The 101355-nt window shown below is 38.2% G+C and overlaps 3 protein-coding genes across 3 annotated transcripts; all 3 read right to left on the bottom strand.

Annotated features, from left to right (window-relative positions):
• Positions 1-27940: 27940 nt before the first annotated feature.
• Positions 27941-68957, bottom strand: LOC140229142 (protein phosphatase 1 regulatory subunit 14B-like). Its single transcript, XM_072309411.1, has 3 exons — positions 68701-68957; positions 29663-29772; positions 27941-28132 (listed from the first exon to the last, which is right to left on the bottom strand). Exons 1-3 carry the CDS (start codon positions 68912-68914, stop codon positions 28031-28033), a joined length of 426 nt encoding a protein of 141 aa, XP_072165512.1. The 5' UTR covers positions 68915-68957; the 3' UTR covers positions 27941-28030.
• Positions 68958-79934: 10977 nt separating this feature from the next.
• LOC140229131 (late histone H2A.3, gonadal) lies at positions 79935-80350 on the bottom strand. The gene has a single exon (XM_072309400.1). It carries the CDS (start codon positions 80326-80328, stop codon positions 79954-79956), a length of 375 nt encoding a protein of 124 aa, XP_072165501.1. The 5' UTR covers positions 80329-80350; the 3' UTR covers positions 79935-79953.
• Positions 80351-96147: 15797 nt separating this feature from the next.
• LOC140228567 (protein kinase C delta type-like) lies at positions 96148-97185 on the bottom strand. Its single transcript, XM_072308836.1, has one exon. The coding sequence runs from the start codon at positions 97183-97185 to the stop codon at positions 96148-96150; it is 1038 nt and encodes a 345-aa protein (XP_072164937.1).
• Positions 97186-101355: the final 4170 nt, after the last annotated feature.

Below are 101355 nucleotides of genomic sequence, written 5' to 3'. Positions count from 1 at the left end.
GATAATGCATGATACAATTTTGTTGGGATGCTCTCCAAGAGGGAGATTTATAGAGTATCAGATGCTGAGAAGTACTTATTTGGAAAGAGACTTCCATTTTCTTTTCAAAGTTGACTCAAACTGCTGCTTTTAAACCTACACTAATACCCTGTGGATACTTTTACTTTGAGAGAAGTAATGCAGTTGTTTACAGAGTGTGTACAGTAGCTTGGTCTTGTTCATTCCATGTTAACAGTATATATCATAAGCAGCATGCATACTTGTTGGTATGTGTTGTTCAGAGTCAGAGTTTATCTGGTTGGCCTCTCATGAAATTTGGAAAAAAAGGCATCTTCAAAATATACAACAGCGTGTCATATCAGGATGGCAAAAAGGTAGTTCATACATTTGTTGATCTCTCATCGTTGAATACCAGAAATGTATCACAGTGAATGTTAGGTGACCTTTGACATCATGTGTCTACTCAGCAAGTAAATTTTATGGAACATGAATGATAAGCCTGTATGTACCAAGTTGCATGAATTCTGATTAATCATCCAGCTGTCTGTTGTGTAGACTTGAAATTAATTACCAGTTTGGTGCCAGTCATACTATTAAAAAAAAAAAGAACAACTTACATGGCATAAAGCAGACTTAAAGTCACGTCTCTCAGATACAGCGATGTACAAAGTTTAAGGAAGAGATATGTACGGAAAAGATATATGAATGTATATATCATTATGTTTTCTTATATAATACACTGATGCTAAGGATGGGAAAAAGATGGATTATATACCTCAGGATTGTGAATAGAACAACAGTGCATATACATATCTTGCAGTAAGACTGCAGGAAGAAATATAATATGCAGGTAGTCTGTTTGCTTGTACTTGTTCTATTTTCTATTTGAGTTTAATGATGAGTGGGTGCCTCTCTCTTGGTGTAAATAATTTCAAGTACAGAGGTATTACTGAATATATTCCATTGTTGTCATTTTTTTTTCTCACTTTTCTTCTCTGCGACATGCATGTCATGATATCCTAGTGTGTATGGAAGGCATACCAGCGTTTTAGTGTACGATTTCTTTCTTTTCTTTTTTTCATGATGATGGTGGTATTGGAATGCTGTATCCTTGCAGCTATTAAGGAGGTGAATTTCATATCACACATATCATTTGTGACATTTCATGAAGGGTGGGGTTCTCTTTCACTCAGCTGCTATGCGACAAGTCGGGACTGGGGGATTTTGAGTCGGTAAAACAAGCAAGAGGAAGAAATGGACTTCGGCATGGATCATAGCGCACGCAGTGTGTTGATTTAGAACGTCGTAAATCTCCCCAAAGCTTACAAATAGTAGTGAGCCAAGCAATATCAAACAAGCGTACATATCATTAGATGGCAGACTTCTGTCACGTAGTCAGCGGTGCTGCATTCTGCTTTGCACATATCACGCCTGCTTTCCTCAATATTGGACAGAGGCAAAAAACTGTCATGTATTATCCTGTCATGGAGGACAGCATATTGCTTTATTTTATCAAGTCCCCAAAACCACATTTCTGTGATGTGGTATTGTATTTGTTCATTATAATGGCGTTTACTATTCATTGTTAGTTTTTCGTAAGGTAGTGTAAACTCAATTCTCTCTGATTCAAGTCCTTTTTTCCATCTAGATGTAGTACTGGTATTTGTTTTGGGCGCAGAATTTGCAAAATCATCTTGCTTGCTGAATTTGTTACTGATTCCTAAATGAGCAGCATATTTTAGAGGATTAAAATTGCAGTTTCTCTCTCAAATTGGCACATTTTTAATGTGTTTTATTTTCTAGATATTTAGTTAACCAGTTTCAGCTAACATTTATTCAAATAACTCAGAGTTGCTAAGTTATTGACAAGATACTGATCTCTGCTTCAAAATCACCCAATTACCTGATGTGCATTAAGATAGCAGTCCTTGCTAGGAAGCCTTTTTATTTCTTCCTTTGCTTTTCCATTCCAGGAGAGGTAGAGTTGACAGTCAAAATGACACCTTGCGAGTGATGTTGTCAGTCGGCAGCAGTATAATGGAATTACATGAGATGCATTATTTTACTCCAGTCACGATACTGAATAAGAACTGCCCAACATGTAAAGAGCTAACCTGGTAATGTGTTGCCTTCTGAAAAGTGTACTCCATATTTTGTTCCCTTTGATTATCATTACCGTTGTGTTTTTCATTTTGTGTTATTTGTTAGTGTCAAGTCTGGCACACTACACACCCACATGGTCAATTTATGCATAAATCCAGTTTGATTTATCAAATGCAGTGTACCATCAATTACCATGCCTATATGTGTTTTGCTGAAATTATCAATGGCTGATTCCATGGTACTGTGTGCATCTCTTTAAAAAAAAAAAAATGATACCTTTGATATATTAGCATGTCTCTTTCATCATTTATCTGAAATCTCCATTGTTTTTATTTCTCTTTATTCTTTTTCATTATTACTTGTGAATCAATGCATACATTTTGGCATCTTTTTTTTTTTCATCAATATTGAGTGTTCTCAATACATCTCATTATGCAAGTTTACTTTGCAATGCAAAAATGTTGTGTAGATATTGATATAGATCTCTGAATATTCTAACAAAACTGTGACATTGTCAATTTGTGCATTGCTGTAACTGTTCATATCCCCTTTGTATGACTTTCGTGTACAAGCTTTTGGCCATTGAAGAGTATACGCAAACAAATTTATGTTTCATTATACACTCTTACTGACAATGCAGATAAGTCTTCCAGATAAGATTTGAATTACTTTGCTTTGTGTTTATTGGTGTGAAGTTGTTTCTCTTTCTTCTTCTTCTTCTTCTTATCCTCCTCCTTCTTCTCCTTCTTATTCTTTTATCTCCTGTTTTGTTATAGTTGTCTTCTGCAATGTAAATTGAGTTAATGCATTTGTTGTAATATACAGAAATATTTACATTCTTTTGATCCATCAATTTTGAATTAAGTCATTAGAATTTACTTCCAAGTTGATTTCTTTCTTTACTTTATTTATAACAACCATACATGATAGATGCAAGTGTTTGCATATGAAAGTACAGCAAAATATATTGAATGTCTCATATGAATTCTTAATTATTTCTTAAATTTAGTTGCATATCATGTTGAATATGGGAGTGGTAGTACAGTCTGACTGCAGTGACAATGTCCGCCCGGTCAGGACCAGCACACATGTGGATTATTGATTTTGCTGGATAAGTGAGATATTTGTAAGCATGACATGTGTAAGCTACATGTAGTTGTGTTGGGGGTAAACATTGGACACTGTTTAATTCACTTAGCACTATAATGATTTACATGATGTTTGAATGTTTCACAATTAAAAAAAAAAAAATGGAAATACAATGGAATATTAGTGGAAATACACCATTCTCTTGGTCTTTGCTCCATAGCAACAGTATTTGGATACTTAAAAATATACATCACATCATAGGGGTTGACAGTTTATGCCCTGAATTTTGTATTTCCTCATATTTGCAAGAGAATTGTCACTTTGCACTTTCAGTTGCTGTGCCAGAGCATGTCCAGATAATAAAATATTGAAAGATCTGGAAAAGGTGACCTGTACTCTAGAATCTGTGTGAAAATAGTGAGTGTGTACTGTGCATATTTTCCACCACAAATGATTATGTTTCTGTGATTTACCACGTAGAGACTGGAGATAAATATTTTGGATGGATATGATGAATATTACAATCATTAAATGACTCAGAGTTGTATGCCGTTATTCCACCAAAATGTAGTGAAAGTAAATCAATGAATAGTTGGGGGATACGTATGTATAAATTACTCCCTTCCTGCGTGGGATTTCACGGAGCACGCGAACGATTTGCGAATGACGCGAATGGCAAAATCCAGCATTCGCATTTTAGTCTGCAAAAGATCGCCAAACAGACGTGAGGGTTCGGAAGCGTCGTCAATTGTTCGCGAATGTCGTTTTTACTTCGGCGAGAATTTCAAAAAAGTTTGAAATTTTTTGCGAACCTTTTCCGCACACTTAGTCGGGATTTGCTCGTGAATTGTTCTCGAAAGTGTCTTTAAAGCTTCGTCATAGGCGCAAGACCTTCGCAAGACACGCGCGATATTCGCAAAATGTTCGTGAAACCCCAAACAGACTCCGAAACTTTGGAGAATGTCTCGCGTATGTTGCGCGTAATCTGCGAAGTTTTTCCGATCATTTTACGACGTAATCGCAACCTGTTCGTGTACCTTTTGAGACATTCTTGCGAACGTTTAGCGCACGTTTGGGGATGTATGACCTATTCGTTTTCTACAAACAAAAATCGTAGCATACACCTAAACATCAAACAATTATTAACAACTATAGTAACAAAAGAAAGACCAGCAAAGAGAAAGAAATGTTTGATATACACAAAAAAAAATCGCAGAATACAGTTGAAATTAATCTAAAGTATGTAAAATTTCATTTGAAGTATAGAGATTATGTGTTGGAGGAACTGCAAAAAAAAAAAAGATCATATGCTTTACTAGTGGAGATACGTCCTAGGAAAAAAAATGTAGGCAAGCACACAATAGAAAAATGAGAGAAAAAGAAAGGAGAAAAAGAGGAAAGAAAAAAATTCAACTCAAGACAGCTTCCACCTCTCCTTGAGTACATTTTCTCCCATGATTATTGAAAATTTTGCGTTGTTCGCATTTCCGTCGCGTGTTCTTCGTGTACGTAACATGCTGTACTTTAGCAATGATACACACGACATTCGCACATACGTCGCGGAAACTTCGCACAAATTGCGCAAGAATAGTTTTCGGCTTCATTGTCGGAAAACATTCGGAGAAAAACTTTTCCGAATGCTGGATTTTGTCATTCGCGTCCTTCGCAAATCGTTCGCGTGCTCCGTGAAATCCCACCCTTACCTGTGTGCAAATTTGGAGGAAATTGGAAAAACAGAAACAAAAATAAAACTATCATGTGCCTTGGGGTTGTTTGAAATGTGGCAGATTTATGTTGTCAATGTAACAGAAGCAATGCAACGAAAGTGGGAAATATTATAGTGTATTCACGATGACCTACATCACTTATTACCTTTTGTCATTACTATACATTATGCCATGAGAGACTCTAAGCATCACATGCTACATAAAGAATATCAAGATTTGGTCTTCCCTTCAATTTGTCACTTTGAAAGACTTTTAAAAGACTGTCTTGCTTTTATGTGTCAACTGTGGCCTTTTTTTGTCATTTTCAACTACAATACTGATATTGCAGCAATTGTTAAGAAATGTGGAATGTATGATTTATGAATGTATTTCTTTTGCATACTTTATATACAGTATAAATTGACATTCAAAAGTATGTAAAAATGTACTATTTTTTGTTTTATAATTTTCAACTAACTTCAATACTGATATGTCAGCAATTGTTGAGAAATGTGAAATGTATGATATATGAATGTATTTCTTTTGCATATACTTACAGTATAGTTCAATAACATGTGACAATTTACTATTTTTCTGAATAAATTGTGATGCTGCATTTGGGAAAAAATCAGTATGACAAACTGGAAGTACTGTGGTGTGCTTGTTTTTGTTTGTTTGTTTTTCTTTTATAGGGGTTGTCATAGAATATTAAGACAAATTAGGGTTATGGTACTAAATACAATGTGTGTAAGTGATGATGATAATGATTATGATGATTAAGTACAGTGATCCTCTGTGATGATGATGTGATCGTTGTGAAGATGATTATGACAGTGCTTATGTTGATGTTGATGATGATAATGACTGAAAGATACTAATATTTATATTAGGTCGCTTGCCTCTAATATGATTATGATATAGCCCGGTTTTCAAGGTCCTCCTCCCACCAAATTTAGCCCTAAGCCAGCAATGCTATCTGACCAGGGTGCATTAGAAATATGCTTTATTTCATATGGAATTATTTGATTTGTGCAAACCTGTACCATGGTTGTTGTTTTTTTTTTTGTGTGTGTGTGTGTGTGTGTGTTTGTGTGTGTGTGTGTGTGTTTACGAGCTGGTTGCTGAGTACCCCATAAAAAAAGAAAATAGTTATAACTAACTACGACAAACCATGAAACACCGGCCACCAATTGTGACGAAATGGGGTGTACATTGGCAAACACAGACAATCATGTCTGAGGATCTCTTTTTGGGCATGTCATGATTGCAGATCAGATGATTGCACTCGCTATCCGCAGCATGATTATTTGGCGTATATCTTTTGGCTGAGGTCATGTGACCGATTTCAAAGTCAAGTGTTCAAACGCGTGACAGGTTGGTGGCTGCATGAAGGAATGTGAATTACCAGTGGTTCCCCACCGGGTTCCCCACCTGATAAGAAAAAAGAAAAGAAAAGAAAAGAAAAGGGATGTAATTGTAGTTGGAAAAGCAATGGGTCATTCTCTTAGACGTCGAGCACTTCTCAGCTGATAATGTTAATGATAATAAAACCTTGATATTAACAATTATATTGAGGACATTTCGAATTATAAGATGAAAATGAGTAGTAGTAGTAAGAGGAGTAAGAGTAGTGGCAGTAGTAGTAGTAGTAGTATAGTTGTAGTAGTAGTAGCAGTAGTGATAGTAATTGTTGTAGTAGTGTCTTCCCAGCCAATATTTTCCCACATGAGTGACTCGACTTGGTCAGATACAGCATTAAATGACTTTTTGAAGCTGAGCATTGACAGTGGGCGGTCTTTTCCGTTTTACACATAATTTTTTGTTTTGTTTTTTTGTTCCGAAGGTTCGGTATTCAGGAGGTTCGCAATTCCGAATAGAAAATAAAGTATGTTATTCCAAAGCTTCGTTCATCCGAAAATGAAATGATATTCGTAATCCCGAAAGGTTCATTAGTATGCACCATCTTTTTTCCCTTTTGCATTTGTAATTTTCTTATCTTATGTTCGATTTTAATGAAACGTCTATAGTTTTGTGTTTTTTTTTTTGTTCGTGTACTATTCTAGGACAATCAACTTGATCATGATTTGAAATTATACTTTTGAGGAAGCCGCCGACAGATCAGAACTCTTTAGGCCAGGTATATGAGTAAGCAAGTACGAGATTCTGACCTCTTAGCTACCGATTTCTCGAGTGTATTTTGATGAGATAAATTGTTCTGATTTTTGTCAATGATTGACTCGAACAAGATAATTACCGCTGGTGAATTGGCGATAATTTCGTTTGAATGTTGATTGTCATGCTGGTTTAAGTGTGAATAATCTGTACCTTATAAACACAGAGTTTGTCATTAATATTTTGGTCTGCTTAGTGCTTATCACACAACCGACATCGTGTGTGTAAGAGCACGGGTCTTAGAGGGGCTCTAGGGCAATTACCCCCTGGGCAATTACCCCGGACCCTTCCCCTGGCCCTAATCCTAACCCTAACCCAAACTCCTAACCCTAAACCTAACCCTAACCCTATAATCTTTACTCTAATGTTACCACTAACCAGAATTTAGCCGGGGGGTAATTGCCCTCGGGGGTAATTGCCCAGACGCTTAGAGGCGACCTTGATAATGACGTCACAATCATGCTGACCTGGATAAAAGAGGACGAGCGTATAAGCCTTGAGAGAGCTCGCGGTATAGGTACAACAAAACAGGTCTATGCAGAAACATGGGGCTAAAAAAGCGATGAAGAAAAGGAAAAACTAAATATTACAGGAATAGATGGAAAGGGTATAGATGGACAGGGAGAAAGATGAGGGAGAAGAAGGAATGAAAATAAAAAGAAGGCGGAGGAGGAGGAAGAAGAGGAGGACGGGATAGAGAAAGAGAAATATGAATTGAATTATCGGGAGAAAGTGGCATATACAATCTAATTCAAGGACGAGATTCGCTGTATAGTGTCATTGCGGCGACCTTGATCATGACGTCGCATTATGTTATTGATTCGACTTTGAGCGATCTTGAGGTCACGTAGGACCCTACTGTCCCGGATGTTTGGACAATGAAGTCTCATGAAATTCCGTTGATAGTTAGCTAGAAATAAATAAATGAGAGAAAGAAAGAGAGAGAGAGAGCAGGAACAACAAGAAGAAGAACAGAAATAACAGGAGATTTAAGCATGAGAAGGAAAAGGAGAAACAGGAAAAGAAGAAGAGGAGGATGAAGAGGAATAGGATATGGTATAGGAGGGAAGGGAGCCCGTCAAGAGCAGTATTAGTGTTCACTCAATAATTAGGAACCAAGGGGGACCTCAATAAACCCGTTAATCGGAACAGATTTAGGCTCTGAATGCTGTCACTGTCCCTCATTAAAGTTTAAAAATGACGACTACATCGAAACAATACAGAGATAAAGTGTTCCTAACAATGTCCCCTGCTTCCTTACTTGCAAACAAACTAACAAACAAGCAACAAACAAACAACCAAACAAAACTTTACAACATTGCGCATGCATTAACATTATCATTTTGAGCAAACCCAAAACTCTACAGTTTGCCCAGCATTTATAACACCAAGAACATTTTTCTTGGTGTCATGATCAGGAATAGGACCCAATGTTACAGAGATCTACCCACGTCAAAGGTGTCGTGATTTGCGATTTGCATGGTTCCAGAAATGGGCAAGTTGTCGTGTAGGGAAAATTCCATCGTTTTCAAAAACCGCGTCCTGATTAGCGGTGGCCACTGTATTGCAACTGCGCTTTTGACGATACAATAATCTCTGCGATTTCAAGTGTACGGTGAGGAATTTGAATAGCATTATTTGCCAGAGAAATTGTAAACATGATATTCTAGGGATATGAAGTAAATGCACTCATAGCATACATGTCTCTCCTCACATCTCGGAGTGGTGACCTAAACTTGACCTGCAAGTCTTTTGTTCGGATTTGAACAGACACATCAGAAATGCAAATAAGATAACTGAAAAGACAATATACTAGTATGTGGGAAAAGGTACAAGAAAAGACTACGTTTGCCGTGGAAGATTTAACAGTATCTAGCGGAATATAGTATGTACTACACCGACTGCTGATCTTTCTTCGCTTGTTCTTGTTGTTTCTTCGCTTATTCGTATTCTTTTTGGTCCGACCCTTAAGATGATGAAGGTCCCCTCCCTCCCCACCCCCACCCATGCAGCGGAAGAGGTCACACACCCATCGTAAAGGAAAGTAGCTGGTATCGAGATCATTGCGTGCGTGCTCATTGCTTCCGTACTGGCCATAAGAGTGATGGGATCATTGCGTTGGATATTATTTTGGTATAGACAGAACTTGGAATAATTGCGAGCCTCCCTGTTATTTCTGTGGGCCCTGACCGAGAAATGGAGTCATCGTAAAGAAAAGTAGCTGGTATCTGAGATCATTGCTTTCGTACTGGTCATCTTTAGAATGATGGGTGTGTTGGATATACAGACAGAATTTAGAATACTTGCGGGCCTCCCTGTAATTTTTATGTGGGCCCCTGACCGAGAAATGGAGTCATCACAATAATGCTATAACTGTAAGGTTTTGTTTGTTTGCGTGTTTGTATTTTTGCTTTATGTATCTAAGCCTTCTTTCCCTTTTTTTTTTTCGCTTGATATAGGTTTGAATATAATATGACAGAAAATGATCTTCTTGTGTTGACCTCTTTTTGCGGACCCTGTCCTCCAAAAGGACAAATTCTGGAAGAAAATGCTCGCGAAGAGAAGAATTATTCCATTGACCAACTTAAAGGGACTGTAAAGTACTGGTTGAGGTGGGGATTCATGGTTTGAACATTCCTAAGTGAGATAATGAGAAACCTCTTATGAAATATGAAAGAGCATGTAATTTTAAGAAGGATTCAACGTTTATTTGATGAAAATTGGTTTCAAATGGCCGAGATACCCCAAAAGTGATGATAATATAAGGCGACAGGCCACGCCTTTTATTAGAATCTCTTTGTTTCACTTTGTTTTTGGATATCTCAGCCATTTCAAAACCGATTTTCATCAAATAAACTTTTGATACCTCTTAGAATTACATGCTCTTTGACATCTCATAGAGTGTTTTCTGAATATTTCGCAAAACGTTAAAAGCTAAATCCTCACCTCAACCAAATTTACTGTAACACCCTTTAAAACACAGATATAGGTACAATCATCGAAACATCTCTTGACAAGCAAGGGCAACGCTACAGGTGATATTCGCTCTTCTCATTGCAGAGTGTTTTGGCCTTGTACTTGTCGATATAATTGTTTGAGCACGAGGACAGTAAACGTTATATACAGTAAGATAAAGATTATAATAGATAAGAGAGTAAAGATAAACAGAATCGGAATGCTGTGTCATCGATGACCAAGATAGGCAATCAATACTTCTAGTTCCAACACAGGTATCACGATGATGATGATAATGATGATCCAGCGAGTGGCGACGATGAGGTCATCCCACGAGCCGACACCCACGAGTCATACGTTGTATGAAGTCTTAATCAATGTGATTATTCATGTGAAGTTGGACCCGTCGGAAGACCAGCACGACCACGAAGGCCGAGCTGAGCAGAGCAATCCGTTTATCTTCAGTTATTATAATATTCCAGTCAAAAGTATCATTGTTACTTTGTGATTTTGCTGTGAATAATAAACAAACAGTCCTCGAGTTTGACACTTCAAAAAAGTCCATGAGTCATACAGCCCACGAGTTATACAGCCCACGAGTCATACAGCCCATAACTTCGACTCTAGGCAAATAGGGTCCATGAGTTCGACACTGATAGGTAAAAACGGCCCACTACAGCACTACAACACGGGCGGTTTCGTGGGCCTTGTTTGCCTAGTGCCGAACTCATGGGCCGTGTATGACTCGTGGGCTGCATAAATCGTGGGTTGAATAAATCGTGGGCTGTATGACTCCTGGGCTGTATGATCCTTAGGTGTCGGTCTCGTGACGTGCACCCGCGACGATTACGGTGACGAGTGTGTGGATAATATAGAAGGGAGCCACTATACGATTCGTTTATGGGTCATTCACAGGAGGTGTCATAGTTTTCTGAGATCGGGCGCCCTTTTCTATACATATAGAGTAAGACATACATTGTTTGATTATGTCAATGTTATTGATTATGTGCTACATGGTGCAGTCCCTTTATCAGCTCACTCGGGAAATCATTACTTTTTGAAGGAAGTGAGCCGAGGAGGTATCACGCACTTCCTTGTTGAGACGATTCATGGATTTAGTTTCAAGGATCTAGAATGCCCCTGAGGTGGAGAATAGATTGTGTAGACAGAGAACATTATTATTATCAATATGCCGGAAAAAAATATTCCGTGGAGAAATTTAGATAGGAGCTAAACATCGTAAACCATAGCGCTGTCGACGAAAACTGTGTAAGCTCTATTTACCTCCTAAAGACGAAAAGTTATAATCAATCAGGTTATCACTAAAACGGGATAAATACCCGACTGTTATCTTTCGTTTGTATTTCCCGTTATCTGTAATGCACACGAAGTGACCTTCGAACCTTAGGCGAATTATCACATCAACAAAAACTCTAATTCTCTGTCCTTGATGGGACATACGCTGTGGTGACCCGCTTTCTGGGCAATCCGATTGTTTTCCCAGTAGCGGGATACAGAAAAGATGGGCTTACCACCTAATCCAATCTGCTGTTTGTTTTGTTTTTGTTTTGTTTTTGCTCTGGAAAATTAAGCAGACAGATGAAAAAGAAACCCCAAAACACCTGTTTCCTACACAAACAACCGACGATATAATTACATAAACATCGTGAGATGTCAGGAGTATATCCGAGTTGCAGACATTGACCTCACGAAGTGCACCAGTTGTAGTTTGAAAGAAAATTCATGATCACAAACAACGACAAGATAGATGATGTAGTTTGGGATGAGATGCCGGATCCAAATTTTTAACTTTTTGCAAAGACAGAAACTACTTATGAAATATGAAAGACTATACAATTCTAACAGGAATTCAAAGTTTGTTTAAAAAAAAAAAGAAAAATCAGTTTGAGATGGCTGAGATGGCTGACAAAACAACAATGTAAAACAAAGTGGTCCTAATTACTGAGACCTCTTTATTTTGGATATCTCAGCCATATCAAAACCAGTTTTCATCATAGAATAATCATATTGTATGCTCCTTCATAATTCAAAGAGGTTTCTCGTTATCTTATAAAAAAAAGTTGGAAACCTGAAACCCCAACTCAACCTAAACCATACCGATGGTGTCTTATTCTACCCCATCCAACATCCTCCTCCCTCCCCCCCCCCCCCCCTCCTCCTTCTCTCTCTCACTCCTATGGCTATATTACATTGACCGTTTCCCCTTCTATCGTGATATAAAATTATGCATTCGATTTCACATTGTGTGAGTTCTCAGTATATACATACATATATATATATATATATATATATATATATATATATATATGTATATATATATATATATATAATATATATATATATATATATATATATATATATATATATATTCATCTATTTTTGCATTTCCAACAGTACATAAATGTTTTACAGATATTGAATACATCAATTTCATCATAATTCGTAATGAAGGATAAGTTTACAAAATACTGTAAGTATATACGGAAATGCTGGAAATGGGGAGGAATGCTAAAAAGCAGTGCTTGTATCGATAGGGTGCATTCCCCCACACGTAACACATTGTACAACAAATTATATGATTGATAGACTGATATACATAAAAAGTGAAAAGATATGGAGACCTGTCATAACTAACCTAACTAACCAGGAACAAACACCCTGGACAATCGCAACACTAAGTCGCTGCCATGCAGGAAAGAGTGAGAGAGAGGAAGAGAGAGAGGGAGAGAGGGTGTGTGTGTGTGTGAGTGTGTGTGTGTGTGTGAGGGAGAGAAAACTTATTACGTTATGTGAAGATAAAATACAAAAAGAGATAGAAAAGGACTATAAAAAGACGAGAGGTAATGGATGGTGGGAGTCGCTCAGCAGTGATTGTTTGGTTTTAGTTGAATTTTCCAGTTCTTTGCATTAAACAATCGCGGAAATTTGAATGAGAGATGAGCCAGTAGCTACATAATGACTCTGCGAAGTATGCGAATGACGAAAAATGGCAAAATCTATCATTATTTTGCATCAACACTGTATGTGGCTGCAAAAAATCGCCGCTGTCATTGCTTGGGTTCAGAAGCGTCGTGAATAATCATTGTTCGCAGATGTCGTTATCAGTTCAGCGGGAATTTCAATTTCTTTTCAAACAAACAGATAAACACACAAGAACTAAGTTTCTTGAGAACGTTCCCAGCATTCCGGGTGGTGATTTGTTCTCGAAAATGCATAAAATGCTTCTTCATTTAGTATGCGAATGACGTGACGTGCGCGGTGTTCGCAAAATCTTCCTGAAACCCCAAACAGCTTCCGGCAGTTTGAAAAATATGTCGTATGTGTTTCAGCCACGTTCGTTTGATCATTTCTCGACCTATTTATTGTATTTCGTGATACATTCTCATGGTGCATGTTTGGGGGCAGATCCGCTCCACATGACGTCTGTATCATAAAGCACATTGATTGTCTAGGTGTCTGACTTCATACCAACTTCATTTGACTGCGGAAAAAAAACATGATTTACGGTTCCATTGTTGGAACACATTCGGGGGGGGGGGGGAATCTGAATGTTGGACCTCGCCAATTTTTCGACATTCGCATCCCTCGTAAATTATTCGCTTCCCCTCAGTTCCGTCTATGCATCATTCTGTTCTTGCTGATCTGCGCAATTCACATGATGGCTTGGGGTTGCACTTTTGGTCTTATCAGCAATCTTAATTGGTCATCCTTCACAGCAAACTGTAATGGGAAATCTAAGATTCCATTCCTGCTTTTGTCTGTAGGCCTACGTTTCGTGCCGTACGGCAAATCAAAACAATACAAAAATCATGATAGCAATTTAATTGTCACCTCGACGGAATGCTCGACAGTAATATGAACGTTGGTCAAACGTGTTCAAATATTTGTCATGATTATATGGTCATTTAAATTGATGCGTTATCAGATGTGATAACATGCAGGTAAAGAGAAAACAGTATTCACGATACACCGATACTTTCCTTGTTTACAGTTACAGTAAACAGAAGAGAAGTTGCACAGTACCTGGACTCAAGAGGGCGTACACTGATTTTGGAGAGTAGCCAACATGGCATCGTGCCTCTCCCCCACTGTCCGTTAGCTATCGAGGAAGAGGAGGAGGAGGAGGAGGAGTAGGAAGAAAAAGAAGAAGAAGAAGAGGAAGAAGACGAAGAGGAAGAGGACGAGGAAGAAGAAGAAGAAGAAGAAGAAGAAGAAGGAAAAGCAAAGTAATCCCCGACTGGTACAACTGTAATACTAAATTGACGAACAGACCGCTATTTCGCTTATTGCTGTCGCCGGCCAAAACGTTTACTTGCAATCAAAATTTCTGATCTCCTTTGATTTATATAAATATTCAAACACGAGTTCAATTGGACAACATTATTTTTACGGGAAGTCTCTTTTTTATTCCCGAGTCTTTTTCCTGTACTTATCCCTGGAAAGAAAAAATGAATAAACGCCCTCGTGACTATTTCCTCATTTCTTACTTGAAGTTGTTCAGTTCACGCATTTATGTAAGAGTGAATAAAATCTTATCAATGCCCTCGACGAACTGTAGTGCCAAGCAGTGATTTTACCGTCATTACCAGGACAACAATGTCATCGTGGAGACTAGGCAGCAGAAAGAAGATGAGGTCGAGCGCCATCTTCGACCGCATGCAGCCCATGCACGCTTTTTTTCCTCTTCGGATAGTAGTATTAGTCAACGGTACGTGGCGAAACTATCTGGTACATACATTCTTTTGTACATATACGAAGAGAAAAGCTACTGTTTTGTTGTGCAACCTCTCTTTCCCAGGCAAGGTCATATAACACCACCAAATCAAAGAAATTTATTGAAGTCGAACTTGAAATATGGAACTTCAAATTTTCACACATTTTCAGTAAACAGTGATATTGACCACAATTTCACAAGCACCTTTACTTGAAAAATGATGCAATTGGATTCCTAAATATTATACATATACAGACCTACTATGTACACCAATCCTCCCTGAATTTCTATTGGGTTTCCCCCCTAGTGAATTGAAAAGGAATCATACTATTTCCATCACTTCAAACGATTGCAGATTTGTCATTTCTTACAGCAATATGGCAACTTAATGGAGTATATCGCAGTGGCTGAGTTATCACCAAAATGACTTCTAGATTACTAATTTGTACTATATAATCAATCGGTGATTACATTATCATCCATTTTTCTACTAGTAATTTGAATGTTATGATAACAATTGATATATATGTGAAATGTTCATTCCATGATTTTCCTAGTTTTCCTTTTATTTACAGAAATTTACAATGGTTTGAAGTTCCTTCAGTTTCATCATAAATTTATCTGACAATTGTTCATACTTTCATCAAGTTAAACCAGAGTACATGTTCCCTTTGTCTACAACAAATCTATAATTTCTTACTACCCCCTCTCTAGTTCTTTCTCCTCCTTCTGTCTCTATCTCTGTCTCTCTCTCTTCCTACTGCCCCTTTTCCTTTCTCTAAAGAAAGAAAAAATGTATGGTGCGTTTTGATTGGATGAGAGCCTTTGCTACCTGTGAGCCAGTGAAGAAGACAGTATTGATTCAAATAACACACATGGACACACATCAAACACATATACCCCAACATATGTGTGTGTGTGTGTGTATATATATATATATATATATATATATATATATATATATATATATATATATATATATATATATATATATATATATATATATATATATGTATATGTATATATATATATATATATATATATATATATATATATATATATATATATATATATATATATATATGTATATATATATATATATATATATATTTATTTATATATATATATATATACACACACACACACATATATGTCACATATGTCATATATATTGAGTAGGTTGTCCACGTGTTGCAAGATAAAAGGATAAAAAACAAAACTGGAACAAAGTTCATGCTGTATTCACCAACGGTTTATTTCTGTACACAAATTTTCGAGCTCCTCGCTCTTTCTCAAGTGCCGATACTGAGAGACCCAATAACAAAAATTAAGCCATAACAATATTGAAACCGTATTACCAAGGATGCGCGCTGTAACGCATCATAGGCATCCCAGCACCCAGCGCGCATCCTGGCAACAGTAATATGAATTATTTATTATTAGGAATAATAAACTGCTTGTACAAATTTTACATAACCATCACAGCGTGACAATTCAGTTTGATTTAAAAAAAAAAAAATCAATGTTCATATTATTCATAATCATGATAATCTTAGATGATGTAAAGATTATCTATACACTAGAATTAAAGTTAATTTATGTATTTATTATGTTGAATTTTTAAAGGAATAATGCACTGCTTTTACATCACCACCACAGCTGCGTCCTCTGAGGAACTATAGATATCGGTTGTGCCAAGTTTTTATACTCATTATCATTGTATCATGACGTAATATTGCACTGTTGCCATTGGTGAATACAGCATGAACTTTGTTCCACTTTTGTTTTTTATCTTTATATATATATATATATATATATATATATATATATATATATATATATATATATATATACTTGGTGATTCTATCCTTCTATGAAGAGTGCTCGATATCCTCAAAGGAAGAGCTTTAGACAGAAGTATTGCAACAAGTTCACTCGGTTGACATCAGGTTCATCCGTATTTTATTGCTACTCGGAGTTTCATGCCACCTTCATTTAGGGGCAATCATCAGGCAATGATTAAATACAAATAAGCTTATGATGTCGATGCATTGTCCAACGGTTTAATCATTGCCCGATATACGTAATAATGAATATGATTAAGTGTGCACTGGTCCCTATGGTCCAGGCGCGTATAGTTTGTTTTGTTTTGTTTTTGTTTTGGTATCACGCGCTAAAAATGCGTTAATTCAATCCAAATGCATTTCTGGGATGTATTTAATCATTGCCTGATGATTGCCCCTAAATGAAGGTGGCATGAAACTCCGAGTAGCAATAAAATACGGATGAACCTGATGTCAACCGAGTGAACTTGTTGCAATACTTCTATATATATATATATATATATATATATATATACACACACACACACACACACACACCAATACAGTGCACACACCCATCATCACTTGAGAAGTAGAAGTATTATGAACTCTGTAAACTTTGTACAGGAGCAACATACTTGAGGATACCACGATATAATACAATCCTTTGAAAAAACCCCAAAAACATTCTACTAGAGGGGGTACTGTAAAAGCTGATATCTTTGCAAATGAGGAGGTCACGGACATTTTCACAAGAAGGTGTTTTTGCAATTTGACTCCCAGGCTATCGTAAGTGCACTATAACCCAAGCGTATGAGAACATTTTTGCGTGTTGTTAAGTTAACAGTCCAGCAGCGATTCCTAAAATTCACGGAAATTTAACCCTTGCGAAAATAACAGCTTATACAGTATTTCAGAAGTTAGATCTCAAGAGAATGCACAAGATCATGTCAATCCAAATATAACAATGAAACATGGGTGACAGTCATACAGGGACAAAACAGAAATTTATTCTTCACATATTTCATCCAAGATATTTTCATGAAATTTGCTCCAGAAAAGCAAGAAATTATTTGCAGATCACACAATCAAGAAAATTAAGAAATCAATGGAAGATGATTGTAGCAACAACAACAACAACAAATGCATTATCGGAGCACATTCCTCGAAAGTTTGATAGCGTTGGACACATCATAGACGTACACATTATTCCAACTGTTGTGTGGCAAAACGATACAAAACACAACCCTCGCCACAAGGCCAGCAAAAAAATCAGTGACTAAATTTTCATCTTTCTTGTTTGTTGTGGCTATTTTTGCCAATGCCAACAGAAACAACATACTAAACAGTTTGTCAAAAAGAAGCTGTTTTCACAGTTTGCCCAGGGAATGGGAATGAGGTGTGCATGAGACAAACAAATGCCATTGTGATGTTTGGATGTTACTATGACATCACTGGATACTTTAGTTTCGTATAAAAGAGACATGCATGAAATACTCCTGTTTCTTCTGCTGTTGTATCTTGCCAGTAGAAAGGAGAATGGATGATTTTTCTGCCTTAAAATATGTAACACATTTGAACGCATATTCCTTTAACCCTCTTGAAAGGGCTACTACCAAAGTTTTTACCTCCTCTGTTGAGTTTCACCATTGCATCCTAACAGTTGGAGCTCTACTTCAAACACAGAATTTCAAAAAGATTATCAGGACTTCTTGGGAACATACGACGTGGCAATCAGCTATTCCCTCAACAGTTTATCAACGCGGCATCAGAGAGCGGACATTTGTGAGTGTTAATATGTTGCTTTGTTTCATACCGCATGCATTTCAGAAAGTCCAAATCAAAACAATAATTTATTTCATTGAGACAAAAAAAAAAAACAACAACAACAACCCTCCTCAACTGTACAAAGGAGTCTAAAACCTGCTGCTTCATGATGATGGTTGGTAAGAATAAGTATAATGCTTTCTGTATAAAAAAAAAATGAAAAAATGCAGTTTACTGAGATGAATATAATTATGCAGGTTGCTTGCACACATAAAATGGCCACCTTGACAATATGCATGCACTTCCTGAAGATGTTTGAAATCAAACTATTGCTTTATGACATACTTGATTGTCTTTCACTAAAAAAAAAAAAAAAAAAAAAAACCAAAAAAGAAAAAAGTATGTCACCTCATGAAACACAACATGAGGCAGGGGAAAAAATATATTTATATATATATTTATATACAGATTCAGAACCACTATTTGGGAAAAAAACCCATCTGCAGTGTGTAGTAACGCACAAAATATCCACGTCCTTTAAATTTTGATGCATACAGTAAATGGTTCAACTATCTGCCATGGTGCAATCTTTTGAGTGTGAAGCTGTACTACATACATAGAGCAGACAGGGCAGCAAGAATGCTTTTTAAAACATGACAGTTCTGCTGTGACAAAGAAACTGTTTCTGTGTTTGTTCCACACAATGCAACATTCAAGGAAAAGATTCAAGGTTTGTAAATTGCCAATTTTCATGCTTTGCTGAACTTGAGATTACATCATTCCTCCTCAGAAAAAAAAACACAAAAAAAAAACCAGACAAATCATTTATAACACACAAACATTTCTACTGTGACCATTTGTATCACTTGTGCTTAATACAATGTAATTTGAACACATGATGCAATCAAAAACAGCAAATAACTTTTTTTTAATCATTATGATAATCATTAATCATATTATTCACACATGCACACTCCCGCAAAGCAGAGTAAACAAGATAGGCTTTACAATATAAGAGCAATCACATGGAAGAAAGCTTCTCCTGTAGCAAAACAGATGCATAAAAAAGTAGTTCTACAGACTACCAACTCTCAACAGACAACATACTATCAGCCGTTTCCGCCATCTTTTCTTATTCTCGATAGAACCCACAACTGCAGGAGTAAAAATCCACAGGTGAGCAAATTGTATGCCATCAACACCTGACATGTCGTCTTGCTTTTCCGACATTTAAAAGTATACAATAGATACTGTTTGTATCAATTGGATAATCACTACATGACACATATCCCATATCATCTGTAAGAAAGTGAATTTTCAAATTGTTTTACAGACAGAACGAGACCAAACTTGACATGTGCAAGTGGTTAGATGATGTACAGTTGAACCTCTATTATCCGGCCTACCTTTATCCGGATCTCTCTATTATCCGGACGCAATCTCGCTGTGATTTTTGTTAATAATTACGGGAAGAAAGGGGAATTCCCAACTCCTTGAGAACTCCTACCCAAACACACATGAATTACATATTACTTCCAATATGATTAACATACATTGCATCAAATTTCCTTCCAAATTGCTTACCTTCAGACATTTCAACATCCCGAAACATCCCCAAATGTAACAATGAAAAGGTTGCAGTATACACATTACTACATGTGGTACTACAATGAGCTACATCAGTACATGTGTATGTATATGTACATGTATAAAGCATTGAGTCTCCCGTATCCGGCCAAATCCCTTATCCGGATGAGCCCCGGTCCCGACTTGTCCGGATACGAGAGGTTCAACTGTACATCAACCTGTTGAGGAAGGGCTGATTTTGCTATGACACGCATTTCCCATAGACACCTGCCCAAGTATACTCGGGACTGGTCTTAAAGGACAAGTTCACCTTCATATACATGTGGATTGAGTGAATGCAACAATATTAGTGGAACACATCAGTGAAAATTTGGGGAAAATCGGACAATCCGTTCAAAAGTTATGAATTTTTAAAGTATCTGCGCAGTCACTGCTGGATGAGAAGACTACTACAGTGTATGATGTCACATGCGTACAATGATATAAGGGAAATAAAAAGAGAATTTCACAAAGCTTTACTTTTTGAATAAAGTGCACATTTCTTCGACTTGTTACTGACGTATGTTAAGGGTAATATTATTCCCCCTACCTTCTGAAAGAGAGAAGACGAGTATTCTTTTGTTATGCGAGAAAAGTGAAAATATGTTGATTTTTCTTTATTCTTTCTTTATATCGTTGTACACATGTGACATCACAAGCTATAGTAGTCTTCTCATCCAGCTGTGACTGGGCAGAAACTTCAAGAATTCATAACTTTTGAACGGATTGTCTGATTTTCCTCAAACTCTCACTGATGTGTTCTACTAATATTGCTGCATTCACTCAACCCACATGTCTATGAAGGTGAACTTGTCCTTTAAAATGATTTCAAGGCTTGCTTGTTGTGTACCTTTTATTCATTTTTTTTCTAACTATGACATTATTCATGGTTGCATGCTCCCCTTCTTTTTTTTCCCCCCTTACTTATTATGAAACAGGTTTACAAACATCAGACCACTTTTGTGCAATCAGTGAGGGACTTTACTGCATGAATTGATATGAGTTTTGTTTTTGTTTCATTTTGGGAGATGAAAATGAAAGTGAGAATATTGCTAAGCTTTGCACTTTGAGCAGAACAACATTGTGAGTGGACTGGCGTGTCGGGTCAGGATTTAACGTTGGACCCTCAAAACGTGAGGTCCGGTAAACTGGATGATGGAACTAGGACAGAATTATAGAGGTCTTTTTACTTCATATAGGGATATTTACAAGCCCTGACCTAATTAAGTAGCCATCACATACAGTACCAGATCCAGTCTTCACCACATATACTGGCAAGATTAGAATTGCCAACACAATTTTGACCATTTTTTCACTTAATAGCTTCATGAAGTACTGTACATGTGGTATACCTCGCTGTTTTAGTGTTCACGAGTCAACCAATTTTCACAGAATTAACATCCCAAACAAGTATATTGCCTCTGGTGACAGGAGCACAATGTATACTGTATCCGAGGTGAAAACTCACCAATTTCCTCCTGAAAATCCATAATACTTCTTCTTCATTCCACTCATGTGACTCTAGACAGCAAAATCAACCACTTGAGAATCCAAATTCACAAAAAATTATAATCATATCTGTATGGTGCATAGTACCTACAGAATATGCCTATTCTTTGCAATATTCATTTCCACCACTTTGCTGTCAAGACATTGCACCAACATTAGGTCTAGTAGAATCCTTGCCTCTAAAACCATGTTCACCTTGTGTCTTTTGAACACCATCAATACTAATTGCAAGCTTTTAACCATAAAAAGGCATATATTTTCTTATATTTCTGATGATAAAGTGCAATAGACAGAATTTGTACAATCAGAATTGCTTATATTCTAGGATTACTCAGTGACATGAAATAAATAGCATGAAAGACACATCGTATTGCAATCGTTAAGTATTCAGTCTTTTTCAGCTACAAAGTTGCAGGACTTCAAAGAATATGGAGCAAAAGAATGGAAGTATTTGTGGAAAAAACAATTTCAGAAATTACTTTCAAGGATGGTATACCTTGGACAGATATCAAGTATATCAAGTATGGTTTTACATTCACGTGGAAGCATGAAAGATAATAATTAAATGTAAGTCAATATGACACACAACATGCATAAGTTTCTACATTTCTATTTTTTTTTCTCTCTCTCTTGCTGCAGAGTTTCATCTGTAGTCTACTGAAGATGACAAATCGATAAATGAGACATGTGATACTCAGCAGCTGATACGTTATCACCCTCATCCCGCTTCACCGTCTGCATTTGCACCTCACGGTTATTAAATATGGTCAGTCATGTGTGGGCACAGATATTGCCACAAGAGAAAAATATCATATTCTTCATTGGTGGTAGGCACTACCCACTTCTCTTTGGACTTTCTGTTCAACCTTGTACATCAAACAGGGCTGCTAACTTTCATGTGTCAGAGTCGGGAAGGCTCCCGTGATTGAATCTGCAGGGGTCGAGGTGGATACTTGTGTGTAACTTGCATCTCGGGAGGCAAAAATATTTCCCAACTTTGGGCGGTTTTTATATTTTCTTGTCAGGACATGAAAGAAATAATCAAATTTTCGAAAAGCCTCCTGCAGACTCGGGGAAACTTGGCAGCTCTGCTCATAGTAACATGCCATTGCCCGGCACTGTACATTAGCCAACGTTGCGACACACAGTAATGTGAATAAAATATGTATATACATATATTTACGACTGGACACATAGCTGCTTTAATACTATACAGCATCATAGGCTAATTGTTATGAGTGGAAGAGTGAGTGTGAGCCACATCCGAGTGATTGAAGATGTAGCTGTGAAAGTAGCTTTTGCATGGACAGGCAGAAATATGTACAACCTGTAAGGGTACACAGGACGGAAATTGTGTGCATTTGTCTCAGGCAAGGAGCGACTACGCTCATTTACAAGAACCACTTTGGGTGGTGCTGTAAGAAAGATACATAACGAGGCGCGTGGCGTAGGCATTCCCACCCACATCTACATTCTATGCAATACACACACACACACACACACACACACACACACACACACACACACACACACACACACACACACACACACACACACACACACTTACACTTGCACTCACACCAGTGTGATTATTCCTTTCAAGAAAAACACAACTCATTTCAGGCATGCTGCCCTCTACTGCTGAAATGTGACCACTTGCCAGAGGAACAAACGTTAATGACCTGGTACCGACATACAATTTTGAAGAAGGGGGTCATATCATATACCGTATATCCCTGCGGTTGAGGTTGGCGCATGCCACACAAGGCTAAAAATATTTGCAGGGCTAGTCAAGAAAGAAAATGGAAAGAGAGAATCATTCCAAGTAAATCTGAAACCCCCAAGTCATCACTCGTTTGACCTTTCTGATTATCTACAGTTGCTTGAATCCTCATTGTATAGTTATGTACTGAGTTGCATTTAGCTTCTCTTCTTTCCAACTTTTTTTTTTTTCCTAACATCTCACAGAGCACACATTATACACTTAGACTATAGAAAACATGATGATATACACAAATAGCATATATGGAAAATGCATATGCCAAATCGAGACTATGTGATGAGAGAGAAATACTTCCTAAAAAATAAAAAAAAAAATAAAAAAAAAATGTCAGGCACTCCAATCCTAGGCCACTTAAATTTTGACTTGGTTCGGGTCACATGAATGTACACAGCCATGTGGTTTGTTGAGTCAGACATGTAATGGGATTACAGGCGCTTGTTTCTGTGTCTAAAAATAAAACATTGCGCACTGGAGAAGTTGGTGGCGTATCAGGCACTGAATGTGAAGACTGTATCCTGTTTCACACCAAAAGATTACTCATTATTGGGAGGCTGTGGTGGCTGCAGCCGAAATGTGAAACTTACAACTTCTTGGTATACAGCTCTGATCTGATTTCAGCCAAGCTTCACTCGACTTCACATCATTTCTTCTCATTTCTTATTACTTTCTGGCTCTGTTTAAAAATATGCAGCTGTTGGAAAGCCCAAGCCCCGCTTCCTCGTATGGAGAGGCTTTTTCTTCGTGTACTTGGAATCAAAATCATCTTTCCACTGAGCAAAGTTTTAGAAGGCTAGTAGTTCCATTACGAAATATGACATTTATGATAAATATGATCATCATACTAATGCAGAAAACAGGGATATTATCACTACATGGAAGGAGGCCATAAAAAGTGAACCATCAATGCAATATCTAAACATGATGATTTTCCGAGAGAACATTAAAAAAAAAACTGTTAAAAATGAAATGATAGAACGCGCTTCTCCAATGTCCTATGGAACTTGTGCCAAGATGGGCGGATTTATCAAGTAGGGCTCCCTCTTTTGAATTAAAGATTGCAAAGAGTATCATGTGAGTGCACAGCTGACATGTGTGGTGTACGGAGTGCATACTTGACATTTCGTTTGATGGCTGGGGTAAACAGTCGGTAAGATTGTTGTCTGTCCTCTGTGTATTCTAAAAGTTCAGATTGCAAGGGGCCCAAAAATGCCCAGAGAAGATGTTGCCGATTTAAGACGACGAGCAGGAACGAGCAAGTTTCTTCAAGGGTTTTGTTTATCGCATATCTCACTTACAACTTGAAGGACTGCATTACAGAGCAATTTTACATTCATATACATACCAGAAGTTTGTGAGACATCGCATTATTATTTACAGTGTTGGACCCCAGTCTGTGAATCTCATTCAGTGAAATCATTGCAACTATTTTTTTTTTTTTTAGTAACTAAATTGGTGAATGGAACAGAGTGTATAGAAGTCTGGCTGATTTTTAGCAGACAAAACAATCATCACAATTATCACAATGAAAGGCACCCTTTAACGTTGCATTATAATAAACCAAAAGGGCAAAGGCTTCAATGGAAGCCATGTTCCTCTGAAGGCTGTCACAAGACTACTGTGATATTCACCACCAGGCCATTGTTGCATAGACGCTGGCAGATTCCATAGGCAATAATACATCTGCCAGAAAGAGAGATATTGAAAGTCAGTGAGTCACAGGTTATTCTCCCGCCTATGGATTTTGCTTTTTCTCTCTCCGTTTATATAGGATTTGATTACAAATTCCATGTAAGGTGTCAGTTGGTCTGGTTTCAGGACCTGAAACTGGTGTAGCGTCTTGTTTTGTTTCTTGTTTTTTTCTAAAAGCTCATCTTCAACAAGCTTCATTCACAATGTCAATCAGGCAGGCAAGAGACAGCCCTCTAAATATTATGTCCACCCTCACCCTCTTGTTCCACATGGAAGGAAGGTGATCAAAGTAGCCATACTTTCTGGGGCCCTTTTCTCTTAAATGTTGTTACAGTCATCAGTGGCCTTCAGTACCACAGAAGAGCACGCCAAATTTCTGACCCCACTTCCCCATGGAGGCAATGGAAGGAGTGATGATATTTTGTGGATATTCTTTAACCATCCTTTGAATGTTTGAGGCATCTTTAATCTTATCTTGTCTATTGAGGATGGCCCCTGTTCATCATGAAAAACTTTTGATCCTGATCATGAAAAGCCATGATGAAATTTATTGAGTCAGCCATCTTTCCTTCTTTGCAAATGGGACTTTCCATTCTTTCCCCTCAGACTGAAGTGGAACACTGAACGTGCATATAATTTCACGTAATGCTCTCGTGACACCTCATACATTCACGAGCAGCCATCTGCGGGTGGGAGATTTCCTTCCTCACTCATATCAATTGCCGACTGTCGCTGTCCTGATCATATGCCAAATCTAAGGAGGATAACCACAATGCCAACCAGGGAAATAAAGAGATTTTAATACAGAGCTAACAGGGTATGGTTCATACAGGCCATGGGATATGAAACCCCATAAATTATGTACTTGACGAATGTTTTGATTATACAACCATGGTAACACTGGAAGCTTTCTTTTTCCCCACCTCCCACACTACATGGTAGAATCTGCCTATTGTGGCTTACTCTTGACACTACCCTCGTTCTCGGAATATTAGTTCAGGCCAGCAAATGAACGGTTGTTTCAATTTGAAATGAATTTTGTTGTTGCAATGCTATGCCTGATGTGGAAGTCCACTGCTCTCATCACATGCAGCAGCCTACAAACGTTTTCAAATGACACCGTTTTCATTTTTCCACGTACGAGAGTTACGACATGCCCGTGTCCACATGTCATCAGCCGACAAATTGCCATCCAGCTAAATTAGCATATTATTTCCTTCTGCAAGAGGGGGAAGGGGTGGTTAGAGGCCTGAGCTTTGAAACACTCCCCTCCCACCCCCACCCCATATCCCCAATTAACGTAAACAGATGGTGTTGTGCTTGTTGATAGATCTCCTGCGATCATGTGACCCCCATGAGGTTGCGCATGACGGAGTATGACCTTGACCAAGATTTCACATTTCATTTCCGGCAATCCTCCACTGGCGAGGGAAAGGGGGGGGGGGGGAATGGGAAGAGATGGCGAGAAAGGGGGGAGGGGAGGGGGAGAGTGAAGGAGGGATTGAATCTTGATGTCACACTTGAAAGCCATTTGTCATGATGAATTCAACCACCGGCAAAGACAGGCCAATCTCGAGCCTGCCGATCAATTTACAACACAGCCCTGGACATATGAAAGTGAGGTTCAGTTTCAGTCTTGTCCGTTCAGGCACACCCAGATCGTGGACAAAATAATACTTTGAGGCTATTCTTGTTGAGGACAGAAAGGAAGGGGTGGTATTAAAGCATTTTACTTTTGAGGTTTATTACTTTCTTATGGGAAGAAGGAACAATGCTGTTTGTACATGAGAGGCTCAAGTGTCAAATATGATGAGCTGTGATATTGCTGTGCCTTGATAAAAATCCAATTCTCTATTGTTCAATTTACCCACATATCTGCTCTCACCATGCACCATGTAGCATTAATCAAAACTTAACTTGTGCCCCAGATTTTGCATTTCAATATGAATGGTTTACTGAAAGTCAACATTGATTTGGAAAATTCAGCTGTGGAAACATTGTCGAGATCAATGGAAAGCTCAGAACAAAACAGAATATAATGAAATGTTCTTCTATTACTGTAGCAATACTGAAAACAGGAAAGCGCTTAAAGAAAGACAGTGTTTGTTTAGAGTTCTGTCATTGTACCCTTCAGTGTCTTTGCTAGCCTGTCAAGAGTACAGTGTAGATCCTTAAAAGATTTGAAGAGGAAAAAAAAAAGTTACTTGAATTTGTAATCCAAGATATTAATCCTGAATACCATTGCGGTCTCTCATCAGTGTATGTATGAAAAACAGGGGGGGGGGGGGGGTTATGCCAGAATTCAGATTAAACTGTGAACTGACTCAAACCCATTACTGACTACTTCTCCTGGTGGCCTAAGGATGTTAGTTGTTGGAAGTCAGTACACATCAACTAGTACACTGACATGTTGCATTTGACAGCTGTACCACTGCAGGGACAGGGATTTTTACAGTAATTGTGGATGCAATATATTGTGGGCATCTTTATGCTCAGTAGAAATGTATAAATATTATACAAATTCAGTCACTGCATCTGACAATAGTTCACTTGTGGATCTAGCTACGTCAAAGATACTAGAAGAGGACAGACATGTAGCAATGTTCATCAAATACACAATAACCAGTTTGCAAGAAGTACAACACTTCTGAAAAAAAAAGAAAAAAAGATGGCTCTACATATTTTACAGCATCAAAAATAGCTGGAAACAAAAGTCCAGGACAGAAAGCAAAAGATCCGATGCTGAAATTTTCAGGGTCAGCTCCACCAGTGCATTCAAGTTCCTTCTCCTCGCAAAATCGGACACCAGGAATTTGAAGTATCCACTCAGACAGCCTTTGACTTTCGGGTTGGAGATCAGAAAAGTTCCGGAAAATGGAATCCACGAGCCACAGAAATAAGGGAGTGCGGGGCAGAGACTGGACTTATTTGCATCTTCCATCTATCTCTCTCTCTCTCTCTCTCTCTCTCTGAAGTCCGTCGCGATATTATCTTTTTACAAATGTACAACTATGTGCGGGTAACAGATCAAAGTGCCCCCCTACGGGGGAGAGAGGCTTGCGGAGAGATCTGTTCACGACTGAAAGTCTATACTCGAGGCTGGACTGGGCGACGATACCGAGTGCGACTTCTTCTGGAGCTGCAAGATCTTTGTGAGTAACTCTGAGATGAATTCCTGCAGGTTGAACGGACAGACAGACAAACAGACAGTCAGACAAAGAGAGAGAGAGAGGGAGGGAGAGGGGAGAAAAAATACAATTCATTAAAATAAACATGGGAATAAGTGAACTGATATTAGGTGTGATTCGCTAGTAGCATGATAGACACCATTAGCATTATCATAACATGACATTGACATTCATAAACATGATGATAATGACAATAACAAAAGAATAACAGCAAAAGCAATAAAAGTAATAATAATACTCATGATGATAATGAAAATCATCATCATCATCATACTAATAATGATAATAATAATAATAATACTCCAATGTCAGCAGTACAGCAGTAACAACACTTTTCTTCAGTAGAAATGACAACATTTCTAAGTGCCTACAGCCGTAACAAGACATTCACAAATAATTAACATTATATGGCGATTATAAGAAATGCAAATTTTCACACTTCTCATCCCATTTTGTCAAAGTCATTTGAAAGGCATTTTCTATATAATATCAGTGTTGGTGAAAAACCAGGCAAAAAAGTATTTGCATGATAGAATTCATGAGCGTGACCAAATACAAATCTGATGTACATCTTTCCTGGATGCATGGTTTCATCAGAGCTGTCAAAAAACATCCATGAGCTCAGCAGTCCAATGAATGAAAGGATGCATCTTATTGCCAAACAGTATCCTCGCCCACAAATTGGTGCCATACACTGCGGTATGCGAGTACCACGGTAAATAAGACGTTCGGAAAACAAGCCCTCCCCCCTTTACGAGGTTTCATTTACTTGCGTTAAGTTACCTATAGCCAACAGTGTATTGGGATTGACTTTCAGCTTTTAATGAGGGATTTCCATCCATGCTATTGCCTCTTGGCCGTTGACCTGCTCCTACCACTACTTATACAGTGCACTCCCTTTATATATCAAACACGGTTATAACAAAAATTTTGTTACAACGAAGTAAATATCCAGGTCCCAAAATCATCATCTTTGTATGTTTTTATACTTAGTTTGTTCGGCTGTAACAAAATTTTGACATAGTAAATGAAAAGAAATTGCCGGTTTCGAGGACTTCATTATAATGGGAGTGGCCTATACCATACTGCCGACTGACACTGTTTGCTTTCTAGATATCAATGATCCTTTTTTCATTTACTTTCAAGTTTTACATACTGTGATGCTAATTCCACTTTCGATTCTATAAGAAGAACGATTCTTCAAGAGACTTTACGGGAACATTGCACCGTATTCAAAATGGGGGCAGTATTCATTCTTTCTGTGTGACCAACTTCCAATTATTCAAATTCATGAAATCCTTCCGTCGAGATGTTTTCATTGCAACTGATAGAAAAATTGCCCTATTTAGCAATAGCTACTACCAGAACACTGATCAATTCAGTGCTTGCCTATGTTGATGTAGGGCAATTTGTCAAGCAGTTGCAAATCAACTTTGAATTGCTACGCACATTCTCCGGCCTGGTTGCGCATGCTCAAAGCTGAGCAAAATGTGCCCAGGATGGCGGCTCTTGTTTACCTGTGAGGGTTGCGCGGCGTCTCTGAGAAGGGACTCGACCTCTCGCTGCCTGTCATCGCCGGTGAGCCGCAGGAGATCGTCGATGTCAATCTCTATGGGGTAATCTTCGTCTTCCTGTTATGAGGCAGGGGTGAGATGGAGAGAGAGATGGATGGAGAGTGAGACGGGGAGAACACAGGAGATAAACAGTGAGGAAGGGGGTGGGGGGGAGGGGAGGTAGAGAAAGCATATCAGTGGAGACAAGAGGAGGTTGGAACAGCAGTTCCAAGAACGTAAGCACGGAAGTAGGGAGAGGAAGATGTGATTTAAGAAGGATAAACAGAAATAAACACACACACACACAAACACACACACATACACACACACACAGAGGAAGAGACAAGGAAAAGAGACCATGGGGAGAAAACAATGAAAGAAACACAATTATTTATATTACAAAATGGAAAATGTGACACACGATGGCAGATAGAAGCAAAATGTGATGCCGTAAAAGTGGAAATTTTCGCGGTGTGGAAATTTTCGCGCATTTCGCGCAACCAGACGCTAGCGCGAAAATAAAAAGCACACAAATATTTTTGCACGCCACATGTTCCAGTAGTTAATGTCCTGATTCCGCGGAATTAAAAACATGCGAAATCCATTTGACCTGGCTGAGCGCGAAAAAATCCACTTTTACAGTACTTATCATCTTGAACCTTTACACTTTAACTTGACCAGTGTTACTGTGATTTTGGGGCATCCATGACATTTGTTCCTGTGACAATTGCTCCCATGAAATATCTTCACACTAAACCAAACATAAATTCTACCCACAAACATAACACTAACCCTAATCCTAATCCTTACATCTAACTAAACCTAAAACCCTATCACAACCCTAACCCCAACCCTAAGTCCTTGGAGAAAATACCTGTAAGAGTGGAGCAATTGCTGCAGGAGCAAATGTTGTGTCACTGATTTTTTGTTTCCTTTTATAAGATTATCATAAGAATATCATTCCATCACATTCCAGAATCTTAATAGGAAACTCTACACTTGAGTAGATCATAGAAACAATGTATGAAGAAAGAAAGCTTTCATCTGGGGAAGAAAAAAAAAAAAAAAAAACTTAATATCTATAGTTCCAATATATTATGTCAGCATTTGCCCATTTGAAGTGCACCACCACACAATACATTTGAAAATTAAATGTGAATTTTACTGTGAAGCATTACATCAGGCTAACACATAAGTAAATATTGTGAACATACCAATTAAGCCAAAATTACCTACATCACCACTTATTTCTAGTTCAACTGGCTGTCAGTACCCACAAAACAGCTTCTATTTCAAATCATATACAACAAACATTTGCCTAAACTGTTACATGTCACTGAACATTCATGTTTTTTGGGGGGGGGGGGGGACTGGGAAACAGCATCAATTTTTTTTTCTTCTGTCATGCCTGCATGGTATTTCCCCTAATCTAAAAGAGGCCACCACGTACGCCCACGGACGAAGAAAAGCAAATATGATTATAGTCCTGATGAATGACAGAGCAAACGGCAGGAACCGACTGTTTTTTGCAGCAAAACACAGAAGGGTCTCTGTGGCAAAAAGCACACACACACACACAATAAAGCAATGGAGGAAAGCACACAGTATCACATGTCGGGGGAAAAATATATAAAGATACATCTGAACTGCATCAATATATTGCAATGAGACTGAGAAAGGGGGTGTAACAGCATGTATGGAAAGCATACTGGTAGTCAAATATGGCACAGATGGCTTTAAACATCCTTTTATGTGATGGTAAAATAGAGGTCATTCATGGGCAATCAAGCGTAATTTTCATGAAAATTAGACAAGTACGGTACATGTTCATAGAGCAACCAGAGTCTATCTAATGCGTGGGTTTTGTTTGTATGATAACATGCTGCACCAGTAGAAAATACCTTGAAATCTATCGCGCAAACACTGATAACTCATCGAATGAATCCCCTCTTGAAATTTCCCCGCTCAAACAGCATGGTTACCCCGTTGCCGGCTTTTCAACTTTTGGCATCGATCTCCATGCATCTGGACATACTTCAATCAATAACCACCATTTGCCACACAACCACTGATGGTTTGGTCTAAAATACAAGTAATTATCGAATACAAAATTAATCTCATTGATGTCACGACTCCTTTCAGAAAATAAACAACATCAGCGCCACACTGCTCCAGTGCAAATAGTCCAGAATTCTGATTTGAACAGGTGGAAAATACTGCACATTTATTTACAGAAGAGAAATTGCATTTGAGATCAAACAGCGAGATCTCTCAGGGGACGGATATGCGCAATATTCCTGGGCAAATACTGCTTGGACTTTGTGGACTTTGGAAAAGGAAGGCAAAATACTTCTGGTAATAACATGTGAAGCAAGGAGCTGGTTTAACCCTTTAGCAACTGAAGATTGCGTACATAATGGCCTATGATTTCCTAGAAGGTACAGCAATATTACTCCCATTTCGACAGCTTTCTAAATTATGCAAAGTAGCTTACTGTATGTTTAATTTTGTATATTATAAGTTATGTTTATTTGAAAGCCTATTAAAACTTTAAAAAGAGAATGGTGTCACAGAAATAATTCTGACATACTTTTGTTGACCTTTGACTTCTTTCAAATTATGTAATTACAATTATATGCTATATGAATACAATAAAATGGTAAAGCATGAAACTATCTAAAAAACAGACGGGCAGTTTCAGGTGTTTAAGGGAGCAATAAGATGGGCAGTTTTGGGCGGTTCAGTTACTAATGGGTTAATCAACCTGTTCCACTTCCAGCAGTAGCACTGGTTAGAGTTTGGGCTATGTGGACAAGACAATCTCCTTGGATGAAACTGGTCTTTAATTAAAACCTCCCTAAAATCTGCTGAGTCACACTAACTTATGACACACAGTAGGTAGACTCTGGGGGGAATACAGGTGTGTGTGTGAGAGGTGTTGTAAAACCATATCTTACCATCAGAGTGAATAAACATTTGAAAGATGTCAACTGTAACTATTTGTGTGTGTCTGTGCACACGCGCAGTATGCATAATAGCCATTTGAATTAAAGACCTATAGATACCAACTATTTGATAGGGAAGTACTGCAAACAGAAGTCTTCTGTTTTAAAGTAGTATATCATCAGCTGAGAACCAAAAGGGCGCTATTGCATTCTAAGATTTGAGCATAAATAAAAACAAAATGATCAATTTTCATGAAACAAAAAGCTTACTTAATCAACAATTGGTAGATTTACAAGCATTGTTCCACGTACAGTACTGGGTAAGATAAGAATTGGGTTGGATTTTTTGAACATTTTACTGAAAATGAAACTACTATAAAATTGACACCCATAATGTAGAGGAGATCAAGCTCTACGACGTGATACCAATAACTCAATACCCTCAAAACTGCGATAATGCCCTTATGGTTCTCAGCTGACAATATATCAGAATGAATTCAGTTCAGCTACTTTATCTTTCATTAGTCAATATCTTTATAGATCTATAAGGAGGTCCTGGATAGGACATGCTCTAATACATGCATGTATGCTAAAGAAATCATTTATGACACTTCGCTACACACTAAAATCTCATACTACCTCATACATATTGTACAAATATGGGACATGACACGAAAATCTCTGGTAGCTGTATGGGCTGTTACGGCTGAAGTAATGACATATATGTACACATAAAATATATGTAAAGATTGGAACAGCAAAAACAAACCAATGTCATTCAACAGACTAATTAGTATTATGACTAAAATATACCATGTCACTCTCTGAAATGCAGTATATAACATAGCCCCTCAGATCACACACAATGGTATACACTGTACACATGGCCTACATTTAATGCATTTTGCAACTTGGGCACCATAGTAGACTGTGCCTGTGCAGGGCCTATCAATATAATTTCCAGTTTTTGTGTAACATTCATCGATCAGATACGACACAGCACTCTCAAATCCCTGCGAAGACTACCATCTTTCATTTGCTCTGTGTTCATCAATCACTAGTAATCGTTAGCTAGCAACATGTGCAGAACTTCTGCAATCACTTGGTTTTTTTTTGTCTCCACACAGAAAAAAAAACCCCAAGAGAACACCAACCCCCCCACTCATGACGTATATGAGTTCGTGACCAGTACACTTTGACGCTCAAAATTCAGAACAGAACTATGTTTTTGTCATGTATCCTTATAACAGTTAGCATGGTTACATGCAAACCATCTAAAATGTTCTGTGTAATCAGTGTTTCAGAAGAGAACACATTCTTTCCTGAAGAGTTACCAAGTGACATCCTAAAAATACCTAAAACAGGAATATATTGGGGAGGAAAATCATGAATGGAGTCATTTTGGGATGAGAATTTTCCTTTTATCAAACCAGCTCTATGCTAGCTGGGGGTGGGGTGCACGTTGTGCCCACATAACTGAATGATGTTCTCGCCCTTTTGTAATCCGTGCACAACGATTCATCGCTATCCCGCGGCGAACTAACATGAACCTTTGTCTCCCCCACTGGTGAATCGAGACGCTTCATACGGGAGCTGAACAGGGTATTTGATGGCGGTGAATAATGCCACCACAAGTCAAAAGACACATTGGTCGGTCTACTGCTCACTCAAACTAATGGTGCCTGGATATCTACTGAGAAAGAGAGAGAATCTATGTAGTGGGAACATGTGTCATCTCTACATGCTCACATAAACTCTCCAACTCATCCCCCCCCCCCACCCGCTTCCCCCACCCCCTCACAGTTTAACATATGTAACACAAACAACTTTGAAATCCTGTAACGTTATCTTATTATTACCTGTAACTTTATGCTACCTTTTTTGTCTGTTTGATTTTACACAATTTGAGTCAGTTTGAACATGGAAGTGAATTGTACTTTATAAACATTGTTAACAGTTAGTAAATAGACCAAAATGTGTGACTGGAAAGTATGAAAAATATGGTTAAAAGAATACCTTTAAAAAAAGACACACACACACACAACAAACACTGTGTGACCAGCAATGCACCATAGGTCTAAATTTCCTTGTGTACCAGTTCACTTCTTGTAGCAAATCCATTTTCACACACTCACTTGAACATCGAGGACTTTACCACGTACAGTAGGCCCACCAAGTACCTCATTATTCCTTGGATCTGGGCAGGAAATTGGCAACCCACAGCAGATTACGGATAAAGTATGATGAGCAAATCACATGCTCTGCTGGCTGGATCTTTCATACCAAGCACTAATAGCTGATAATTGCAGGTACAATGGGCAAAAAGCACACTGTCTTCTTTTTCTTTCTTCAGATTTAGAGCTATCGGATGTGCAGATGTCGCTTGCATAAACTCCTTAGACAATGCAGACAACACTACGTACTTATTGCTGACGATGATACGTACTCCTGCACCCATTGCATGGGTTATTTCTGAACTACCTGTCTATAAAGGTATCTCGAATTAGATTCCCTTCCCTTTAGTGCAGCCTACAACTTATGTTTTGAGTTGCTGTGGGTCTGTGTCTAAATATTACCTGCTAGTAAAGGTCACTTTTTCTTTTGCCTTGCGAAATCTTTACAAATGCAAGCACTTTCGTAGTTATGATGGGATGTCATACGAAAGGCATTTGCCAACATCAAAAACAGGCATATGCTGTAACTTCATCCTGTGCAACACCTAACTTTCCATATAAACTTTCACTTTCACCTTTGGTTTTTAAAACCCCAGCATCACACACATATTATGGTGGGAAAGTTTTTCTCCATGGGATAACTCTCCCTTCACTTCTGAACATGCAATACCGATTCTATCTTACTTGCCGATCAAGTGTTGGAGAAATGAGGGTTATAAATGTGGTGCAGCCAACATGGACTTTAATATGGCAACACACACACACACTCTGAGAACAATCTCACGAGAGACAAAAAAAAAAAAAAAAATGGCTCCTCTGTATGATCTCTGTTTTTACAGAAAAATCATTCTCTACCATAGGTACCAAGGAAATCTACTTTCCATGAATTATCTACAGACAGTAAAATCTGCATCCACCAAAGTCACATTTTTCCGAGAGTTGATGTAAAGTCTGCGACCAAAAATATGGAAAGTGTGTTGTCAATTACAGCATGTAAGTCACATAGTGTAAAACCAGACACATTTGCAAATTGAAGTCGACAGCCATTTTGGCGACATGAAACTTTCGCGAATTGCCACTGGCATTCAATGCCTTGTGTAGCCAAAATCTTTAGCATGCATTTTACTTTTGTGAACCTTGGCTCCTTGCAACGCGAAATTTGTGAAAATTTCATGCACAAGAAGATTTCTGGTTTTACAGTATTGCCCATACCACGCAGGAGTTTTAATCTCCAATCCTATAAGTTTTAAAGGGTGTGTACAGTTCTGGTTGAGGTAAGGATTTAGCTTTTAACGTTATGTGAGATATTCAGAAACCACTCAATGAGATGTCAAAGAGCATGCAATTCTAAGGGGTATCAAAATTTATTTGATGAAAATCGGTTTTGAAATGGCTGAGATATCCAAAAACACGGTGAAACAAAGAGATCCTAATAAAAGGTGTGGCCTGTGAACTTTTGTTATTATCACTTTTTTTAATATTTCAGTCATTTGAAAACCAATTTTCATCAAACAAATGTTGAATCCTTCTTAAAATTACATGCTCTTTCATATTTCATTTATAAGAGGTTTCTCATTATCTCACTTAGGAATGTTCAAAACATTAATTCCCACCTCAACCAGTACTGTACAGTCCCTTTAAACGATGAAGAGTGGACAGTACAAATGTTTACACTGATATGAGAGGGTTGACATTTTGGATGGTGAAGTTATTAAAATAGAAAGAAAAAATTGAAATACATGTGACTACCATCATCAGCAAAGCACCATGGGAGATCTGATATGATCCATGCTTAAAAATTTAGGTAGCTGACAGTGACCATTCAATAGTTACAACATTCAATTCATTAAATGAATAAGGTATTAATCTCAATTAAATCGGACCAATTCATTAATGAGGACAAGAGGAAAGGTAATCTATCAGACATCCAAAGTTTCTGTTTCACATGGCTGCACATATTCCTGATACTATTACTCTACCTTCAAATGATACTGATTAGAATTGCCTGTGGGGTTGGGGTGGGGGTGGGGGTGGGAGAGGGAAGGGGGGTTAAAGGAGAGGGTTCAACAAGCTTGGAGAATGAGTTCGCATGCCCACTTTTGCCAGGAGTAGGAACTTCAGATGAGAAAACAATGTAGTGAACATTGCTCAACACAAGGAAGTACTTGAAGGTTGCTTCAGATTTCAGAGAATTTCACACGCACTGTGACATTTACACTGCTATCGCACCGGGTGTTGTTGTTGTTGTGTTTTTTTTCCTAGAATGATTAAAGAGAAACACTACCTTTCACACCTACACATAAACATGGCATTCGACTACACTAAGTAGAGGTCTGTAGACTTCTAAACACAAAGGGCAGGGGCTAAATCTTTGCGAAGAGGAAACTCAACAAATACTTGGTCCTGAATCAAATAAAATGATGGGAACGCGGCATGTTAGAAAATGCTGCCCCTTCATCTAGAACAAATACACACACACACACACACACACACACACACACACACACAAATATGAAGAAAGAAAAACAAACGGCAGAAATCACTAATCCAGGAGGTTCTAGGCAATCACCCCCCGGACGATTACCTTAGATCCTTCCTCTAGCCCAAACCCTAATCCTAATCCTGAACCTATTCCTAACCGAAACTCTAACCCCAAAACTAACCCTAAACCTAATCTTTACTCTAACCTTATCACCAACCGGTATTTAGCTGGGGGGGGGGGGGGGGGGGGGGGGGGTAATTGCTCTGATATGATCCAGGAAGTAAATGGGGGGGGGGGGGAGTTGGTTTCAGGACAAGAGGGATGATATGATGCATAGTCCATCATGCCTAATTTTCATCTACGCATGAATTTACAGTTCCTTGCAGAAACAATGTACAATCTCAATTTTCTTTCCATGATATATTGATGGAATCATTTTGCTTACAGACTGCCACATTTCACCATCTGTACTTTCAGTCAGGTCACATGTTTTGATATTTTGAGTTTTCAACATTTACAGTACAATGCTCACAAGTATGAAATGGCAACAATGGAAGAAATGAGACAGCGTGAAGTGTGAACATGTAGCTCTACAGAACTGAATAAGACTCTCTACACAAGGCTGTTCATGATTTCTCCTGGGCAGACATTCAAATTTGTGAACATGCTTGCAAGGTTACAGCTGACAAGATTACTCAGTCGCAGAGACAAGACTTTTAATGCTGAAATGTTAAAACAGCTGGCCACAGAAAACTATTTGATTTCAGTCTCTTTCCAAAACTTTTTTTTTTTCTTTTTTTGGATGGGGTGGCACAAAGGGGAAGGTTTCATTTGTGTTTTGTTATTCTTTTTGCCTTTTTTAAAATTTGTCCTCTCTTTTTTTTTTTTTTTGGGGGGGGGGACGCCTTCTTGCAGTGGGGATCTACGGCTGCGTTCATGCGAAACTAGAATTGCGTTTCTAAACACGTTTAGTCGCTAAACGTCTTTAGTTGCGTTGTGTTCATGCGATTTTTCCATTTAAACGTGTTTTAAAACGCCGATCTGAAATGCAGAAAAAAGGGCGTTTTGAATCATGATTCTGCCAGAATTACGATCGCCAAAACCGCATGAACGCAACCATGATTTCAATCATGATTCTATGATGTCATTGTGCGCTGTGCGCATGCGTGTCTCATGGGGTATCCCGCAGCTTCTTGTTCTGTTAGCGTGCTTGTGTACGTCTTTATATGAATCGTGCGTTTCGGTACCATACCTGCACTAGTTTGCTTACATCAACGCCATACATCGATTCTGTAGCATCTAGCTGTTTAATATAATAATACACGTAATTACTCTCTGATTGAGTTGATAATAGTAATGGCTGCAGCGCTGTGTCTACCAAGGGAAAACAACTGGAGAGACGAAGAATTAAGATTATTCCTCGATCTGTGGGCAGAGCCTGAATGCCACAGCTTATTGGAAAGTATTCACCGAAATAAAAACGTAAAGGCCTATAATAAACTGACTGATCAGCTGGCATAAGGAGGTCTACTGGCTCGAGTTGCAGAGACATGGTCAAACTGCGCAGTGCGCTGCGCAACGGCAAAGGATGAGCAGAGCCAGAATCAGCGTTGCGAAAGCCTGCATGAACGCTCTTCGGCCGAGACCGTGATTTGAAACGCCGTTTTGAATCATGATTCATGTTTGTGATTCTGGCTACGAAATTCGCATGAACGCGGCCTAAATGTCTCAAAATTCAGACTGTATGCTGCTCACAGAGATACTAGTATTCTTTGTAACATTACATTAGGTTCTTTTCTTGGAGTAGGAAGGGGATAGAGAGGGGTCGGTTGGTTGGTCAGTTTGTGTTCATTTGAAGGAAGTAATATCACAAATGTCAATGTCTGTACTTTAGAAATATGAAAAATGTGATCGCAGTGATCAGAAAGACACTGAAACAGGATGCTTGTAGAAAGGATGGAAGAAGGTTCACAAGAGTTTTTAAGCATCAGAAATTACCTGGTATTAACTCGAAAGCATTCAGGACATGACACAGGACATGCTGTCAAAGAGCTTGGGACGTGAGCATTCACTGGGAATCTGATACCCACCAGTCTCTATAAAGGCACATCCAAACCGCAACTCATTCTTAAATATCCACCAGGATGTCATTCCGCTGTCTTGGGAAGGCAGAAATAGAGATCTAGAGTAACACCATTCTGGAACACTGCCTATAGCAGTATAATGTGATCCTCAACTGCTTTGGTGCCAACGTTTGAAAGCCAGACTCAGTTGACGGCTTGCCAACTTCTCATATTTGGCTCAAACGCACAACCGCGAACAAACCGATCAAACTATGCGACTGCACATTGAAGGCATCATAGCTATAGCCTTATCATAAACTTAATATCCCAGCAAAGCTTGCAAGTTTCTCCACAACCCTTTCTAGCAAGAATGCTTCAATAAGAAATTACATGGCGTTAAAAAATGAAAAGTTTTCCAAAAGCATTCATACTTTGCAATCTCAGAACAATGCTGCACACAGGGAGTTTACAACATGAAATGCAAAGAGCTTTTAAACTAATTCAAAATAACACAAAAGTGGCAAGACGTTTGTTTGCTGTCTAATTCAGATTCACTCTTGCATCTTTACTAAACACAATTGACGAGTGGATCTACATTCTAGCGATGCCTTACAAAATTATAATGCCACAGAATTGAAAAGCTCACTTAAAATTTAGACCCTGTAGTGTGGAGATTTATATAGCATGGAGGCTGACCTGGGTCGGATATATTCGAGAATCCCCGTAACAATTTGTGTACATGGGACTGATCTCAATATACGTGTAAGTACAAACAGAGCCGCAAAATCTTGACTGGAGTCGATCGATACCAATGCGCATATGCTCCGATGCAAATATTCGCTGACCAGTGCTATTTGTGTTTTTCTGACGTACCCAGTGCGCAACGAATAAATTGGGATACCCATGAATCCTCATGCTACCTGGGCCCCATTTCATAAAAGATGTTAGGATAGCAACTCTTGCTGGAATTGCAACTTTCCATAGTAACAGCCAATCAGGAAGCTGGATTCTTGTCGTTACCATGACAATTGCCATTCCAGCAAGAGTTGCTATCATATCAACTTTTTATGAAATAAGGCCGAAGTCTTTGAACAGCAGTTTCCATCACCCCTTGCCTTGACAGTTGAGGGTGGAGAGATATCCAGTTTGGTTGATGTCCTTTACACAACACTGCTTTACCTTTGATGGACAGGAAACCAGCTTAAGGTGCCCTGAATACAACATGCATAATGGATAACTGGTGCAGATGTAGCCATTGATACCGTCAATGTGCAAAAACTGCCTGCGGCTACTTTCACATACAATGTGCAGCGTATATTACTACATGCTGGCTGTCAGTCCGATGAGGCGCAATGTACATCACACAATCACCTGCACTATGTACAAATATACGCTGTGATAGAGTGGGCAACATTTCCATTCTCTCTACCAGTCCATGAATCGTTAGAAGACAACACTTGATGATGCGAGCTGATTTAAAGCCAAAATTAGCCCAGACTTCTTTACATTTTGGTTGTGAAAGAACGTAACAGAAAAACAGGATTTTTTTTTTTTTTTTTTTTTGGGGGGGGGGGGGGGGGGGAATCTGATGAATGGCCAGACAACCAGAAGTTACAGGCCTTCAGAGGCATAAACTGAGCCTTGGACAACTTCTTGTCCATCAAGGCTGTGCAGTTCTGCAATGGGGAGTCCCCGGAGGTAGCAAACTGCATCCTTCTGTTCTTGTAAGAATACAACAAGTATGACAAGGTATCGCCTTAGACGAGTATCTGTAGGAAACACATTTTAGGTTTTTTGGTTTTTTTTCAGTTTTCTGAAAGGAAAACTTCGGATATCTTCCCCTTTCCTGCTCTTTTAATGATAGTAAAAATGATGGTTTACTAAAAACATAGTTTATCTAAAGAGTTTGTCATTTTTGGTTCTAAAGCATTGCGGACATACTTTCATATAATCAATGAGTTTACATGGCTGATGTTAGCATTAGTACAAACACAAAAATCACACATTAGTGACCTACATTCACAATCTTTGGATAGAAAAGAGGAGGTGTGATGAGCGCGGACTTGTTTACACGGGTAAGCGTATATTTGCACAAGAATTGCCATATTTGCCAAAGTTGCGATAGGATATTTGAAGTTGTAAAATGCCTCACAGAAATATTTGGGATATTTTGAGTGGCAAAGTTCAGGATATTTTGAGGCCCAAGGCATATATGGAGGGCAGTATGGAGGGCAATTGGATTCATGGACTATAGGAAAGGACATGGTGCTGGTAGTTTGGTAGGAATGGCATGACATCCACATTGTCATTCCACAGTAGTAGTCCAAATTTGCAGATCAATAGAAGGAGTGTCAAACACAAAAATAGGGCTAACCTTGGGGGCAATGTGTGCTCTACTTTCCATGGTATATAATATGCACAACAGAGTGGATATTCAAAGTCTTGAAGTGCCAAATTACACTTTACATTGACAACAGAAACGTGATCCTGAGAGATTGTTAGAAATATGTTCACGATGACGGATTAAAGACAATGTGCCCTCTTGATAGGATTTAGAGGTTGGTGGAACATGAAAATAGTAAGAGACTGAAGAGAGCTATAAGTCCAATGCCCACAGAAACATGAATTTGTCTCATACCCAATTTATACAGAAAGTCAGGCACAGGAACGCTCCTGGGGGTATTTCACGAAGCATTTTGTCTGAAAAATTTGTCAGATAAAACACTTTCTCTCGGCCAATCATATGCAAGGATTTCTGTGGCTTATAACAGTTTGTCAGAAAAAATATATGACAAAACGCTTCATGAAATGCCCCCCATAAGTGCTTCAACATATGCCCTTTTGAGTCCATTCATACTTTAGTACATACCCCCATTTGTACAGGGCATTTTGAACGCTCCAGGAGCGCTCTTGAAGTACTCTGAACTCTGTATGAACAGATAAAGTGGCGCTGAAGTGCCTTAACCCATTGAGGACGAGTCCCAAGTATACGCTGGCAAGCGTCTATGGGAAATGTGTGTTGTAGCAAGATCAAACTGTCCTCAACGGGTTAAAGTTATGTCACTCTTGAGGGTAGTTCAGGAGCGCTCTAGGGGTGGTATTCTGAAAATCTTCCTAAGTTTTTTCCTAAGTTTCTTCCTAAGTCAAAAACTTAGGAAGTGCCTAGGAAAGACAAAATTGGTATTCTGAAATTTCTTCCTAGGCACTTCTTAATGCAAATTAGGCCATCCTTATCCCCGCCCACGTCCTTTCCTAAGCCAATACGAAATGCCGTATCATAAGGAACTAACCAATGACAATCGCATATTACTATGACGTAGGGTCAAATACATGAGTGTGCGGCATGTCCCCTTTCTCAAGCTCATTTCGCGCATCAAAGTACATGTGCGCGCAATGACTGACAAGCGCGCCTATCACGATGCTTGCAGTTTGCTATTCTTAACAACGTACTTAGGACAGGGGTGGAGCTTTCCTAAATATTTCCCTAAAATTCTTTCCTAAGTGCATTCTAGAATACCAACTTCTTCCTAAGTCAGATATTTGCATATTCCCGCCCCCTTCCTAAGTTTCTTCCTAAGTTTCTTCCTAAGTCTACTTAGGAAGATTTTCAAAATACCACTTAGGAAAAAATCCTGACTTAGGAAGAAATTTCTTCCTAGGAAGGATTTCAGAATACCACCCTAGAAGCATACTAACTCCTGCATGACTGGTCACTAACATTTAGAAGTGGTATGCAGGGTGTGCTGAAAATAATCTGTAAATTAGAAATCTTTGTGTGCGTGACAGTCACAGTAAATTTTTTTTTTTTTCAGTTAACCCCAAAAATAGGATCATGCACTCAATTTGTTTTGATAGTGGGATTCACACTGATGCAAATTAGCGGGATGCAAACCTCGAGATTCGCATTGCGATCCAAACGTGGAGATTTTCACCTGCATGGACATGGAAATCTCACTAAATAGCGCAATCAGCAATTGTGGCAACAGAACAACAGTAGCACGTATACTCTACGAGCTGAAATTTTTGTGTACAGATATTTTCGTGAATTGCTACTTGGAGGACATTTTCGCGTGTTGTTAATTTCGCGGTTGCGAGGGTCTAACTGAACTTACTTATTCGCACATTGTTATTTTCGCGTGATGTCGCGGTTAAAAGGTGATTCGCAAAATTCGCGAAAATAAAACCACCGCGAAAATTAAAGCTTGTACAGTATGTGTTGGTAACCTGGAAGCATCATTCACGCTTTCAGGTTCATGGGTCAGTGAATTTAGCCCAAGGTAAAAATTGAGATACCTTTTTTTTTTACTGACATTAGCTCCGGCCTGAAACTGACCTGATCTACCTCCAGAGAGCGGGCTAACTTCAGCTTGGGATAAATATTTTTTAAAAGTTTTATACTAGGAATTAGCTCGTTTCAGGTCAGGACCTGAAGCGAGCTAACTCCCAGTATAAGAGGGGTATCAGAGAGAAATGCACACGTACATGCCAAAGTCCAAGGCGGAATTTCTCAGTAATCAAACTTCACAGTAATAAATCAGTCCCACTGAATTCTGCTCTCTATACTTTAGTATCTGACTTGTAAAAAATTCGGCTGCATTCATGTCCTTGTGGCTGCAAATGCAAGTTACCACGTTTCTATTTAGCAGCAAGGTTGTTTGCGCACGTCTTCAGGTTAGAACGTTGCCAATTGTATGATCTCACTACAAAGCTTTGTTCATTGATAGAAACACCCTGCACGGGAAGGAGGACCCATGGATGACGCAAGAGATATCCTGCATGTTCAACATACTGTAAAACAAGGAATGTTCGCGTGCATATTAATTTCACGAGAGCCAAGATTCACGAAATGAAAATGCACACGAAAGTTCTTACCTACACTAGATGCATTGAATGCCAGTGGCAATTCGCGAAAATTTCACGCCGCGAAATAGGCCGTCGGCTCCAATTCGCGAAAATTTTATGCCGCAAATATATTGTGTTTTACATTATGGAAAACGCATGAATGCGTCTACATAGTCATAGATCCAAGACAGATGGCCCACAGTAATTTGTGAGACACAATGGGGGAATGTAATGTAGTCTCAAGTACCAGCATTTTCTCTCTTTTTTTTTTTTGGTTAAAAATACAAGTAATAGTGACATTACTATTTATTGAGTCAAGTTAGGTAAAAAAAGACATTGGTGCCAGTGCATCTACATATTATGTGAAGAAGGTACTAGTACATTGAAATGCCACTGCTCAGAAGTAAAGGTTAATCACTATTTATTAGTTCATCTCATCCAATTAAGTCTACTGCAAACTATGTCTCTGTAACCACACCCAGAAACATTCAATACCATGACCTAACAGCTCATATCAAAAAAAAAAAAAAGAAAAAAAAAAGAAAAAAAGAAAAAGAGGGGGTGGGGGAGGGAGAAAAACCCAACCCTGAATACTAAATCCTGGTCCACACCCTGCCTTAAAACCCTTCCCTTCTCCCCAGTCCCACACCATTGAAGTCTCTGTTCTGTTTAGACAAATGGAAGTAGACCAAATTTAGGTTTACAGGGGTCATCTGTGAACATGTCGGAGGCACATGCCACACATGCATTCATTGTAACCATCAGCACTGCATATTACCTTAATGTGTTCGTGCATTGGGGCCTGTACCCAATCTGTCACCTGTTTATGACAAACAAAATGTCATGCTACATTTAACCCGCGACAGGGAAAATCTCCTTACAGTCTCCTTTAGACTGGGTGTGGGCTCATGTTAATGATAACGTACAATGGAAAGAGTATAGTTGTCCTGCTAAATGCTACCTTCGGCAGCCACGATTGATAGGCAATTAACAATTGAGTGATACATCAGTATATCCAATGTTTATCAGTAATCTAGTCTTATAAGCCATTTCGCTATCTCAGCGCCGCGGTGCATTGTGGGATAGACTCGCGGATCGCTGGAGATAAACAAAGAGCGTTGCCATGCGTAACGGAGTGCAATACACACTGACCGAGTGTACCGAGTCACGCTGCCCTGATCGATTTGCTCATTAAACTCGCAAAATATTGGATATTAGACCCCTTTATATGACTCAAAATGGCTGGAGACGATGTTCAGTTTAGTCTTGAACAAATTCAACAGTTCACTGTGAAGGAATTACAGATATTTCTTCGCGAAAGAGGACTGAAAACCGTGGGTAGAAAAGCCGAACTACAGGCTCTCGTATTAAGTGCTGTATGATTGAGGGTACCACCTATCGTCATCCTAAGGACTAAGTTGTAGCTTGTTTATTCCAAAAATATAAAACAAATTCGCCTAATTCTTACCTCAAATATGCCATAAATACTGCAGTTTTGAATGTCGTGACCGTCTCGTTGATTATGAATCTCCGTTATAAAATAGCGCAATTTTAGTGCATGCTGTCCGTTTTCTTCGCGCAGCTTAAAAGGGTACCTAGCGATCGGCACCCCTTCCCTCCATAGGTATAATACACGTGCATTTCAGAGCCGTCGTTACTTAGCGGATGTGTAATTGAAACTGTTTAGTTTGGTTTTTTAGTTGTTTATGAGTTTGATTTTCGTTTCTTCATTTTTATTGTTTTCATAGCTACTACTATACGCAAACAGCCATGATACGCAGGGGGTGCCGATGCCAAGGTACCCTGCCGATAGGTGGTACCCTTACCATACAACTTGGATTCAAAGTGAAACAGACAGAAGTGGAAGAAGACAGATTGAGATCGGAGCAGTAAGCAGAACTTTTGAACATTGGAGGCGAAAAAATCCAGATCCCCTTGTTGAGATTGATAACTGGATTTCAGAAAAAGAAGGTGTATGATTTTGGCCACCAGTGAGCTATTTTGAGATTGTTGAATGGCTATACTGAACGATGCTCCATGTATCAGCGTACCAAGCTCAAGACAGGATTACGAGCAGAGAGCAAAATTACAAGATTTTTGTTTTTTTTTCATTTTGAACAATTTTTCATTAAAATTGAATGACATTTTCCCGTAAAAAATTGTCTGCACTACCTACTTAGCTCGGATGGTAAATATGGAATAAGATTTCGGTATTTCAATCACGATTTCAGTTGTGTTTTGTCACACGGCACGGTTCGGAAATATTCTAATCGTAGTTCCACTAGTATCACAGTCCCACTTGTGATAAAATGTGTTATGTTTTAACTAACCGGTGGAATTTCGTTGAAAGCAACGTAGGAAAAATACATTTTAAACGAGACTAACAATACATATTAGGGCTTAGATATTTGCCAATGAAATACTGACATTCGTTAGTATACAAATATTGACTGCTCATGAGGATGATGGTGGAAATTATCATTCCCGAGATGCTTTTCATGACGACCCTTCTATCACCCCGAGGCGTTAGCCGAGGGGTGATGGAAGGGTCGGTATGAAAAGCACCGAGGGAGTGATAATTTCCACCACCATCCGAATACAGAGCAGTTAATATTTGTTTTATATACCTCATCGTTTAAGACTTAACTAAGATCTAGGGCTAGGCAAATACGAAGTAAATTCTAACTGTTATGCCTGAACGTTAGCCCTAAAATCAGGCCACAGCCTGCGCTTGCTTGCGTGGTTTTCGTGCATTTCGTAGACTACCCAGTACGCACGGTACTCACTCACAGTTAAAGTCACACAGCCTTTGGCGAGCTCCTGCATAAAATCTTGGCAGAAGATTACAGTATACATCCAGTTTCCCGTCGCTCGTGTTTTAATTCGATATTTCCAACATGCTGAGATTTGTCTCTGCTTCGGGATCCTAAGAAATCCTAAGACAAAGTGTACGATCTTTGATCCAGCTCACTTCAAATCACGGGGGAGCGCTCGATCACCCTGCCACGTTGAAACATGCCTGCTGTGCGCTAGTGCGATGATTTTGCCTGTGTTTATAATATGCGCGTAGTGAACGTCCTTGGAGGGGTTGCGGACACCGCGTGCGAAGTCTAGTGTACTTGTTATGTGTACAAAAGTCGCGGAGGGTTTACGAATTCTATCACGAGGGTTTTGCCTTTCTATCACTTACATGAAAACCCTAAGGCGAGATAGACAGGACTACACCTTGTCACGTGATATACTTTTGACCAATCAATACGAATCTCACTTATGAGGTATATAATAACAAAATAGCGATAGAAATGAAGGAAATCCAGCGATTCTAGTAGTACGGAGTACGAGTACGAGTGAAGATGCACAATCCGCACGGTCAGGTCGCCTCACTCAGGCTTGTTTATCTCCAAAAAATTGGAGACAAGAAAATGTCGCGCATGCGCAGTCGAGACTGCGAAAAGGCTTATTATCGACAATATACCTCTCGAAGTAGAAAACAATCTCACCACACAAACTCCTTGTTTCAGTGACACAAATTTTACTGCATATGCATTTCTTCATATTATCTATTTATTCATTTTCGTTGGTGGGGGGGGGGAGGAGGATGGTGACATATTTAGTATGTACTCTTTGCAGATTCTTCTATAGATCCTATCAGCAATTTCATTCAGCTACAGCTGACAAAACAAAGGGAGGTTTCTTGAAGCTCAAACAGTCAGAACTCACTTTGATTACATGCATTAGCAGTTGACTTTGAACTTGAAGTCCAATCAGTAGGAAACTTGACTTTGAGCCTGTTACTCTGATTTGACTGATCAGACATATGCCTGCATTACATATCTAAGGCCTTTATTTTGATATGACTGCTCAAGCATTCCAAACTCCCTTTTCCTCATTTGAATGGAAGCATAGCCAAAATTAATATATATGAGGAGTTTGATTGCATTAAGCGCCATCTTTAAACATTTTCAAGTGAGTCCATCATCAGGTAAAAACAAAATCAAACTTTCCCCAAAGATATCTCACTTGTTGCATGAAGAGAAATATGCTTTTGATTTATCATAATACAAATATCCCATATTTTCTTATAATTTTCTTTGTTTTTAGCAGATTTAATCACAAACATCTCAAACTCACAAGAATGGAGTAAATTTGTTTCGCAATCAAATTCTTTCAAGTAGATCCTGTGAATGCAAATATATTAGCAGAAAATGCCAGCAGTGATGTTCGAGGAAATCATAGATTCTGCCCATGTCTACAGAGAGATCAGGAAACCCTGAGGGACGGGACATTTAATCTCTCCATGCCCGGTATTTTTAAGCGCCTCTCAAAACTTCAAAGCACTCAAAACATTTGCAACCTCTCTATGTTTATGAGGAAGAAGTTTGTGGATATCTTGGGCAAGAGCTGAGACTGGGATATGGATATGTAATGGGATATTGTGGTATATATCTTGGGTGACAGTACAAAAGAAATCCGGTACGTATCGTTGGAGATCGACCTGTAATTAGCAAAGACGGGGGAAACGTTTCTCACTCAAAACCCATCTGGTATGAAGAGATCTGGGCCCCATTTCATAAAAGGTTGATAAGATGACAACTCTTGCTGGAATGACAATTGTCATGGTAACGACAAGAATCCAGCTTCCTGATTGGCTGTTGCTATTGGAAGTTGCCATTCCAGCAAGAGTTGCCATCCTAACATCTTTTATGAAACAGGGCCCAGGTCATGGTGGCATACAGGGGGAGAACAAACTAGGTTCACTTCACAATCATGTTCAAAAGGCTCTGATCACAAGGTAGGAAGGAGTTAAAGGATAAGTTCACCTTCATTAACATAAAGATTAAGAGAATGCAGCAATATTAGTAGAACACAAACACAGTTTGAGGAAAATTGGACAATCGATGCAAAAGTTATGAATTTTTAAAACTTTTTTCTTGGAACCGCTGGATGAGGAGACTACTAAGGCTCGTGATGAGTACAACTGTATAAAGAAAATGTAAAGAAAATTCAACATATTTTGACTTTTTTTCGCATAATAAAAGAGCACTTGACTTGCCTCTTTCTAAAGGCAATGGGAATAATATTACCCACAACATATGTCAGTAACGAGTCAAGGGAATGTGTACTTTTTTCAAAAGATGAAATTTTGTGAAATTCTCTTTATATTTTCCTTATATTGTTGTATGCATGTGACATCATACACTGTAGTAGTCTTCTCATCCAGCAGTGACTGCACAAAAACTTCAAAAATTCATAACTTTTGAATGGATTGTCCGATTTTCCTCAAATTTTCAGTGATGTGTTCTACTAATATTGCTACATTCTCTCAATCCTTATGTTAATGAAGGTGAACTTGTCCTTTAAAGGTAGATTTGACTGCCTGCAGTACATGAAAGCTACAGTTCCTTCAGATTGCTATGCTCACCCGTGTCTTTTTAATTTCCAATCTCTTGCTATGGTATTGATAGAATATCAATATATCTTCAGACTAAGAAACTGTAAATCATTTCAAAGTAACTTTAATACATTCATTGCATGGGGAAAAAACTGCTAGCTTTGCTGGACTAGGATTGTACTAATTATAGCATTTTAAATCCAGCTCATCCAAGTCCATGTGCTACAAAATTACACATAAAAATGATGCTCCTCGAACTGTGAGATCTATGCGTACCTGCAAAATGGATGATTCAGTCACATTTGAACCATTATCACTTTAGCTACACAGAGGGGAAAGGAAAAAAAAAAAAACAGCTTATGACTATGAGCGGAGGTTCAGTGGATTAAGGCACAATATGAAGAGCATGCTATACAAAAGCTCTTCTTGACTCGCTACGAGCTGAATGTCACGTCCAGTGATAATGAATTGATCTGCAAACAGGGAATGATTGTGCACAAAATGCACACATACCAGTAATCTTTCAATCATGTACCGGAGGAAGGTTAACCACACACAGCTTTTCCAGATCAAGCAAGCACATTAGATATATTATCGTAAAGCAGAAGGAAAAAGTAAAAGGGAGTGGATCTAGGCACAAGAGGTACACACAAAGGGGGGGGGGGGGGGAGTAAAAGTTGACAATAGCAAGGACCACAAACATAGAGTAGAATTGAAGAGAAACAAGCACACACACACACACACACACACACGTTCTGTTCTATTCCGTTCTAATCGAGCCATCCTGAGGAATCTTCAGTGTGTGCGCGAGCAGGGAATTGCAAGTCTGGAAGTGGACTTTGGACCGCCATCCTTTGCTAATAAGTGATGGTGATGAAGATGATGACCACAAGCTTGCGCAAGAATGGGGAAGGATTCTATGGGCCCTCTTGTGTACACATGTATACCTAACACGCCACTGCCAGAGTTCGTGATGGTTGCTCATTGTCAAGTGTGCTTGCTTTGGACCAAGATCAATATAGTCAACCTACAAATCAAAATCCAGGCGAGTGCACGTCTAAAAGCAATTGATACGTGTACCGCGTGGGGAAGTTGCTGTCAGCATAATTTGTTGACCCGTTTCCACATACTAATCAACCATGTTTTAGCCATGAGTAAAAACATCATTAGGCTAAAGTGCATGGGGTACTGACAAGGAGGCTCATACAGAAAAATCTTAGACATTGACCTTTCCATGTTTGGACTAATCAGGTAGACCTTCACGTAAGATTTTTGAGGGTAGAACATGTTACGGGTTGGGTCCAAGAGCTGACATGAATGTCTACCTCAGAACCAATACTGATTTGGAAATAAACTCAAGTCTAATGGGAGTTGGGGCAATAATGTTTATAGGACTGTAAACTAAGAAGTTCACAACATTTACACTTCAAAGAGTTATGATAGATATATTTGGCCTACTGTCTGAATGGACTACTGGGCATTTCTGAACAGCCCTGTACTCATGCAACCACCAAGCAGTATAGTAGCTCCTTCATATCATTTGTCCAATAGCGAGTTATGGTTGCCCTGTTATGGGCGAGCAGGCAAGTGGGCTTCTATGTCATCATCCTGCAGTACATTAGCAGTACATTTTGTTCAGCATTGCATGCATATTCAGTGTACAACAAAAAATTCTTCTCACATTACTATCTTTACAGTGAGGACATCCTGTCACAATGAAAAAACTTTTCACTTCGGCATGATAAAATATCATTACTTCCTAAAAGAGGACTTTCCAGCAAATAGCACACACTGACACATCTGCTCCTATACCAGCTCACTTCAATTTGAGAATGATAAATTGGTATGTGAAATATGACCGATTTGCAACAAATAACATTTTGCTTCATGTCAGCCATATATTCACCCTGACATAACTGTGTTGTAACGATATTCTATTTGCAACATGAGGCGACAACAATGATAAACACGCAGGCAGACTGAAAATCTCAAAAGCCAATTCAACAAAACGTCATCTAAGGATGGTTACTGTCAAAATAATGACGAACAGATCAATTACAAGCAAAATACAGTCTACTCCAATGAGGGGCTGAAAATTATTCTTGGATGTTTGCTTCATTCATCATTTTTTTTTTCCTAAATGTTTTTAAGGCATCTAACTCCTGCTGATGACAATGATATGAATTATCTTACATGTCAGCTGTATCATAAACACAACTTTGTGTTCAGCATGTTAGTTCAACACTACTGTGACAAATCTTGTGGTTGAGACATCTTGGGTATGCTATGCTTTGCAAAGGAGGAAAACTGTCTATGAAGATAACATGGTATTGGCAGTGGTTTTAATGCTATAAATGTCCACCACACACATTTCAAAGGTTTTTTTTTCCCTATATTGTAAAGTATGGGCAGATGACATACATATCACAAGAGTGTGAATAGAATTTGCTAAGACTCTATTACTAATGCAGTGAAAATGTCAATGTACTGAATAATACGGCTATAATGAGCAAGGAGTAGAAGCATCAGTCCCACACATACATTTTACTGTGTGTCCATTCCGCATATTCATACCTTCCCTCCTGATGAGACAGGATAATCCAGGGATTCTCCTGGGGATCTATTCTGTCTGTGAACAAAGCCACATCCTGCCCTCTTGTTAAAGTCTGTGTGCAATTTGGACAAGCAAATTTCTGCCTCCTTCCCCACCTCCATCCCCATCCCACATTTGCACCTTACTCATATTAGAGTGTAAGATTTCAATTAGCACTCATGATCACCACAGAAGGGAATCAGTCATTCTAAAATACCGGTAGGCAAAAATTTCAGAAATCACATTTTATAAGTCAATTACATGTTATAGAACAGGTAGCAAAACTCCTGTGATCTCATTGGTTGAGAGCTGTCTGCTGATTTTCACATGCCTCACATATTGCTTCATGATGATAGCTACTATAAACATAATCGCCACGCACACTTGTAGCAAGAGTTTGTGGACTAAGTAAGTGTTCGCGCATTCAGTAAGAGACGCCAGTTGGCTAGCAAACCATGCATCCAGTAAACAGTAAAACATGGTTGGAAGTACTGGATTACATACCGGTAATTTTCAATTATGGCAAGCCAAAAATATATGCATTCAGTGAATATGCCATCAGGTAGCATATCAAAAAATGGATTTCTGGTGAGAAAAAAAAAGTCCCCCATTCCCTCATACAGATCTATGACACATGTCTTTTCATGTGTCAGTATGAATAATGTGTATGCGGTAACTATGGAATTAAGAACTAAAAAAGTACTCTAAGAGCGCAGACCTCCGCCAAGCAGTTACTTTCCACCGATGATCTTGCTCTTCCCAAAGAGATTTTTTCTCCTCTCTACCACTGGGGAAGAGCTCTTTGGGCTCTTACATAGAAATCAGTGATTTCCACCCATAGGTCTACATGCTGAAATTGCCTGATTTCCCAATATAGAAGCCTTTGTTACGTCATAAACCCTCAGCTGCACGGCGCCCCTCGCCCTAGCAGAAAGTGGAGCACGCACTTTAGTGCACACATGCAAACCTCAAATACGCGCAGCCTGAACTCCCAAGTTCATTGACCCTACATGCCAAAATATTAAAAAAAAATCCTTCATAAATTCCAAAAAAATTCTCGGATCACCACCAAAAGTTAATCGTTTGTTACTTGTGTCATTCTCAACCTTACCTGCAAGTTTCATCCCAATCTGTAAACTATTTTTTGAGTTATTTTGCACACAGACAAACTAACTAACAAACAAACCAACGCTAACTAAAACTAACGAAAACATAACCTCCTCCCTTGGTGGAGGTAATAAACTCGTTCAGCTTCACATGGGTCAAGCATTCCATAGTTACCTTATAAATGCACATTATTCCCGCTGTGTGTCATTTGTATAATTATATTGAAAATAAGAGCACAATCAACAAAATTTCTAACTAGGTGCACCCCATACCTTTGTTCGCACTAACATTAGTTTTTTTTTTTTTTTCATCCAAGTGATAAAAAGACAAACAATTACAAGGGTCTTAATCCTGAATACCACCATACTGCTAATATTGTTGATTGACAAACTGCCTTTCATCAATGTGAATAAGCATAAATTATTCAGTGTTTGAGCAGATGCCATGATAAAAAAAAAAAAAAAATCAAGGGCGTATATAACATGTTTACATTTTCATAACAGCCACTTGAGAGAATGCAAATTGTTACTGAAACCACAAACTAATTAATGCTGTATGAAGTCTATGGATGTTTATGGGCATCCTATTGTTCCTTGCCTGGCTGCAGATCATGTAGAGTAATTCCCTTCATGTCAATCACTATGAAACATGACGTGGTTACTGAGACATATCAATTCACATGCAAAACATGCTACGTGCATTACGCTGGCAATTCAAGTCACAGCAATTGGTTTGGGTTGTCAATGTGACAGTTCACTGAGATCGCAAACCCTAAGCTACTGGACAATACATACATAATGCAGAAATTTCAATCAATGCTTTCATACATACAATACATTATAGGCCTACATCTGATATAGGTAAATAAAAAAAAAAAAAAAAAAAAAAAATTAAGGTGATCTGATTACTGCCTTACCTATGCCAACATCCATCTTCTGTAGAAATATGGGGGTATTTAGAAATGTTGGCACATTAAAGAGAACTTCAGTACAGTTCAAAGGAAGACATGGCTTTGTAAGACCATTGTACATTGATTGTCGTAACTTATGACCGACACTGATTTTTTAATACAGGTGTAGCAAAGATTCCCTAACCAAAATTTTTGTTCTTGTGATGATGTTCAGTCCTGGGATGATAATAACAGCTCTATAAAGGAGAGGAGATCCGCTCCCTTATTCTTCCTCATTAAGAGCCCCATTATTGATCCTGGCCTACCAACAATGCTAAAGACAAATTCCCACTCCGTTACATAACCAAGCTGCCCCAATTTGAGCATCAAACAGTGTACAATGCCTCTGTAGACAGCATGGAGTGTGCTTAGCGACTTTGAAAAAGGGGCTCTATAAATAAAGAGTGCTTAAAAAAAAAAAAAAAGGAAAGAAAAGAAGAATCTTGAGTACTCACTGCCTACAAAATTGACAGTACAGTAGTCACAAACTGGGTTATTTTTACTCCGGTCAACCAAGATCTGACCAGAAAGGCACAGGGCCCCTAAAGAGGACAGGCACACAATCCCATCAGAGAATATGAAAGAGGGGAGGGGGAGAAAAGATCTGATGCTTTGGAAAGCATGAAAAAAAGACCAATCTTTAAGGTATGATGTAGTGGCCTTTCACTTCTAAAAGCCCTGGACAGACTAAATATATTGTCCAAACTGATCACAGTGGAAGACTATTTGTGAATAATATAACAAAATCTCTCCTTTTTTATAGTAAGTAGTGCATGAATTCATGTACAAGTATGACACACAAGGATACTGTTGAACAGAAATCACAGGTCACAGCTCTGTCTGGATAGTACACCGAATGTTCAGAAATGAAGATTTGGTTTTTTTTTTCAGTTTGCTGAAATTAAAGTTTATATGTTTCTTTTGTCCCATTTTTCCAGCCCTCTCTTATGATATAAACTTTCTTTATTTTTTCTTTTCTTTTTTCAATCATGTGGCCTCGAAATCCTTTGTACTCAGTTGTTATGGCCCATCACGTGGACAATCCAATATTCTGGTTCTCATGGGTGGTTGGCTTTCCATAAATGAAACTGGAATCAAATTTTCACATCTGACTGAGTTTTTCACGAAACGGGACTGTTGCTCAAATACAAAAGACAAGGCAGCTGTAACTTTGCGCCCACAGACTAAGATAGAATACACCCACTCGTCTTTCTGCAGTATGTACATTGACTTATTAGGAAGAAATTGTGAGATACAAGGATCACATAACACTTTGTCGTAAGAAATAGTTTTGAATGCAACTGGCTTAGAATGTCAAATCAATTCAATGACAGTGATTTCTTGAGCAATACCAATTATTGCAGGACAGTTAAATAAATATAAAAAAAAATCAAGTAAATTACACAAAGCTTCTTCAGGTAAGAAAAAAAAAAATCCAATTCATAAACTGGATAAAACTCAACACATAAGAGTTCCAGCTGAAGGCAAGCCAAATTCTGATTCATAAATATGGCTGAAACTTGCATTGTCTTCAATCACAATCCTATTAAATTAATGTTATGATTTTCAGTTACAAATACACTGTGGAATTTACATGTGATACACTCACATCACGAGGACCACAAGCTTTGCATGTGTCAGCCGTACTGCCCAGTTGTAGCAGCATCACTATAAGATACTTCTTCGGTTCTTATTTCATTTTTTAACCCCTCCCTATGTATGAAAAAATTTCTCAAACTAATAGTGATTACACAATATTCTTTGTTGACCTTTTGAACAAATTCAAAAGGTTGATGGCAGCAGTTCACCCAAACTTCCTGTGAAAATTGTGGAACCTTGACCATATTCAGAAACGTAATGGCTAAAAACATCAGTCGCCTGTGCTCTCCCGCTTGTAGGAAAGAAATAGCAATATCATTTTCGCAAGTGTCTGTAATTCATTTTCAATGCTTCGGGCCTCATTATTTCCGCCGTGACCAGTGGTGCATTGCAGAATTCGAGTTGCCCTTGCAATTTACACTGTACTCGTATAACACAAAATTGCCCTGCATCATTCAAAGTCCAATTGATGTCATTATGATTTTTTTTTTTTTTTTCATTATGGTAAGAAGATGGGGCACAGCTCTAAGAGGGGGATTGTGGGTAAGCTAATCATTGAGGGCGGTTTCCATGGAAGAATAACGTATAAAGAGGCAAATGACATTCGTTACAGCCCACTGGTACATCATGGGGCACTGCAAGGATAATCGGTCCACAGACTGTCCATCATGGAGACATTGAAGTGCTTGTGAATGTGAGTAAAAACTATGGTGCAAAGTGTAAATGATGTACTTCTCGGTGCTTCTCATGTGCAAGTCCACAAATATTCACACAGGAAGTAAACAGGATAGCCAATCATGACACACTGTTGAATGGGAATTCCGGACCGAGTTAAAAGTTTGTCTGATCAGAAAAAGTAAAATTCTATAAGTAAAACAGTAAAAATTTGATCAAAATCAGATAAAAATTAAGAAAAATTCCAAATTTTGCTGATTCCAACAAAAAACTTCTAGAACAGTCAAGATGAATAATATGCAAATGAGAGCTGATGATGACATCCCCTTACAACCTGCTATCTATTTTGTACACAAAATCTTGAAATTTCACATTTTCTGTGTGTGTTCAAATGCATATTTTATGCCCCAGTCTCAAATCTTTATCTAACTGTTCCTTATTTTGAACTTATTCTGTCAGGAATAACATTATGTTTAGCACTTCTACATCAGAAAATTGAATTTTTATCAGATTTTTTGTTTTTTCAATCGAAAACTGTGAGGTGATACATCATCAGCTCACTCATTTGCATATTTATATCAACTGCTTGAGAACTATTTTGCAAAAATTAGCAAAGCTTCACAGTTTCAAACTTCCTTAATTTTCATCCCAGTTTGATCAGTTTTCAATCTTTGCTTATAAATCTTTAATCCTCCTTTCCAGACCATTTTTAAACTGGTTTGGAATTCCCCTTTGAGCAGCAGATTTGATACATGATGAGAGTATAAGATATAAAAAAAAAACATTGACTATCGAATATCTCACATAATGGCACCAAAAGTATAAATTACATGATCTAATGAGGGATTTCAAGACTTTCACTGAACTCTGTTGGATCTCTTTAAGTCAGTGATCTCAGAAAACACCACAAAGCCTGGGAGACGAAATTTGTTTCACAACAAGGATAGGGGTTTTCGTATCCTTATTTACGTAAAGTGATAATTCATCCACATACACATGTACATGAGGTGTTGAAGTCTAACCCTGACAGCCAGAAGTATCTTGAAAATGCAATCAGAATGACAATCTTGATGATATGTTGTACCAACAATCCAAAGGCCAACCTATACTGGTACCATGCTCTTCCATACCACATATAATTGAGTGACGACTGGTCTATGTTAAAGAATTTTTACAAATTTTTGTATGTCTTCATATATGGGGGGGGGGGGGGGGGAGAACTGTGGCGAGTATCAACACATTGTACTTGTTCTTGTTCTCATGCACAAGAAGTATTGCATAAGGGTGAATGGGTCCAAACGCCGTGCCTGGTTGATGGATATTGATCCGAGATCAATGTTGAGGGGGCGCAGTGAAAGGCAATTTCAATCCTTCCTGGCGTTTCAATAGCCCAAGACTCTTTTGTTTGCTAAATTTCAACAATCAGCAGACAAAAGGCTTTAACGTAATCACAGGACAACGTATAATCATTATAAAGCCTCCATATTTTAACCAGGAGAAGGAGCTGCTCAAGTTTGCCTTCTCCACTACACATGACTTGTATTTACATACTACATGTACATGTACTACCACTACACATTCCATCTAGTTTCAGCAGGAATTACATATTTATTTCTTGTATACCATAACTTCTTGGTAACATGTTTGTTTTTGTACTTGGTGATAAGCACAATCAGGGTATGCAATCATGACTTTCTCACTTAAAAAAATTGTAACTTCTAAAAGAATGCACCAACTGACTTAAAAATTCACATGCAGCATGCTCAGACATCAGAATCACATGTGGTAAGACTATAGCTAATTTCTTCTCATTTACTGTTAATTATTAAAGATTAATTACCAAAAAGTCCCCCAAAACCCACGTAATGCGTCAAAAAAAGAGTTTTACAACTTACGTAAAATCAAGATTTGAGGTCCATATTTTAAGTCTACCCCTATGTGTTTGGTATCAAATTAATGGATTTTTTCCTGGCATTGCTTGCATGCAATAAAAAACAGTGGTTCTTTCAGCTGGAGAAAGTTATAAGGTCTGAAGTCCCATCCTGGTAGGAGTGTAATGCTGGCTTATTTTTGTGACATTGTGACCTTTTAACCCATGCTGTACAGCTATACATGGAGAAACAGCTTATTTTTCTGCTTTTCCTGAGAGTACTGAAGACACACTACAATATGGCGCGCTGTTTGCCAATAAATGTTCAGCCAGTTTTGAGTTTTGAGCCATTTTCAAATGCTGAGTAAAATAAGTGCAGCCGTTTTTCAGTATTTTCAGTGAGGTATATCCTAATTTGACTACTTTAAAGAATCTTTTCCCCTTATTGAATATCCTTGTTTTTTTAACCATGAATTGTACATATGTAGAAATCTATTGTGTGAAAATTTTAGCAAATTTGAGCAATAGGAACTTATTTTTTATATTTTTACAAATTGCTGAGCATAAAAAAGTGCGATACACGCCCATGTTATACTGCATGAAGGTCATATGATAAGTGTTCAGTGTTCATATTTCAATGCTTGTTCAATTTCTAAAGATATCATAAGCAAAAACATAGTATTTTGGCTTAATATGTCATTGTTTGAGTGCCACAGCTTGGATATCAACTCAAGTCATCATAAATCTCACATTCATTCTTCTATCTGTGTTTACAAATATGAGAATTGATCCAAACACTGTGCGCACATTCAAGGTCAAACTGTACAGATAATTTTTTAATGAAAAATATAATATCTTCCAAAGTACAAGCCCTAATTTCATAAAAATTTGTAATAATGGCCACTATATGTCTGTTACCTATTCCTGAAAGTTTCGCCTCTTCACTCTTTGGCAAAAGTGAAATATGATAAAATATGTAAAAGTGGTTTTATTTGAATTCAAAATAATGCCTACAAAATTGATCATCCATTTCGAGAAGTGAAAATATGAAATTCATTCATATTTTGTGACATGTCATGGCTATGTACTGGTGGTGAATGAAAGGGATATTTATCAGGAATATCTAACAGGCAATATCAGATGAAAAAAACATTCTCCTTTTTTTTAATGAATTTTTCCAATATATTAGTCATTTCAATGTAATTCGACACCCCTAATTTAAATGCTAATTTATGCGCAGTTTAATGCAAAATTTTGACTCTTTCTTTACATGAAATGAAAATTTGAACACTCAGCTACAACAAACAACAAAAAAGCATTTTCACCAAGTTTTTTCATTTTTGCCCTGTTACACAATTGCATACCCTGATTGTGCTATTGACCACTTGCAATACCTTGCATCCTCTTATACTAGACTTGAATTGACTTTGAACACACGCAAAGTACTACTGGTTGTAGAAGTGCTGGTTGCACTGTAATGCATTGCTGTATTGTGTAGTGCTGACAATGATAAAAATTTTCAACACCATTAACTACAATGAAAGCGAGAATATAAACGTTTTTCAAACACATTCAAAACAGCACTGGGAGCAGACCTCCCAATAGTAATCACAGATCACAGACAATGATAAAAGCGAAAATGCTCCCAAGTCACACCGATATTGATACTGAAAATGAGACTTTAATTCCATGGACAGGATTGTGACAAGGGGAAATACATGCATTGCTTTAGTTTCAATTAAGACTCTGTGTTATTTAGAGTAATAGTATGCCCTGCTACTTTACAATTAGTATGAAAATATAGGACTATTTGGCCTTGCTATTCTGATATCAGATGCTGGCTTCAGGCATTACTTGGTAGAAATTTTGAAGGTCCTCTTTAAAAGTCCTGAAGTAGAGAATAACTACATTTATAATTTGTTTTCATACTCCAAGACATTATTACAGCAAACCAAATTTGCAGGAACTACAGAGAGCACTGACCTAAAAGTGACATGCAATTCAAAAGCAGTAATCTTCCATTACAAACATCCAGATCAAAATAATGTCTTTCATTGAAAAAGATATCAGAAATGGATTATTCTTACAGAACTTGTATGCTCCACAATGGTCAGATCTTCCTAGCTCAATGATTTGTGGACAAAAGAACAATATCCCACAATACTTCTGCTAGTAATAGTAGAAGAGTTGAACAGACGGGAAACTGTCATGCACGTGTGAACACAACTGATAAAACAGCAGCTGACAAAGTATGGTCATTATAAAGTCAAATACCAGATGACTTACTATGTACATTAAATGAAAAACAAACAAACAAACAAACAAATACACAATCAAGCAAACAAGCCAGTGTAAACTAAGTGTGCTGAGTCTGTTAATTTTTGTTTTTGTTTTTGTTTTTAGTTGAAACACAGAAACACAGAGGTCCTCTCTGGTATTGCCCGAGTAGTGTGCAATGTTCTGTTTACCTAAATGCTAGAAAAAAAAAAAAATCTATGAAAGAACATGGAGACCTACAATAATGAGTAGACTATATGCCTACATTTGATTGTGCCGGGGGGGGGGGGGGGGGCAGGGAGAGTGAGCACAAACTAGAAGTCCCACTGCAGGACATTGGACTTTACAGTGCATCCCATTTATGGCAGGTAAACGAATAAAAAAAAAAAGTATAATATCTTTATCAGAGCAACTTTTATCAAACAAAGGAAGAACAACAGAGAGGGAATGTCCCGTTTTATCTCCACAATGGAAGAAAATTATGACAGCGTGCACAACTGGCCAGTTTATATTACCTGTATATTTGTGAAGTTTGGCTGCCTGGAGATAGGCACAAACTGCAGGCACTACTGAGAAGAAGCTTGACTGTTATGCATGCCAAGATTGGCACGATGACAAACCAGTAATGTACAGTATATTACAACATAACAGAGATTGAACAGAGAAACAAGTGAAGTTGAATGTAGGCCTCACAGATCTCACTGCGCTACATATTGATCAAATCCCCGCATTACAGTACCTACAACCCTGCCCATTTTCATAAATCATAATAAAGCCATCACTACAAGCAATTTTGGGGCAACATCTCTCCCCCATTCCCCACCCCAAATGAAATGATTTTATAAGAAACTCATCCCTTGCTGGGACAGTCTGCCTAGGCCTCTAATCAAACACTGAGAGTACATTCCTAGAGGACTACCAACGAGCCATCAAGGTAACGAAGGAGAAGGGGCCCCATGGAAGACTTCCATTTCATCAGCCATGCTGTCCATCTGCAAGGCAGATGCCAAGCAGCCTTCAGAAACATACTCCATAAAAATGACATGTAACATGCAAGTGAGATGCACTCTCATACGACCATGTCTGCACGCTGAAAACATATCTACTGGAACACTCTACACCTACACACTGCAAAAATTCATCTTCACTTTTACACTTTGAGCTATAATGGCATTTTCATGCAGTACTTGATTTTTTTATACAATTTTTCGTTAGACAGCCTTGAATAAAAACAAGTACAATATTGATTTTCTCAAAATATCAGCTATACATGTATCTCCAATGGAATCTAATAATAAGAACAGCAAAAGATTGCTATGCCAGCACAAGGAACATCATGGGGAGATGACTTCACTGTGTAGGAGACAACAGTAATTTCGAGACTCTATCTTTGGATCATCAGGATGAATGCCATACTGAATCAATACCAACATCCAAATGGTCAAAATATTGGTGATCATTTTCATTCAAACTCTCATCAATTTGTTGCTGCTGTTTCATTCTGATCATTAAGGAATTGGTCAGTGGAATAAGAGTTTGTAAACTTCTTTGTTGAACATACATACAATTGTAGTCATGATGAACAAAGAACAGTCCAAGCTCCATTGATAAATGTCCTCTCCAGATCAAAATTTGGCATGGGCTACACGTTTTGACATAAATGGGACACCCTGAAAAATGTGTGTGTGTGTGAGTGTGCGTGCATACATCAATTGTACATGTGACAACTTCCAAAGACTTTTCACACTTTTCAAAGCCACAGAGATAATATAGATTTTATCATTAGCTCGCAGCCACACTAAACCTTTGCTAAATTACTCTGAAACACCATCAAAGCTCATTCCTTGTCTGTACGCTGAATTATTTAGTACAGTAGGTATGATGGTATTAGCAGATGGAGGCTGCTAACATAGGCAGCAAATACAACAAACTCAATTACCCATAACATCAGTGTGATGAAGACTCACTATGAGCCTGGACGTGGGTAATATACCATTTCCAAATTTTAAAAGCAACCTCAGACACTTTTCTTCCAGATTTAAATCTTCCAGATTTAAAGACTTTTTTTTGCCAATCCACACTATTCACTACGAAAACAGCAATATGAAGAGAAAATTTTAAAGACAAAGATCGCTGACAGGGTAACAAGGTATTTCAGCTTATCACCTCCATGCAAGACCAAGAAATCAATTGTTTGAAATACTAATCAACATTTCACAGGAGAACCTCGTGATCTTGAGCAACTGTACGGAGCTTGCTACAAATGTAGCTCTACAGTTACTGTACGATTCAAGCCCAACACTCATGAACTCTCCAGCCCTTCAATGCGGCCTGCCCAGATCCACGCATCATGCATTTGTATAATGCGGAGAAGTGCACAGAATCCAGGTGGATTGCTCATCAGTCGAGGACAAAAGATTGGGTGTCAGATCCCACACTCTCTATTCAGGGCCACTGCCACACCAAGCAGTGCCAGCACATTTTAAGTGAAGTCAAGTGCATGTAACGTTACTATCAAGGATGGCAACTCCATCCATATTATGTTTATATTTTTTCTTGCCTAAAATGTATGCATTGCCTCTCTTGATAGAGGAGTGCTAGAAAGAGAGACAGACAGACATATATAGAAGAGACTGTCAGAGGGAGAGAGAAATATAGCAATAGATTTATGTGCGACTCCTCTGATGTCATAGTCGAAATGAAGTGAATGGCAAGACCTTATAAGAGATAAGAGGTAAATTCTGCCCATGTATAACTTGCTTTCTCCACTCTCTTTTTTCTTTCTTTTTTTCATTTCTTCTTTTGAGAGAGAGCGAGTTCCTTTTGGGAAGCCACCCAAAATGAAAACAAAATATAAACCTTCCCCCCCCCCCCCCCCGAAATAGATTATTATAGTGTAGTTAAAACCCAATAGCTTTGAGGTTAGGGTTATAGTTAGTGTCAGGACAGGGTTAACTTGTATAATATAATGGGGGGGGGGGGGCTGTCTGAAAAGGAGTTCTCTTTCCATCTTTCCTCGACTTACACCATATTTGTTTAATGCTATTTCTAATGCTCAGTACACATTTTTTCTTCACTCTCACTTAAGAAATCATGCCTTGCTGCACAGAAAAAAGGAATGTACTGGATGCTAGCCTACCTTTTTATAACCACTTGCCTGGTCGGGGAAGCAGATTTCCAAATGCTGCACAATACTTGCTGAACATGAATTTTACTTGCCCAAAAAGAAAGTAAGAATATGAGAAAATTATAGAGAACACCACTTCTACGTCAAGGGCTCAATAAAACACAATCATTTGAATGAACAGGTCACACTGATTTGAACACTTTAACACAGTGGAGCGACAAACTTGGTTTGATCAGTGTTGGTGTTGCATTGCATTAGGGCCTCTTCACATAGTGTGATTGTTGGACATTACAAAACAGTCACTGTCTTCGGGCTTCTGTACCACTGACTTCATGGGTTTGTAGGGGGGAAAAGTAAAAGCTAAAGGTGGCTTCAAAATGTTTTGCTTGCCTAATTTGGTCGAGCATTTTATCTCGCTCTTAAACACTAACCTGACCTTGATTTTCACTTGCCCTGGGCCATCGGGCAAGCACTTATGTAACAAACACCTTGACAGAATTATGACCATAAGAAATCTACCCTAATGAGGGAGAACTATCATAGTAGCAATGTCACTTTCAAAGAACAGGTTTCCCCTATAACTGTACATACAATATGAAGATATAATATCAATGAGCATGTGATTACTTTAAACATTGTCATGAGTCACAGTCCTAATGTTAATCTGTATTTTGAAGACACAGTACATATTGGGCACTTTTTAATGGTGGGGGGGGGGGGGAATATTGCTTTGCAAACTTAAATGCTGTATCTCAAGCTTTCATCCAAGTAGATTATATGCATTTGTACAATATTAGATACAATACAATAATTGCATGCATACACTGCAGATGATTGTTGATGTGAACACACATGTAGTGAATACTCAGAATAGATAGAACTGCTTTTCTGCTTAGTATTAATCTGCTTCCTTCAAACAGTGAAATTCTCGCAGGACTTCAAATACAATGTGTGTCACACATGAGTAGGGTGCATGTGCTATCATACAAGGGTGCAAGTAAAAATCGCTACCAGGGGGGTGTTTCATCAACGTTTGTCAGCGCTGACAACTTGAATCACCATAGTATAACAGTCAGTGACCAGAGCATCTCAGCCAATCAAAACCAAGGATTTTGCTGAAATTGTCAGCGCTGACAGTTGTCAGCGCTGACAAACGTTGATGAAACACCCCCCTGGTATGGATCTAGCTGCTACATACAGCCTCTCGCCAAATGAAGGGAGTGAATGAAGTGCCTGACTTGGGTCTGACAAAAGAACGCACTATAGAGGACATGGTAAAAAAAACATATATTTCTAATCCTGTACCACTACAAGATAAATTTGTTTTTTATGCGTATTAGGAAACCTTGGAATAGTTTTAAAAAACTTAATAGATGCATACAGTGTTTATAAAGCTATTGAAACTGGTCTGGACAAGTTTTGGAAGTACAGTATATGTATGAACTAGTATGAACTTATCAAGTCTTAGTTTGATGCCATTCCATGTATCCATGATCCAGCTAATCTGAATAGAGAGGATTAAAGCCTGCATTCAGAATCATCCACAGGGAAAGGCACAATACTACATGTAGGTAAAGACGGTAGGCTTTGACCGAGGGGGCTGACACTACGAGAGTGCCCATCATTATGTTGCTGGAACTAATGGGACTCTAATTCTGGGCTGGGAAAGCATTCCATACCCTAACCATGGCTCTAGCTACAACTGTAGGGAAGGAGTGTTGTTGTTGTTGTTGACTCCTGGATCGTGGTAATTGTATCCTTGGGTGTGCACTGCTCTTGATGATAAATTTGATGATGGAATAATGAAGATCCAACTCTAGAACTGTATCTCCTCACATTTTAGACCTGTATGAGCTCCAAAAACATATATGCAAAGACAAGAGCCAGCCAGGTGATGTATGCATATGCTTGACAACACTTAATTAACTACAACATAGCATAGAAGCTCTATAAAGTTTAAACTAAGGGAAAGAGGCAAAGGACCAGTTCCCTTCCCTCAAAAAATAGATCAAATAATTTAGTTTGACCAAGATCTACTCATCTACGTTAGCCCTGCGTAACTTCGGTAATCATGGTAAACAGGGTGCCTTTTTGCAGCAGGGGCCTTTTCATTTGTTGATGAAAAGGCCAAATCTGGTGCGAGAGTACTCGCTCACTTGCTACCCACTCTGAGCTCTTGTGGGGTCGTAACTCCCACTTTTGTTCTTATTAAACACTCTGTAGCTGATTTATCAATAAGTAAAATTGCCCCTGCTGCAAACAGGAATAATTACTCTAATGTTCGTTGTTAGAGAGGGAAGCGAAAGTGACTCCATATCATAAATTCATATCCCTCTTGGAGTAGACTGCACTAGTGTTAGACAAATCTTCTCTACTCTGCATAGGTCTAGACGGAGAAGAAACATCTCTAGTCTGATAATAACTAGACATTCTAGAACAGTAAATTTGTTATTTCTACACAATTTTGACTCTCTTTTGTTTAGTGTGGGTTGACTCTTTTTTGGTTCCCATTTTATTATCGCAATGAAGGATTTTGGCCTTGAGTCTTGGTAATTGTATATTGTAGTAGTAGTCACTAGATCTACAGTGGTAAATTTAGTATATCATAACTACAAATAAACTTATGGGCATGGGCCTGAATTCACAAAGGTGGCACAAATGAAACCATGGTTTAAACCATGGACAAAAACCATGGAGTGCCAAGTGTCGCATGGAATATTTCGTTACGAAATCAGTCATTTCGTCGATGAAATGATTATTTTGAAACGAAATGACAACATTTTGAAACTAAATGAATATTTCGTCCACGAAATAATAATTTCGTTAACGAAACGGTCATTTTGTCGATGAAATGACCAATTTCGCAACGAAACATTCCGTGCCATACTTGGTGATCCACGGTTTTTGTCCATGGTTTAATTAAACCATGGTTTCATTTGTACCACCTTCGTGAATTTGGGCCAAAGTGTTTAGCACTAGTACCTTGATACCTTGATGTAGTAATCCCTTGAAGCAGCTTGTACATGAAGCTATACCGGGATGAACTCGAACTGTGTGTCATGAGGGGGTGTCATTCAGTGTAGTAGTAGTACAAACGGTAGTAGTATGGTTGAGGGGTCTAGATATCGCGCACGTAAATTTGAAATGCTCTTATAATAGAAGTTATTCTATAATCGTACCTGAATTTCTCAATGAATATCACGAAAAAGCAGAAAAATCACCTCCCAGAATCTCCTGATGATACGATGACGGAGTAGTGCGCTGTCGCCGTTTGTATGTCGGACTTTCTTTTATGCGTTCAATTTCTCGGGGTATGTAAAGATCGCGCAGCTGCCCTCTGTAGTTTCATGCGTGAAAGTGTCTGCCCCTCTGCGGCTGTAACGTGCTCCGGCTTTCGTAGAATATTTTTTCACTTGATATTAAATTTGTCCCTGTTATAAGCAACAGCAGTTTTACCTAACTTGTGTATATTATTGTTATTATTATTATTATATGTGTTATTATTATTATCATTATTATTATTATTATATGTGTTATTATTATTATCATTATTATTATTATTATTGTTATTATTATTATCATCATTATTACTATTATCACCACCACCATCATCGATCATCATAATCATCATCATCATTATCATTTTCATTATTATTATTATCACTTCCACCACCATCATCATTTTATCACTTATTATCATTATTTCTATCATTGATATTTTCATAATCGTTAATGATTTTCATTTATAAAGTTTTCTTACAATATTTCTAATCACTTTAACCAATAATATACACGTAATATAAAATGGAAAAAGTAAAATATGAACATATACTTTGTGTGTGTGTGTGTGTGTGTGTGTGTGTGTGCTTACCCATTCGTCACCCTCTCATTTTCGTCACCCATTTGTCACACTCTCATCTAATTTGTTTTCTTCATATTATGGCCCTCCCCTGTCACAAATATATCACAAGTTAGCGCAAGAAATCACAAGCAAATTCAAATTGAAATCACACTTCAACTTCGATAGACTGAAATATTTATTCCTTTGTAATATTATAATCGTTGTGTTAAAATTTGACTTAAAACAACATTTATTAACAGTATTTCAGCGTAGCTGGCAGCATACATTGTTCTTGTGTATGATGACGTCACGTGGTAAACGATCGATCGAACAAATTACGAATTCTATCGACTACGAACGAGACAAGCGAGACGACACGTCTAGGCTACAACATCCTTAGAACAGATTTTAAGGGAAGGTAGGTTTGCACAAGGTAAAAAATTGGAAATTTAGTGGAAAATTCGTTGGAAATCAAAATTTCTTACCTGCTTCCTTCTCATGTTGAGCGGTAAGTCAGGTATGTTTATTCCATGGGCGTATCGGCAAATTTTGCGCTTAGTCCTACGCGTAATATCGCTTGCTATACGCAGTTACGCTATGCGCGATCATTAGGTCCCTGCGCGAGATCTAGTACCCTTACTATACAAACGGTTAGATCTAGGCATGATGGAATTTACAAATTTTGTAGTGCACCATATAATCTCACCCCGCCCTGCTGGCCCTTGTTCAACACGACAACCTGATTATTAGGTGCCTATAACCAGGAGGTGAATGAAGGCAGGGGATATAAATTTAATCTGTTCTGTTAATGAGCATGAGTGTTGAATTGACTGTTGTTGCTGTTTAAGTTTAAATCAAGGGCAATCCAAATCAAGTTCTGCACATATTAAACGCAAGTAGAAAGGAGCATTAGACTCGTTGCACGACACCCCATGCCATGCCTAGCCATCTATTATCTATGAATAATGAACACTGCATTTAGTGTCTGCAACGAGCACGGCGGCAGGCGCAACAGGGTCCATGTCCCTGGCTGGCCCAGCCAGTGGCGTCCCGGGACGGGAAATACTTGCCTCGCATTCGTACAGCTCTCGCAGTTTCTCGTCCATCCATTCCTCTATATCCAGGCGAACTCTCATCACTTTGCGGTCGTATTTACATGTGACATTTTGCTGTTTTCTCCTCGCCCTCTCGTCTGAGATGACATTCTTTTGGGAGGCTTCTTCTCCGTTCGATGGAGCAGAAAAGCTAACTCGGTGGTTTGAAGAATCTGTGCTCGCCATTCCTAAGATTTGTGTTCAGGGACTTCTTCACGTTCGTTTACAAGCGAGCTAGCTACATTCCACAACACATGGCACAGAGTAATACACTAGCTGTTACAGAGTGTACAATGTAATGCACGTAGCAGCACCGTAACACAACTCGCACACATACACACACGTATAGCGTACTGAACAGCGAAGACAATCGAAGATCAAGACGTTCTGCCCCCTCTTTCAGGTCATAGTACGTGCGTCATAGCAGCGAAGTCTCTGTGCGTTGAGGGAGCTCGTTCATATTCCTCGGGTGACTGATCAATGTACATCATTACAAAAGCTAATAGCAGAAAACTTCCCTTGAAACTTCCTAGATCGCTTCCCAGAAAAAAAAAATGAAGAAAATAGGAACTCCGGTATTATTCATTGCCATGATACAACAAGCAGCAATGTATTTGCAACATATTTGAAATCGGAATAGCCCTTTATGACATCATAATTTATTTGTTTATTCGTGTCTACATTTTTTTTTTCCATTCATTTAGGGCCTACATGATGATGATGTGTTATAACCTGTATACTTGGGCTTACTGATACTTACTTACTAATACTTAAATTGATTACTAACGTCTCAAAGGTCCCGATTACCTTTGGGAACAGTGATCTAAAAAATTGTCAAGATAAACTTATGACATGGGATTGTGTCTGTTGTACCACAAGAAATATCCTATCGTATAAAATTTTTGCGATAAAGCCTAAAATGTAAGGAGATATCGGCATATTTCTCAATAAACTGTAACTGTAGACGGTTTAGTCTGGAAGAATTTTTAGTATAACCATTTTCACATTTTGTATGTTTAACAATCGATTTTACCGATTCAAATTTATACAGTGGTTGTTTCTATCCCTAACTCACATTTTAGAACTATTTTAAAGTACTAATGCTGAGTTTTTGTTTCATCTGCAAATGGTGAATTATGCCTTTAACTTCAAGTTCATGTTATTCATTTTGTTTATTTCTAATTTGTTGGCGGAGGTTACATTCCCGACAGTAATTGAGGGGCCACTTTGAGTAGTGAACGAGTGAAATATGCATAATATTATAATACGAGGAAGAGGAGGTGGCGGCGATGCGGGGGTTGATAGCACTGGCCGACATTGTGCTTCAATTTGATAATAAAAGTTCAAGAGACTTTAAAACAAACTGCAATGAAGGATCAATATTGTGTTAAATGCAAAGCAAAAAAAAAAACCAAAACCAACAACAACAACAACAAACAAAACAAAACAAAGCAAAAACAAAAGCAAAAACAAAAACAAAAACAGAAACAAACAGACAACTTTCTCTTCATTTTCTCTTCTAAATATGATTTCTCTCAAGCCCTTCTCTCCTTCTGTGAGGCCTATGTGCACCCTTTTTTTTCCTGATCTTTAAAGATTGTTTGTCCATTAGTCAGTGTCATGACTAACGCATGTTTTATGTAATATGATACGCATAGGCCTATATGCTGAGCTGCTCGACATAAAAGGTAATTGTTTAAAAATGTTTAATTCATTACAATTCAATTCATTTAAATCCGTTCGGAATTTTCTGCATTGAATATAATCATATATATAATATATACAGTCATTCTTCTTCTTTCTTTCTTTTTTTTTTTTCAACGCAAGATTAAGGCATGCAGCGTGTACTCGTACACCCCAAACATCAGCGGGTACAATGGGCTCGTTAATAGACTTGTTAGTGAAGAAAAGAACACACAGCCGATTGGGAACTACTCGGGATATATGAATGAGACAAAAATGATCTGACTGAATTGTGGTACATTACGTATTGGGAATGTGAATGCAGAGGACTTTATTAGCATATAGCTTGAAGATACGACAGCCTTTGATTGAAAGACGGAGAGAAAAAAAAGCAACCTATCATGTGTACTTATCGAAAACAAAACAAAAGAAAAAAAAGAACAAGCCATGCAGATTGTCAGATATTCTGGCATTACATTGCGACTACTAACAACAACAAAATACTGTTTAGATACAGTTAGTTGAGTGTGGTGAGTGCTGGTGCAAGTGAATTAGCCAAGCAGGAGCGGTACGAGGTGCCTTTCTCAATGTCTAAATTTAAATAATCAATGTTTAATAAAATAGTTTGTTGTAAACAGACTTGACGGGAGGGACAAAAAACATAGAACTTTGGCCATTGTATGGTTACTGTAATCAGATATCGATCAATCCCCATGATATGACATGTAAAAAAATTATGCTTTTTCATATTTGCTTTAGAAAAAGTGATAGGCCTATTACGTACATGATTTCATTCGTTTGGGCAACGAGAATTCCATTATCCGGTCCGTGGTGTCAGATGGGCGAGAAGTATCTTCGGATTATTCAAAAGACGAACGCACACAAGTTATTCATTTGACAATTTGCTATATAATTATGCACCCATTGGTGAGGTAGAGGTTTTCCCTTTCTTCTCTGCAACCACGAGTTTTATTATAAAAATAAGAATGAGGCAATGAGGCATGACTCACAAGTTTCGCATTTTGTAGTGTAGTGATCTACCCAAAAGTTTCTCTTTTCGTCTCGAGATCCAAGTGAGATTCATTTAGAAATACATGTATACACTTGAATGTGGTTACTATTGATAATAGTACACATTAACTTTATATATATAATACGATATGATATAATATAATATTATATCATATTTTGTTATATTACATTATATCATATCATATTATATCATATTATATTATATCATATCATGTATAATATATGATATGATATGATATGATATGATATGATATGATATGATATGATATGATATGATATGATATGATATGATATTATATTATATTATACAATAGAGCACATCAGTGACAGTCTAAAGAAGTTCGGACATTCCGCTATGAATTTTCAAAGTTTCTTGTGCTGCCATCGCTGCTTGAGAAGACTATAAGCAACACTTTGTGACGATGGAAACGATATAATATAGAAAACATAAAGAAAATTCAACACATTTTCACTTTCTAGTGAAAGAGCACTAGACTTACCTCCTTCAGAAAGCAGGGGAATAATAATAATCCTTAATTATGCCAGCAACAAGTCGAGTGAATGTAGTCCCTACTTTTTTTAATGAAATTTTTGTGGAATTTAATTGCTCTGTATCGTTTCTCATACGCAGTGTCACGAACTGTAACTTCGTCTTTTATCCAGCGATGGTTGCATCAAACTTTTCAATGGATTGTCCGATTTTCCTAAACTTTCACTAACGTATTCTGCTAATCTTGCATGCTGATGCATTCACTCCACACGTAGAATACACGTAGAATACACGTACGTCATAATATTTATGGCCTACAGATGGCGCCAAACAGGATATTATGCGGGTACAAAACCTATTACTAGTATTAGTAGATACAGCATGAAGTGCATGGTATATACAAAAACCTTTCTTTCACTCGTTTTCAAAGCGACATAATAAGTACGTACAGGATTGCCCGACGTATGACAATAATTATGGAATTCATGTTCAAACAATGTCATGAACTTGCCCAGAGCAGATGACCAGAATGGTAGGCATATAGGACACTTAGGGAAGTATATACATTTCATAATAGTTTGCATTTATAAGAAAATTGTCTATCAACTTAGCCAAATATACAGACATATACTGTCAAGTGGATGTGCTGGCAAAGCACCACTTCACATAATAATCATCTTATCACAATAATATCCGGGCAATTATCTAGGTGATTTTACAAACCAACATGCTTGTTGGAAGGCTCCCATAGTAGTAGTCACAATAACATGTATGCCCCACATCTAATTACATGTCTGCTGGTGCGCAAAGTGGAATCTTATTGCCTTACGGACTGGTCTGATGCCCATCATACCACTGTACCGCAGGTTCAATACATTATACAGAACGTTTGTCTTTGTTGTAAACCTATGTCTATTTAATGTTTCTCCTTGATAATGTAGCTCCTACAATCCATTCCCTAAGAAGGTTATGCTATCAATCTATTTGTGTAAGGAACAACATAATATAGGCCTATATAACAAAAATTACAAGCAAGTATAGTTTGTTTGAGGAACGACAAAATTCCGGTGAAATAATACTACTGTAATACGTCACGTTATCCCGTCCATACTGAATTTTGAAATACCTGGCATAGACTTCATACGCAGGTCACCAGTTACCACAAGTAACGGGTTATAAGAAAGATATGTCTTATATCCCTAAATCTATTCTATTAGGTTTGTGTAAGAACCTACAGAGTAACGATTGTTCTATATTAGCATTTTAGATGGATTCAAGAATACTGAGTGGCTATTAATATATACGGCTATGTCTATAATATTATGAGGAAGTGAAAATAATTTCATTGCAATTGCACGGAAGAAAAAAAAGAAGAGGAACGTTACAGTGGAAATACCGAGGTTGCACACATTTTCACAAAATTGTGATATTGGTCACTATAATATCGTGCAAATTGGATAGGTGATGATATCACATAATCTCATTTATTATAACTGAAGTGACATTATAGCCTATAATCAATGATGTGCATTGTCTTGCGCATGAATCCTATAAAGGACTAGGCCCTATATACTATTCAAATAGCTACGGCATTTGTAACTATAATGAATAAAGGAGTTGCGTATCTAACCATCATCCGGTTTTTGTCTGTTTTTGTTTGTTTGTTTGTTTGGTTGGTTGTTTTTTTGTTTTTCTTTTTTTTTATAGATACGATTTCAAGGGGGCTGTAGGCCCCTACTTACTTTGTCAACCCCCCCCCAAAAAAAAAAAAAGTAATAGGAGATTTGCGAATATATCGTTCATGACTCCATTCTGTGATTGTGGCGGAAACTTTTTTGTTTTTGTTTTTTGTAAGCATGTGAACAATGAAAACTAATTTGATGTTTCCTTTTTCTGACTTTACTGGAATTTTATAGCACCGTTTTTTTTTCTTTCTTTTTATTACAAAATCAACTTGAACACGGAGTATAATAGTGCGATCATTTTTTCGCGCGCGTTTATATTGACAGTGGACTTGCAGATGACAACTACTAGTACATAATCACATACTACAGTAGCAGTACTGTACTACATGATTGTAGTTAGTATAGTCTACAACAAAATACGGGCGACTACAGTTTGTGCAGTGGCAGTAGCAGAAGTATTAGGTGACCAGTCCTTTGAATCACTCGCCTTTTTCGCTCTTGGCCTTGTAAGATGAATTTTGCTTGTTTTTAATTCCGCGGAACCAAATTGTATGAAGCTGTGTTATATATAATGAAGCAAAAAACAAAACAAAACAAAAAACAAACAAGAAATAAATGGCGTGTTTAATTGTTGTCCCTAGCATGTTGCATGAAATATGCGAAGATGTCCACATCGTGATAGTGCCCTCTTTTATTCCTTTTATAGGCTACGATTTTATGCCTCTGCGAAATCCAGTTATACCAGAGACACTTTAAAAGGGATGGCATAGTTTCGGTTGAGATGGGGCTTCAGGTTTTTAACGGTTTTTTTGATGATTTATTATTCATTTATTTTATTTTATCTTTTGGTAAGACGAGAAACCTGCAGATGTTATGAAAGATCACAATTCTAAGAGGAATTCAAAGTTTATTGTCTAAAATTGGTTGTGAAATGGCTGAGATATCCAAACAAAGCAATCCTAATTTAAAACGATGGAACCCATCTTTTATTAGGATTGCTTTGTTTTAATTTGTTTAAGGCTATACTTTGTCTTTGTAAAAATAAATCAACCTTTTCAAAACCGATTCTAGTTAGATATATTTGTCAAATAAACTTCAGGGGCGGATCCAGAATCCCGTAAAAAGGGGGCCGCACGCGCTCCTTTCAGTAGACGGCGAGTTGTCACAACATTGGGGTGTTCTTAAAATTTTCTGTAGATTTTGATTTTTTGTGCTACATCAAATTACCCCTATTTTGGGGGTGCTTAACACGAATCCACCTGTTGCCATTTTTCAAACCGACGTCTTCAGCGGTTGCCATGGCAACGAAGAACGTGTATTCTTCATTAAACATCATAAAATCATGCTGTAAACACCAAAATGAGTCAATATAAACATCTCTTTAATCAAATTAAAAATCACAATTCTTATCATGCCATGGTTACCTCATAGCAACGATGGTTGCCATGGTTACAACTATTTTTCAAGGAAATAGTGATATTTTCATGAAAAAGCAAGAAAATATGACAAGATCGAGTGGAATATTGATGGAACTATACTATCATGATTATCAGCTTTTTTCCCACTATGTTCCTTACACGAATACATGTTGCCATATTTCTAAATACATCTTTAGCCGTTGCCATGGCAACAAATTATTTTCTTTACAAGAACATGTATTCTTCATTAAACATTATAAAAGATACTGTAATTTCCAACAGATGTCAATATAAACATATTTCTTTGATTAAATCAAAAATCACAATTTCCGATTGTCACAGCTACCTCATAGCGATGACGGTTGCCATGGTAACAGCTATTTTTAAAAGAAAATGATTTTTTTTTTTAAATCAAAAAGCATGAAAACATGAAAAGATTGAGTAGTTATTCATTAGTAAGGTCCTATTATGACTATCAGATTTTCTTTTTCACTATGCTCATCCCACATTATTATCGTTGCTATGGTAACAACATGAGAAAAACTTTCTTTTATAGAAAGAAGAACTGTTTCATTAAAAAGGAAAGAAAGAATGAAATAAACAAATGATAAATTTCTGTAAAGTTTAAATCTTTTGTGCTCTTCCCTCTGTTTTGGGGATGCTGAACAGGAAATGCATCTGTGGACATTTTTCTAAATGACGTCTTCAGCCGTTGCCATTGCAACAAATTATTTTCTTTAAAACTTAGAACTTGTGTTCTTCTTTAAACATCATGAAAATATGCTGTTAACACCAAAATGTGTCAACATAAACATGTCTATTTAATTTAGTAAAACATTACAATTTTCCAATTTCATGGTTACCTCATAACAATGACAGTTGTCATGGAAACAACAATTTATTACAGAAAAATATTATCTTCATGAAAAAAAAAATGAAAAAAAAAATGAAAAAATGACAAGATTGAGTAGCATATTTATAACAAATTACTAACACTTTTTTAACTATATTCATCCCACATCGTCTTTGTTGATATAGCAATAACATGAGAAAAACTGCTTTTTAAAGAAAAGAATAGCGTTAATCATTAGATAAGGAAGGAAAGGATATACCAGACAAAAAAACAAATAAGTAAAAACACAAGAGTTTAGTCAACGTCCTGAATTTCTGATCACATTGCACCTTCAAAACCTTAAATATCCGTAATAATGGTTAATATTTAACATGGTCGCCATGGAAAAGCATCAATTTGAAAAAAAAAAGAAAATCTTCAAGAAAAAATCTTGAAATTATGGCCTAAATTTTGAAGTACTGTATTACAATAATGAGCAAGACTATTAGCCATACATAATTCTGCTCATGGAACATCATTTCTGTTCCTAGGGCAACAACTTGTTAAGGAATAGATTGTTGTTGTTGTTGTTGATTTTTTTTTAAATTAAACACTACGAAAATTGATTTTTTTTTTCTTAAATGACATACTTCTCCTTTCTGGGAAAAAAAAATCATGTTGTTGCCATAGCAACGATAATAATGTGGCATGAACATAGTGAAAAAAAAAACCTGATGATTATCATAATGATTTGTAATGAGTATGCTACTCAAACCTTTCATGTTTTCATGCTTTTTGATTTTAAAAAAAACAAACATTTTTTTAAATAGCTGTTACCATGGCAACCGTCATTGCTATGAGGGAGCCGTAACAGTCGGAAATTGTGATTTATAATGTGATTGAAGCGATATGTTTATATTGACTTATTTTTGTGTTTATAGTTTAATGAAGAATACATGTTCATTTAAAGAAAATAATTTGTTGCCATGACAACGGCTAAAGATATGTCATTTAGAAATATGGTAACAGGTGGATTCGTGTTTGGCACCCCCAAAATAAGGGAAATAGCACAAAAGAAATCTCACTATACAGAAAGTTATCACCTACCACCGTATTTTATTCCTGCTTTTCTTTCAATCGCAATGCTTATTTTTCTTTAAAAGGTAGCTTTTGTCAAATTGTTGCCATAGCAACGAAAATGATGTGAAATGAACATAGTGGAAAAATAAGCTGATAATCAAGATAGTAATTTATGATAAATATTCCACTCAATCTTGTCATATTTTCTTGCTTTTTCATGAAAATATATTTTTTCTTTATAATTAGTTGCTGCCATGGTAACCGTCACTGCTATGAGGTAACCATGACACAAAATTTGTATTTCTTTAGATTTGATTAAAGAGGGTTTATAATGACATATTTTGGTGTTTACAACATGTTTTTATGATGTTTAATGAAGAATAAACTTACATGTCCTTTTAAGGAAAATAATGCGTTGCCATGGCAACGGCTGAAGACGTTGGTTAGAAAAATGGCAACAAGTGGATTCGTGTTCAGCACTCCTAAAATAGGAGAAATAGCACAAAAAAATCAAAATCTACAGAAAATTTTAAGAACATTACAACTCACCGTCTACTACAGTATTTATCTTTATCTTTATCTTTTTATTTCTTTTGTTTCAACAGAAAATAAAGTGGGGCGCGCACCCGGTGCGCTCCCTCCTCGATCCGTCACTGCTGCTCTTTAATAAAGTGATTTTTAAAGGACAAGTTCACCTTCACTAACATAAGGATTGAGAGAATGTAACAATATTAGTAGAACACATCATTGAAAGTTTGAGGAAAATCGGACAGTCCGTTCCAAAGTATGAATTTTTGAAGTTTTTGTGCAGTCACCGCTGGATGAGAAGACTAACTACAGTGTATGATGTCACAAGCGTACAACAATATAGACTAAGGAAAATATAAAGAGAATTTCACAAAATTTCATCTTTTGAAAAAAGTACACAATCCCTTGACTCGTTATTGACATATGTTATGGGTAATATTATTCCCATTGCCTTTAGAAAGAGGCAAGTCAAGTGCTCTTTTATTATGCGAAAAAAGTGAAAATATGTTGAATTTTCTTTACATTTTCTTTATGCTGTTGTACTCATATGACATCACGAGCCTTAGTAGTCTCCTCATCCAGCGGTTCCAACACAAAAATTTTAAAAATTCATAACTTCTGCATCGACTGTCCAATTTTCTTCAAACTTTCACTGATGTGTTCTATTAATATTGCTGCATTCTCTCAATCCTTATGTTTATGAAGGTGAACTTGGCCTTTAAGTATCGAGTACAGTACTGTATCTCGCAATACTCTACCATCCATTTATTAAAATTTGGGAGAGGGTGGGGATATCCTCCTCCCCCCCCCCCCCCACAGAATGAATATTATGCTGATTTGTATAAAATGGCATGAAAGAGAGGGAGGGAGATGGGTGGGGGCGAGGGAGATTGACAATAACAAACAAGAGAAGGCCCAACGTTAGGGAGAGAAAAAGGTAATTCCCCCCTCAAAAACAAACAAACAAAAAAAATATAAACATTAATTATCAAAAAAAAAACAAACCCCAAAACAAACAAACCTGCAATTTGAATTTTTAGACCTGAGGAGCAGAAAGATAAAAAAAAAAAAAAAAAAAAAAAAAAGATATTTAACACGTTAGTGTTGCTGGTTGCGTGATCAACTAGATAGCCTAACCGGTTAGGTGTAACTTATTTAGATCTAGGGCCTATGTTGGTTATACCCCTAACCCCGGACGCATGTTTGGGGTCGCCACAAAGGGTGCGGTTACAAGTTAGACCAGTGTCTTTTGGGAGAAACCCAAAACAGTTTGAGGAAAACTATTCAATCTGGTCAAATTTATTATGAACTTTATAGTAGATTTGGATTATTCCAATGCGCTGCCTTTTCTGGTAATAATGAGGCCTAACGAATAGGCCTACACGTGTCAGAAGTTGAACGTTGAAAATGAGGTTTAGAACGTAGAAGAAGTTAGATCTAACGTTTAAAATAGGCCTACATCTAATCTTTACCATGCACTAACGTTAGGTTCCTACTCACTAAACAACAATAGGATCTGTACCGTTTATACTCTAGCCTCTAACGTTAGAAGCCGCTAGTCGAGTTGAAATCATTGATTCTGCATAGGCCTAAATTGTCTAATTATACATGTTATATGGTGACGTGAATATAGCAATAATAACACCAAGGAGGTACGAAGATCACAAAAATGTATCAATTCAATAATGGTAGGGTCAAGGTATTCAGAGAAATGCTTAACGTTACATCACATGCTTTCCCCTAATTATAGACACCAGGCCTCACCGCTTTGCCCTTGTTCATGAGTCTGCTTTGAAAAGAGAGGGAGAAAAATGATACACTGACTAGACCTCTAACGTTAACATGTAAAATAGATAGGAGAACCCCCTAACGTTAGATTAATTTATCATTTTCTACCGTAGAGAATGAGGAGGAAATAAATAGGGAACCCTGAGAGTCACCAGTTTCCCCCGATACGCGTCGCGGGGATCACCGGGATATGTTCCGCCAGGCCGCGCCAGGCCAAGGAGGTCTCACTCTCACCTCCCTAAAAGTCCCTGGTTCCGCGGAGAGACTGTCTGGCTTCACGGATCCCATAACGACATGCCTGTAACGGAGGAGAGCTCAAGAGCCGATATCTCAAAGTAGGCTAACGTTAGGCCTAGATATATTCTAAATTTTGTTACATCGGCACATACGAACCTTACTCTATAGGGCCTAATGCGTCTAACGTTAATAGAGGGTTAGAACCCCTAGCTACCTAAAACATCAGTTGTGGATTCTAACAAGTTATACGCTACCTAGGCCTACACCAACAAGCTTGGCTTGAGTAAGTTGGGGGTCTCACTACTGAATACTGTGCCTTATCTGACGTTAGTGATTGTTGGTTTACAATACGATAACATTAAAAGCCATAGAAAAGTGAGATAACTTCAGATTCTTTCTTGAGTGAATGGTGGCTCTGAAAAGAGCCGTTGAATGTACCGAAGGACAAGTATTTACTTGGCCTTGGCGGTCTTCTTGGGGAGAAGGACCGCCTGGATGTTGGGCAGAACACCTCCCTGTGCGATGGTGACTCCACCGAGAAGCTTGTTCAACTCTTCGTCGTTGCGGATGGCGAGTTGAAGGTGACGGGGGATGATCCTCGTCTTCTTGTTGTCACGGGCAGCATTGCCGGCCAACTCCAAGATTTCAGCTGCCAGGTATTCGAGGACTGCAGCCAAGTAGACGGGGGCTCCAGCGCCAACACGGTTGGCGTAGTTGCCCTTGCGGAGAAATCGGTGAACACGGCCGACTGGGAACTGGAGTCCCGCACGGGATGATCGGCTCTTGGCCTTGCCCTTAGCTTTGGCGCCCTTACCACGTCCAGACATTGTTGCTTTGTGTAGTGCTGAAGAGATTCAGAAACTGATAGCTTCGGAAGATGTCGTCAACCCATTTATACTCACCGCGCGGATCCAGTGAATCAGTCTGATTTCCTGACTGTCCAATGAGAGCGTTTCAGGAAGTACTGTGACCAATCGGAGCGTGCTTAAGGCGGAGCTTTCGCGGGAGCGAGCAAATTATCATAAATTTACATACTACCGCCAAATTCAGATTTAGTTAGAACGCAACTCTGCGAATATCTGGGTGGCGAGCCTGAGCAGTGCACAGTGTAGCATGTGGATACTACACGGTGTAAAATAGGACAGAGTGTACAAGATAACACGAATCCCCCCTAATGTATGTAACGCCGCTCGTGCTTTGTACGAATCAATTAGTTAAAATCTTTCTCTCTCGTGTTTTCTTTTTGATCAGCATTCTGCAGTTTACAGTACATTATTGTATTAAATAAACCAACTAAACTGATGAGCGAATGTATGATCAGTAACAAAATGAAGTAAGAAAGTATTTTTTATATCACGATAATGTGTATTTTGCTTAATAAAAGTAACTAGTAAACAGCTCAGTACAAGGTTTGCTGAGTTAGAGGTGTAGGTAGATCTACAGTGATAAAAGACTGAATTCTTGATTGCAGCAACGATCGATGAAATATTAGCGCACGACAGCAAGACTCTTAACTCGCGATAGGTAGGCCTATACGGACATCTCCAACATTTGTTTTTTTTTCACAAACTCTTAAAGTGTAGCCTACAGTACAAGGTATGATACTTTCAAATTTTCCTGCCCTACACAAAGAAAATAAGTTAAAATTCTTAATTAACTGACTTCGTGAAACACCCTGGCTAACTCTGATTTCTCTGCATCTACTAGCCCTACTATGAGTAAGACCTAGTAAGTACTTGGTGAAAGCCGTGAATGACATGTAGGCCGGGTCACAACACTTGTGAACTTCTGTTTCTCATTTCGATCGCTCGATCTTTAAGCGTATAGAATTTACTTGTTTGTTTTTCACCGTTTTCTGAATTAACCCACCGTTTTATGTTGTGCAATTTAGTCATAACACAGCCGTCATTTCTGGTTTTTAGTAAAGGATATCTCATTAGCGGCGGATCCAGCTACAGGGGGAGCATAGGGCACGCGCCCCTTAATTGTTAAAACAAAAGAAATAAAAAGAAGCCCCCCCCCCCCTTTGAGGAATTCCTGGATCCGCCCTTACTAGTAATAGGCCTTCAGCAAACAAAACTCTTCAAATTTATTTTTTTTTCTATTTTTTTTTTTTTTTGTGTGTTGGGTGCCTTTTTATATCATAATTATGTAGGCCTACATCTATAATTGAATATAATCACAATTAGGCCTACATATTATCATATGAAATTTACAATATATTTCAAACTTTCCTAAACGCTTTTCCAAATTCTCTACCCGGTGTTGTACATTGATCTGATGACACCAACACAAACATTTCAAGAATTTATCTCTTTTCACTTCTGAGATATTTGCATAATAATACATTAACAGTGAGTCATGTCATCAATGTCCGTGTAGTCTCCTAAATTGATTTTTTTTTTTTTTTGTGCAAAAAGCATATACTCATTGAAATTAATTTTGGTTGTAAAAGTTCACTTTGTGATAAAACTCTTTTCCTGCTGGGTAGTTTGATAATATCAAATGTGTATGAGTGAAATAACATGGGTTTTCACTGAATTACTTGTTCTTAATAACAAAAAGATTAAAAATATAGTTTATAATTGGATCACTCACACAGTGGCCTTTACAGTTTAGGGTTTATTTTGAACGTATTCCTCCATCGTAAGTGACGAATCAAATTTCTGTATGATCAGTTTCCTTGATGAATAGAAAATACAACAAAGGGACTTCCAGAAGTCAAACTCTGTATGGTGTCAGGTAGGCCTATAAAATATATTTTCTGCAGTACGAAATGATTTTCTTCTTTTGTTAATGAAGGGTCCTGATGACTCCTACTTAATTACTACATGCATACCTACCATGAGTACTAGTACATCATGGAGCTACTACTATTACTTGGTTGTCTTACTTCAATGTAAGCAATATTGTGCTGTGTTGCGACAACACGCTCATTGCTTTTCGGTGCTTGCATCAAGCAGTATACTGGTAGATACTCATTGCTTGAATATGGCGCCGCTGCACTGCATATTGAACAGCTACAATGTACACTGTGCCTCTGTGAATGGGTGGTCACGGTCGAAATGACTGGACCAAAGAAAAAGCTTGTGCGCCTCGATCGGCTGGACTGTGAACAAAGGGCGCGGTCACGGGCAGATGAATGCAGTCATTACATTGCCCTGATTCTTCTTCGTCTCCCCCCCCCCCCTCCTTTTGTGTGTGTGTGTGTGTGTGTGTGTGTGTGTGTGTGTGTAGGCCTACTTCGAATATTGCATATTATATTACATTGTATGTTCTGTGTGAGAGTCACCAAATAAATTACTGTATTGTTTGTTCGCATATCTGGTTGTGAGCGAGCATACTAGTAGGGCCTATTGAAGCTAACCAAACGAAAACAAACGCGGGAGTCGCTGCAGGAGGTCAGAATTTGATACAACGTAGGTTTTTTATTTTTCTATTTTATTCTTCTTTTTTTTTTGGGGGGGGGGGGGGAGAATACCCCTTGGTGTACCAGCTTGTACATGTTTTACGTCTATTGCACCGCCAGTCTAAAGGAACGGGTTACTGTGATTCGCTGCTTTTGGTCTCGCTCACAAAGCATAATGAAAGGATGATTCCTAATTTGCATTATGGCGCTTGTTTCGAAAAATTTTGCCGGGAAGGTACCGAGCGGCGCACGTAAGCGGTGATACGTAGGCGTATAGGCCTTCTCGAGCGAGCGTGCGGATCCGCCTGCCGTCATATAAATAGCAAACCAACCGAGTTGTCCAACATTCCTCATTCCAGTTTCCACTTCCATGGTTCGCGTTCGTCTGTTCATCACCGTGCGGATTGCTCCCCGCGCCAAATTACTATCATGATTATTATTATTTTAGTTGTTTAGCAGTGGAATATTTTTTCCTTCGTACTGAAAAGAAAAAATATTTGAGTGTAAATCTCTCTATTATGATATATATATATATATATATATATATATATATATATATATATATATATATATATACATGTATATATATTCAATACTGAACGAAGCGCCTACCACCGACAACAACGATCCCCGCGCCACGTATGCTCTTCTCGGCATCATTTACTTTGCAGATGAAACAAAATCCAGCTTTACTGGTGCTTCCAAATATTTCTAAACGTGAGTTAGGGATAGAAGCAGCCAATGTAAAATGTTAATCAGTATAATATGAATGTTAAGTAGGCCTGTTGTTAAATAGCGTATATAATAACGTGAACAATAGTTAGGCCTATTGTCTTTAGAATAAATAGTCTACAGAGCACAGTTAAGCCTAGAATTTGTTTGTTTGTGTTTTTTTTTTTTTTGGAGAAAAATACTGATATCTCATATTTCAGGCTCTATTGCGAAATGTTGATGTGGTAGGATCTTTTGTGACACAACTGCCCTACACGTAAATATCACTTGTGATAACTCGGAACATTTTTTAAATCACTGCTCCAAATGGTAAACAGTAGCTATAGCGTTCTACCTTTGATTAACACCTGGTATTAATGAACGTCATGACTGAGCTGATAACTTTCTGCGAGATAGGGGGCCTACCAAGAAACAAAGATGAAATCATACAGAGCATACCATTCTATGAGGATTAAAATTGGTTTTGGAATGGCTGAGACATCCAAAAACAAAGCGATCCTATTAAAAGGTGGGTCCGTGACCTTTTATTAGAATTGCTCTGTTTTGGATGATATCTCAGCCATTTCAAAATCAATTTTCATCAAATAAACATTGAATCCCTCTTGGAATTACATGCTAGCTCTTTCATATTTCATAAGACGTTCCTCATTATCTCACAATCACCCACACACACAAACACACGCACCAAAAAAAAAAAAAAAATGTTAGAAACCTGAAGTTAGGTCTCAACCACTCCACCGCGCGTATTTTGTACGCCAAACTTGGACGTGGTCAGTGCTCTTGAAAGTATTAAGTCTTGATAGGATTCGGCAAGGGAGGAGCAAAGCGTCATCTTCCTTCGTGATAATATTATTAAGTACACCATATATATATATATGTATATATATATATTTTTTTTTCACGAACATAGAACCAATATTCTCGAGCACACTAACTATTAATTGTCTACCATCGCGGGACGGTTCGCCTATAAGTATATACCACAATAATTTTTATACACGTATGTGGCCGGTGCATTTTGCAAGGCTAAACTCGCTTGGACCTTCGCCCTTCTAGTCAGGCATGCTCCTCTTTTACATTCTTTCTCTGTAGGTTGTGTATCATCACACTTTTGCCCCCCCCCCCCCTTCGTGTATATAACGTAGGCCCTAATAATGCACTGATTTTAATGTCAAAGAACGAAACCAATAAAGCGAACATGAGGATCTAAAGGGATGAAACTCAGATCACTGGATTTCAGACAGTGGGATAGTGTGAAGATCTTGTTAGGGGTCGCGCGGGGGGGGGGGGGGCGGCAACCTCTTCCCCACCGTGGCTAAAATAAAAATCAATCACCCCTTTAAAAAAATCAAGAAACCTATGATTTTCATCACATCAAGCGCTGGTGTCGGATGTGTCTACGGTTCTCGCGAAGTATAAAGATAAGTTTCTATACATTGCAGGCATCCTATACTGGAGTTCAAAATGAATCTTCAAATTGCCGAGAAAGATGGCTGTATCAGACCCTGATGGTGAAGGGCATACATTTCATGCACCTGTGGAATTCGTTTGTGCATCCCTAGAAAGCTGACAAGTACTAGTATTTGAATACTAAAGCCAGTCAGAACTCCATAGGTCGTACTTGTACCTCCTCGGGACGACAATGGAGTTACTTAGTATGTAGCTCCATGGGACTTCACCACTGATATCTAGAGATGGTGGGTGCCAAACAAAGGGGTCCTCTATGTAACCTCTTTGGTGCCAACAGTGCCATACGCCAATCACTGACGGAAAAAAACTTGCACCGCAGAGGGCGACACAACATTATCAATGGCAGACCCTTCAAAGGCTCTGATCAAGGAGGTTTTATACAACCTCCTTGCTCTGATCAGTAGCAGAGCCGTGATCAACGGGATCAAGTGAATGGAACTTTACCGGGGAGGTGGAATAGAGATCCACCTCCCAAGTTTTACCCAGGCGTTAGAATGGGAGATTGGGGACGGAGTTAGAGGTTAACCTCCTCCCCACTCTTATCAAAAGTCTTACACATAATATAGTCTCACTTATAATTACATACCCGGGACTGGGGGGATCCTCCACTTTTTGGCTCGTTTATAAAGAGACTTCCTCCCCCCCCCCCCCCCCAAAAAAAAAATAAATAAATAAATAAAAAAATAAATAAATAAATAAATAAAATAAAATAAAATAAAATAAAAAAATGAATAAATAAACCAATAAAAATGAATAAATAAAAGTGGTGGGAGTAAAATCGGGCCAAAAATCACAATACCTATGAATTTCCACACCCATGAAAGGTTCCGTCCTTACAGTCTTCCCGTCTAAAGGGGAGGGCGGGAGAGGGGGGGGGGGGGGGGTCGTGTATTGATCTTGACCCCCTGATCTACAGACCCCACCCCACCCTGAACATTTTTTCAGCTGCCCTGCTTCCCATCTGATGATGATATTTTAACGCAAGAAGAATTCAAGAGGACCTCAGAATTATCTCACATCAGTCCTCACTGCATGCTTAGTGACTAATACTTTCTTTAAAAAGACTGACGAGTGAAAATGTTCACTCACGAAGGAGTGAATTTCAGAAAAGAGTGAATCTAGGGTGAAATCGTATATAGTGAACTTTGAATGAAAGTATGTGTTTTTTTTCACTTATTTTGGAGTGACGTCAGGGATCACTTAAAAAATCTTGGATGATCTTTGAGGTCACACCAAAATCAGTGAAAATAAACATTTTCACTCAAATTCATTCCAATTTTACTCTAAACTCACTCTTTTCTGTTGTTCACTCCTTCAAGAGTAAACTTTTTCACTCGATTTTTTTTTTTTTTTTTTTTTTTTTTTTTTTTTTTAGAGAGAGAGAGATGAGAGATGAACAAAATGATTATAGCCTTGCAGTGTTCAGTAAAATCGTATCCGGTTTTTTACAGTGTAAGTTACAGCAGTATAAGTGCCGCATTAGCATTATAAAGTGTCCATGCATGTATACTGTTGTTGTTTTCATGAAAATGGAAATATTTCATTTTCATGATTATTTAACAAATTGTTCTTCATTGTTACATTATATATTGTTTGCTGACGTACATATATTTTCTATGCGTAACACGGATCTATCATTAATTAACAACATGAATATAGAATTGAAGAAGTATATATAGATGTATGAATGCAGGCAAATAAGTTAATTTTGAATGCAGTAAAGACTAATTTTATGATTTTTGGGACTCGTGAGTGTATTGATAATTTCATATTATATTACAATAGTAAAAAACGTGTAACTAATATAAAGCTTTTGGGTGTTATGTTGGATGATAAACTGTCTTGGAATAGTCATGTTAATATATATGCTTCGCAACACAGTCGAGAAATATTGGTATATTGCGAAAATTGAAATTTTTACCTAAACATGTGTCGATATTGTTGTATCATTCTTTCATTTCATCTCATTTGAGTTATTGGACTCTCGCCTGGGGCCGTTCAACTAAAAAGAATGTGAAACGTGTTCATTTGTTGCAAAAGAAAGCTTTTCGTAATATAACCCATTCACATTATTTGTCGCAAGCTTTGATTGCATCATTCCATTAAAAAAAAACGAATACATCACCAATTCAAGATACAATCTGCTTCCAAACAGGATTTTCTATGCAACAGTATTTATTTGGCGCATTACCAACCCCTTTATACAACAATGTTTTTATCTCAATAGCAGTATTCATTCTTATAATACAAGAAACCAACAAAATCTCATCCTCCCCTTTACGGATCCGAATTAGCCAAGTCAACAACTTTTTATCAATTTTGTGGAAAACTTTACCAAAGGAACTGAAAACTGCAAATCATTACAGCAGTTCAGAAATAACTTTAGACGCACTTTCCGTATTTAATAGCAACATTGTTTTTGTATATTCTGTCAGTATTTACTTTTTTTCCTTCTTCAGCCTGCTTTGTGTACCATTTGTGTTCTATATATTTTGTACCTGTATTATTTTAAGTTGAGAAAGTCTTGTATTTACTTTGGGGCCTATTTCCAACAAGCCTGAAAGGCTTCTGGTCCCCCTCAATGAATATGTTTATACTATGACTTGAAAATGTATAGTGATTGTTGTTTTCAATGTGGAACAAAATGAAATGAAATGAAATGAAATGAAATGAAATGAAATGAAATGAAATGAAATGAAATGAAAAGGAGGGGAAAGTGGGCTCTAGTATCGGAAATAATTTGCCCCAGCCATCAGGAGTGGTATCATTCACTCTTCAAATTAAACATTATTATCAACAAATTAAAATATAATAAGGCCCTATCATCAATTAAACCTAATCTGCAAATTTTGTCTTCAGATTATTATATACACAGTGCATGGTATATTGGAGCTTGTGTATAAGTCTACGCAGTGCCTCCATGAGGGAGCTCATTATCATCGTCTCCATATTGTTGGGAAGCTCATGAAAACGTCCGTACATGTATATGGGAGCTCATTTGAATGCCATTTACACTGGGAACGCTGGGGGGGGGGTGGGCTGCAGCCTTTGTTTTACTTTATTTTCTATTTTCATCAAATCAACTTTTAATTCCTCAGAATTGCATGCTCTTTCAGGGGTGGATCCAGGAATTTTTTATTTCTTTTGTCTTTAAAGAAAAATAAGGGGGAGCGTGGGCCAGTTGCGCCCTCCTCTGGATTCGCCACTGTCTCTGATATTTTGAAATGATAGGTGGTTTCTAATTATCTCGCCATTCGCCAAAAGTTAAAATCTGAATCACCATCTCAACCAAAACTATATTACCATCCCTATAATGCTGATGTGGGTGTGTCCGCGCGTGCAACGCGCCCAGAATTTCGTCACGATTATTACGGATCGCACGCAGGGAGTCATGAGTATACTATCTACGGACAGCAATGGTTCATGAGGCATCAATCCATCATTGCAAGCTAATTCTTTATTTCTGCATTCTAGTTTGTAGCGCTGCTGCCAAGCACAGCCTCCAGTCGACTTCTTCAAATTTGTTTTTGCACTCAGTCGTGTGATATTATTATGCCAATCGAAAGCTTGTTGACATCCTCTCCACAGTGCACCGCCGGGTGGTGCTAATGCGGCATTGCATTGGATTTGATGACTGTATAATGTTTGTTCATGATTCAACAAATCTCACCTTTAAGATTTTCAACTGACGGCTGCATGGTTGCTTAGGGAACTTGGACATGGCAATGTCCATACGATGATCTCGATCAGGTTTTTAGCTTTCTTTGTATAAATTCTTTGTTGCGTAACTACATTTTGAATCGGACCGTTATTGCAAAGGGCACGAGAGCTTCGGGATGCCATTGAAGTGCGACTAATTTATAATGTGAAACTTAATTACATTAGCCTGGCTGCAGAGACAAAACGGACAGGAATCCGACCGTAACAACAGCCTGTGTAACAATTAATACTAACCATTTCTAGTTATTGATATAAACACCGCGTTCTCCATCCAACAAGGTGACGCATCGGTGAACCGTACCATTTGATTTAAAAATCAAGCAAACATGCCTGCCGACGTAGGAAATCATAATGTGACGGGAACGTTGGAAGTGACGTTTTCTTACCACACGGCCTGGTATGCATGTTATCTAATTCTCGCTATGAGCTTGAATTCCTTTGTTTCACTCGTCATCCACTGTCAGAGGGAACTCCAAGACTCAATGAGACTCCTTTACCAAGCCCTGGCGGGACTTAACCTCGTTCTCGGGACCTGCTGGAATTTGTGGTCCATTACATGGTACTCTTTCGTCAGTCCCAAAATGTGTGGCATCACAAGTAAAATTTTCCCGTTCATTTATAGGTCGTCCATCATATCGGTCATGGCGTGCCTCAGTGGGATTACTCTCAACCTGTTCCTGATCGTACACCGACCTCTGAGGTATCACTCCATCGTCTCACCGAGGAGAGTTCGACTGGCGATGATGATTCATTTCTCCCTTGTTCTGCCCGTCTGCTGCGTGTTTCTCCCGCTGCCAATGATGCCATTTCATGGTATTATCAACAAGGAATGCCTTTCCGAAGACCTTCTGCCCAATGAGAAACGCTTGTACATCATAAAGACATTATTTCTGGTTGTTCCAGTTTCGTTCACCATTGTTTTCACGTCCGTGGTCAACGCAGTTTTGCTGAGAACAGCCTGGAAGCAAATGAGACAAGTTGGCGCAGAGGTGGTATCGAGAACCAACATCGCGCCAAATTTTACAGCCAGCAGCTCATCAGGAACCAGCAGTGTTAATAGCATCGACCAACCTACAGTCATCCAAAGTCTTCAAAGATCTTCGACCAATCCTAGTAGTTCTGCCCATGCCGTTGCTGGACGATCGTCGAATGGCGGTCAACCGAAAGGACCTGTTCGTGGAATGGTCACCGTGTTCCTCTTAACGGGCTCAGTCCTGGTCTGCTGGTTTCCATTCTTGGTCTTCTATATGATACAAGGCGATGCAGGAGAACATGTCGTTGATAAATTTGCTGCATCCTGCACCTGGATCCAACCCCTCGTCTATCTGGCTACAAACGGAGAAGCCCGAAAAATATGTCGCCACATTCTTCTCCGTATACGAGGTGATAATCGTTGGCTGCGTTTATGCGGTGTCGATGGTCTGGAGATGGCCTGATACATTCGTGCCCCCAAAATAAATCATCAGACCATTGTGAAGACACGATACTGTAAACCTATGTGAGATTAAACCTGAAAAAGTTATTCTGCTGTAATCCCAGTTGGAATCATTGCAGCTGCCATTTGTTTCCTTATACGCCGTATTGCAAGCCTGTAGGCTTCCCCGTTCACCTTTCGTTTATTTACAGATCACCTTCATTGTTAACTTTTTTGTACGAAACGGCTGATCACTGTTATCAAAATATCGGTGGAATTACACAACTAGAACATTAGGTTTCGGTTGATATGTGCAAACCTTAAAAAAGCAAAGTTAAGGACGCATCACCCTTAATTAATTTTGAATTTTTATTGACGTTTCAATTTCAATTTCAGTTTCAATTCAAATATATTTGTATATCTAGACGAAAGCATCAATACACTGGACTCCCTTTTGTATAAAATAGAAAATAATGTGAACAATACATTGTGAAACTGACTAAGGGACATAGCGAAACATTATAATATAGATGATGACTGGCGGGGGGGGGGGGGGAACATACCGAATGTTCCACCCGAAGGGTTTTGAAATGCTATTGAGGGAGGTTATAAGTCCCGAGACGAAGTCGAGGGACTTATAGCCTCAGATCCCGAAATAGCATTTCAAACCCTGAGGGTGGAACGTTTGGTACATGATCCCGACAGCAAAATCATCATCGAGATTCTGTTATATCATATGGGTTAGTCAAATTTTCACACTTTCGTACGCATTACAATAATCGGTCATCTGCTTTTTCATATTATTAATATGGAATAGGCAAATTTATCCTATCGATTACGTGAAAAATATGATCGTTCAATAGTTTGGTATCGTGTGTCATTTGTTACGTGAAAATGTTTTCCCATGGGAGAACATTACAAAAATGTCGTGCTCATGATGGGCGAACATAACCAATGTGCCTCCATTACGTGACTGTGTTTAGCGAATCACTTACCGATATTTGACTAACCCATTTAATAACATTGTAGTGAATAGTGAAGTGAAGAATAATGTACGAAAATAGAGGGATGAGATGCAATGCGTGTAGGCCTACTGGGCCCCCTATATCGTAGAATTAACACACATGCAGAAATATTAAGTTACACACACACACACACACACACTCACACACACACACACAAGATTCGAAAGCCCACTGAAAAGACGGAATAACAGACAAAAAGCAACATGAGACAACATTGGCACAACAAAATGAGACGGCAATAGTGAGCAAACAACATGCATGGACAGACTATGAATAATAGACAGCGACCTGTACAAAAAAAGAAGTAGCCTGTATAAAATAGATATTGTGGAGCTTAAAAAAAAAAAAAAAAAAAAAACAGAAGATAAATAAAGGAATTAAGGAAGTGAATGAAAGAGACTCAAGTGCATATACTCGGTATTCCGGCAATAGTGCATGGCAATAACATTGGTGGCAACATTGTAGGTGATAGTGCAGATTTTGCGAGTGAGTTTACACAAAATGCACCATCAACAAGATTGTAAAAGAGAAAACTTCAATCTCTTTTTAAATGTATAGGAGGGTTTAGTGGGTTTATGGGTTTCATGCGACTATGCACTATTAGTAAAAACCAGCATTATTTTAGATACCATGTATCTGGGAAATATAGGTTTAGTTTAATTCAATTTCACAAAATAAACATTACATGGCATTGGGTTTACCTATCATAAAGAACTCTATAATATGCCAAAATTTTATGAAATTTCGATGACCTTTGATCCCCCACCACAGTCATTTCAGAGAACTATTCATTTTCATTTATTGCTTTCTTTTTTACTAACATAAATATTACCTTTAGACATTAATCAATGAAGTCGTATGGCTGTATATAGAAGGGCATTTTTAACCTTCGGTGACACTTGACCTATGGGAGTATCATCAGTTTCATTTTCATGGAAACTATTGTTGATTACTAAAGCAAGCTCTGCTCTCCAACTTATCTTCGTCACCACTGGACATCAACAGCAGAAGTATGATAATGGCTGGAAATGTTAGTTTGTCAAAATGATACAACGATCTTTTACCTTGACCCTTGACTTGACACTTCACAGGGGCAGATCCAGGAATTCCGAAGTGGGGGGGGGGGGGGGCTTAAAGGGGGAGCGGACGTCCCCTTTTTCTTTTTATTTCTTATGTTTAAAAAAAAATAAGAGGGGGCCCGCGCCCTGTGCGCCCCCTGGATCCGCCACTACTTCACAATTATAATTTCATTCATCGTTATATTTTGTAGTTATAATTATTGTGTCGACTTACTTCGTTACAATTCATTTCATATAAGAATGTCATAGGCCTATACCACTGGACATTAATTCCTATAATACCCTTATACCAAAGCTGGAAAGTGTCAGCTTCAGTTCGGTTACCCTTGACCTATGTTGTAGAGGGACCCGCGTCCAAAATCTAACCATGCAAGGACATCTACATCTCATGCAACATTTAAGTTTACAAAAAGTGGCCCATCTACGAGTATTATACGCATAATAGCTGGGCCACGTTTTGTAAACTTGAGCCTTGTTGGCTTTGTATACTTTGTATACTTATTCGACAAATCGTGTATACTTGGATAAATAATATATTTTGCAAAATAATTGTGACATACACCGTGGTAGTAATGGTGATGATCATCTATTATCATAATCAATGACTGTGATAAGAATCATGATAAAAATGGTGCCCATATGCATGTAAAGCCAGCAAACGACAACGAAGCTATAAAAGACCATAAAGATAAGATCAATGGGGGAAAGCTCATTCAAAGCTATGGAAACTTCACTCTATTGATTTTTTCCAATTAACTTGACACTCTGCAGTCAAAGAAAGACCTAAAGAAGGACATTTCGAGGTTTAGCATTCTTTTCTATATAATTTTATGTGCGACAATGAAACAATCAGAAAATCAGCTATAATATTGTAAACGCCTGAAAGTCCTATTGGTTTATTTGTTACAAAATATTCTTTCTTTTTGGTTAAAAAAAAAGAAAGAAAAGAATGCTCTGTATATCCCCTCCTCAAAATCATTGATGATGTAATATCTTTGCAACTCATGTTATGTAAGGATTTTTTTTTTCTTGAGTTCGGGTACTAGTATTAAGGAGTCTGAAAGATTTTTGCAAAAACCCTCTTTTATACCCTCGGTGATGACACTGAATGATCTACGTGATTGCATGCCGTTTTATAGGTTATATAGAAGTTACAGAGTTCTGTCAGCAGAACCTATATAAGGGCATATTTGCTTGCGGTTATTTCAATTTCAGTAATGTTAACTATCAAGATTTTTAATGCTTTTTCCATATAACAACAACATATAAAAAGTGTATTGATATTTAATAGAGAGCATTTAGGTAATTCTATCGCATTGGAAGGGAGATAAGTGCATTCTTTAGACCGCTTCAATAGAGATTGCTGAAGAGTTCAATTTCTTTCAGTCGATAGAAACCGACTATGACATATCTGGAACAGGAAAAATGGATTCTCGACAGATCTTTCTACGTCTTTATTGTGTCAGAGTTGAAAGTAGCAACTTTCTGATATCCCTACAAAAAAAAAAAATAATAAAAAGGATACATAGAGGAAAGCCATCAGGAAGTAAACGGCAAACCAACCAACCACCTCCCAAAAGCTAAAGAAAAAAAAAAGAAGAAAAAATCAATAAAAATAATAAAAAAATCAAACAAAGCCAACCGTTTAATTATGTATATATTTTAAAAATTATTCGTGAAGTATAGTATTGCAAGCCCTGTGAATAGTAAAAATCCATACTTTTTTTTTACTATTATGACATGTTCATGATATCAAATTTAGTAAAAAAAAAAAAAAAAAAAAAAAAAAAAAACACACACAAAAAAACCACAAAAAACAAACAAACAAACTTTCGTTTGAAGGTGATTATGAAAACAATCCAAACAAAATCCTTTTGGAAGCTCATTCTCATATGCAAGGATAAAGAGAGTGACACTGAGGTTGAAAAGTGTGTATCGATGATTGACGACGATCGGATAGCATATTTAATTGAAACGTGGCTTAAAAATGTCATCTTGATAATTATCTGCTGGTGACTCTTGAAGACGTATAAATGCCATATTCTGCACATGACTGTGTGTTTGTGCTTCAGTATATATTATGTGTGTGATTGTTTTGTGTCCATGTGTATATGTGTGTAATAACTTATTGGCGCGCGTGTGTGTGTGTGTGTGTGTGTGTGTGTGTTTGTGAAGGTACTTGACACGTGAATGTTGATGTGTGAACTTTACGTTACAGAGAAAAAGGTGTATTTCTGGTTTCAATGTTGTTTCGCTTACGAACGGTTGCCAACGCCATCCAGCAAACCAAGTATACGCCGTGATGTTTTTGATGGGATATTGCAGTATTGATATCCATCCTTCATTCATATTCTATACCTTTCACCAACCTAGCACTTTCATGCCTATTTTTTTTTTTTTTTTTAATCTCACATCCACAACAACAGAACTATACCTTTTAACCCATTGGCAAAGATGATGGCACTTAAGTATCATTAGAATGATTATGGATTAATCACTTTATTGTTATTGTGTTTACATCTTTCATGAGCACGTGAAGCCAATGAACACAAATCGCAACAAATATTTCGGAGACGAGTCAAAGTTTATTAATCATGATACTTATGTAGTGCGCGACCTTCTCTTCCTCTAATGGGCAAATTCTCAATTCGATATCCCATTTCAGCTTGTCGCAATCTCTCACTTAAGCGATTCTTTGATGATTATTTTGGTAGAGAGTTACTCTATGGGAACAGATTAACCCTTTCTGCGCGACAAACTTTCCGCCCCATGAGGGTACATTAATCTGTTGGTTAAGTTTGTGATGGGGTCTCTGGACAGTCATCTGAAAATTGTAGTAGTCTTATGAGCCGTTTCAGTTTTGTTTTGTTTTGTTTGTTTGTTTTGTTGTTGTGTTTTCTTCTTCTGCTATTTTTTCTTTCTCACTCCCATACTGCTTTCTTTCTAAAACGGATTGATCAATAATGACACTATCCTTTGATGTTCTTTTAGGCAATACCCCCCCCCCCCCGGCGTATACTGTGAACTGCATTTAATGATGATGATGGTTTTCAGACACAACCATAATTGCATGCAGTGCAAAGTACTATGCCACCTTGAATGTTTTGGTATTCAGGACACTCAACCTTGCCCCTGGTGATGCATCTATAGTCTTCGCGTTAAGTGCTTTGGTCACCATATTGGAAAGATGCTTTGTCTCTTTCCCCCTTTTTTGTCGTAAAGTACTGACTGTCCTATTGTCATTAGATCTTCCAATCCGCTCACCTCCCTGGTTATACTAAATATTGCACGCTTTACGTCATATGAGTGTAATTTGGATTTGCAAGTGTCTTTCAGTTTTCCCATTTTCGTGTCCGTGGACTTGTTCACATCCTGTGACCATGCATGCACTCAAAGTTCATCTTTCCTGTTCAATGCCGCTGCGTGATGTATAGCCATTTGCCTTTGTCTATCCTTGTTAAATCAGAAATGAAGTTATTTGCGACTTCGAGCAAAATTTCCTCACGTAGCATCCATTCAAAAGCACTGCTCTCTCAGTGTTAACCCTTAACCATTCCTCAATCCTCTGCTCTTTTGATTTCTTCCAGAGAGTGATGTCCTCGATCCCTAATATCCAATAATTTAGCTTTACTGCTTCGAGCACCATGATTTCTTTGTCTTGCAAATAAGCTAGCTCATCCATCACCGTATATGTTTCTTGAGTTTAATTCACTGCCTGAAGAGTTTCCCTTTGCACCTTCTCGAAGTCCCCCACTCTTCCCCTCACCCCTCACCCTCCCCCACCCTTCTGGGGGTCCTCATCCTACCCCGTCTTTGCTGTCCTCCGGTGAGTGTGAATAGAGGACAACTGTGTCGCAGCGTTTCGGTTGAACGCTGTTTCGGCTTTGAAGTCCGTCCTTTACAGCAACAACGTCTGGCAAGACAGCTGCAAGGCTTCTCGGTCTGAGAGGGAACCAGTCCTGTGTGCATGACTCTGCGACCGTAACCAGGTCGGCTTCCTGGATGAACCGCCCGATGATGCCCAGCAGCATGCCCACAGAGTAGATGTCGGTGGACTCATTTGTGCATGCTCCCTCGAGAACGACCTCGGAGGCTATGTGAGTGAAATTGTCCCTCTTTTGCCTGCGGGCTTCCTGATCAGAAGGCGTGGCAGTTAGGGTGATCGACCGGGCCATCGTACTAACGAGACCAAGGTCGATGATCACCGCGTGCCATCTTTGTCCTCTGTGCTCGAGGAGGACGTTGTCGTCTTTGAGGTCATTGTGCAGAAGGCCATGACCATGGAGGACCATAACGCCTCTCACTATGTCCTCAGCTACTGCTGCCATGTTCCACCTGGTGAGAATGGGCTCAGGATTGATGGGGCACAAAGCATAGTACAGGGGATACGCTCTTCCCGTCGTCTTGTCACCGACAAATTCCGTCACGACACACAAGTCGCCCTCGAGCGTGACAGTGCCGAGAAGTGCAGGAAAGAACGGGCTTCCAGAGAGTAGCTGGTGGACCATAGACTCCTTCCTCGAGCGAGCGTAGTTGCTTTTCCTCTCTGCATCTTCCCTGTCTTTGGGGCATCCCTCCGGCAGGAATGGTCTCTTTATGGCGATTTGAGAGGGGTGACCTTCGAGGCGACCAAGTAGCACCACAGCATAGGAACCGCGTCCAAGTTCATCGAAGCTTAGCATTCCGCCAGAGATGTGAGAGTGGTCGGGGCCCCTCAGATCATATGGGTCCAGCTCGGTGCAGCGGATGTCGGAAAGCATAGCAGTGACAGCACGATCACCTTGAGTCTGAGCGTCCATGATGGCGCTGTGAGGCTTCGCAAGATTTTCCTCCATCCTGCAGAGAACAGTAACCAGGCATATAAGGATTAAATATTCCCCATTAAATTCGTTGTTTTATGCAACAACTTCCATAACTGCTCGTGCAATTACCCATGTAAACACTTCAGGAGTACCTAGGAACATATTAGATTACTGAAAGCAACTATTTTTCTTTTGATTTGGACACAATACCAGAATGGTTCCACTCACGTTTTCCTTGTGTTTAATTGTTTATGTGGAATCAATTACTTATATGCGTATAAAATGATGGGGCCGAATTTCGGAGCATTTATAATCGTTCCTGAAGAAAACTGATCGATCCACATGAAACATTGTAGTATGGATAAGTTGATTTTTGTAAACTGATCTTTTCAGCTGTGATGCTGCAGCCTCGATCCGTGAATTTGATACAATCAAGTCGAATAATAATGAAAATGGGAAAAATAGTAATAATATACGTATCATTCATCCAAAATCCTCTTGCAGCGCACTTTAAACAGAATTATGATTACTATACGTACTCATGATGCTTAAGTCTAATATCCAACGTGGCAACAACATGACATTCATGTTGGAAATCACGAAGAGTCTATAGAAAATAGCCATTGACAAAATAAATTAGAGTGAGGAAAAATCAAGCAAACTTAAAGGGATGGTACAGTATTGGTGGAGATGAGAATTGTGCTTTTAACTTTTAGCAAGATACCAAGAAAACACTCATGATATAGTACAGAGCATACCATTTTAAGAGGAATTCAAAGTTTATTTGATGAAAATCGGGTTTAGAATGATTGAATCATCCAAAAACAAAGTAAAACAAAGCGATCGTAAGAAAGTATGGGTCCTACACTTTATTAGAATCGCTATTTTTTTTTTGGATATCTCAGCTATTTCAAAACCAATTTTCATCAAATAAATGTTGAATTCCTCAAAGAATTACATGCTCTTTCATATTTCATAAGAGGTTCCTCATTATCTCACCAAAAAATGATAGAAACCTGAAAATAGGTCTCAACCAACACTGTACGATCCCTTTAATGCGGCATACTTTTCTAGCAGAAGATACAACTGTACGATCAGCTTCGTCTGTGCGTCCCTTTCGTATTCGATGAGGAAGCCCTGCTCATTGATCTTCCGATTCACGGCCTCGACGTCGGCCTTCTGGTCCTCTAGGTCTTGGATCAACCTCTTCGCTATCTGGTCGCAGTCCTGAAGCTTTTCAATTTGGGACTCGAGGAGTACTTTGTCTTTCTGCAGGGCACTGTATATGAACCCATAATGATCAAATGCACACACTAATTATCATAAGAATGTACTTCATATATTATCAAGGAGTTAGCAGAAACTCCTTGCTTAATACACATTGTACTGTGATTATACGATCATTATGCGAAGAACACTTCATCTTTTTGACAATAACTTGCTATATGCACGGATGCAGATACCAACCGGGCCATTTTGGGGTACTTTTTTTTTTTGCGTATATATATTTTACCCATTTGAGTTTGCTTTTTTATTTGAGTGTTAGCTATGTGGGATTATTCATCCAGTATATTATACAAAGAAGCTTTAGTGTACATAAATCGAAGTTGAATTAGTCACATTTTATAGTCACAATTTACATAATGCACCAATATTAAGAAACTGAATAGTAACTTTTCCTATTTATAAATAACAAAAACTAAACTCAAAACTGTGCTAATCGGATATGACTGACAGTCTTTCTTACGTTTTTGTATGCTTTATTGAATGTTCATTATTTTTCTGTCAAATCTCCTGGAAGCTTACAATCAGTATAAGTAACACTGATATTATTGGCTGGCGCAGCCACTTCGGTTAGATTTACATAAATATTATTTCCAATTTGATATCAGTCACTAAAATATAGTCACCTGATTCGGGAATTTTGTTCGTCGATGAATCGTTTGAACTGATTTTCTCTTTCCACCTGCAGCTGTATCTGCCGTGAATAAAATGTGAGCAGCAAGACGCATATCATTTCATCCTCTTGGACAATGACCCCTGCACATTGGAGGTTAGGTCCAATGGTGAAGTTTATTAGTTTACTTTATATTCAGTCTCTACAAACACCTCCGGGAGCCATTACTGAACTTTATGTCAGGAAATTATACAGTGTATTAGTGATAAAAGTCTTGCTACAATGTAAGTGATGGCTTTGTCGTATTCATACTGTAGTATTATATCATTTCAAACGATTCCATGCCGGTTTCACATCGAACCATTTCATGACTACCCGTATAGTGTCGTCATGCTGTAACAATCACGTATTTTGAGATGGTATTCAGTGTGTAAGCATATGAAAATACTACTTTATTTATTTACCGTTATAATTTCTCACAATAATTTACCAATCAGAAAAATAAAAAATAAAGTCATGTTCAGTTCATCTTGATTTATTGAGCCATGCATTCACATCATATTGCATGATGGGCATTGTACAGCAAACCATGAAAATCAGCATTTTACTGTTTATGATGCTAAATTCATTGATTGAGAATGAAAGAATATAGGGCGAATATGGATTTTTTTTCTTCTCATGTACCTCTTTGGGATCCACGTCAACTCTGTTGTTCCTCTTGCCAAGCAATCGCCTTAACATCCTCCTCATTCCCCGGGACTTGCGGCCTTGATTCCTATTGCAAGCCGCCTTGAGTGCTTCCTCGAGCTCCTTGATCAAAAATAGGACGGGTTGGGGGGGGGGGGGGACAAGCAAGAGGGGACGTGACATAAAACAATTTTATTTGTATTGTCAATTTGTATTACGTGACTGTTAAGGAAGGGATAAGCTATGAAGATGGAGAACTTTCAGGGGATTCGAACCCCTGACCTCGGATTCATAATCCGTTGTCTTATCCACTGAGATATTTTGTTTGAATAGCTAAATTAGGTATATTACAGATTATAATAAATTATTTTAGATTAAAAAAATATATATATCCTCTATAGTGATTGGTTGAAATAGCATTGAACACGTCACGTGATTATAGGTATATCAGCTATGTCAGAGTGTTGGCATGTTTGACACTCCATGAAGTACTGTTTGCAAAATGACGTCATGTACTCCTATGACGACATTTTGCAAGTACAATCAAAATGTAGTTACATTATTTGCAAAATGCGCAGCTTTGCACCGTCACTCTGTGAAATGTAACAATTTAAACAAAACAATTGTGACATCACAAAGCAATTCTGACAGCGCGCACTGCGTCGTACCGTAATTGCGTCGCTCTGTGAAAATAACAATTTCCAACAAAACAATTGTGACATCACAAAGCAATACTGACAGCGCGAACTGCGTCGTACTACTGTCGCTAGCGCTCTGTGAAATGTAACAATTTCCAACAAAACAATTGTGACGTCACAAAGCAATTTTGACTCACTTGCACTCTTTTCGCATTATCTCCAAAAATGACCCTCTCCTCATGGAGTAATCGAATCTCTTGTCGAAGTTCGGCAAACTTCTCGTGGATCTTCGGGACGATTTCGGCCGCTCGGCAGTCGATGGTTTCGGTAGACAGTCCGGCGTCTACTGCAAGAATCTACATTGAGAGGATAGTCAAAGCATGGACCATGGTCAAAGTAAAGAATCGTCAATGTGCTTTGACCCTCATCGACAACTTAAAGGCAGGCACATTGAACAACGTTTTTATTTTCAATGATCAATCGGAGGTATCACATAGAATGTGCTTGATGCAGATGGCTATGAATTAAACAGGAAATTATACGGGCGCGGAAAGGGTGGGTGAGGTGTGGTACCCCCACCCCGATTTAGATGGGTATAAGACTATGACTTTGGAGAGCCATGGGTGTTGTTATTTCTTTTTCCGATTCTTTTTCCCCCGATTTCTTAAAGACCCTCCAAAAGTGTGTTTGTGTGTGTGTGTGTGTGGGGGGGGGGGGGCCTGCGGTCTCCAGCGGTTTTCTTTCGTTACAACCGAATAGTATAGTGTATAAAGACAATAAATTGCAATTTGGGGATTTGAATTTCGATTTCGTTGTAACGAGAATTTCGTTATAACCGTGTTCGTTATAACGGGCATGTTGACGGGAGTGTACTGTACTATAAAAATTAACACTTTGAATACGCAGGCGAATAAAAGCCCTCAGTGGCGTGGTGGTGAGATCGAGAAATAATACCTATTCCAAAGTGTACTCGTGATTTAG

This window comes from Diadema setosum, chromosome 1 (genome assembly GCF_964275005.1).
Source record: "Diadema setosum chromosome 1, eeDiaSeto1, whole genome shotgun sequence".
NCBI lineage: Eukaryota > Metazoa > Echinodermata > Echinoidea > Diadematoida > Diadematidae > Diadema > Diadema setosum.
The sequence above is the reverse complement of the archived record's forward strand: the minus strand, read 5'-3'. Positions and strand labels throughout refer to the sequence as shown.

Bases quoted from the DNA above. Each gene is read 5' to 3' on its own strand.
- LOC140229131 (XM_072309400.1), bottom strand. From the start codon at position 80,328: ATGTCTGGACGTGGTAAGGGCGCCAAAGCTAAGGGCAAGGCCAAGAGC.
- LOC140229142 (XM_072309411.1), bottom strand. From the start codon at position 68,914: ATGGCGAGCACAGATTCTTCAAACCACCGAGTTAGCTTTTCTGCTCCA. The intron at 29,773-68,700 runs GTATTTCCCGTC...CATAACAGGAAG, and splicing joins GCTGTACGAATGCGAGGCAA to ACGAAGATTACCCCATAGAG. The intron at 28,133-29,662 runs GTAAACAAGAGC...TTCAACCTGCAG, and splicing joins ACGCCGCGCAACCCTCACAG to GAATTCATCTCAGAGTTACT.
- LOC140228567 (XM_072308836.1), bottom strand. From the start codon at position 97,185: ATGGAGGAAAATCTTGCGAAGCCTCACAGCGCCATCATGGACGCTCAG.